The sequence below is a fragment of the Cyanistes caeruleus genome, chromosome 8 (genome assembly GCF_971803275.1).
Source record: "Cyanistes caeruleus chromosome 8, bCyaCae1.hap1.1, whole genome shotgun sequence".
Lineage (NCBI taxonomy): Eukaryota > Metazoa > Chordata > Aves > Passeriformes > Paridae > Cyanistes > Cyanistes caeruleus.
The window spans coordinates 3,799,735-3,943,913 of record NC_141708.1 but is presented as its reverse complement, the minus strand read 5'-3'; the positions used below and the strand labels follow the sequence as shown (position 1 = coordinate 3,943,913).

Here is a 144,179-nt window from a genome sequence, read left to right as displayed (position 1 = left end):
CACATCAGGCACGTGAAAACCACATTAAACAGGATGGATGGCACCATGAATCAACCTGCTGTGCTTTTCCCCACCCCACAGGAGCAGGGAATGTTTGGAGAAAGCTTTAAAACCCCCAAAGTGATGTGCTGAGAGGTTGAGCATCACCAGGCACTGCAGCTCATAGGTTTTATCTCTGGTGGCAAGATTTGTTCCCCCTGATATGTCCTCCTTAATTTCATGTTTGCTGAAAGAAAAGGGATCAGAGCAATCAGTCCTGGCATCTCTGTTATTCAGGGGAATGCAAATTAATTCAGATAGTCACATGCTGATTATTCTCCCTGTTACTTTTACTCAGTATCATTTCCAAATCTTCTTGGACATTTGCAGGCACTCTCTGCTGTTATGGGTTTTAATTAGGCAGTTCCAAGCCCTGGGAATCTGTGCCTGGGTTCAGATACCCATTATGGACTTTTATTGTGCTTTTTCTCAGCAAGTGGCAAGCCCAAATATCTGGGGATATTACAGAGGATTCCCCTCTCCCAGTCACAAAATCACAGAATTATAGAATTATAGAATTATTGGGTTGGAAAGGATCTCAAAGCTCATTTAGTTCCAACCCTCTTAGATACCTACCAAGGCAGGACTTCAGCAGTGAGGACCCTGTGGCAGCTTCATTTCCAAAGCTGGACAGACAAATGGAAAACAGAAAGCAGACATGACTTGTCCAGCTCTTCACAGAAAAACATCAGGAGAGATAGGAACAGAGTCTTGAGGCAGGAAATTTTATAGTGAGAATATCCCTAAGTGAGGAACCTCACAGCAGCGGAGATCTGAGCCAGAAAATAATTACAATATTAAATATTTGTGTCCAATAACCTGCAGAGGAGATCCCTGTTGGAGTTTCCCTCCAGTGTCACTGAACAGGGTGTTGTCATTGCTTTTCTTTCTGTTTGTCCCTTTTACCTACATGCCTGTAGGTAAAAGAACTCTTTAGTTAAAAGGTGTTATAAAGTGTGCACAACCTTTTGTCTGATCATATTGTACATGTAAGTTGAGCTTCTTACTAAGATTTTCAAGTTACCTAAATTTAAAGTGCACTGCAAAACACATTAAAAAAAATAAAAAATTCACAGTGATGATGCACCCTGTGAAAAATGTGGGTGGGAAGTGAAACCTGGGATTATCAAAGATGAAATAGATGAAATTCAAACTCTGTGCAGGCCAAGGCTCATTTGTGTCCCCAGGGATCCTGGCATGGTCCTTGGGAAGTGCCACCATGTGGAGCCCAGTGTTGAGAGAGATGGAAAATTGCATTTCCAGGAGCAACACAGCTGCCTTTGTGGGCAATAATCAGCAAACTGAAAAGCTGAAAATGAAGGGGAAATAACTGCTAATGATGTTGAGAATGATAATAATAGCAGCAATAATAATTAAAAGACACTTGGAGAGATTAAATGCAAGGAGGTTTTTTTGGATGTGACTGAGGACATCCAGCCCAACCTTCCAGCATGGCTGTGAGGGGAAATTTTTTGAGCTATTGGCATCTTTCTGGTATGTGCTGAGTTGTGCAAGGCCCAGAAGTTCTTTGGGAAGCCTGTATTAGACATTTTAAAAAATAATAAATATATAAAGCATAATTTCTTTTGGTCAAAACTGACTCTAAGCACATGTTAAAAAGTTCAGCTGAGAATCTGAATGAAATGAATTCATTTTCTGAAGGGCAGGCTGCAATAAGCAAGTTGCTGAAATGAAACACAATAATATGGTGATTTTAATGAGTTTTTCAATTACAGGTACACAAATACCCATAGCTGAATTAATATTAAAAAACAAAAAAGTGGCAGAACATCCTGATGAGGCACCAAGCCTAACCAGGGGATTAACTGTGTTAGAGAGCAGAACTGGGGGAAAAAATTGTAGTTTATAAGGAATGGAAAAACAAAAGAATAATCAGAATATGCTCTATGTCATTAAGGAAGGAAATAAAATGAGAAGTGACAAAAGTTAATTTTTTTAAAAGGCTTTGGGAAGGATTTTAATGCAAACAGCAAAAGCTTGTTATGGCATGTAACCATGAAAAGGAAAGAAGCTGGATTATCATGCAGGAAGGATATTTTAGAGCTTGGAGATAATCCACATAAGGCCCAAACTTAATGGAAGTTCTGCTTCCTTTCTTTTCAGAGATAAAGAAAACAAGCACAGCAGAAACCAAATAAATTAATAAAGTGAACAAGGGTATGAAAATGGAAATTACTTCATCAAACTGCTGCATAAATGCAAACTGTCTGCAACAATTGACAGCAAAGAAAATGAAAGGAGCTGGTCATGAGAAATGACATCTGACACCATTATTGGTGAGGAATGGATCAAATTTCAGGCTGACAACTTCAAATAAATAAAGCAAGATAAGGAAAGGCTGGATGTGGCTCTGAGGAACCTGGGCCAGTGGAAAGGTGTTCCTGCCCATGGTAGGGGGTGGTACAAGATGGTCTTTAAGGTCCCTTCCACCCCAAACCAGTCTGGGATTTTATGAAACTGGCAGAAGCAGCAAACTTAATTTTTCCATTAAAGCCTCTGAGATAAAAAAAAAATTCCTATTTTCATGTTAATATAGGACATAGTGGCATAAATGAAGGAGCAGCCTGCATTAGTAGGGGCTGTGATTTGCTGTGTCATTGGACATTGCAGTACACGAGGACAGGGAAAGACATTTGCAGACAGCACCACCCTTATAAATTTTCACACCATAAAAATCAGTGGATAGCTTCTTTACACAGCCAAAAAAATCTCATTTATTCGTGTATGAAGCAATTTTGGAGCCCAGCAGATCCCTCTTGCACTCAGCATCTGCCCTGCCTTGGAAATATTGGTGAGTTGTGATTGCAGCCGAGCGCACAAACACACGGAAAAGCTTTCATGGAGATCCTCTCGGGGAGGCTGCTCCAAGCGTGGCTGAGCAAAATGCAAATGCCACACCACTCTTAATAACAGGGATAAAACTGGCAGCAGTTCCTGCCAGTACAAGCACATGGAAATGAGCTGATCTTTCTCACCCTCCCTGTGACTGTAGGGAGGGGAAGAAGGAAGTCAACTGAGCCACGGAGTGAGATATTGCTCATCACGGACATTTAAATTATTTCCCCAGAGGCTGTAATTTCTTCGAGGAACATGTTCATTTGAACTCATTTCACACACTAATCATGCCTATAATTTGTTCTGAAGATTTCTGCCCTCCCCTGGCTTGTTTTTGGTCCTGTCAGTCCTCTGGGATGGCATCTCCCCACAAGGGTCCCACTGGCACCCTGGGCCTGCTGGACAGGAGCAGGACGGTGTTTGGGGCTGTCAGCTTCTCTCTGTAACCAGTGACACTGCCCAGGGGACAGCTGGAGCTGTGTCAGGGGGTTTAGGTTGGATTTCAGGGAAAGTTCTCCCCAGAGGGGGCTGGCACTGCCCAGGCTCCCCAGGGAATGGGCAGGGCCCCGAGGCTGCCGGAGCTCCGGGAGTTGGGATAACACTCCCAGGGATGCCCAGGTGGGATTGTTGGGGCCAGGAGCTGGATTCATGATCCCTGTGGGTCCCTTACAGCTCAGGGTATTTAGTGATTCTATGAATCTCCCTAAACTAGAATCCTGTGATGGATGGGAGGCACTGCAGTCTGGATTTTGAATTTGGCACCTCAGGATCAGCTGTCCCAAGGAAGTCTTTCCATGACTCAAGTGCCTCTTGCCCATTTTCCAGGAAGTTTGTCATCCCAAATGACTCACCTGGGAGCCAGTTCAGAGGAACAGGGAGTTTGGGAAACTCATTCTCTTTTTTGGGAGGAGACAACATTGAGCCATTTCAACCTAATTTAAAATGAGTGTAGAGGAGGGGCAGGTTTTGGGCCTCCCTCCCTGGTGCTTCAGCCTGCTGAGGCCTGCTGGGCTCCCTGCATTTAAAAAAACAAAACAAAAACTTTAAAAAAACCCTTTTCCTCAGACTCCCAGCGGGGTGTGACCCACAGAGCTCAGCTGTGCCCTGAGATGCTCCAGCAGAGCTTTAGCACAAACAGAGGTGCTGAGAAACCGGGGGCAGCTCCTGCATCCACCACCCCAGAGACCTCCCTTCACACACCTGGAGATGCCCAGGTCTGCTACAAGCTCCGGGAGTAGAGGATTTGCAGCTTGCAGCCTCAGATTTCAGGTGCCAAATTCCAGCCAAACCCTTGTTTAGGAAATTTAATCCTGCATAGAGTGCTGCCTTCAGCTCTCCCTGCCTTAGTTCACCCATAAAGCATTTCTGGCCTGAGGCTGGGAGGCTTTTGGAAGTGAGTGCCTGTTGCCTTTGGTTTGCAGCAAATTTGTCCAGCAGGGCCTGGAGAGGATTTTATGACTTCTTGCTACTTGTTCACCCAGGAAGAGCAGCTCACAAATTGATGCCTTTCATTTGTGCTGCTTGAGTATATAAAATGTCACCAAATCAGAAAATAACAAATGGTGTGAAGGATTTTTTTGCAGCATTTTTTTGCAGCAAACAGCTTGTTAACATTGGATAAATGCTCCTCAGTGGCTCTGCTAATTGTTGGGATATTTTACAGCAGGGGAATTTTGATTAAGAATCTCCCAGCTATGTAAGAACTACAAAAATAAAGGAAAACAGGTAAGAGTGAGCATTCAGGACAGACCTGTGTCAGGAGACAGGCTTGTTGGAGAGAATTAAAATCACAGTTTCTTCAATGTAACCAGACAGTGAGAATGCAGTCCTTGGCTATTTATAACTCACAAATAAGGCAAGCAGACAGCTAATATAGCCAGGGGCCAGCAGGAACAGAGCAGTGCAGCTTTATTAGCAAACCTAGGTGGACATGTCATTTGATATATCCATGTGGGAAAGTATTTTTACGGTCTGTGTGTTGAAAAAGGTCAGAGATGCTTTAAAAATGAAATTAAATGAAATTAAACCTTATTGAAGATAGCCATGTCCCTCAGGCACTTGGGGTCCCTCAGAGGCTCAAAGATTATCTTTAGAGAGAAGTGGGTTAATCACAGGGGACTTCAGCCTGTGTGGAAAAATCCAGCATAGCCAGATTTGCAATAGATGGGGAAAGAAACCCCTTTAGGAACATATGGCAATTATCAAGCAATAGAGAATAATAGCTGCTTAATTCTAAACTCCTGCATGCAGAGTTTCTGACAGGTGAGCTGAAAAAGCGATGCAGCTCTCTGAAGATGCTCCAACCAAAAGAATTCGATGGAGCTGTGATATCTGAGCTCCATGGGCTGGGTAATTAGCCAGCATGAGCCAGGCCAGCTGCAGCAGAGGTGTTGGTGGCTTTCACACACCCGGATTTGTGTCTCACAGGGACACCTTTGTGCTGGGAAAAATGAAATAAAACAATTTCCCCCAGCCAGTGACTGGTTTAATCCTCGCTGGGTTTTTTGCCTGGAAATATTTGCAGGGATGTGCCATGGTTTGTGCTGAGCCCCAGAGAGGATGTGGCAGTGCTGGGATGGCTCCTCTCAGCTCCTGCCAGCCCTGGAGGAACGTCACCCATCCCAGGAGAGCCACACCGGCTGTCCCAACAGCATCCACACACTCAGCTTCTGCTTCTGGAGAGAAAAGCTTCTCTTTTTAATAACTTTATCTTTTCTATTCTGAAAAAAAACCCTCAAACCATTTATGAAGGAAGCCCATAGTTTTTCTGTCATATTTTTCTTATAAGTTTTTCTATTATATTTTTCATATATTTCATTAAAAACTAAATCAGTGAAAAGAAGTTTGAAGCACTCCCAGTGACAGCTCCTTTTTTAAAAAAAAGAGAAAAAGAATATCAGTTTCTTCTCTTAAAAGTTTCAAGAGGTGCAATATAAAGGAAAAAAAAAAAGAAAGATAAATATGTAGGAGCTTTTTGGTGGTGCTTTATTTGGAGGCACAGCAGTAACCACGCCTCAGGTAACTCTACCCACGGAATGATTTCCTTGTGCTTGGGCACCTAAAGCAAGAAACTTTAAATATACTGATCCTTTCAGACATTTCTTATTGCTTACTCATCCCTGAACTCTATAGAAATGATGGTTTAATTGTTGTGCAAAAGTTAGATATTATTAGCAATGGTTTAGCCTCCCTCTGCATTATACTGAATTCAAGTATGCTGTTAGCTTCTATTTTTGTCCCAATAACTTCATTTTCTTTGGGAAAAACATCCATCCATCATTATTATAAATTCAAGACAAATTATTCCCCCCTCCAGAAAAAAAAGTAAATCTGTTCACTTTTTATTTTTATTTTTTTTTAGCTCTCAGACAAGTTTTATTGCCTTTTTTAAAAAATTTTGTTTGTGTCAGTGAAGATGTGTACTTTCCTCAAGAACCAAGTGACTGATATGTTATTTTGAAATATGATGGGAACACAGAATCATAGAATTATAGGATTATAGGGACACCTTCCCCTGTCCCAGGCTGCTCCAAGCCCCATCCAGCCCAGCTTTGGGCACTGCCAGGGATCCAGGGGCAGCCCCAGCTGCTCTGGGCACCTGTGCCAGGGCCTGCCCACCCTCACAGGGAACAATTCCTGCCTAAAATCTAATCTAAACCTATTATTTTTCAGTTTTCAGCCATTCCCTGTGTCCTGTCACCTCATGCCCTTGTGAATGGTCTCTCTCCAGCTCTCCTGTGGCAATGGAAGGCTGCACAGTTTGCTTAGAGATTTCTTTATCTTTTTCACTTCTAATCTTTTCCTCTAAGTCCATTTTTTAATTTCCATCTCGATGCTGGGAAAGGCAGTGGCAGGACAGAATTAAATGTGTAGAATGTTTTTGTGCATTTGAGCTCTCCTTACACTTCAGACCCGAAGGCTGCCAGAAATCAACCTTGCATTGCTACAGCCAGAGCAGGGAGAGAAAGAGCTGAGAACTCCAGGCTGGAAGGAAAATATACAGATTTTATATACTGTATATATGTATATATGTATATGTATATGTATATGTACATATACATATACATATACATATGTACATATGTACATATGTATATGTATATATGTATATATGTGAGAGAATATACAGATTTTATATTCTCTCATTTCTCTCTGTGCTGGAAAGGAAATGCCCTTGAACACAATGATAGTGGCACAGCTTGTGACACCAGCATTTCCTTAGGGACCTCTCTGCTCCTCACCCTCTTCTGCAGCAGCATCAAACTTCTCATGCTGCCAAAATTAGGGCAAGCTGTGGTCATTAAAAAATTGGGAGAAAATGAATTTCATCTATCAAAGCATCACCTTTCTCACAGAGCAACCTGGAAGAACGCAAAACTCAGTGAAAAAGATGTAATTTTTATTTCCACCTCTGCTTTTTATCTGAGTTTTGCTGGGGAGTGTCATGGGGTTTTATGTTTTTAATTGCCCTGGGAGCAAAATCTCAGAGTTCACTCGAATAGCAAGACAGCTTTGAATTTAGCAAGTGGAAATCAATAACTTGAGTGGGAAAAGTTTTCTTTTTGTTGGTGGAAAAAGCAGTTTTACCTTCTAGAAGCAAAGCAATTCAGCCTGCAAGGGTCCTGTAAGAGCTGCAAATGCAGGGATGTTAAAAACAATGCAGAGAGTGAGTGTGAACAGAGCCAGGTAAGAGTACACTGAACATCACTCAACAATTAACACTGTGCACTAAAATGTTTGTTATTCCCCATTTTAACTTTTCACTGACCATTTGAAAGTTTATATTTCCTGTTTTCTATAAGAGCAGACATCTCTTTGTCTAACCTGAATTAATCTTATTATTTGTCCTCTTATAAACAGGAATAAAACCAGGTTGCATGCTTAAAATCACAAGAATCCTTTGAAATGTTCAATTTCCAGTATCTTTAGAATAATTATATTAATTTAAATTTACTCAGTTTCTTTTTTATTTATTTTTATTTTTTAACTGTTACAATTCTAGAAAACATTTATTCCCTTGGGTAAGGATAGTGTTGGTACCACCTTTAATTCATGTTGCTATTTTGACAGTGGCAAACCCTAATATTTCCATGTGTAAGGAAAGTTTCCTGTACACCATACTGCATAAAAAGGCATGAAAATAAACCCATTCCTTCAGAGAGAAAAGAGCTGATGGGACTGGGAGAAGGTTTCCATCCCTATGAGCCAAATATTCTGCTGCTTAGGCCAAAAAGCAGCAACCCCCCAAAAAAAAGCAGTTTCCTTGTGCATCACCCAATACACTTGTCAAAATAAATTGTACATTATGTATTTAGGAGAAAACAATAACCAGGGAATTAGCTCAGGCTAATTTAAACCAAATTAATTAATCTACCTCAGGAAAATACAAATCACCAGCCCATTAATTTTTTTTTTCAAAGCCTTTTATAATTTTGCAAAAGGAAAAAATCCAGAAGAGCAATCCATAGCTGCATGTGCAGCTGCTGCAAACACGAAGAAAATAATTTATTTCTCTGTGCCTCTGACATTTTTCTTGGCTAAGAAAGATATTTAAGCTTCACAGCACAAATATCAAGACTGTAGGATCTTCCTATTCCTGGGAGAGACTCATTGTGTGTTTGACTCTGTGAGATGAAGCAGAAGAACCAGGACAATCATTTTGGCCCATCCTTTATGTGTCCCTTCTAATTTGTTTTTAAGGGTTTTTTTTGTAATTTTTTTAAGGGGTTTTAATGTAATTTTTTTTAAGGGTCTACTTTCAACTTCAGCTTCTGGGGACTCCTGTCAAGAATTCCTTACTGAGAAACAAAATTGCACATATTTTTACTTCCCTGCCACTTTAGCTCTCAATGAGCTCCTGGAAACACTTTCTGGGGAAATAGTTGTGAAAATTCATAGTGATATCTAGAGTTTATCAGCTTCTTTTTTTCCCTAAAAATATTCTCATAAAAAAAAATATCACCTGCAGAGATATCCATGAAGGCTGTATAGGAGGGATTGCAAAGGCTGCCCAGAGGAAAATGTTGGTTTTATTCAGGTAAGCAGATAAATGATGTTTTTAGAAGCTGCACACAGGTGGCATTGTGTGTGTGAATTTATATAAATATATATAAATTTCTATATAGAAAAATATTTTTTATAAATATAATATAATATAATATAATATAATATAATATAATATAATATAATATAATATAATATAATATAATATAATATAATATATAATAATGTATACTATAATAATATCTAATATAATATAATATAATATAATATAATATAATATAATATAATATAATATATAAGTATAATCAATTATATATATTATAAATACATATTAATATGATAACAATAGAAAACATTAATTTTTAATATAGAATATATAATATAATATTAATATAATACACAATATATATTATATTAATATGATATGTGTATATGTGCTCGTGCATTTATATATATACACATACTTGTGTATAACTATAGAGAAACAAAATAAAATGTGCCAATGCCTTCCCTCAAGCCCACTGAGGGTGTTTGTGCCCAAAATGTCCCCATGAAATGACAAGGAAGGGAAGAGCAACCCCACTTGGTGAAGCTGCTGAACACATGGCCACAGAACCAAGAGTTCCTGTGTGTGATCACTGACATGGCAAAGCACCTGGGATTTTTGTGTTGTTTTTTTTGACAGGGTTTCCTCAAAAATCATCATTTGTGCCCCTGAATAGATTGCAAACTCTTGTGAGCCAGGAATCTCTCGAAATTGGCAATACCTGCTGTGATGAGACATGGTTTCAGCCTTGCCTTTGCTGAAATCAGAAGCTGCTGAGATACTGCCCCCCAGTCCTGAGATTTCTGGGGATCCAGGGGAGATATTTGATCCTTTGCAAGGGCTGCTGTAAGGAACATCCAGCAGCCTTCTGCTGCCTGCCTGTGCTGGTGACAAAGGTCTGTGCTGATGAGGAAGGAAATGACCGGATTGCAGCCGCTGTCCACCAGCACATGCACCCCAGGGCTGTGAGATTTGTCACAGGAACGTGCAGGAAACCTGGGGAAGTGTTAACAACACCTTCTGGAAGAGTCTGTGGGAGCCCCCACTGGTAACACCCCACAAACTCTGCTGGCACTGAAGGTTTCCTGAACCCACACTTGTGTCAAAAACCGTGTGCAAATTCCTGGAACACTTCCAGCATCCTGGGCCCTCCGTGGGTACAACAATATCCACAGGGATATGAATAAAGAAGGCATCTTACCTCGGAAATGCACACAAAATAGATCCTTGATAAAAAATAATTTACAGCAGCGATGAAATCACACATAGGCTAAAACCCCATTCCAAAGGCAAATCATCCTCCCCAACTGAAGACCAACCACAGACAAAACTAATAACTAGAAGCAATTTATAAGGAGCTGAAAGCACCATGAGAATAGGGGAATAAAATACGTTTTGACTAGAACAATATAATGTTATTGGCAACACAATGGCATACAAGCCTCTGGAGGTGTCATGCTGTCTTCTTTGATTAAAAGCTTGAAGAGAAGCATGAGTATTAATTTAGAAAAACTGTTTATATCTTCTGTCTCTCTAGAATATTATTAATTGGAGTGTGCAGAATTAGGTCTTCAGAGCTCTTGCAAATTACTGTAAGCAGCGAGTCTTTATGCAGAAGGATAAAGCAAGGATTTCAGAGGCTTTGGGAGAAGTAATTAAGTTCTGTTACTTGCAAGTGTGTTTGTTTACAGGAAGAACTTTCCCCACAGAAGTGGACATAGTTATTTTTCTTTGTTTTCCTAACAAATACTGCCTGAGGGATGACTACCAAGATTAATTAATCTTATTAAATCTAAGGCAGAAAACATCTCACTGCTGTGAGAGGCTTGAAAATCTGAACTAGTCGTCCTGGATCCTCAGGCTCCGTGACTTGGAGCATCAATAGTATCACCCCATCCAAAGGCAGGGGACAGATGAAAAAATGTCATTTGCAACAATTTCTTTCCTTCAGCTGCCTAAAGAGATAAATCCCACTTTTAAATGTGTGCAGGTAAGACAGGAACACCTCTCTGATCTTTCCTTTAGTGACAGCAGGGGATCCATGAGGAGCTTTATTCCTGGGTATTTGGTGGTGTGGGAATGGAGGAAGTGTTTTACATTTATTCCTCCTTTTAGGATTTTAAATCAACATCCACCATTCCTTTTCTATCTTTTTCCTTATTTATCTGAAACCATCTTTCACATATCTGGATACTTTTAAGAGATACAAATCTGAGGCTCAAGGACAGAAAGAAAACCTAAAAAATCATTGAGTGGTTTGTACCATGGAGCAGTAATTTGAAAAAAAGAATAGGGGTCATATTGTGACCTGAGCACAATGAAATTATTCCCTAATTTTCACAGCAGTCTCTTCAAGGAGGCTTAAACTCTTAAAGCTCTGCAGGTCAATCAAAGGGATGGTATTTTCCCATGAATAAGGGTTAAAAGACCCCAGATCTGCAGCTGGTGCTGAGCAGAAAGCAGTGGCTGGGAGGATGATGATGAGTGCTCAGCTTCCAGCTACAGCCATTACACTGAGACTGCAGGAGCTCAGGGAGTGCCCATTGCCCAAATCCAATTTTCATAGCAATGTGTTGCTGAGAGTGCAAATTACTGAAAATTTGCCAATCCAGAGGTAATAATCAGAAAAGCCTTTCCAGTAAAAGTGGAAACAGCCTCTCAGTTAGCAGGGCTGCTCCTCCAATAAAGCACAGGTGGAATAAACCGCACATAATTTCAATAAATAAAACAAAACACAAAGCAAACAGCGTTGTAAAAATACTGCTGAGAGGAATTGCATTCTAAAACTGAGCACATGGAAATAAAGTCTTTTGGAATGCTTACACTCCATCTGAGTTAGAAGCAAAATAAACCTTCATGTGCAGTCAAAGACTGATGGATTTCTTGGTGTGAGGAAAGTCAAATCCTTGAGTATTACCAGTAGAAAGGTGGGAATGCAGCATCCTAGCAAAGCCTGAGGTTTGTTTGCTAAAGTGACTTTTCCCCACCTAATTATTCCACTGCCCCTCACATATGACATATTTACCTGCCTTCTTTTCCAGCAGATTTGCTCCCCTATTTCTCCCTGTTTAGCCCCACAGGAGCTGGTGTGGCTGCTCAGGTCCCAGGTCTCTGAGACATCCCACGTGGAAAGGCTTTGCTGCTGGTGTGTCCTGGGACCCCTCTGTGGGTGCATCTGTGGCACCAGCCTCAGGGGGAGATCTCCAGAGGTCAGAAACCTTGGCACTAATTCGTGATTTCCCTTCTAAACGTGGTAATCCAGTGTCTGAGCTCCCTGGGATGTGTGTCTGTGAATCCCTGCTCATGGCTTTACCCCACAAACTTCAATTATTTCCTTTGATTTAGACAGTTAAATATAGATGCAAAGTTTGATAATTACATTCCAACTGGGAGATGGGCTATGAACAAACCTGACAGCATCACCACACTGCTGGATATTCAGCTTCAACACTGTAATGGATTTAAAAATTTACCCCACAGCAGGGAGCATTTTCTGGCACCACCTGGAAGCCAAGCAAGTCTCCTGGCCCCAACCCAAGTCTTACTGATAAAAAATCAAATATTGTGAAAGATAAACTCGTTAAAATTATTATTAAACCCAGGGGATGCACAAGGAAAACCACAAATCTGATGTGATTCAAACCTATAGATGTGAGTGAATGCTTCCACTTTGGCACGTGCCAATTTCTTTGGCCAGTTTGGGTGGGGATTTCAGAAAAGAGGAGTTGTTTCCATGTGAATGTTCCAGCACTGAGCCAGCCTGGCTTTGCCTGGCATGGCACTAGACTGAGTTGTTGTTAGGCATCATATCTGCTCTAAAGGAGAGATTGTTTGGAAAACTATATTTGGGAATCAAGGGGCTCGATGGAAAATGAAGTCTTATTTCTGTCAGCGAAGTTTGATTGCTGAGAGTCGATTTGGTGCCTTATGAAACAGGAAAAATACTTTCTGCCTCAGGAAATATGCATGTTAACTGGATATTACTTTGAATATTTTAATATTCTGGCTGACACATCTGTTCCAAGGAGGCACAAACTTCTCTTTCATATGGCAGTTGATAATCTGGCAGCTGATGGGGGAGGACTGATGAAGATTGTTTCGAAACACGATTTAAACGGCACCCTGGGATTTATAAACTTTAATTAGTCCCAGTTCAAATGCTTTTGTTGCTGATGCCTGGCCAGGGCTTGTGCAGTGGTCCTGGGCTTGGGGGTGGGGGGCACTGGGTGCTTTTTTTGACCTGTGCTCAGGGGAAATCAAACCTCTGCCAGCCCCAGCAGCGCACACGTGCTGCCACCAGATCCACACAGATGGGATTGTCTGCCATCCCTTCAGCGTTTCTTTTGACCATGCCCCAGAAAGAGAATCTAGTTCACTTCCTCCAGGCTACTCAGAGCTAACTGGGATGGAAAAGAGTAAGCAAATAACGTGGAAAAGAGCCAGGGGAGGGAAGGAGGGCTGGCATCCCCAGGAAGCTGAGAGCCCTGCCAGGGAGGATTTCCTGGAGCTGCTGGAGCACAGGGCGGCCAGCTGAGCCTGGGAAATGCACTTTTGCTGATGAATAAATATTGTGCCTGTCATTTGGAGAGGTAATTCTTCCCAGGGAATGCTCCCTTCTCAGAGACAGGCACTGGAATGTTGTTAAAGCCCTGCTGACCAGGGAGGGAGTCCCAGGGCTGCTTCCTCCCATCCCCAGTCCATTGGGGAGATGAGATTCCAGTGTCTCTCCAGCTGGGAATCCTCTGCCCTGTGCATCATTCAACCTTCCTGCTGCACTTTGAATCACTCCATCAGACTTCTATTATTAGCAACATCTGATCAGAGCAAATGGAGCACATCCTTTTAGGGGGGATTCTTTCTGCCCTTAATCTGTTGGTTTATTTATTTGTGAATGCTCTGGCTGAAGGAGCTTATTAAATAATAATAATAATGATGCTGGGATACAATCCTGAAACAGCTGGCATAGTGTGTTCTTAAAAACCTGACAGCATCACCACACTGCTGGATATTCAGCTTCTGCACTGTAATGGATTTAAAAGAAAACAAAACAATAAACAAAACAAAAAGCAAAACAGAACAAATAACAAAAAGCCCCTCAACAAACAAACAAAAAACCCCCCAAAAAACCAACCAAAAAAAATAAAATAAAAAAAGAACCCCAAAAACCAACCAACCAAACAAACAAAAAAATCCCCATGTGTGCTTTTAGATGGGCTTTATTCCCAGTTTGGTGAGTTTCACTTTCTCCTTCAGAATTTTGCTTCTGATCTTGTTCAGCAGGGCAGACCTGACTTGATTGCTGCACAAGGGAATTAACACTGGATTTCTGTGGCCTCCTCAGACAGAGGGGAAGGTGAAGGGGGCTCTAAGGGATCGTGTGTGAGGACAAGAGAAGTTGCAGCATGAGAAGCATCCATGAGCACAGAGATCTGTCCCTCCCCTGGCTGGGGGACTTGTGCAGCTTCACTGCTGCTGCTGCTGCTTCCAGAGTTATCCAGGGGGCTGGCATTGCCTTGGTAACTCAGCAAGAGTCTTCTCCCTGCAAAAATTACCACTTTTTTTTTTTTTTTTTTAAACTATGGGAGCAATTTGTATGCCCAAACTAAGTGCTTGTGCTATTTCAGTCCTTCCAAGCTGTCTCTGCTGCCACCTGAGCTGCCCCTCCACATCCCAAAGGAGGTCTCAGTCCCCCTCAGGGGTGAGAATGGCACCAGGTGCCTAAATTTGAGCCATTAAATATCATCTGGCAGCCCTTTTTGCACACAGAATTTGATGGGATTGAGTGAAAGCACGAGAGAAAAATAAGCTAAGCAAGACTGAGCCTTTTTTAGGATAGGCATGGAAGTCAGCAGCTTTCAGCAGTCTGGGGTAAGGGCCAATTTCCTGGGGTGTCCCCTGCAATTAGGAGGCTTTTTCCTTGCTCTGGAGCTCTGGCAGGCAGCTGAGATGAGAGATCCTCAGGTTTGAGGGATTTCCTGCTGATTATGGCTTTTCCCCTGTGCTTTGTATGACAGCTCAGGCCTCCAAATACTTTCCTTTACAATCTCAGTGATAATAACAACTTTCCCCAGCTGAAACAGAGGTGGGGGAGAATCAGGGCAAGGAGATGCTGCCTTCACCATTAAAGCCCTTTGCTTTCCCTGAACCTCTTGCAGGCTCTTTCAGGGGCTGGCTTGTGAAACCTGTGCTCAGATAACACTCTGTCCCTGCCCATCCCAAAGTGGGCTCTGCAGGGAATGAAACTCTTGGTCGCCTCTGGCATTTTCCCAGCGGCTTCTCCGGATTCCTGCAGGATTCAGAGCTGTCACAGCTCCCACTGCAACGGCACCAACCCCAAATCACACACCTTGCAAGAGTAAAAGATCCATCACCTCTTTCTGTGCTGAGGCTGGGTTTTTTATTGGAGCTGCAGCAGAATCAGACATCCTAAATCCTCTGCATTTCAGTGGGATTTGTGCGTCTGATTCCCCTCTGACAGGCTTCCCCTCTGCTCCTGCTGCAGCCAGCTCTAAGCCTTTCATCTATTTTGGCTATTAGCACCATTTCCCATTAAATCTGGTCCTGCATCAAGCTCCTGACACATAGCAGTGTTGTAATGCTTCATAACTTCACATTTACCTTATTACATTTTCAAACAAGATAAAATGATTCACTCTTTTGGCAATCTCCCCCCTTTTGTGGCACATAAATTATTATAGAAGTCTTTAAAAATGGAGTGTGTCTGTTTAAAATATGTTTCTAAGTGAGGAGGATGTATGAACAAAATAAGCTTTGTGCAGAAATGTTTAACCTGGTAGATTTGAGGCAACACTGATCAGAGCTTACTAATACACCTCTCAAAATCTCCCCCACATCACCTCACCTGGCTGGCTGCAGGTGGTTTTGCCCTCACAGAGAATGAACAGAATTTTGGGGTTATTGCCTGATTATATCCTTCCTTTGGCTCTGGGCTGGTTTCCTGCCTGTGCACTTGGCCTGGGTTTGGGTTTGGGGCGCAGATCCCCCCGTGCTGCTGTGTGACCTGGGCACAGGGGCTGCACCCTCACGGAGTTATCGTGGGACAATGGAATCACAGCACAGTGAGAGCTGCTCTCATGGCCCTGCTGGGATATTATCTGGATTTCACAATCAAACAAGCCTGACAGAGTTGATCTTGCACACTGAAGTTTGGGACTCGCCACAAAGATGAGCAGCAAATCACGGCCTACTTCTCCTTTTATCCCCTGGAGGTATTCTTAAGGACCAAGGACAAGAAGTGAGGGCTTTGTGAGCCACCTCTCCCTTCTGAGGCCAAAAAGGAGCTTTTCCATCCTGTGTGTGAGTGGATGAGCCTGGCACACAGTTTCACAGGATTGGATCCTACCATGGAATCACAGAGTGATTTATGTTGGAAGGAACCTTAAAGATCATCAATTTCCAGCCCCCTTTCCTCTAGATTTCTCCATTTTTGTACCCTCTTTCCTTAACCAAGGTGTAGCACAAGAGCATGGAGCTAATAAACACCAGTGGGATGAGTCTGGGAGGGGAGAAATGCCTGTTCCATATCTCTGTAGGCATCTCATTCCAGCTGCTGGGACTGGCACGGCTCCCCTCAGTCCCCCACAGGGCTGGGGGCCAGGTTTGCCCCAGGGAGGGTCCTGGGGAAGGGGCTTGAGCTCGCCCAGGGTCAGACACGGAGACATCAGCACTTCTCACCCATCCTGATCTGAGGCTCCGTGCTTGCAGAGCTGGCTCTTCTAGCAAACCTTCAAAAGATGGCACAAGCAAAGTGGGCTGTGAGGTTTGCCCACAGCCCTGCTCTCATTAGCAATTAACACTCCTCTCTCCTGGAGAAGAGTTAACGATTCCTTCGAAGGGGTTGACATTTTCCCGTCTGCAGAAGTCGCTCCCTGTAGGCAGAATGCCACAAGCTGTTAGATTTCCTCCCTAAAGTGACTTGTTGCTGAGAGAGCAACCAGGGAAACAGGCAGCCAAGAGGTTCACCACTCACAATTACCACATCTCCATTTCTATATCCAAATCCATCTGGATCAATCCTGATCTCTCTGCATTGCTCTATCCCCAGTCGTCCCACGACAGCCACCCCTCCTGCACTGCACGTGTCTTCAGCCAAAAGTGGCAACTCATAAATAAAAAAGGGATTTCTACCCACTACATCCTATATTCATACTGCATACATGGGATTTATTTAGCTTGTAGGGAGTGATTTTATTTGATGGCACAAAATACCTGTGCTACAGGAGCTGAGTGGAGCAGAGTGCTTCCCTAACACCTTCCCACTTCTTGGAGATACCCTGCAGGCAGCTCCTGAGTTCCTGACCTCAAGACTATTTCAGACACATGCTTTAAAAGTGACATGGCCAGAGTTTTGCATGTTTCACACTGTGGTAAAAGGTCAAAATCAGATTTTGCTCTCCTGAGAGTGCAGTGATGCCAGAGGATCCAAGGGAATCAGAGAATTTTGGGATATCCAGGGTTGGGAGGGACCCACAAGGATCATCCAGCTCCTGGCCCTGCACAGGACACCCCGAGAACCCCACTGTGCTCCCTGCCATGGGAAAGGCAAGGAGCTGATGTGCAGCAGCAATCCTTCCTCTGGGCAGCATCCTCCAGGGAGCAGCCAATTTATCAATGCCTGCTGCTTGCTGCCCAAACTTTCACCAGCTGGAAAACCCAGCACATCCCCAGGAGATGGAAAGAGAGCCCAGCAGCAGTGATTTGTGGGGTTTGGGCAGTTTGATGCTTCCCTCCTGGGCACCACCACTGCTCAGGGTGGCAGCAGTACCCCCCGAGGCTGTGATGGGTCAGGGACATCCGTGCCTGGAGGCTGGTGCAATGTCTGAGCTCATCTCTTCATCTTTTCCAGGGAATCCTGCAATTATGAATTCTTCTGCATTGGTATTCTGAGAAAATTCTGGTTTTACTGGGAAATGCTGCATTCCTGGAGACTTTGAGAAATGGCACATTTGTGGCTCATTTAATCTGCATATTTGTATTTGGTGTAATATTACATTAGGTCAGCTGTTATTATCATTCCAGATATTCATTGATTTCCGTGTCTGTATCCAGCTGCTTTGCCCCATTTGATGTTACACCAGCAGCTTTTCCTTCTTTATTTTTAATCTTTCCTCCTTAGAACATTTTAAAGAACTGTAAAACCCCCATAATATGGAAGATAAGGTAGTTTTCAAGTATAGCAGACCACAATCCAATCTTTCAATTAATTTTATTTAAATTCATTTTATAACCAGGGAGCAAAAGCTTATTGCTCTTTAGAACATGATTCTGAATTTGTCTGGATTTCTTGGTACAGACATTCATCCAGTTACATTTATTTAATGTGCTAAATGACCTTTTAAAAGTGCTTTTTCATGTCATGTAGAATATCAGCAACACATTTTAGAACAGCAACAATTCAAGTTCTTTTTCTTTCTTACTTTTGCTGTAAATCAAAAAACGAAACAAGCTTACAGTATTTTTTCCTAACAGTTCTTTGGATCAACTACAATATAGTTCTTTAAAAAAAAAATAAGATATAACTACATTCAGTTCTTCCAGCCCATCTCAGGTGTTAGAAGAAATAAGAGACTGTGAATTAATCTTTAATTTCACTTATTTGCCTAAAATTTTCATGTTCAGAGCTGAAGGGACCTATTAGTCCTATTCTCCTGCAATTTGCTTCTAGAGCTGAAAAATACCTGGAGAGTATGGACAGAACCCCAGGGGTGTTTAAGATGAGATATACTGGATGGAAAAGCTTTAACAGAATAATCTTTCAGAATACTAATTGGTTGGTAACACTGACAATTAGTTGCTTCAACTGTTTTATTTCCTTCAATTTAGACAGTTAAATATAGATGCAAAATTTGATAATTACATTCCAATTGGGAGATGGGTTATAAACAAATAAGATACAGTGTCTAAATTGATTAGCAAATCTGCATAAAGCTTTCTTTAAATGCAAGATGTATTTTTCATTACTGTGTAATTATTCATTAAACACCAGCTGTTAAAATTCAAGTTAATGAAAAATGAAAAAGTGTAGGATAACAAGCAAAGTCAACTCATTTCAAAAGAATTTTCTTGAAAGGGTTCTGTGGAAATAAACACGTTTGATTTGAGCCACTGAAACTTGTCACACAAATCCAAGGAGGAGAGGATAATGTTTGCTGAGGATTTCATTGTGAAAACAAAAACATTCCCATTTCCAAATGCCATTTTTGTGTTGGTTTTTGAGAATCAAACATAACATTTTACCCCAAGTCTCCTAGAGCACAGTGATATTTAAGCTCTTAGGAAACTTATGGGAAAGCAAAACTCGCCACTTCTTTTCTGTCTGAAATATTTCCCAGATTTTCACTGTCAATTTCTTCTCATTCTAATTTAAACATGAACTTAATTGCGTTCAGCACATGGGACTGCTTCCATATGGAATGAGACCACGGCGAGGTTTGACAGAGCTCAGCACTGCTGCCATTTGGAATCCTCTCATGAACTGAACAGGCAGGAAAATGCAATGGCACAGAGGAATTCTTCTGTGTGGAGCTGAGCACTCCTTAAATAGCAGGAGCCTTTACGTAAGGACATGTGTGCTCTTCAGCTGCCGTGGGGGAGCTGCAGCTGGCCCATGGAAAGCTCCTGGCTCTGGTTGTTCAGCAGAATTGCAGGAGCACTGGGAAAGATTTGGGTCTCCTGCTCCTCAGACACCTCCCTGCAGCTGATCTGGCATCTGTGTCAACCTGTGCTACTTGATTCAGGAGAGGCAGGAGCTTGGGACACAGAGAAATAAAGTTATAGAAGGGTTTGGGTGGGAAGGGAGCTTAAAGCCACCAGTACCACCCCTGCCATGGCAGGGACACCTTCCCCTGTCCCAGCTGCTCCAGCCCCATCCAACCCAGCCTTGGGCACTGCCAGGGATCCAGGGGCAGCCACAGCTGCTCTGAGCACCTGTGCCAGGGCCTGCCCACCTTCACTGTAAAAAACATCTTCCTTAAATCTGATCTAACCTGATCTTCCTTCAGTTCCAAACCATCCTTGTCCCACCGCAGCAGGACCTGCTAAAATGTTTGTCCCTGGTTTGTCAAACTGAAAAGTCTGACACAGCTCATCCAGCTGCATTTTTCAGCCTCTGTCAGCTAAGCAGCAAGGGCTGTCATACATAAACATTTTTTTTCAGAAATCTGATATTATTCCCTGCTGTCAATTAGGTTTAACATAAGCAGGTTTTTTTTTCCCCCAGCTCTTTTTCCTTGGTGGAAAAGCCTGTTGTTTTTCTGCCTAAGTCCAGCTGAGAAGTCAGCAAACACAGTGATTTGCAGAATGGCAAGTTGAAGGCAGCATGGATACAGCAAAAAAAAAAAAAAAAAAATTTGATTTAACTTTTTAAATGGAAGCATTTAAAAAATCCCAGTCTGGATGGGCCCAAGTCAAAGCGTGTAATTTGGATTTGTTAAACGAAATCACAACTCTGGGTTGCGCTCTGGTCTGACATGGGATGCCCACAACATCTGAATGTTGTTTCCCTGGATTCATGATTCACGGACACCCAGCTGATATCACTGAGGCTCTTCAATTCTAGGACATAAACCACACTGAAAATGGGTTTTTGGATGTTCTGGCAGCTGTAAGGAAAGGGCAGAGCAGCAGGAGGGAGGTGAATGTCTTTGGGCTGCTGATAAGAGCAGAGAGAGGTTTCTAAACCCGTCTGCAGGCTAAGCCTGCATTACACTGGAGATGATGTTTGGGACTTCTACCCTATTTTGAATCATTTGTCATGGCTTTCTAATCCTGTTTTATTCCTCAGAGCTGGAAAATTTTCCTTGCATGTCTGCATTGCACAAACCACTTGGGTGTGTATCAGCCCTTATCCGAAATGCTCTTTGAAATTCCACTGTCATTGAATTCTAATGGCAGGAGATGCCTACGCAGTTTATTAAATATTGAGTGATTACCTTGGCTACAGAGGATTTATTTCCAGGCTGATAATATTCTGATAAGTATGCTGAATATGTATGATTAACTAGCTAAATTGGCTCTAAAGATTGTAACATATCTTACACTACAAGCTTTTTATTTCACTTAAAGTCATGACTAGAACAAGGGCCACATAAATGTAAAAATCTATCTGTTAAAGAAATCATGCTGTTGAGGAAGTTTGTTCGTGTTTATGAGCAGAAATTAATTTCTTAAGAATTACAGTGCCAAGAAATCTGACTGCATATAATTCTGCCTGTTGGGGCAATAAATAAAATGAAAGCAGGAGAACACAACTACTCCTTTTCTGAAATGTGACATAGTTCACAGAAAGGATTAATGTGCTTTTCTTTGGACATTTCTTAGGAATAAGAGGTCAAAATTATTAAAAGGGGTCTCAGCCTGGCCTTTAAATTTAGATTGGTGTTACTTTCCTATCCCTGAATGCATTTACTCAGCTAAGCCAGAGAGCATCTAGCTGAATTCCATTTTTCCAGGGTGAATTCCATGGTGATCAGGGTGTTTTATGACACCTTGCACAGGGCTGACCACGGTCACAGGACACTCCTTGGAGCAGCGGACAAGGACCCAGTCTGAGACAAGAACTCATCATTTTCCCCTGAAGAATGAAAAGAGGGAGGGATTGTCACAGGCACACACTGAAGATTTTCAATTATCAACAGCTAATGTAAAAAATTGATTGGAGAAAACCCTTTAGGCTGGCAGCTGACCAAGATGTGTTGGGAGAGGGTGAAGCCTTTAAATCAGGCACTTACAGGGCTGGGTTCTCACTCATCCTTCAATCCCATCAAGAGAAAATGTGTTGGTTTATCTGCTTTAAGGTGACAGATCATACAAACCTCAATGTCCTGAGTGATTGACTGCAAACTGACAGATGGGTTTATTTTTTCATTTTATATGGTAAAAATATATTAAATATTTGAGTTTCTTTACTTGATTTGTGGTCTACCACTTCGAGAAATACTCACTCTTTCCCAATTAATGCAGGAAGGCAATTAAAGCCAATTATTTTTGCCTGTTTGGGAAGTTTTCCCCCATTTGCTGAAAAGCTTAACAAGGGTTGATTAAAAGCCCTCAAATTCTTCTCACTGATCTTTATCTAAGTCTTTGCTCCAGCAAGCTCGGGGCCAGGCCTTAAACACTGTGTGTTATAGGGATGGATGTCTGTGGTAGTTTAGTGTTGGTTAAAATTATAAGTGTACTTATTTATTTTTTTGGTTTTAGATATAGATTAGGAAAATGGTAAAATAGGCTTAAAATTTAAAAGGTATAAAGAAAACTTTACTAATAGGACTAAAAGAATAAGAAGTATTAGAATCAAAATTTTAGAACACATGAATTTTGAGACAGCACAATGTCTAAATCAAATAATGAGCAGAGGATAGAAGTGACATGAATGAGAAATAATCCTGATTCCAGCATAAAGAATGACCTAAAATATTGAAATGCAGGAGATTTGTGTCTTGACAACTCCTGCCCATGCTACAAATAAAAGCAAGACACATAAGTAATAGCCTTTTCTATTTAATCTTGCCAGAATTGCTCAAGAAATATCTTTTGGGGGATTAACTGTTCCTGGACACTTTCTTCAGTGTTTCAGCTCATAAAGCCTTTTTCTTTGTCATGTCTTTCTTACCTATGAGATTTTTTTTCTTTAGACAAAAAGCAACCTTAACCCAGAAAGAGCAGCTTTTCAGATCCTATTAGAAAAGACCACATTTTGCTTGTGCCTTTTATGCTGCTGTATTGAGGAAAGAAACAAATGCTGCCACACTCATCTGGGAATGAAATGCTGAGGGCTAACAGAGGCAGCCAACTCAGGAGGAGCAGTTTTAGAGGAAACAGAACAAGGATATTGTTATTTAAAAAAAAAAAAAAAAATTCCAATGAAGCTCTCTCCATATAAAATCAGTAAATCACCAAAGGAGAAATTAGTGATGTTTTAAAGCAGTTTCCTCTGGCAGAAAGAGCAGCAGATAAACAGGGTGGCTGCAATCAGGAGAGTGCCCAAATAATCCAAGGATAGAGTTGGGTCATATTTTGGTGGGATGGCTGGAAGTCTGAGCAGGACATTGTTTTTTTAAGGATTATCACAATTCCCAGTTCCCACTTTTCCACACCCACCTGTACCTACAGGTGCTCACACCAACCCAGTCCTGTTTAGAACCCATGCTCCTTTGATACCCATACAGGCAAAATCCTTCTCTTAATTTGTCTTGGAGCTGATATGATACCCCTGAACCAGGCAATGAAAATATATATTCTGTGTTATTCTCCAAATCAAATTATCAGAAAATCCCTCCTTGGCTCTCTACATGTCAAGTATAGCATCCTACAGTGGGACAATTAAAAACTTAAGGAAATGAGACGAAGCATTTTGCTACCAGAATCCCTTAAAACAGATAAAGTTCAGTTTGGATAAAGCATTGCCTCTTGGAATTTTTATTGCAGGTCCTGTGCTGTTTCTCATCCCCACTATAATGCAGCTTTTCTGGTGAAAGTCATCCAACACAGTGCTTAATAAAGTTAAATATTAAATAAAAATTAAATAAAATTTAAATAAATGTAAATATTTTAAAAATAAATACATAAATAAGAATTAAAAAAATATTAAATAAAAATTAATAAATCCTGTCCTTTGGTGGATAAAGGTAATATCCTGGAACATTCATGGATTTATCTGTATTTCTGTCTATCTGTAGTAATTTTCCAAGAACAATTACAGCAGCCAAGGTTATTCTCTTGCTCAGGAAAAGGAGAGGTGTGAGAAGGAGCAAGATTATAAATCCAGTTTTCCTGTTATCAGCTCAGGGATGGAGAACAGAGGAGTTTTTTACCTCCTTCCTCATTGTGGGATCTCTGTGGATGACAGGGAGCAAGTTAAGGCTGTAAAGAGCCTCCAGTCTAGGATGGGAAAAGGATTTCAGCAGTTACAGCCCCTACACCTCCCAGCATCTGAGCAAAACATAGTTAAATACTCAGGATCACCATCCACACCAGGGAATTTACACACTGCTCCCCCCCTGTGCCACCACAGCTCAGACTATTTTATGAAATGCTGAAAAACCCCACAATTTGGCTCAAATTTGTTGTGGGTTAAACCCTCCCGGGGTGGCAGCGAGGCAAAATGGCTTTTGAGGAACATACATGTGGAACACAGAGCATTTCTCTGAGCCTCTGTCAGTGCAGGTTTGTGTTCACAGCACCATAAACCTGTGCCATCACTTCCATTACAGGCAAATATTCTCAGTGATGCATGTCTTGTCAGAAAAAATCATCCTAAAGCTGGGCTTTGGCAGTGCAGGCCTCATCCTGTGAGGCTTCCAAAGGAAAAAAAAAGCAAAATCACAAAGCATACTTTGAAATAGAAATATTGTTTTTAGCTAATTCCTGACTCAGTGGATAAATATGAGCTTTTATCTTGCTTTGGAAAGTCTGGGAATACTTGGGTATTCCCAAAAAACCAGCCTGGGAGCCCTGGGTGTCCCTGCTGCAAAGGGAGATTGGTGTCTCTGGAATTGCACTTTATTAGACCAAGCAAGCTCTTTGTTGATAAAGCCCCCAGATTTGTTTCAGTATTGCTTTCTCATCTCCTCCAGCTGCAACAAACCAACAAATCTTTTTAAGGCAGGTTTAACTTGTCCCTAAAATGGGCAAATTCTTACAAGAATTCTTTCTGGAAATCATTCCGAAGACTACACAAAAATCATGGGCAGAAATCATCCGGGTTTTGAAATCCGAATATTTGGATTTTCTGCCCTTTCAATCCTGTTGCCACCTCCATGTAACACAGAGGGAAGGAGATGACCTTTAAAGGTCCCTTCCAACCCAAACCATTCTGTGATCCCATGATCTGAAAGGGCTCATTACCCTGCCAGGGTGTGTTAGAGGATTTCCTGAGGGGCAGACATGCAGTTCCTACTAATTGGATTGAACTTTTTGTTCTGTCTGTGTGCTCTCCAATATCACTCATCGAAATGCTCTTCCCCTCCCTTGAAGTCAGCACCAAAGGCAGATTGGCAGATGTTAAACAGCTCTGATGGGGGGGAAATGAAGGAAAGTAGCAGAGGTTTGAGTTTTGGTTGCTTCCCTCCATTACCAGGGAAGAAATCTCAGAAGGTTTGCAAGAAAGATTAGAAGAAAATAAATTCAAAATCCAGTGTGACCTTACACAGCTGGAATCAAAAAAAGGGGAGAAGCCAATATCCAGAATGGAGGAATGGTGATAGCTGGAAATCCAAGGCAACAGCACCATTTGCAAATGAGGAAATATTGCAGAGTTTTGCATTAAGATAACCTCAATTTCTCTGCACTTAAAGCCATTTTTGAAGTCATGGTTTCTATTTCAGTGTGCCTGGAAGTAAAAAGAAGCTCCAACATCATCTGGCATCATCTGGCTTAGGGACATTTCCTGTGTCTCCAGATGTAGGGGATGCTCCTCCTGCATTGCTTCCTCACCTCCCAGGCCCAGAGGATGAGGAGGAATATCTCCTTGAAGCTGATTGAATTACACTGATTTCAGACAGAAATTTTAAAAAAAACCTTTTTTTTAGTGATAATTAACATTTTTTTCTTTAACATGAGAGAAAAAGATCAGTGTTTTGTAAGGAAAGCAAATCCACATTTGTAGCTTTCTGTCCAAATCTTTAAGGGGTTTGGCTTTCACACAAATAAAAAAGTGGGGACTTCAGAGTTAATTTAATAAAACCAAAACTTGTGATGAAGAGCAGGAGATCCTCAGCACTGGGAAAAGAAATCAGTCAGCACCTCCTTTAATTTTTCCCTCTTTACAGCTACCAGATCAATGAGGCACTCAGGACTGCAGAGGAAATTCTTAACATGAGCACTGTTAAAGCATTTTCATCTCCAGAGCTTGCCAAGAAAACACAGGTGCTCCTGGAGCCCCAAGTAATAAAAATCTGGGCTCCTGGGTCTGGCTGACAGGTATTCCTGACAAAAGGAAGTCATCTTTCAGCGTGGGAGATAATTGCAGGTGATGTTTATTATGCCTTGGCTTGATAAAAATCAAAGAGTGATTAAGGACATAGAAACTTCACCACTTTCTTCTTTTCTGCCTTGTAATTAGGTTTTGTGGCTAGAATCTCAGCTATCGGGTGAAATTTAATATAAGAAAAGTAAAAAAAAAAAAAAAGTTCTAGAATATTATGATATAAAGGATATAACAGCTCATTCAAAGTCTCTGTCCTCACTTGCTCCTTCCACAAAATCTTATATCTTCCTGTGTGTTTGCTTTTTTCTCATGATTTCTATGAACCTTTATCAGAAGTGGATTTTTAAAAGACAAATGGATTAACCAGTAGACATGGAAACAGTCTACATGTGTGTGGATTCAATCAACTTTTTCCATGGGAAAAACTCACTTGAGGCAGGTCAGGAGTCCTTGGTAAAAATAAATTGGAGGTATCCCTGTTCATTTACAGCTAATAAATGCACAGGACTGCTGTGAACTGGGTACTTTTCCAAATTTTTCCATCAGGAGCTCGATGAGCTTGGGCACCAGGCTGGTTCTGTCTCTGAGTTTTCTCTCACTCCAGGGTTATTTTAAACATTTACTGCATTAAAAAAAAAAAATATTAAAGGAGATGGCAAGGCAGAGTTAGAGCTGACTGAAAGGCAGTGACTCTTTTAGAGGTGTTTTATCCCTGTGTTCTACACTAGCAGGGAGATGAGGGATGTTCCTTGAACACAAACACTGCAGCAGTGCATTTGGCAATGGATGAAACTCCTGAAACCAGACCTCAGAACTCTTTGGGTTGAGCTAAGTGAAAAAAAAAAAATATCAACCCTTGTGGAATTTAACATAACTGTCCAATTTTGCATTTGTATTTTTTTATGTGCTCTGCTCCAGGCCCAAGGAGAGCCATCACACATTACCTGGCATAAAATAAATGTCATGTTTGCTGTAGAAAGCAACTGGCGGGGCTACAAATGGGATATCTCAGAGCTAAAGTCTTGTTTGGTGTCCATAAAGGATCTCAGGATTTTCTCTTCCAGTTATTGTTCTCAGCGAAGTGACACAAGAAGAAAAGGTGTTTCCAAAGAGCAGCCACTTATCCACCTGCCTGGATTCCAAGGAAATGCCAGTACAGCTGCATTTCTGGTGGTTCCCAGAGTCAACCTCAGAACCTGCTGGTTATGGCTGATGGATTGCTCTGCATTAACACAGAAACCAAGAGTGGTGAGCATTCCCCTCCTTCTCCCTTCCATTTATTCACAGGAGCTGGGGCTGCCCCTGGATCCCTGGAAGTGCCCAGGGCCAGGTTGGATGGGGCTTGGAGCAGCCTGGGATGGTGGAAGTTGTCCCTGCCATGGCAGGAATGAGAAGATCTTTAAGGTGCCTTCCAGCCCAAATCATTCTATGATTCTATTTTGCTTGTGAAATATTGACTGAGATTTACAGGTCCTAACTAAAACCCTTTTACACTAATAACATTTTAAAATGAAAAAGCCAAACTGATGGCAAGGGCAGGCCACACCTCATTAATAGTGCTTCACATACTATGGCCTGGAAATAATTTATGTATTTTTAAAAGGCTGCTGAGTTTATTGAAGGGATTGCATAATTCCTTCATTACCATGGTAAGCCAGTTAAATCAATAATAAAAATTAGAATTTCAAAGTTCTTAAACCTACTGGACTTGTAGAAAAGCTGCCAGTGAAAAAAGCCTTATAAAATCTTGTCAATATATCAGAGGTCCAAGGGAATTACAACCCCAAAAGAGCTGTTACAGGGACATAACTTAAGCCTTTAATAGACTGCTTTGCCATGAGGTTTTTAGCCTCTGAGAGAATGAACTGGATGTCTCCTTCCCTGAGCTAGAATAACATTAATGAGCTTTCCAGTATATTTAAGTTAGTTGTACAGAATTTGCAGGTGACACACAAGGAGTTAAGCCCTCAAGTGCAAAATCCCAGCAGAGTAAGGGAGGTGAAGCAAAACCAAGCTCTGCAAAAAATATGTATACTCATGGAAATTCAATGTATTTTTGAACCCAAACTCTTCTGCCCAGCCTGCGGCGAAGATCCAAATATCCTTCGTTAATAAAACAGACACATTTGGTTAGATCATCCCCATATGTATCATAACCTCCTCCCCTGCAGAACTTATTAGAAAGAGCAGAAATGCTACTCTGCTCAGTTTAAAAAAAACCAAAAACCTGAACAAACCAAACCCCAAACCAAGCAAGATGCAAAAATCAAATATTGCAATCACAAGATAACAGGATTAATAATGGACATGAATACAACAAGACAAGAATATCCACATAAAATTGCTATAGTAGAGGAAATTATGAAAGATAAAATACTTAGCTAATTGCTAAATGGAAGTTTACAGGGGTGAATGCTCATGTATGACTTTTTATATAGAAGCAGGCACTGACATCTACGTATCATTTTGAAAGCCTTCTGTTCAAGCCTCTATTTTCATCTTTGCTGAGTGAGAAGGAGCCAGCCCAGTTTAAAACAAGAGGAAATTGAAATACCACACATCTAAAAAGAGCAAGTGTGACAAAAGTGATTTCTGCTCTGACATTTTGAAGGAGTACAGGGTAAAGCGAACAAGTTCTATCTAGAGCAGTGTAGATGTGACAGGTGCCACTTATATCACTTATATAGGACCAATATAAAATGTAACATCTAGCAAATTCATCTGCCTTTCCTCCTAAAAATTTGGGAATTAATTTGTTTTACCTGTCTTCAGACAGCCAAGAATATTTGGGGTCTTTAAATTAGTAACTGTCTTCCTTCTTCCTCTGCATTTCAAATATCCAGCGCATTGCGCAGGACAGTTTAAATTCCAGAGTGACAGCACATCATAGATGACATCATAAGAGGTCACCCCGAGGTTAATTCCTTTCCCTGAATAAAAACTTTCCAGTTCCATGCCCTTCCCACTTGGATGCAGGTCCCTAAATCTCCTCAAGACCTTTCCAAGTCCCCTGAAGAAGAACAAACTCCCCAAGGCAAAGCAAAACCCAGGCTTCTATCTCAATTCGCAAGGCAGCTCTGATTGCAAACACAATTCTCTTTCAGCTGCTCCAAAAAAGCATCCTGGAGAGAAAAGGAAATGGGAAACTGGCACAGGGTGCCCAGAGCAGCTGGGGCTGCCCCTGGATCCCTGCGAGTGTCCAAGGCTGGGTTGGATGGGGCTTGGAGCAGCCTGGAATGGTGGAAGGTGTTCCTGCCCATGGCAGGGTGGATCTGGAAGATTTTAAGCTCCCTTCCAATCCAAACCACTCTAATATTCTGTAATATTTCAACAGTTCCTGGCTGAACATCATTCTTCCTAGAAAAGTTTGAAACCGAAAGGTTGGTTGCAACATTATGGACATACTAATTTAATTCCATTTAAATAAGATGGAATTTTGTTTGTTTAATTGGAGTTTTTCAACATCCCTCAAAGATGTTAATTTTCCCATTAGCTACTCATTTATTCATTAGCATTAAGCAAGAGGTGAGGAGTAAAAATAGGTCGAGAAAAAAAAAAAATCAGGAAACCAAACCAGAAGTCTCTTATATCTTTAAAAGCATTAAAATGTAGCTAATTAATTTTTGTTAATAAACATTTCCTGGGGTGAGAAATGGCAGTGCAATTAAAATCTAATGCCCAAGCTCTATTTTGAGGCCTCCTTTTTGTCTTTGAGGTAAACCAAATAAAGCAGGTACATCCACGCACTCCCTCCTTTAAAAGAACGCTGTTCTAACAGAGCTCCATATGAAGATGAAGTGTGACTCAATATCTGCATCACTGATGGTGCTGATAGGGAGTGATTCTAAAATATGAATTGTGAACCAGAGCCCGTGCTGGAATATGTCATTTAACATCCTGCATTTGCCAGAATAACACACAGGGACCAAGTCACTGAGCTTGCTCATCCCCTAATTGGTCCCCAGGAAGGAAGTTCTCACCTGGCTCCAAAGGAGCTCGGGGAAGGAGAGAGCTCTGCCATCCACCTACACACACATCCGCCCACAAACCTCCCTGACTCAAAGCTTCCCATGGCTTTCTGCTCTTCCCAGCTTGATTTGATTTCCTCAGCTGCCCTAAGAGTCCTTAAAAACCCACCCAGCAGGCAGAAGTGCCAGGAGCACCAGCCATGTGCCTGTGGACCTGATGTTTCTTTAATTCCATGAAGCAAAGCAGCAGTGACAGCCCGGGCGTGAATAATTCACCAGGAGGGCTCTGGGGAGCTGTCCTGGCACTCTCAGCTCGAGGTGGAGCAGTGGAGGGTTTCTCTCCCCACATCCCCAGAGTGGTGGCCCATGAGGAACCACCTGGCTGGCCAGGAGCTCCCAGTTAGCCCCAGTGTGCCACACACGGAACCTGCTGGAGAGGAAGGGGCCAGGCAGGAACCCACTGGCTGATGCTGGTTATCCGGGGCTAGGGGGAGCAGGGGCTGAAGTGAATTAATTTTTGGTCAGTGAAGGTGACAGGGGAGGTGTAAAGGTCATCTCTGACACCCCAAAGAGAGACAGACCTGTGGCTTCTGTCTCCATCAAGCAATGCTGCCAAGGGTTTGTGTAGCACTGGATGAAGAGAGGCCAAAGTAAACCCCCTAAAGAGTGCCTAAAGAGATTCCTTGTCTTCCTTGGGCTCCATGGTCTCAGTCTGTCTCTGTGATTCCATCCCAGAATTCCATCCCAGGGTTCCATCCCAGGGTTCCATCCCAGGGTTCCATCCTGGGGAATGGGGAGAGACTGAGCAGTGCTCAGTCACCAGCTGGGGTTAACCCTCGACAGATGCCCAGCAGATTCTTCCCTCCTGATTTGTAGAAAATGAAGCCATTTCATGGGTCCATCGTGCTCCCTTAGGTACACATGGTAAATAAACCCAGAAGTGTTCAGCCAACCCCCTCTGCTGCAGGGATTAGCAACAGGGGAATTAGTTATGTAAATCACTTGGGCCTTCAGAATACAAAATACACACCGAGACTCAGACTACTCACTGAGAGAAACTTCTGCTTCCTCCTGATGCCTACCAAGGTTTTCCCCTTGACTGTAGATTTTCCCCCAGATCTGACCTCCCATATTCCATCACAGCTTCACTGAACTCTCTCCTTCTGCCTCCCATTATTTCTCATCTATCACTTAGGGAGAATCCTCTTTTCCCAACTGTCATCCCTAATCCTTTCTCTCCGGGCATGAATTTCCTCCCCCACTGTTCACCCAGGCTTGACACTGATGCCAGACCCCTGTCACAGCAGGGAATTACTCAGGAGCAGAGCTTTTCAATCCTGGAGGCACCACAGCTCACTGGAGGGATAACAGCATGCTGTGTCAGGAAACCACCCTGATAAATCCATGGCCTCGTGCATTGAAGGCAGGGGAAAAACCTGAATTCCCCAGTCCCTGGGCAGCTGGGGGTCTTACAGGGTTCATTTGAGCCCAGGAGGAGGCTGAGAGTGTGGGAAGAGTCAGGAATCCCCTTGATGCCAAGTGGGAGTGAGATTCCCCTTTACCACCGTCAGAGTTCCTGCCTCTCATACATGTATCACCAGGATTTCCCAGTTTTTCCCCCCTGTTCCTCCTAGCATTATTATTTCCCACATTTTTCTTCAGAGTGGCTCCCAGCACCTCCCTGTGGTCCTGCAGCTGCCTTTGCCTGCTGAGCTTTAGGGGTTAAGCTGTCCCTGAGTGTCCCTTGGACACCCTGCTCAAGCTGCTGATGCCCCCTCAGCAGGGCTGTTGCCTCCAGCCCAAGGAAAAATCTTGCTGAGGTTCTGGTGCTGTGAAGCAGCAGCAAAACCTTCATTTTCTCCCTCATGTACTTAGTCCACCTCTTCCAAGAGGGTAACAACCCCTTGCATTTAAAGAAGGGGTCACCTTTAGGCTTCTCCCATGGGATCACTGAGGTTGGAAAACCCCTCTGAGATCCAGCCATCAACCCAACACCACCACCACGTTCAGCACTGAGCCACCTCCTCAAATGCCACATCCACACCATGTTTGGACACTTCCAGGGATGGTCACTCCACCACTTCACTGACTTTGGCAAAGAGACAGACTGGATTTCTCTCCTCATCCTCCCAGTGTGAGGAGTTGTGTTCTGGGAACCGAGAGCTCTCAGGGCTGAGGGACAGACCTGGGCTCTGCACCCCGAGCTGCTCCTCTCACCACTCTGTAAGCCCTTTAAAGCCTGGCTTTTGAAAACAAAACAAACCAAAACTGAAGTGAAAGAGGCTTTTTCTCCAAGATGCCAGGCTCTGGCAGCGTTCAGGGTGCCAGCTCTGCTCCTGAGCTGCAGTGAGCAGCTGCTGTTCGTGGAGATGCACAGCTCTGCAGGGAAAACTGCCCGGGCATCCAGCTCTCCTACACGTGCAGAAGCACTTACTAAGCCCCAGTAACTGTGCTGCAGGGTATCTTTTGCCTTCTTATTGTGCAGGGATTAAAGCTTGGCTGCCTTGATCAGAAAGCTGTCCTGATTGCTCACAAACTCTCAGCCTCCCGGGTTAAAACTGATTGAAAGAGACAGGAAAAGCAATGAGAAAACAGCTCCCGCTCCGTCCTTTAAAACAAACTTAATTTTGACACCTAATTATGTGCAAGTCAGACTCATTCCTGTTTCCTTTGCCAAGATGCTTTTTAATTTTGATCTCACAGGGTGCTCACCCCCAGAGGGAGGGAGGCTTTGATTGGGAGGAAGGAGAAACTCTTGGAGAGGAGAAAGGCTGAGTGAATAAAGGTACCTGCAGCACGATGCTGCCTCTGCCCCTCACCTGCTCTGTCACCTTGTGGCTCTGGCATCTGGGCTTTGATTTTCCTGCTTTTAGAGGAGGGGAAGCAATCTGTTTCCTCCTCCTCCTCCTGGTATTTGGAGACAGCGAACTGCTAAGTGCTGAACCCGAGCAGTAAAACCATTCCCGTAGCCTAATGAGGGCTCCAGAGAAGTAGCAGAATATTTCCATTTTCCCCATCTCTTTAGGCACAGCTAATGAAGAGCAGAGAAAGCTCCTGCCCTGGCTGAGTGCAAGCAGCATCCCTGCAAGTGATGCACCGAAATGTAGGGAACACGCTGGAGCGCAGGAATTCTGTTCCAGGGCTTGTCTGCAAATTAATGGCTAAATCAATTAAATGAAAGCATGGGATTTCTCTTGAGGAAAGTCTAGTCACGGTCGCAAGGAGAAGGGGAGGGGTTGTGGAGCAGGGATGACATAATCACGTTTGCGAATCACCAGCAGTGTGCCTGCTTTAATCCATTAATGGGGTTTTTATCTGTGATCATAAAAAGCAGGTTACATTCAGCCTGGAAGGGAGCGAGGGTTGGAGGAGAGGGGAGGGGAGAGAAAGACAGAGAGGGAGAGAGAGGCAGAAAGCAAGGGAGAAAGAGAGCACAATTCACTCGGTGGATTGCTTGCAAGCTTGGGGCTGCTAATTAGGGATCTCAGGAGAGCAGCTTCTCAGAATAGCGTGCTCTCCTCAAAATGGACCGACGGCAGACAGTGGTTCAGTCCTGCTGATATTTTTTAAGCCCTCCTTGCAGTTTGATGGGCATTCCCAGTGCTTTTGTGCACGTCTCGGGAAGCGTTGACGTGGAAAGGAGCAGCGAGGAGGGGGAGGTTGGAGAAGAAAACTGCAGCTCCTCTAAAAATACGGAGGGCATGCACGGGAGCGAGCAGGCTGGGGAGGAGGGCGAGGTGGGGGCACCTCGCACCATGGTCCCCTGGTGCCGGCGCGGCGCAGTTTCGGAGATGTCCCTCCTGTGACTGGACGCACCATGAGCATCTGGGAGCTGCTCCTGGCTTTCGTGGTGGTGGTGCTGATGCTTGTGGCCCTGCTGGCCAACGTGCTGGTGCTGATGTGCTTCCTGTACAGCGCCGACATCCGCAAGCAGGTCCCGGGATTGTTCATCCTCAACCTCACCTTCTGCAACCTGTTGATGGCCGTCTCAAGCATGCCCCTGACCTTGGCTGGGATCATTTACAAAAGTCAGCCCGGAGGAGATCAGGTCTGCCAAGTTGTGGGCTTCCTGGAGACTTTCCTCACCACCAACTCCATGCTGAGCATGGCGGCTCTGAGCATTGACAGGTGGATTGCTGTGGTCTTCCCGCTAAGTTATCACTCCAAAATGAGGTACCGAGACGCTGCTCTCATCCTGAGCTACACGTGGTTGCACTCGGCGTCCTTCCCCATAGTGGCAGCTTCTCTCTCCTGGCTGGGTTTCCATCACCTCTACGCCTCCTGCACTCTCTACAGCAAGAGACCAGAGGATAGGACACAGTTTGTGATTTTCACTGGGGTCTTTCACGCCCTCAGCTTCCTCCTCTCCCTCGTGGTCCTGTGTTTCACGTATCTCAAAGTGCTGAAGGTGGCACGGTTCCACTGTAAGCGCATCGACGTGATCACTATGCAGACCCTGGTGCTGCTGGTGGACATCCACCCCAGGTAAGCTCCCTGTGAGTTCAGCTCAGGTGAGGAGGGGGCTCAGTGCTGTGGTAAACAGAGACCAAGCTGTCTGACAGCAGGGGATGGGGAGGGGGAGAAAATAAACATCCCTCAGCCAGTTTCTATTCTTCGTGTTTCTTTTCACTTGTGTTTAGTTCTCTGATCGCAGAACTCATTTTTTTTTGGTAGGTTTAAGGACTTGTTTTGGGAGGGAGAGCAAATGAACTGGGCAGTTCTGGCTAAGCATGCACTTCCCTTTGAGACAGTGATCAGATCACTGCCCTTTGTCTCTGAGGGTGGATTCAGTGGTCGATAGCTTTGTGTATTTTGGGCACTGTCAGCCCAAAACCCGTTGCTGGATCCCTGAGAGGAGAAGAAAGCTGCACATGTCCCTGGGAGTTTGGAAGGGAGGCTGAGCACCGCCTGCCGCTCCTTTTCCCAGCAGCTTCCCCATTGCTGTGCTCTCTGTAACTTTATCATTCCTGAAGGCAGAATCCTTAAGGGAATTACATCTGCAAAATTCATGCGCTCGAATGCCTGTACTTAAACCTTAAAGTGAGAGAAAATTCAGTGGCAATGTTAATGTGACAAGCAAGGGATGTATAAAGCTCATTGCAAACGGGAGATTTTTATGCAAGTCCCTTGTGCCTCGAGACAAGAGGAGAAAAGTCCCCAGGGACTGGCAGGATTGTGAGCTGGAAGGCAAGAAGCAAACAGGGAGAGGAATGTATGCAAAAGTCACGGCAGGGATTATGCACAAGCCCTAAATCTTGCATGAATAATCGATGTACGGATCTAGAAGGGATGCAGGCTTGGTGTGTGATACAGGGACGAGAGGAGAGCAGAGAGCAGTCCCACACATCCCATCTGACCATCCCTGCTCCCCTTTGCTCCAGCAGCCGCTCCCTTTGCGGGCAGCCAGGAGCAGAGCTGCAGGGCTCAGAGCACATGTGGCTGTCCTCAAACACGGGTCATACTTTGGGGATGCCTGAGGCTAAGACAAACAAGTCTGGGCAGCACATTTTAGAAGAACAGAAACATTTGCTCAGAATTCTCCTGCTAAGCTGTTTGTGCTGTCTCTCAACCAAGAATGCAGAGCAGAACTTTGGGCAAGTCTTGTTGCCGTTCTTGAGAAATACAGGTATAAATCATCCCTTATTCACCAAGTCACACTGAGGATCAAACACTCTCTGCCCTACGTGCTGTCTGGTTGATGAACTGTGCCTCGAGTGCCTCAGTTCCTGCAGCATGAGGAGATGTGGTGGTTACTCCCAGGGAAGTGCCATAAACCCACCAGCGCTGTTTGAAACCCCATTTGTTTTGCCTAATGCTAAAAGTATGCCTGGACTGCACAGCAAAGTTTAGTAAAAGGGCAAAAATCTCAGTGCTGTTTCTCCTCCTCTGCATTTTTTCTGGCTGAGGTTGATTTGAGGGTGTTTGTGCACTTTGTGATCCTCTCCCTGCAGGATGGATTCAGTGGGGCTGTGGGAATGATGCTTCCTTTCTTCGGGGCAGAGTTGTGCAGGAGCTTTGCTGTGAGCAACCTGCACCGCTGCCTCTGCCTCTGGCATCGGGTTATCCTGGTGCTTCTCTCTAAGAAAGGAGAGTTTTCATTTCTTTTCTACCCTACAGAACTGATTTGACCCCTGGAGGGGCTGATTTAGCCTTAAGTGACAGCTCCTGCTGCTGAAAGGGTCTCAGGCCACCTTCCCTGCTGGGAGAGCGGCATGGGGGCTGCAGCTCTGCTGGAAGAGTCAGCGATGCTCAGAAATGTCTGACATAAGGAAGGCACGGTTTGCATTATGTAACAGGCCATTTCTGGGGTTCCTGGAGCGCCTGGCAGCACAGCCGTGGGTGCTGGCACAGTCCAAAGGAGAGAACAAAGTTTGCAATCCCGCTTGAGACTCCTCTGGCTCTTTGCAGGGTCCAGTGTGAGCGCTGGGAAATGCGAACGGACAATTTTCAGTTCCTGTGGCTCAGAATCCCCCCGCAGGGGGGTCCAGTGACAGGCACTGTGACAGATGGCTTTATTACCTGTGACTTAGAAAGACACCAGTGATCTCTCCTGAAGATCAGTCAAGCACAAAGGAAACCTCCAAATACCCTACAAATTCCTGTGAATGTTTAGGGCACGCGGCATTTCAAGTTAGCTGAGGCTTTTTTAGTGGATCCTGCTTTTTCCTTGCTCTTGAGACCAAAATATCTTGGGTATTGTGGGAGATTTGGGCAAAACTTCACTTAAGGGCTTAACCCATGTATTTCCTAATTCAAATTATCTATACTGTCTTTTTGGTGTATCCAGCTCTACATATCTTAAGGTCCAATATCCCATAAACTTTGTTTAAAATACCAAACCTTCAAGGGGATATAGCTCAGATTTCCCAGGATATTAAAATCTTTAAATGAAAGCTTAGTCAATAATCCTGTTCTATTACTGATGTCACTGCTAGAACTCACATGTGTCTTATCTTTGTGCATGCAAGTGTGTGCAAAACCAAAATATTAATCTATGTACATTGTCTGTGTGAAGGAGTGAGATAAAATACCTTCTTCTCTGATGTGGTATTTATTGGATATATCTGGAAAGTCTGAACAAAAGAAATGGGTTAAAGTCTACCAGGACAGTCATGGGTGAGCTCAAGGAGTGAGAGACAGCTTTGCATGTGCCAGAAAGGAAAAGATGTAACTGGGGAAACAGAGACCAAAATTACACCACCAACTCCTCCCTAACAGCACCTTAATTGAACCTGCTTTGGACATTCACTTTCCTGTATTGCCATGGGCTTGGGATATCATGAATTTAAGACCACAGGTCTTAAACAAAGCTCATGAAGCTCTCAGATCATTTTTCTGCACATAAAAACACTCCAAGTTCCCCAGCTCCTGCAGAATTGAAAACACATAGGTTGCCTTGAAAAGGTGGAATTTTTTTTTCCCCCCTTCTTTGCTGTCATTTCGAGCTGCAAATAACTCACATCTAGAACATGTAACACCTTTAAATGTGTCATATTCTTTAAGAGAAAGACAATTTGTTAGAAGAACAAACTTTTCCTCTGGTATTTATTTTATCACATCCCGATAGCTACTCTGGGGCCTGGTGATGCAAAACCGAATTTAGAACGGAACACAAGAAACTCTTTTTCTTTAACACAGCCCAAGGAACTCATTGCCACAGAGAGCACAGAAACACACTGAGATCCTCAGCACACAGTATGTGTTTGGATGTTGATAAAACATTTACAGATGAAGTAAATAATGTAAGGGTATGGCCATGAGCCTCAGAGCTGTGAGAGTGTGGAGCCTGAGAGTGAGTCATCAATTAAAAATTTACAACAAAAATGGAAAGGCCGATGCCAAACAGTCGAGTATTTAAAAAATAATAAAAAAATAATATTTTTAAAAAAAAAAATATATGTAAGTACAGGACTTGGGCCAGCTCCATTCAGTTTGCCTGAGAAGTGACTGTCACTGGGAGGTCTGTGCAAGGAGTCAGCTTTGCCATGTGCACAGAGAGGGGTTCAGGATGGCAGTCTGCCTTTGCTGTGCCCTTTTCCAAAGGGATTTACCGAGGTACAGGCAGTCCTGGCATCGTGGGAAATACCAGTGCTGCCCAATCCACCGCCTGGAGCAGACAGGAACTCATCCACTTCCCTCAGAAATCATAAAAAGCACAGGAGTCACTCAACCAGACAGAGGAAGAGGATGAACTTTCACATTAATCACTGTTTTCACAACAAATGTGCTGATTTCAGGGATTTTTTTGCACTGAAAGCAAGGTCTCAGCCCTGTGCTCCTTGCTGGCACACCGAGGGGATTCAGAGCTCTCTGGGGGCCTGCTGAGACCACCAGCAGAAAACTCAAAGGAAAAGCTCTTGTCCTAAAAATACCATAGGTAGGAAAAAACCCCAAGGTGTGGCTAATTTGCACGTGTTTAGTTAGAAAGAGGGTTGGTTTGAGGTGAGGAATGAGGATACCCCAGGACTGAGGATTTATGAAACAATTCCAGCTTTGTGGAGCATTCAGCACAGCAGCCCTGCAGATGTGATGGGATGTTTATGGCCACACAGCTCACAGCTGTGGGACACAGTGACAGCTCCTGCGTTGGGCTGAAGGTTCAGAGTGTTCCTTCTCCCGTTATGATGTTGTTTTGTTGGTTATCTTGCTGGGAAGTTTCTCCTCTCCAAGGCAGTGGTGTTGGAATTGCTGTTTCTAGGGAAGCAGCGTGCTGCCTATCCCACTCTGGATATTTTCCAAATCTCCGAGTGTCATCTTGCCTGCAAACACAGCTTACAGCGGTTCAAAAAGGAGCTGCAAACTGATTTCAAGGGTGAATTCCACCCATTTTTCTACAGATCAATTGATATAATGGGGGTTTGTGCCCATAAATACACAACCAGGTGCCTGTCAGTAACTTTGTGGAGGGCGAGATGAGCAGACAATTCATTCAGAGCTGGTATTGTCCCATTTAAGTGCAGCTCACCTGTTACTGGTTTGCACAATTCAAACAGCTCCTTCTCCATCATTCTGTGGTGAAGCCATTGCAGATTGTTACCTGATGCTATGATTGATGTTGTTCTCTGTGTTGGGTGTCACACAGCGTGCGGGAGCGGTGTCTGGAGGAGCAGAGGAGGCGGAGGCAGCGGGCAACGAAGAAAATCAGCACCTTTATTGGTACCTTCATACTTTGCTTTGCACCTTATGTAATCACAAGGTAAGTGTGAACCTACATGCTGGAAAAGGCTGCTGAGATGCACTCCTGGCTCAGGGAAGTGGGGAACTCTGAGCCAGAACAGCATTCCGGTCTCCTGTGAAAATTTGTAACAGAGGTTGTGTGTTTCCTGAGCTAATAAATGATGTAAAATGTCACAGGGCTCCTCCACTCAGCCCTGATGCAGTCTGAGGTCAAACTCTGCTCACTCAGCCCAGTCCAAGTGCTGCTTGCATGGGAGGGATTTAGGAAGTCAGCCCATGAGGTTTTGCAGGCTTTTTTTTTTGTTGTCACCTACTGCTCTGATTGACTTCCCTGTCCAGGGGTTGATCTCCAGGGAAACTCTTGCCAGAATAGCTCAGACTGTAAAAATTTGGTCAACAAGATTCAGCCGAGGTGAGAACATGGTCCACAGACTTAAACAACAGTTTTGTCTGGTTGGGTAGGGTTTATTAGTCATAAATATCAAATATCAAAGCTGTGCTGGCTCAAAACTGAAAAATCTTCTCATGATTTATGGTAGATGTCTATCCACCAGCTTATCTTTGGAAATGGCTCCTGTGGGAAACACTAAATTACTCCTATGAGATAAAAAGTGTTAGAAAGTGAGTACATCCAGAAAAAAATAAAAGAAAAAGTTATCTAGCTGCTGAAGGAAATTTACAGCTTGCATTCCTTATTATAAGATTTTGGGGAAACTGAGATGCTGCTATGAACAACAGAGAAAGAAAGAAAACTAAAAAATAAGGTATCTCCTATTCAACACTATCAAGTAGAAATTAGTGGGGCTGATCTCAGTCAAACTCAGATCTACCTTGAAAAAAATCATTGAAAAGTCTGGATTAAGAGTCAATATAATTGAACATTTGGCCAACCTTGAGCTTTTCCTATCCAGTGTAATACTCTGAATTTTCAGAATTAGAAAACCAAAGTAATTTCCTAGAATTACCTTCACTTCCACTTAGTGGCCACAAGACACCACTGCAAGCCACACACACAGTATGAAAGGACTTGTAATTAGGGACATCCAGCCTTAATTCTCAAGTCATTAGATATTAAGGCATTTGTATTTTTGCAAATGGTTAATTTTCATTTCCTGTTGGGTCTCTGAACTTAAAGAAAATCCTCCCAGTCACAGGATAGTTGGTGTTTCATCCTGAGTAACACTGAGTGCTCTAACCAGAGCTGTCAGGAGTATTTTTGTGCTCTTCCAAAGACGTCTCAGCACTCAGGCACCACCTCCCCACCTCCTCTTCACTCCGTTTTTGTCCCAGTAGCTTTAACATACAGAGGAAGGAGTAGAAAAATCCTGAGCCTCCTCCTTTTATTCTGTACAAGGATCACTTTAATGTGCTCCTGCTGAGGAACAGATTCTCCAGAGGGTGATGGTGAGGAGAGGGAAGATGCAGGGTCCTGGATGCAGGAGGATGTTTTGGGGCAGACATGTCAGGAGGGGTGAATTTTCCCACATTCCTGGCCTTTTAAATTCTGACAAATTTAAAATCCCTGCACAACAAGCTAAGGGGAATTCCCTCTTGAGCTCCCTGAGAGACCTTGCTGGATATTTTCAGGGCCCAACGTTCCAGGACACTCATCCTGACCTTCCCTGGGCCTCACACACAGAGCTGGGTGTCTGGGCACCCAGGGGATTGGGAGAATTTGATTTTAATTGTGTGAGCAAGGAGTATTTCTGGAGCACATCCAGTGCTTTGCATTCTCGAGAGAGACACAATCAATCACAGCTCAAGCAGTGGACAGCAGTCAGGAGAGGGAGTGCCTTGCTCAGCCTCTCCTAATCAGCAGTATATTTCAATTAAACATGCTTTTAAGTACTCCCTGGACTGGGGGCTGACAGCAGCAAATCACAAGGTTTTACTACAACATCTTCCTGTTCCCACACTAAAAATATTCCATGGACGAGTCAAGGAGCTGTGCTCATCACCCCAGACACATGAATGCTTCTCTGGGTAAAGCAGAGTTTTTTAGATCACATAGAGGTAAAAATCAGATCAGACACTTCATTTATCAAGGGAACACCCTTCTAATTAGTTCAGTGGATGTCCTTAAGTGGTGTATCAGAATCTGATTGTCTTTGATCCAGTGTTTCCACTTTACCAGCATGACAGGTGTAATCCCCCACATTAAAGTTTTCTTGTTTTGTAAAATAATCTACTGGTACACATCTCTTCCTTTGCTATATTAATCATTATGCAATTAAATAATACTTGTTCCAAACCTCTTTTCTCCAATGAACTTTTTCATAAGAAAAATGAAGATAAGTCATACAAGTTTCTAATACTCATTTCCAACTCCAGGCATTTCATACTGAAATACAGAACTTTGCTCATGTAAGTCAATAAGTGCTGTCAATGTGTGAGGAAATTGGCCTTAAATTAAAAATCCTGAAGTAATAGCAGGCAGAAGTTCACAGTCCCAAGCCCTCAGGTTACAGAGGAGGATGGTGGATCAGGCAGAAGATGATTAAAATTCTGTTGTATCACCTCTGGGGGATAGGGGGGTAAACAAACCCTGGTTTTAAACTGTTGTTTGCCCTCTGCATAGGCAGATCCTGATTGGGAACACAGGAAGCTCAGAATTCTTCTGCAATTTGTGCTCTTCAGCATCCCAGCTGGGTGGGCACAGGTGCAGTAAAATATTTTAGTGTGGTGATGAACTGCACACGTAAATAAAGGATTTCCAGTGTGCATTTTGTGTGAGAAGACCAAGGTCACACTCTTCTACATGGCATTCTTGTTTGTTTACTGAAGGGGAAATAAAATAATTGGATAGCCATGTCAAATGACACACTCTACAGAGTTAAAAGTTTCTAAAATATGAAGAAAATATCACAGAAAAAGAGCTTACAGCTTTGAAATAAAAAGGGTTTGAAGATCAGACAGTAGAAGAGAGGCTTATGAAAGCAAGCCAGGGAATTATGTAGTTGATACTGTAAAATTTAATTTACAGGTAGCGCTGAAATATTAATGTTCCTTCACTGAAAATGTCTTCTTTCAGGCTGAAATGTTTCATGAAAATGGAAGCTGTGCATATAATTTCCCTCAAAAATGAGAAACAAAACCTTTCAAAGGCAATAAATTCTGTGATATGCCTTGAAAGGCTGACATTTAATTGTTTGTACATGAAATGAAAATGCATAGCTCAGGGTTTGGCTACATTTCTGTGTTTGCTGCTTGATAACAGCAAATGTAATTTACTCTAAAAAATAATACATGAGAATTGAAAAATGTGTAAATGTCAAGGAAGCTTACAGAAAGCAAGGAAAATATTTAAGATTTTGTTAATAAAAGTGTAGGCTTTTCATTTGATCAGTCAATGAAGGTAAAATTAGCAAGTCTAGGCTTGCAACCCTGAAGTGTCTGTTTGATGTGCTTTAAATTGAGATTGTTAATGGCTCATAGAACTGACTGACAGAGCCTCAGACACAAATTTGTCATATTTTGGTTATTCAAGGCATCCGCTGAATTTAATTAAACATAATCAAATTCACATCTGTAAAGCACTCAGTAAAAATAAATCATCCAAGTGAAATTCAACGTGATGAAATTCAAAACGTGAAGAAGGCATCAAATAAAGGAAGTGGAAAACAACAAGGATGGCTCATGGTAGATTACAAAGCAAATATGTCCCAGTAGATGATTAATTTCCAGATTGTCAATTCTCATTTTAGAACACCTTAACTGGATGCCATGAGTTGTATTTTATTAAAGAAGTGAGAATGCACCAGATGAGACCACCTGGAAACTCAAGCAGATGAAAATTATGTCTCAGTTCTGATCTTTGCAGGAAAGATAATGAGCATGAGTTACAAGGGGAGGTTGAAAGAACATTTGTGTGGTTGAGATGAGAGAGAAATGGGACAGATGAGGGATCTTTGGGACCTCAGAGCTGCTGAGCCAAGCAGCACCAGTGGAGTGGCACAAACAATTCCCAAGTATTTTCATGTGACATTCCCTGGTCACCTGAAATGCCCCTCACATTGAATGGACTGTGACATCTGCCAGCATTGTTTTAAATAATATCTTGTAGTGAAAGGTTATGGAATGGGAATAAAATAACAAAAAAAATCCTCCTCTTTAAACTGCTTGAAGTACCAAAATTCTTGTCATCGCTGCTGCTGGAACCACCCTTCAGAATGCTCCTTGGAAGTGGTGCTTTGTGTGGAGAAACATGAGCAACTGAAATATTTCCCAGGCAGATTTAAGAACATCTGCTGCTGCAGGCAGGTCCAGCAGAGATCTGATCTGCCGTGTGGGGCTCTGTGGCAGCACACGTGGCTGTTTGACCTCTATAAAAATCAATAGCTCCTGACAGCTATGGAGGCATATTGAACAGAGCTGCCCTTTGATGTTGCTCAAAGACATGGGGAGTTATCAATATTTCCCTGTCAAAAATGCTCTCTCTCAGTACATAGTGAACCATCTGGGCTAGTGTAGGTATGAGGAGTCTATGAAGCTCTTCCCTGTCCCCCTCCCCTAGTGATAAAAGTTTTGTCTTGCCAAATTTGTTGCAAATGTGAATCCTTGCCCTTTGAACTGGCCAGTTTTTTAATTCAAGGTATGATACATCATCTCTGAATGATGGATTCTCCTTGTGAGCCTCTACCACTCAAACTGTTTAAAGACATCGAACTGCCCCTGGGAGCTGGGCTGGCCAAGCGAGCTGGGTAACCTTGGTGGGGTGACTCAGATGCTCTAGAGGGGACTGAGCCACGAGTTCAGATGGATGCTGGGTTTTTAGGTTGCTCATGGTAGAGAAATTTGACTCCCATGAGACCAAGCAATGGCATTTTGGCAAACAGGCCTCAAGCTTACATCTGCAGTCCTTAAAATTTATAACAGGAGGACAACATACACATTTTCATGAGCAGGGCTTTCTTTAGTTTTGTTGCAATTGCCCAGCAATAATTTGAGGGTTTGGGGTGGGTTAATGTAATTTTTAATGTTCACTCTTTCACCCTTCCTCTTTCCCCAGACTTGTTGAATTGTCCTCTGTGGTCCACATCAACTCCCACTGGGGGATCATTTCCAAGTGCTTAGCTTACAGCAAAGCTGTTTCAGACCCTTTTGTGTACTCTTTGCTGCGGCACCAGTACAAGAAGACGTGGAAGGACATCATCAACAAGATCCTCAAGAGAAGCTCCATCAACTCCTCGGCGCTGGCGGGCGAGTCGCACAACCGGAACCTTCCGCAGCTGAACGAATGAGGAGCCTGGTATGGGACGTCTAAAGTGATATTTGTGAAACAGCAGGAACTGGCCTGTCCCCAGTAGCTCTCCTCAGCTGTCCAGGTTTTGGGAGGCAGCTGTGGGCAGGGTGAAGCCCAGACCATGTCCCTCCAGTAGCCCATGAAACATCCAGGCTGCTCTGAACCGCCTCCCTCTGACTGGAAGAGCGCTATTGATCCGTGGTCCTGCAGGCTCCACAAATACAAATCTCCCATTGATTTCCATCAGCAGCTGCATCTATAGATAATAAACTAATCCTCAGCAGAGGGATTCATGAGAGTAATGGGAGCAAACCGCTGCTGGCGTAAGATTATTCTAAAAAGCTGCACAGGGATATTTGTGCTGTGTTTGTCATTGGCTGCAGGTGAAGCTCCCTCTGATGGAGCTGCCAACGTGGCTTTACAAAAACCACCCCACCCCAGTGGCCTGGGAAGGTTGTGTGTAGAAAATATCCTAATGGGAAAAGCTTAAAAAATCTAAATATTCATCCAGGGCCCAACGCAGCTCAGCCTTTTCTGGTATATATTGTAGGAAGAACCCCATGGAATTGAAGGAAGGGAAAAACCGCTTTTGGAGTGTGCTGGATTCAGCCATGTCTTCTCTAAATGTTTTAAGTTATTTACATAGAATCCCACTGACATCCTCCCCATTACATTTCAGGAAAACACAAATGGTAGACAGGGTGGAAAGGTCAGGGTGCCTCCTGCCTACCTTCCATATATCTGAGCTCCGAAGAGCTGGATTTTGCCCAAAGCTGCAGATCTGGGCCCTGTGCCCAGGAGGGAAAACAGCAAATCTCTTTTTCTGAGGAGTTATTAATCATGGTGTTTTTTCCTCCTTGAAGGAAAGATGAGCCTAAATCTGAGTTTCCAGTATAATTTCCAAAGCAAGTGGAGCACAAATCACAGGCTCCCCTCTCCACCATGAATATGGAGCCAATAATCTGAATCCACACCTGAATGTGCAGATTTCTGGAGGTTTCAGTACAAATCTTTATAGCTCTGGGTTGCAGTTCTGCATAAGAACACTATTAACATTTACCATGCACTCACATGCCTGCCCAGATTTTAAAATAGGCTTGGGTTAATTTGGCTTCATGAACGCAATGGCAGCTTCAATAACAGCTGACACAACTGGCTGTACTGCCATCCATCCCTGATCATATTCCAGCTGTCCAGGCCATTCTGAGGAAATAAGGCCTCAAGTTGTAAAAAATGTGGAATTACCTTTTGGTTGCCACCTTCTCTCATGCAAGAAAAGGGCTTGGTATGTTGCAAAAAATGTCCACTGTTGGATTTTCTGGCCTCTGATTCAAAGCCCAGACTGGGGGCTCAGCAAGGGGCTTCACCCCAAAGTCAGTGAATGTGGGGTAACACCTCAGTTATTATCTGAAGATTACCAGCTACCATCTGAAGCTTTAATTCTTCATTTCAGTTATAAAAAAACACCATAATTACAATAAAATCCACGAATAATCATAGCCACAAAATTTAAGAAACCCATTTTGAAACCCTGCATTCAAATGAGCTCTTTGCCAGATTAAATAGTCTACCTCATCTTAACCATTTTGCTTCTTAGGCTTAACATAATTTTCTCAGGTGCAATAGTTAAAAAGACCCAGTTCAATATTTGTTTCCTAAGAAATTCAAGACACATTGATGATTGGATTGTATTAGAATACAGAATGTTAGGAAGCTGAATATTTACTGAGTTTATAAAGATAAAAATCTCCACATTGAGCATGTTTGACTTAAATTGCACCAGGAAAGTCCACAGCTGTTGTAAGCTTACACATGGAGCTGATACCAAAGTCAATGGGAGGTTTGTATGTCAATAAGGGCAGCTCCAGAAACATTTAAACCTTCAGATTCAAAGAGAATAAACTAATTTCCCAGGAGAGAAAAAAAAAAAAAACATAATCCATTTAGGATGTCTAGTAAAAGATGGAGAATACAGCACTGGACTTGTCTCATTATGCTTGTGTATCACAGTCAGTCACTGGTTGATTTATATCCCACCATGAGCAATAAATCTCTCCCCTTGTATGTGTTTAAAAATTTGTCTCTCTTTCATGGTGCCTTTCTTCTATAATTAATCTTCTAACAGAGAATAGATATAATTTCCCCTTCCTTGCATCAGCTCCCTGTCATATTTTGACCATCTGAAGCAAGCAGGAGTTGTAAATGCTGGTGCTTGACAAAATGCCTCAGTACACGAAATAAAAATACCGGCCCAACATTTCCTGATGACATTTTATGGGATACTCGAAATACGATACTGTGGCTTGTTAAGTGCTAGATTTTCAGCTGAATCCTTATAGGCAACTGGCAAAATTTTCTAAAATGTGTGTCTCAGTGATGAATGTAGATATGAGTAACTATCTGTCTGCTGAGTATTATATGTACTATACAACACTCTGACTCGAGTGAGTTAAAATAATGCTGGTAAATGTAATGCACAGTATTTATTATCTCTGCTCACAAAGCAGAGCTGTTCTCTTGTCTAACACATGTGTGTGCAAGGGGGGGGGGGGGGGGGGAATTTCCATTTGTTACTTAAATATTTTTGAAGAAGTTTGTGAAGTTTGGCTGCAACCTGTGCCCAAAAATCTGGAGCTGCATGTGCAAAATCTGGGCAGCTGCTTAGGCAATATGCAGTTTTCTGTTTGTTGTATCTGTGACCCATATGCAATATCTACTCCTCACTCGCATGTTCAATTAACATTTCCTTCATGTCTTGTGAATTTGGCAGGCAGAGCACTGGCAGATGATTAAGAGAATGTAGACCACAACGTGGTTTTGTGGATTCTGAGCTTTTTCCTTTGTTCATTTTAACGGTTTTTACATCATTTCAGAGCCCTAACTGTGATTCTGGTTTCTGTTGTGCTCTCGAGCCAGTTTGAATGTCAAGATCTGGGTAATTGCAATTGGCAAAAACCATGAGAGAGTGATAAGGGTGTGTTGAACAATTATTAAGCACCAGGCCCTCTCTTGACGTAAATCAAAATATTGGTGGTTTCTCCTGAGGATTGGGTCCACTAGATGGCTTTAAACTGGGTTTATAGATTTCTTCTCTATGTATAGGGCCCTGTTTTTATGGTATTTACAAATGGAAGGATTTGAACAGGATTTAGTGAGTCCCTCTGATGTGCAAGTGCTCACATCCAAGGTCAGGCAACCACATAACTAAATAAGTTCTATGCCTGTTCTTACACTTTGGGTATGTGACCCTAAAAACCTCTTTTCAGTAACCCTAAATCAGACTTTTTAGAACTTCTCTTATGTCTGAAAAAAACCCAAAAACCCCAGAGATTAAACATGCTCCAGACAAATCCTTATGGAGCTTGATGACTGCTGCAGCTGTAGCCACATATCACAGCATCCCAGACCAGCTGAGATTGGAATGAACCTCAAAAAGCCCCCAAAAGCCCCCAAAAGCCCCCAAAAGCCACATTCCTGCCTCTGGCAGTGCTTTCCCCTCTGTTTTGCCAGCACCTCTGGGAAATGATCTTGGTCTGCTTCAGGTCAACAGTAAAATCTTCTGGCAAGGATATTTCTTTTAAAAATAACTTTGAGAAGATATTTTAAACTAAACTTCAAAAAAACCCCAGCTGTATCAGAACATCTTTAAGAGGTTCCAGAAGTGAGGCAAGAGTGGATGTGAATGGGAGGCTGGGAGGCACAAACTGGCTTTGCTGCAATGATTTGGGGTTCTTTGGCTGCAGTGAGCTTTTCCCAGTAGCCTGTTTCCACCCTGAGAGCTCTCCAAGTCTCTCAGACAGTCACTCCTTCCAAAGAAAAAGGTGAAAATCCTGCCAAAGCTGTGCCACAGGTTGGGCTGGGGCTGCAAGAGCAGCTCAGCTGCCATAGAAGGATCCTTTAGGGCTTGGGAAGACTCCAGTGGTTTTCAGATGGTTTATATGAAAACTGCTCACTTTGAATCACCAGAGAGTCTAATTCTTAAAGTCCAAGAGGTTTAAGTCATTTGCAGAATGTGGATTTTTCTGGGCCTACATGCCTAAGGTTTCATAGCTCCCTCACCTCTCTTAATCCTAAATGAAGTAGGCTCTGAATATCTTGTCCTCTACATTTTTAACGTGAGTATCTCTGGAACAACCCCTTGGAAATGGCTTTTCACTGCTGTTAGATCTGTCTCCTCCCCACACTCAGTGTTCTTCTGATTAAACAAAGCTTAAAAGCAAAGCCAGAGACTTCACACCTCTGTCAGCTCGTGTTGACTCTAAAAATCCCTGATCAGCAAGGAAGGCTCAGTTAGACCCTGGTCCCAGAGTCACTGAGTGTTTGCTTTGCTGGATTGTGAGGGCAAAAAAATCCTGAGCACAGGATTTTATGTCTGCAGAATCAGGGATTATGTCTTTGTAACCTCCCCAGACTGGAATAAGTGAGACCAATGACATCACAGCCTTAAATCTATTCCTTTTTAATTTGCTTTTTATGCTTTCAGCATTCAATATAGTGAAAATTTTCAATGGGTGAAGTTTTGGGGTTTTTTTAGGAAAACCATCCTGCTCCAAAAGGCAGCTGTCCCTGTTGGGAGGGTGTAAAAGTTTACACGGAGAAAAAGAGCTGTTGCAACCTTTGTAAAATGTCAGCTTCTCACTTGTACTGGTGTGTTTGGTGTAAATATGTATTTAGGATTGTCAGATTTAAAGCAAATACTGCTGATCTAAAGAACTGGAGAAGTTGCTGTAGTTTATCATGCATGTCTGTCTTTCTAAGGAGGAGGATTAGCCCTACAGGCTGTAAGTGCCCTTCACAAATGTGTGTGCCAAGAAGCAGAAGCATCAGGGGTGTGACAGCAGGCAATTGTGGAGTAAAATAACTTTTTTTTGTTGAAGAAATGGTATTTCACATGATTTCTATATACCCAAAGGCATGAATCCATATGGCTGATTATTTACACACAAAGTCATGTGAGGAAAAGGATTTCCATTTGTAATTATTATTGAGTCATGGAATCATAGAGGGGTGTTGGGTTGGGAGGGACATTAAATCCCATCCAGTGCCACCCCTGCCAGGGCAGGGACACCTTCCCCTGTCCCAGGAGCTCCAAGCCCTGTCCAACCCAGCCTTGGGCACTGCCAGGGATCCAGGGGCAGCCCCAGCTGCTCTGGGCACCTGTGCCAGGGCCTGCCCACCCTGCCAGGAACAATTCCTTCCCCAGATCCCATCTAAATCTCTGCCAGTTTGAATCCATTTCCCCTTGTCCTGCCACCCCCTGCTCTCATCCAAAGTTCCTCTCCATCTTTCTGGCATTAGAAAAATGTTTTCTAATCACTGTAGTCCTATAATTAGAGCTTTAAAACAAATCTTTTTTTAAAAAGTCGTGCCAAGAGAAAAAAAAAATCAGAAGTCCCCATTCCCTTGGGATTTGTATCCAGTGCTTTTTAATGAAATGCCAGAGCATCCCAGTGAGATATCAGTGGGAATACAACCTGGACTGGCTGCAGCCTTCCCCTCTCTGCCCATCCCACTGTCCTGCTCTGTGTTGCACTCCTGTTACTCTGAGCTCTTGAACAAAAACCTTAAAAAGCCCTGTCAGAAACCAAAGTGTTTTAATTTACCTCCTGACCACCAAACCCTTGTGCACAGACAGGTAAATTCTCCTCCTGCTTTGCTAATGGGATCAATGACCAACAGAGGGGAAAGAAGAATGCAAAGGAAGAAATTTCATTAATTGAGTGACTTTTGTGAGGAAAAAGTCAGTGAAAAGCTCGGTGCCCTCAGGGTCACACAGCACACATGTGACAAGGATGGGGACAAGTTCTCTGTGCTTTGTGCCCAGCCTCATTTGAGTAAAATAAAGCTGCCTGCATCAGCCAGACTAAAGAATGGGTCTTTTTATAGCAGAAACCACAGGGCTTCCCAGATAAGACATTTGAAAACTATTATCACATATTGCCTTGGAAAATAGAAATAGGTAACTAAGAGGTGCCTTGATTAACTTTATTTATACACATTTAGGGCATTTTTCTAATCCTTAGAATTTATTTTTTTTTCCACAGTGTTTTTCTTTTTGAAGATTATTTTAGGATCACAATTTCCATATATTTGGCAATCACTAATCATTCCCTTCTGAATTCTTGCAGGAATGTAACCTATTACCAATCCTTCCAGATACAGTTGGATATAAACATTTGTCCCAGTGTTAGACTATTAGGAGATTATTTGATTTTTTAAAAAAGTTTTTAGGAGCTGGTTTTACAACTCCTTGCTGCAAGGACAGTAGGGTTGCTTGGATAAGGATTGTTCATATCATGAGAGATATAAAAAGTTTGGTCTGTGTGTTTAAAGTATTTGTTTTGTTTTGCAAATATTGAAAATAGCTGGTTTCCTATTTCTAAAAGCACCTAGAGCCAGTCTGAAGGAAGATAGTTATGAAATAACATTAATAGCTGCTGTAGATAGGGCATGTTTGATTATAAAATTATAAATATTCCACTATAATTTATTGCATTTAACTTTTTTGTATGACAATGGGGTGTAATTGCAGGCACTATTTATTTAGGGGGGAAATGGGAATATAAATGAAAACCTTTCTAAATTGCATGGATAAAGGGATGCACAGACCTCTTTGTAATGACAACACATTTAAAGAGTGCCATGAGTTAATGTGGATTTTAGGGTCCCAGGTAAGCTAAACTCTGAGAGTCTCCTAAGAGATATCCCAGAGAAATTAATCCATTAATGCAGAGGCAGACACATAAAATCCTCTGTGTCTAGAGCATAAAGGAATACAACAAAATAAATATTATTCCCGAGTTCAGATTTTGAATAATGGGGCCTGTGCTGTCTGTTCTGTTTACAATGGCTTGTGCTTTGTGGATACATATCAAATGTTGTAATATATTTTTATTACATAGAGTTAATGGTTAATACAAAGTGACATATATAAATAAATACATACTAAATCTGTATATTGTGATTTTGTTAACTTTACTGTTAATGAAATGTGATTATGACAAATGACTTGGCATGAGCTATTTTTTCATATAAAATGAATGTTTTAAAAAGTCTGTTTCGTTTCATTGTTGCAAAAGTCAAGCCTGTGGTGACATTGCAATGATCTGACCTGCTCAGTCCCTCCCATTTTTTGGAGAACAGCCACAAAGCCCATTGCAATGGGAATATTGCTTCATTCCAATATGAGCAGCACAAGTGTGTCTAGTCATGAATATAAGCTTAGCCTTAGCACACGTGATTCTACTAAAGTTTAGTTATTCCCTGACATCTTGGGCAGCCTCAGGGTTGGTGTGAAACCAAGGTTGAGGGGATTCCTTTTCCTGCTCCCTGAACATCCTCCCCCATTCAGAATTCCCACAGAAAGGTCTTGGGTTGGAGGCTCTTCCTCAACAGCATGAAAGTGTCAAACCCTGCACAGGGCAAAACTTCTGCTCCTCCCAGAGCAGAGTCTTTCATTTTCCACAGAAAGTCCAAATTCTTGGTCCCCAAATGTTTTTTTTCTGATTTACAGGGATTGATCATTAACACTTAAATAATTAAAAATGAATTTTGTCAACAACAGGGAATCACAGAATACTTTGGATTGGAGTGGACCTTAAAGGTTATCTCATTCCACACCCTTGGACAGAGACAGCTTCCACTCACTGGAACCAGCAACATTTGCTTCTCCCTGTGATCTCCAGACAGAGATTTGAGCTGAAGATTAAATTCCACTCCAGTGCACAGATTAGGCCTCTTAAGGGCCCTTTTGCTTCCCATACAGGTGTTAAATCTCCACTGTAGAAAAGCAGAAGAGATCCCAGAAGAGCTGAAAACTCTCAGACATCAAATCATTTCTGATTTAACCAACACGATTCCTTTGTGCTGTGCCTTTTATTCCCACTCCCCTCCATTATTTTAAATAACTATTTTCTCCACCATTCCCTGTGCCAGGCACACATAAACAGGGGTCTCCACAGGTTAACACCCTGCTCTCACACAGACAGCAGGGCTGGGTGAGGTAAATCATTTATTCACCTTCAGCCTGTAGCCACTTTTAATTTGCACTGAGAGAAAGGCACAAATCAGGCTCTGAACGCAAAGATTTCACTGTTATCTTTGAAAGGAGAGGCTGGCTTTACAAACCTCAGCACAACAATCGTGTTCTCAACAGGGGGAAAGGCATTTCCCAGAATCACAGCTCCATCCTGGGCTCCAGGCTCAAACAAACAGGCAGAGGAAAGCTGCTAACACCATGTGAGTGATTCTGGGACGCTGTTCCCTCTCTGAATCTGTGGGAGGTTTTATTTTGCTCTGGTCTCCATTACAACTTTTTTTTTCCATCCCTCAGGAAGGACCTAAATATTGTCTTTCACAGTACAAAGGCAAATGCAAAGGAATATTAATTCCTGGAAAGTTTCGCCTGGAGATTTAGCAGAGACAGAATAATTACCCTGGAAAACGCAAGGCAGCGTAGTTTCAAAGGACTTGCCATCCATACCATTACAGATCTTTTTTCTTTTGCCAGCATCATGCTAGAACCAAGTTAAAAGCCTCGTGCCAACTTCTGCTGGCCTGGCTCTGGGAGGAAAGCAGCTGCAATCCAACAAGACAGCGGGCACCTTCCCAGCCTGGCAAGGCACCTCAAGCAATGCAAATATTTCTCTGAGTCCCTTGTAGCACATGTAGGGTGGAAGAGGAGCCCAGCCAGAGCTGCTGGAGTCCCAACACGAAAGGAAGAGCTCAGCTGTGTCCCTGAGCCCCTCTGCTCCCTGGCCCTGGGGCAGCAGCAGGGAACACAGAGGCTCTGGAGGGAAAAGTTTGGGAGACATTTAGTGGCTTCTGGGACATTTGATGATGAGCTGCTGGCTGAAATCGGTATTAGGTCTCTTTGTGTGGTTGCACAGAGTGCTTTCCTGTTGGTGTGCTGGAATATCCTGTGCAAGCATCATGGAAATATCCATTTGGATCAGAGGGATGGAGCCCCTCTGCTCTGGGACAGGCTGGGAGAGCTGGGGGGGCTCAGCTGGAGAAGCTCCAGGGAGAGATCAGAGCCTCTAAAGGGGCTCCAGGAGAGCTGGAGAGGGACTGGGGACAAGGGATGGAGGGACAGGACACAGGGAATGGTTCCCAGTGCCAGAGGGCAGGGCTGGATGGGATATTGGGAAGGAATTGTTCCCTGTGAGTGTGGTGTCAGTAAAAAAACATTGTCCCTTGTCCTGTCCAGAGTGTGTATACAATGTCCCCCTCCCTCACTTTTAGAACCCCCCCTTAAGCTACAGAATAACCCAGACACAAACAGCAAACCTGGCAGGACCCTGAGGGTCAGAACTGATCCATGCTGAGTTTTTTCTTAACTTGGACAGAAGAGTAGAGCCAGGGTTGCACTTTCCTCCATTAATATTCGCTAAGGCCTACACTTCCTCAGGGTTGCAAATTCTTGTTTTACCACTATGAGAAAAAAACCCTGAGATTCAGAGGTTTTAATACACACAAAGTCAACATTTGTTAATTTTTACAAGGCTACTTTTTCCTTCCATTTTTTTCTGGTCTAAAGATTGCTTTCAGCGCTTTGTCATCTGTCCTCATTTAATCCATTTCAAAATTTATCCTTGCAGCATGAAACATTGCTGTTGATCCCATTAACTGTCTTCTAATAATTGCAGGGTTTAAGAAAGCTAAGGACAAAAACTGACTGAAATTAAGCTTGAAATGAATAAGAACATGAAAAAAAATGAGTAGGAGTATGGTAATTACATGCTTATGACTGTGACATTAGGCAAAAGAAAACAGAGCAGCAGATGGTATCTGAATCTAAAGAAAAATGTAAATTATGATGAACTCACACCATTCCCTAAATAATGGTGTGTTTAGCAGCAGGTAGATGTTCCATGTAAAGAAGTGCTGCCTGATAAATCAAGGACATACACCCAACCCATATCAACATCCTTTATTAGATGAGAAATTGATGAAAAATGATTATTTTATCCATTTCTGTGTTCTGCAGGGCCTGTACCTCGCTTTCCTGGCCATCTCTATCATTGTGCTTGTCAATAAACTCACATTTGTGTTGGTATTTCTCACTGGTAGTCACATAAAACCTCATCTTCTCCTGTGACCTTGGTAGTCTTAACACAGCTATTGCAGCCTGGGTCGGTTTGTTAAAGGTATTTTTTCTCCTTCTTTGGCCCTTCTTTGCAATGTGAAAGAAAGAAGAGGAAGGGAATATATTTCTGTGCAATTTTTTCATATTTATATACTTCTATATTTGTAGCACCTATAAATATGCATGGGCTTTACAACCATATTCCTGCAAAGGAATTCTACAAAGGCAATAAAATCTATTATCTGTTAAAAAAACGGGTCAATTAATTTTATAGAAGATATTAGTATTTTGTAATTATAATTTCCGCTTCTTCCACATCAGGAGGACTGAAAGAATATTTCTGCCTAGCAGCAAACAATGAATATACATGGGCACTGAAATCATCTCAGAAGAACTTGGAGTTATTTTGTTTTCCCCTCTATTTTTTGGCCAGTGTTCACAGACTCCTTCCAGGGACTGAGGCATGTTCTTGCTATGGTAAAAATGAGCAGAGTAGATTGAGTTAAGTGACACAGATATTACCTGTGCCTTCCCAATTTTACTTTTTCTTCCTCCATAACCCAAATTCCATGTGTGTTCCAATAGCTCCATGGATTTTAGGAGGGAAGCAGTGTGGCCCCATGTGAGCTCCGTTACACCATCCCAGCTTGTCTTACACTGATTTTTCTCTTTCCCCTGTCCACCCCAGTTCCCACCAGCCCTTCCCATGCCCCAAAGATGAGCTGGCAAATTCCAGCTTGTTATTCCCTATATTTTGCTCTTTTTAATGCATGCAGGTGCACACTCTGCTGCTTTCCCACAGCTCTTAATCATCCCATTAAAGTGATTCCATACTCACCATCATTTTCACATTAAGATGATCTGCTTTAACTGCACACACAGAGATGTTCAAATTGTTTGTTGTGAGCAGCTGATGGAGTTTGGGTCTGTTTGCTTACAAATTACCCCCTGCCTGCTTGAAGGGTTAGAGGGCTGCTGAGTCACTGGAGTCATCCAAGATATTTCAGGTGTTTGGGGCTATTTGCTGCTTGCAGAGAGCTGATGTGACAAATGGTGGCTGGAATGCCAAGGGCTCTTTGCAGGGAGCTCCTCAGCTGGTGGCAGTGCCTGATCTTCAGGAGGTCACCTGAGTTTTCATCCTCAGTAATTCTTGTGTGCACAGAGCCTTCTGCAGCAGCAGTGCAAGGGGAGCAGCCTCAGCACTACCCAGGGGCTCTGTGGACAGAGCACTGAGGTATTAAGCCATTAAAAAAATAATATTATTGTCCCTGCTGTGGTCACAGAACCAGGGCAGTGCCTGTCCCCTGTGTCACCCTAGATCAAATCCTGTGTCCAGTTCTGGGTCCTTCATGACAAGACATGGAGAGGCTGAAGTGTGTCCAGGGCAGGGAATGGAGCTGGGAAGGGGCTGGAGAATTCCTGAGGGAGCTGGGAAGGGGCTGGAGAATTCCTGAGGGAGCTGGGAAGGGGCTCAGGCTGGAGCAAAGGAGGCTCAGGGGGAATTTCTGGCTCTGCACAAGTCCCTGGCAGGAGGGGACAGCCGGGGGGATTTGGGATCTGCTGCCAGGGAACAGGGACAGGAGGAGAGGGAACGGCCTCAGGCTGGGCCAGGGGAGGTTTGGGTTGGATATTGGGACAATTTCTTCATGGAAAGGGTTTGTCCAGCCCTGGCACAGCTGCCCAGGGCAGTGCTGGAGTCCCCATCCCTGGGGGGATTTAAAAGCTGTGTGGATGTGGTCCCTGGGGACATGGCAGGAGGAATGATCAGACTCAGAGACCTTACAGGGCATTTCCAGCCTGAACAATTCCATTACATGAAAGGCTCCATAAATTTAAGAATACATCTCAAATTACATTTTCACTAGTAGTTTGCTCCCAGCAGCACCCACAATGTGCTGGACCTTTTATAAACATCCAGGTGTGGATGGGTCATGAACTTTGATGTAGGAAATCCTTCTACTTTCCCAGTGGGCATCAGATAAAGGGCAACTCTTGGCAAGCTTTGGGATATTGATAGAAAGTCTATCAAATGCAGTGACAGAGGGGCTGGGCAGTTTTATCCTGACATCAGCAGGCTTTGTATGCTTTCAGCAGATGAAAATCTGTTACTTCTCTCTAAAGTCTCTTTATAACCTGGCATGAACTGTGGCCAAATTCCCAAATATTTCAAGGTAACATTTTAAGTCACAGGAGAATCTGGGGTTTCATCAGCAGGGTGGGGCTTTTGTTCTGTTTGTTTTATTTTTCCTTCTTTCTTTTTTTGGCTGGTGGGAGGGATGTTAGAGCCCCGTTTTCCATCCTGAGTCCTTAGGCTCACTGAAATCGGAGGAGATGCAATCAGGGAAGCAGATAAACACTGGGGACTCCTACACTCTGCTCTGATTGTTACTATATTAAGGCTGCATTTGTACAATTTGGGGTTTCTAATGTGGAGCAATTGGGAGCTCTGCAGTGCTGATGCCCCCTGAGGGCTGCCTGCCCTCCTCATTTCTTGTGTGCTCACACAAACACACACCCCACTGCTGCTGTGGGTCACAGAGATCCATTTCCACTTCGCTTTTAACACCCTGGTTTGCTCCTTCCTCCCCATCCATCCTTTATATTTCCCTTTCTAATAACAGGCATTTATTTTATTTTATTTTTATTTGGAAATGGGTGATTTCAACATCCTCAGCATCTCAATCAACAGTTGATTGTCAACGAACTCGTTGAAGGAATGCTGCTCTGACCATCCCATATCCTGCCCTGGGTGTTTAGCAGCTTTGAGGTCCTTTGGTGTGAAAAATACTCACTCAGCTTTCTGCCAGATCCCAAATTTCAGCGTAATTTTCTGTTCTGATGAACTCCTAATCAGTGTTTGCTGAAATATAATTTGCCACCATCTGATCTGAACTCTCTGGCTTGGCCTGGCTCTCTTGAAATGCCACCACTTATGATGTCCTTTGTTCACCTCAGTGGCTGCTTCAGGAACAAGGACTATTTGAAAATTCAGGAAAAGCAAATTTATTCAGGAAAAATAGGGGACTAGAAGATTCCAACAGGAATTTTCTTCTCCATCCTTCAGTTTCCCCTCTGTAATTGAAGTTCTGTTTCTCCCACCCCAATCTCACACTTTTTCTGGTCTCATTTCCCAAAAAATCTACCAAATTCCCTGCAGAAGACAGGGATGAGTTCTAGGGAGGCTCTATTGATTTATATTTCTATTAAATCTATCATGCAGCAGTCAAGGCCTTAATAATACATCTAAAGACTGTGATAATCTGAAAAGTAGCCTCTGGAGACTGGTGCTGCTTTAAAAATGATGCATTCATTCTGAAGCTGAGATGGAAATCAGCAATTAATTTCTATGGACACTTTTATTAGTGAGAAACCTATTTTAAAATGCTGGATTTTCCCCAAATCAGGTATGTTCTGCACACAATGCTGAGGGTGCATTGACTGAGGGTGCTGCTGGTATCAGGACCATCAGTACCCAAATTTACAGTGACTCAGAGTCATCAAACTGGTCCTTGATGATCTTTTTAGGGCAAAAGTCACAAAAAGTGTGCAAGTAAAAGCAGATAAATGTCTCTGAAGAACAACTCTCAAAGTCCTAACACTCCAGGAATTTGTTTTAGTATTTAGAAATGATCACATATCAAGCCAGAGTAGCAAAGTCCTCTAGAATTAAACTGAAAAAGGAGATTTAACAGATTATGTCTCTTTGGTGGAGCTGTTGATTGATTGTCTTGGTCCTTCAGAGCAATCATTGGGGTTTGAATGTTCCCAGAAATCATTATGCTCATTACAGTGGCTCCAGCTGCCCTTCATTAGCCTAATATTGAAAAATAAGGCAGATACAGGGTAGATCATAGAAACAGAATGTTTATCCCTTCATTTCTCACTCCTCTCCCACTTATTCTGTAAATTCACCTCTTCTGCTTGTGAGGGCAACCTTGGAGAGATGATCCCTGAGCTGAGCCAGAGCTTGGCCAACCCAAATTAATGATTCCATTCTCATGTGAGCTCCAGGGCTCACAAAACTGTAATAAATATCAATGTGATTTTTACACTTTTTACACTGAGGCCACGGAACCAGACCCAGATCCTTGTGGTAAGAAACAGACCTCAGATTTAAATCCCCCTGGTGTGGTTAAGTGAGATTCTGCTGCCATGGATCCTTATTAACCCAGGTATTGAATTTCTGTCACATCTAAACCACAAAAAGTAATTCCATTTTTCATATTTTTACTTGCTGGCAATAGGGCTGGATGAATATTTAATTTTTAAATGACAGTTTACTCTGAATGCTCTTTTTTTGTTGCTTTTGGGACAGCAGAGTTAATAAGAATGATTGGGCTGTTGACATAAGTGATGTATTGAATTTTAGGAAGCAGCTGCTGCAAATTAAGGGAGAGAGTTAATGACTAGAATAATTAAAATATCAGGTGGTTGAGATTATTTAGTGCAATAATAGGTGGGAATTGTTACTGCTTTCTCTAAACACCACCAGTATTTCTGAATACACAGGGCAGTGCTCTTTTGTAGTGTTTTGGTGGAAACAAAACCAGTTTCAAAAGTGCTGCTGCTGAAATGTGAAAATCCAAGTGCTCTCTCCAGATGGGATGCTGGCACTCCAGCCATGCTCCAGGGACCCTCCCTGATGAAGCTGCACCTTCCCCTGGGAGGCAGGAGTGCTTGAAAGGGGGCTGGTCTGAAGATCAGTTTAGTAAAGGGCAGGAAATTGTGGGATATTGGTTAATCCAGCCTGTGGGAATCACCAAACACCAGCGAGGGGAAGGTGGATTTAACATCTCTGAGTGTGACACCCAGCAGGTGAACAATGCCACTCAAACACCTGGAAAGGCAGATTAAATATTAAAAACATGCACCTGTAAAGTACTTTTGTGTTCACTGCCTGGAGTTTTTTTTTACAAGCTGTCAAAAATCCAATTATTGTAATTTTTTACTGATGAAAACATTAATTTACATGTTAAGTTGAAATGTTGTGCCAAAAATCATTGAGTCAATTTGGCTCCTCTGAAATTTGTGAAATGTATAAAAATATCCTTTATCTGCCCAAAGAGCAGATCATGAGCATGTGAGCAATGCTTAAAATCTTAATGGAAACTGTAATCTCCATCAAAATCAAATTGAGTCTCTTGTCAGAGGACAGAGAAGCCACAAAAGTGATCAACAAATTGTCCTGCAAATCTCAGTGTGGACTTGGTGGATCTGTAAACCCCACCTAGCTATCAAGTGACCATGGATGCTGCAAAATGTTGATTTTATCAATGGGAGATGGCATAGAATGGTTATTTAGTGACAAGACTGCATTCACTGTGATGGCATCATTGAATGGAAATCTTTCTGTTAAAAAATATTACAACATTGCAGTGAAACACAAAAATGTCATCTGAAGTTTAATGACCTTCAAGAAGAAATTAAAGACCAGTAAAGACTTCAGATTAAGTGTATAGATATGATTTAAACCTGGAATATTACAGAGATATCAGAAGAAAACACTAAAACTTCTGGATGTTAATCACCTGAAGCCAAAAGGATTCACAACTTTTTTTTTAAGGACTGGAAAGAGCCCAAAACCCTTGTTTGTCTCTATGATAACACAAAGCAGCATAAGCAAAAGTGGTCCTAAAAGTATCCATGAAATCAAGTGTAAAAATCACTGATTCTTTCTCCACATGTGCTGCAGTAGGAGAGGAAAAAACTTTGAAATTTGTGTTCTTGGTGAGTGTGGAGCAGCAGCAGAGCTTCCCTGAGCTCAGGTGTGCACAGAGCTCTTTGTGCTGCAGCAGGAGGTGATGCCACCACAATTTATATAATTTGTCCCTGCTTTTACACTTCCCCCTCAGGCTTAGGGCTGCTGCCCAAATTCACCCAGAGCCTGGTTACAAAATAAAAGGTTAAAAAGCTCCAAACTTGGGCTTTTTCAGACCCACAGCAAACGTATCTCCTGGCAGTTTTTAAAGGTTAACTGGTGGAAGGCATTGGTGTGAAACCACTTGTATTCTGTTTCAAGTTTGTCTCTGTTTTGGTGTTTCTCATAAAGGTCAACCACCTGCCACAGCCTGATAAAAGAGACAAGGGAATCTGGCTGGATCACTGTCACTCACTGCTGAAATCCACACTTTGGGGAGATGTCCCAAATTCTGTGAAAATAATGAGCTGAAGTCAGAGGAAAAAACCCACAGCTATACACGGATAAGAGAAGGGAAAGTAGATGGTGACAGAAGCTGAAAATATGTGACAGGCTTAAAATAGCCAGTGAAAAGATGTATTTCCTAACCAGCATAGACAATTATTTCACTCACATTCATTTTCATCAGTGTTTTACCCAGAAAAGCTCAACCTCCTGGTAAAAGCTGTACTCAGATATTCCAAAAACTCTTCTGCTGCCAGTAAATTAAACTTGGATTAGAGATTACCTAATGACACTACATTTATACCAATGTGTGTAAGCAGATATTGTTTCTGTACATTCCCAACCTGATTCACCCATCCCTGGCAGTGCCCAAGGCGAGTTTGGATGGAGCTTGGAGGAGCCTGGGATAATGGAAGGTGTCCCTGCCCATGGCAGGGGATAGAATAAGATGGATTTTAAAATCCTTCCAACCCAAAGCAGTGTGGGATTTGCAGCTACTGAAAGCTGTCTTTAAGAGGTTACTCCACTTGTAATCATCAAATTGGATGAGATAAACTCAGATGATAATTAAACCAATAAAAATGAGCAGCTGGATAACCTGACAGGGATAGTTAAGGAGAGGCCAGGCAGCTCCCACTGCGTTTTCTGATTGTCAGGGCTCTGCATGGGAGCAGATGACTGATGGTTGATATTATCAAGCAGAGTGGAGCATCTCCTGCTTTAACCTTTCATTTGTTTCACCTTTCCTGTGTGGGTGAGGTTGTGCAGCTGAATTTCTTATTACTTGGAAGGGATTGTACTTTTCTCTTTTATATCAGGGATGATGGAGATTTAGCAAAGTTCCCACATAAGAGAACTGCTATAAGCTGTTCAAATGGATCTGTAATTACAAAAGGGCTGAATCCACCCTCCAGTTTTATTTCTTGGCATCTCTGCAGGGTTGTCTGTTTTCCTACAACACTAAAAGGAAAAGAGATTTAAAGCATAAACTTTTTTAAAAAAAATTACCTGTTCTAAAGAGGTGGGAAAGGCAGATAAATAGAAAACATTGGTATCCAGATTTACTGGTTTGTGGTTTGGATGTGTCTGAAGGTTAAATAATGGTGCTGTGTATTTGAAAGGAAGGGAACATTTTAACTCCCAGGTGCATAACTACAGCAGCAAATAGGGCACACATCAGTGTGATACCATTACATCCAGGGCAGGCATAAACATCTCAGAGCGAGATATTCACATATCTGATATTTCTGGTAAAGTTCCTTGGAGCCTGAGTGCTTTTCAGTGCTGGACAATCAGAAAATAATTGCACAGACAAATCCACTTGACAGCTATTAGGACATTTATTTAGGAATGCCTGGACTAAAATGGAGTAAGGTCACCTGCATTAGTCCCAGTTCTGCTGTAAGCACTAGTGACAGCCAGGAAAGAACACCAAAGCCACTGTCCCCAGCACCTGAGGCCTTCAGCAATCCAGTCTCAGCTAACAGATGTCCAAGAATTCCCCATCAAATCCATTTCTTGTCATCAAATTAAAAATAATTTCTCATAGGAAGAACCTCAGTTCTGAGAACAAAGCACAGGAACCTCGAGGTTTGTAAAGTTAAACTCTCACAGCATTATCTCAGGGTAGAGAGACCTCACCTGCCAGGACCAAAGCACTGGTTTCCACCTTTAATCCCATTTAAATGTGACTATTTTGTTCCTCTGTTGCCAGTGCATTCCAACCACCTTGTAAGATACCTTTGTGGGACTCCAGAGAGAATCCACCCAAAAAACTCCATTCATAACCCAAAAAATCTTGTGTGCTCTCGATCTATCATGATGGCAATAAAATCTACATACATCAGTGAACAATTCAAATTTAACTGCAAACAAACTGTCTGCTGTCATTACTCCATATTCCAAAATTATTTCACTTTGTTACCTGCACAAAGACATCATTAATCTCTTCTCACCTCTCAAGAAAATTATCCCTTCTTGACAAACTGCAGTCAGATTTGCTACACAAAAATATGTGCTGTACAGGATGCTGTAAGGGTGGTAAAGAGGCTTTATTAGTAAAATATAATTCCACATGATAGAATATTTGGATGAGTTGTTTACTTCTATTACTTAATTGAAATGATACTGACTTGGAGTTGTTCCATAATTCAGTCACAAAGATTTAAAAGTGCACTCTTCTCTTTTATTGGAGCCTTTGCTGTTATTTAATGGTATCTGCAGAACAAGCAGGGGCTGAAATTGCCTAAGAAATTTAAGAATATGATTATTGATTATGCAAGGGCTCATGATTATATTTTTCATTCTGCAGTCTTTTACCTTTTATGCATTTCCTACATTCCTTGACAATAAAAAAATAATTAATACAGATGGCACCTGGTATTTTTATAGTAACTTTTCTACTCATTCTTTATTTTTACTCAGTTTCAATGATATTTTGCTGAATGTCTTTTCCAAGAATCCTATCAAACTGGCAAAAACTGTAAAAAGCAATCAAAATGTTTAAAACAGAATTGTATTTGGAAGAGTATGCTGCAGTCTGCTACCAAGCATGTTAAGAAATGTTTATTTAGCCACAGACTGGCTAAAATCATGAAGCTGACCCTGTTTTTTTAGGTGTAATTTAGGTCAGAATATCAAAGCTAATGGAGAAAAGTTGTATTTTTAGCACTTTTCCCAGTGTTGATTCTCTCCTAGATGTGCTCTGTGTATTTCCTGAACCTCAATCCTGTCCTGCTGTACAATTTCATTACTCAAAAGCCACCACTAAAGCACAAATCCTGCTCCCAAAGAGGCACAAGGCCAGAAAAGCAGCAGCAAGATGAGCAGCCTGCAGAGGAACCCAGAACTGTGCATGTCACGGGAGACAGCGGCATGAGATGTGCAGGAGCACAAAAGGCACTTCAAGTCACGCCAAAAATGAAGAAAATAGATGGTATCAGTGGATTTGTGAATTAAGCACCTCCCAGTGAGTGACTAAGCCTCTTCTCTCATACTGGCTGTATCCTCAGGAAAAGCTTTGTTCTGGTCCTTCTCCCACATCAGGGGGGAGCTGCCACGCCACAGTGCTCCTCATCCCAAAACCTTCTTGCCAGGTTTAGTTCATGGAGTAAAATTGCAGCCTTAAAAATCCAGAGGAGAAAACACTCCTGGCATTAAACTCTGGCAGCACAAATCATCCTTAAATCTAAACAACCCAAGCAGGAAAGCAAAAGTGGGTTATTCACTGCAGGCTTTTTTCCTGGAATAGAGTGCTTATCAAAAGGGGAATTTTCAGGGAAAGAGAGAAATTTTGACAAAAGTTTCAATCACAATCAATTAAACAGAAGTTTTCACCTCTCAGCTTTTCCTCCCATACGAGAATAAAGCATAAAGAGTGTCAAAACTTTTTTTGAGTTGCAAAAATATACCGATTTTATACTTTAGATACATTTTTCAACTTTTCATTCAGAACACTTCTCATTTATAAGTATCTCGTTTTTTGTTGTTTTTGGTTTTAATCCTTTCTCTTCAATTTTTAAAGATTGACAAAGGATTAAATAACCCAACAAGCAAAACATTTCATTCCAGCTCAACTCAAAACACCTTCCTCCATTCCCCGTCTCTCCCCTTAACCGAGGGCTCCTTTTGGTCAGACTTGAACTTCATTTCCGATTTTTCTTTTTCCCACCAAAAATGAGGAACCCCCCCACCCCACCCCACCCCACCCCAGCATCCATCCAGCTCCACTAACAGAAAGGCCTCTTGCAGAGAAAAATGCATGAAGAGATGGGCTATGGAACTCTCACTACGACTACAGCCAGGCTGAGAGAAGCGGAGCTGGGGCCGAGCTCTACCGCCGCTGCCACCGCCGCGCCCGCTGCCGCAGCCGGCGCGCCGCCAGGCTGAGGGGCTGCTTCCCAAACTTCCTCATGATCTCCTTGATCCTGGCCAGGTTGGTCTTGGAGATGGTGAAGTCGCACTGGGTGGCCCCCATGTCGTAGCCCACCTCGCAGGTCTTGGTGGCGCCGGTGTAGCCCTCGGCCTTGACGCCCACCACGTACTCGCCCGGGTTGAGGAGGCGCCAGTAATCCCCGTCGGCTCCTGGTGGGGAGAAAGATGGTTTTCAGGATTTTGGTGCTTTCTCCTTGAGGAAAGTGGTGTTTGTAAAGCCACGGGATCGCTGAGGTTGGGAAACATCTCTAAGATCCTCAAGTCCAACCATCAGCCATCTCCATCGTGTTCACCACCAAACCGTGTCCTCACGCGCCACATCCACAGATTTTTTTTGGACTCTTCCAAAGACAGGGACTCCACCACATCCCTGGGCAGCCTGCTCCAGTTCTTGAAAACCCTTCACCATGAAGAAATTTATCCTCACATCACATCAGAACCTTTCCTGGGTTCATTAAATGAGGACACAGAATCACACGGGGTAAGCTGATTGGGAAGGGGCCCTCAAGGAGCATCGAGTCCAGCTCCCAGCCCTGCATCGTCCCCAGGAGAATCCTTGGCCATGGTAAGATGACACCACAGGTAGGACCCTCCATCCTCACACCAGGAGGGTGTCCAAGCCACCACAAGTACCCCTCCTCATCCTGCCAACCCTAGAGAAAAACACACCTCAATCATATTTTCCAAATGATGAAAAAAGGCTCCAATCCAGCTGTAGATTTTTGGCAGATGGAAAGGCCTGAGGCAAAATCTGGTGATTTCTGTGGGGTAGAAAAGACTTTTCCCAAACTAATCCTAACTGAGGGATCCAGAGGAGCCCCAGTGAAATATCCACATCACACAAACCTGACCAGACTGTCAGGACACAGATTTTAGTGGTATTTATTAGGAAGAGTGTGTGAATACATAATATCAACTCACTTTGGGGTGTAAGTAAATATTCCCTTCTGTAAAGCCTTACATTGGTGTTTATTACACCGATTTTCCTACAAAGTAAATTCACCAGGATGTTTAACCACCTGGTTAAATGTAAATGCACAAACCAAACTCCTGTAATCAACTAAACTACTCATGAAAGTGTATTTTAACACCTCATTGAATCAGAAGTTTTTGGTTTCTTCTTTTTCCCCATGAATGGTCTCAGATATACCCATTCTTTGTACCCATATGTGCATCAGGATCGTTTTAGGCTTCTTTTAAATACGATTTTAACCACCAAGTATTCTTAGCTGTGAGTTGAAAAAGGGGAAAAACTATTACCTAAAATTAGTTTTGCACTCTGTCCTGGAGAAACTGCCTGTGAATGAAAATACATATTCAAATATGCAATTCCATGTAAAAATAGAAATGGAACATCTCCTGCATGAGGAGGGGTTGGGGTTTTTCAGCACTGATGAGACCTGACAGCCTTACTAACACCAGCCTTGGCTCACTGGCAGTGCAGAGCGTAGCAAAAACTGAAGATGATTTGCATAAAAATATTATATCTGGGGAAGGATCAAGCTGGTCAGCCTCTGTTTAAATGAAAGAGCGTTTAAATTTAGGGTTTGGTAAAATAATAAATGTGCTTGCAAGCAGCGTTAACAAATGGCAATGTTGACTGTGCCCTGATAGTGCAGCCTCTGTGTGCCAGAACTGTACCTGATCAGGTCCATTCTTACAGCCCAATACAATCAGGGGTTTTTAAAATCAATTTGACAACATTTGGGGTGATAATAAAGTCCAAATTTTCTGTTTCTCATGAGTTGGGTGTTTTTTGGAAAGGCTCCAAGAGAGGCTCTTTATTCAGTTCTCCCTCACCACTGGGTCTGTTGGAAGCTGAACAAAAGGCCAAACCATAAATCTGCCCAAATTCCTCCTATTTATCCCCAAGGGCTCGTTTTTAGCTGTAAATGCTCTGGCAACACCACAGGGCAGGCAAAGAGCTCTGCATCCCCCTGTGTGATCACATCCCTGCTCTTAGCCCCAGGACTGCAAACCTGACCCACATTTTCCTGACACATTTAACAGTCAGTTCATCACAACCCCACACAGGGCCAGGAATAAACCTACACATTCACACCCCACTGGGAATTTATTGCAAAGCTGGGTATTAAGCCTTCAGCAGGATGCACTTTCCCTCCTTTCCATTTACCAGCAAGCAGACAGGAGTATTTCTGTCAGCTGTCAGTGCCCAGAATTTAATACCAGGCTAAAGGGTTGGGGTTTTTTTTCACAATCAGATTAAATCCAGTAGGTAAAAAAATAAATAAAAATATAAGTTTCAGAACAGATGGCAAAAAGAAACACAATTAAAAACACAGATAAATTTAGTAAATAATAGGTTTGCTGAAATAATAGGTTCCAGTGGGAGCAGGCTGGAGGCAGACTGCATCCACATCCACCTACTGGGGCTGGGAAAAATTGCCATGTCTGCTTAGATAAAATAACAATGCATTAAAGGACAAAGATAGCAGTGCTATAAATTTAATATGTCAGATTGCTCCATAAATTCTACAATTAAGAGAAATGTCCTTTGAGCCTGATGGGACAGACCTTAGTTGCAATTAAGTAATTGTAAAAAGCAATTTTTCCATTTAAATATACAAAGCTGCACTGATTTAAATACATTATAAAAATCTTTCTAATGCTTTTTTACCAACAAAAGACTCTCCAGGAAACCTGGCCATAGTGCTGCACACCCAACTTAATTTTCCTGTGTGGACCAGGCAGCCAGGAGTGAGGCAGGACAGTTGCAATACCAGAGTTATGCTTAGCTTAGATTAATTAAATAAATATTTGATATATAAAAATATTTAATATAATAAATATTACTAAATGCTACTTCAAAATCCTTGGGGTTTGGTATGTAAGGTATGCTGAAATCACAGCACACTTACCAAAATATTTTTTAAAATTTCTCTGGGCATGTGGTGAAATTAAATTAATTATGCTTTGGTTCAAAAACCCCACAGAAACATCAGCACTGGAAGTCTGGCTGTGACACAGGAGTGTTTCACCAGGAAGAAACTGCACATTTGTCCATCAATATTTACTTTGTCATTTCCCAAATCACGAGAAGCAACCCCCAAAACTGCCTTGGCACCACGGGAGTGGGGGAAAGGTGCGTTTGTTCACCCAGCAGAACTCTCTTTCCAGAGGTTTTCTCAGAGAGTCCAGCCCATATCTGACTGTAACGACACAGAATCACTCAGACTTAATCAATAGTTACATCTGCATGGAGGGAAAATGGAATAATTTCCCACAAAGCTCTTGCTCTTGGAATCAATGCCTTCAATCAGCCCATTAACGGTGCGAGCCGAACGCCAGCATCCCGCTCGCTCCATCAGGGACACGGCATCCAGCAGAAACCCAAACCAATGTGCTTTTATTTCAGTCCACAGGAGGAAGCAAAGGAATTTTCTCAAACCTTTAAATGTTATTAGAGGGCTTTTACAGGCAACTTTTGTCTGGCTCTACAGGGCAGCTGACCACGTTAATGTAGGAGTGGAACAGCAGAGCTCAGCTCACTTGAAACAAAACTTATGTGAATAGAGATGGTGGCTGTAATTCTTCCCCTGCTTGGCCTATTTTTACATCAAGGCAACTCAGAGGTTTAAATAGACACATTTTTCATTTTAAAAGGTATAAATGAAAGAAGACTGCTGACAATTTGCCTTCTCTCTCTAGAGTTATACATGTCATTTTAGCTTTTTGGCTCCAGCATAAATCCTCTCATTTCAGGGACTAATGAGACGTGTATTGTTATCTGGATAATATGAAACAAGATAGAACTTTTATGTTCCCATATCCACAGTGATTCCAGAGTGTGAGCTTAAATGTCTCATTAAAAAGAAAAATTAAAGGGAATAAAATAAGTACTTTTATTTTTACTAACAAGTGCAGATGGCCTTGAGCCATAGAGGCTCAGCAATAATTCAAGATGCAAATAGCTGCAAGGTTCCCTGAGTGTTACAAGGTGGATTTTGGGATCTTGCACATTTATTCAAGCTTATTTTTTTTCACATGACAATCCAGAGTACAGAGAGCTGGAGATTAATCACATATTGCATTAACTCAGAGCGATACATTAATTTTGTTAACAGAGTAATGCAACCCACACTTTATGGCAGACTTTCAGAACTGCCAAGGCTTCCAAGAGGAGAAAAACCAGCTGATTACTTTAATTCCCACTGTCATTTCCCAGTGGTCCCATTTTGAAATATTTAAGGCAGAATCATTATTGCCTAATTAAGTATCTGTCATTCAATGCTTTCTTTTACAGTGGAGACACAGCAGCAGTGAAATTAATCATAAACTAAGTTAGACATTCCAAAATTCATTACTGGCTCAGATCACCTCTTGTGGCAAACATTAAAGATTTGGAAATCACAAAGCTCTATGATATTCCATGGCCTGAAATCAGTTTATGTGTCCAAATCTGCCACTCTGTACCCCAATGGCAAAGCACATGGAAGCGGCAGCAAATGAAGAACACAGAACACCAGTAAAGAGATAAAAATATATAAAATTAACATTCAAAAAACCTGTGGGTGTGGTACTTAGGAACACGGTTCAGTGGGTTTGTTTTTAAACCACAATTCTGTTCTTTTGCACTGATGTTTTGCATTTTTATTGGTTTTGGTTTTTTTTACCTGTGCGAATGTCATGGTTAACACCTTCCACTGAAATAACAGCATTTGGGATTCCCTTTCCATGCACATCCTTCACAATCCCTTTGATGCCACGATGGACCTGTGAAGAGAAGCAAAAAAGCAAGTAAATATTGCACAGAAATGAACAGTAGTATTCCTAGGAACTTACAATGAATCATTATTTCCATAAGTGAATTACAGTGTTATTCTATATATAGTTTTATATATATATATATATGTATATTATATTTATATATTATTTATATACATAGATATTTAAATATATATGGTTTATATTTTTATACTATATATATTCTATACTTATACTATATATATTCTATATATATACACACTATTTTCTATATGTATATATATACTATATATATTCTATCGTTTTATACTATATATATTCTACTTTATGGCTCACAACATTGTGGAATATATATTAACCCTGTAACAGCCCTTCAGGCATTAACTTGTGCATCAGTTTGTGAGTTTTGTTAGGATTCCTGAGGCATCAAATTCAAGATATAGATAAAAAGAAGAGATGAAACAACAGACACAATATTGGGGTCTTTTTTTTTTTTTTTTCCTAGCAAGCTCAGCACCCACATCAGATTTTCAGAAGCTTCATTATTTTATTCCCTGAAGTCAAACCAGCCTGGCTGAAGTGTTATGTCTATCAAAAATCCCAATAATCAGTTATTCAAGGAAGACAGTAGGAACTTTAATCTCTCAGTCTGGAAGGAGCTGCACTGCTGGTGAATACCTGTTCCATAAAAACAATCAGGGACTCGCGGTTGTTTTCCCACTCCTCTGGCAGCTCGCTCTCATGGGGATATTTGTCACAGCCAACGTAGATGGAGAGCTCAAAGCAGTTGGTGTGCAGGTAGCTGAAGTCATTGATGCCTGTCAGTAGTGGGGAAAAAGGTTACAACTTTATATCCTTTTGAATCTATTGGTCAGCACTGAGTTTTTATGGAAATTAATGTAACTTCTATAAACACAAGTTGGGTTTGCATCCTGCTGGCTTAGCTGGCAGAATTGGAAGGGTAAAGTGTTTTTAGAAATGCCAAATGTTCTGTAACAAAGCACCAGAGTGCTCGAGGCCAGGTTGGACAGCGCTTGGAGCAACCTGGGATAGTGAAAAGTTGTTCCAAGCAGGGGCTGGAACTCAAAGGGCTTTAAGGTCCCTTCCAACCCAAACCCTTCTGGGATTCTGTTGAAGGAGAAGATGAGGACACAACCAGGAGGAGAAAGGTCTCTCCCCACAACAAGAATTTGTGTTTTGCTCTTAAGAAAGCACTAAGCATCCCTAATCCTGGACACTGTCCGTGGAGCAGCTCTCCCTGATGAGTGCCCTGGGTGGAAATGGAACTGTGTTGTGTGGCAGGGAGGTGCAGCTGTTCACCCAAGCGATGGAGCCCTGAATGCCAGGACACAGAGCTGTGTGCTCACAGGGGTTGTTATGTAAAAGTGATTTATCAGAGCAGTTGGTGAAATAGTTCCTCAGTCTGTTTTCCTCCCTGAGTAATCTGATAGAAGAGCCAGGAAAATCAAGCTATTAACAATTATTTTATGTTACATGTGGTGTCTGTGGTTTTGAAGACATGGTGGGATCTCTTTTCTCCCTATCAGGGTGTTGCAGAGGACTGGGATACTCTGCAATAGGGATTCCCATCAGAAGAATGTCCTAATCAAGCCCCAGGAAACTCAGTGCCTCCAGTCTCTGAGGAGCTGCAGTTTAATTCTGCTTTACAGAGACCACTGTAACCTTTGCAAAGGTCTGGAGCACTAAGCAGGACTGTCTTTACATGCAGAGCTCCAACATTTCCATTCTCCAGGTTTCTCTCCTAATTCTCACCGTCGTTTTCCCTGCTTTTTAGTTCTCCACTCTCACAGATAATGAGATACAGAACATGAGCACTAGAGGAAGAAATGCTGTGAGCTTCATTTCTTGTTCTACCTGCTCTTCTAATAAGAAAGTATTTTAAAATATGTTTGTTAATGATTAATTGTTATGTTTTAAATGGCAAAGATTAGCAGGAGTTGCATTCACCGAGTGCTTCTGACCAAGAAGAGTTAAACCAAAATCTCTGTTCCCATCCAATCACCACAGAGCAGTAGTCAAGTATTTAATGAGCCCTCAGTGCCTTCTGGAAGCAGAGCAGGAGGATTATATAATACAGATGTTAAACTTTTCACTTTTGTTGAAGGGGAAAACCTAAACATCAGCCAGTGGCATATGCTACTCTGCATAAATGTGCTTCCCCTCCACTTGAGAAACAGCCACAATTATTTTCCCCTCACATACTGTATAACATCCTGATTAATCTGCTGTGAAATGTTTTGCCATACACAGTAATTGCTCAGTTTTAATACATGTATTTAAGAAAATGGCTTTGCGTTGCCAAGAGCAACTCTTTCCCAGTGCCTGAACATGCAAACCCAGCCTCAAAAACACAGGAAATAAAATTAAATCAATCTCTGTTTTGCCTCTGTGCAGTTCACCCAGTGCAGAAACTTTATATGTAAAATTGCTGAAGAACTTGCATTCACTGCAGTAAAATAACGTGCAGGAAATGTCACGGCTGGGTTTTAAAGGCACGAGAGGTGTTGGATATCTGTGGTGCCCATGCTTCTCTAGGGACTGAAATTCAATTGGAAAAATCCCACCTAAATTTTCCCAGTGAGAAGTTTCTGGGCAGGACCACTGCAAGGAAGCAGGTGGATGAGGAGAGGGGGGACAGGCAGTTTCAAAACGTGGCATAATGAGGAGATGGCACCACACAAAAGGATGGGTGGGAGAGCTCCTGCAAGCACTTTGTTGGAGGTCTTACCATAATGTGACAGTGCAAGACATAAATCATAATTAAAACATCATCAAGAAATGAAACAAATCAGATTAAACAAACCAAGATGTTATTGATCCTAAGAAGTCAGGGTGATATTCAGCATTTATATTATCCATCTTTACTTAACAGAACTCAGTGTGACAGGTGTTAGTGACAAGGCCAATGCCATCTTTTCTGGATCAGTTCATAATGATGTTTCTTGTAGCACTTAGGAAAATTAAACTCATAAATTAAATAATTAAGTGGTCAAGTTAGCTTTCAGAGAATGCTTTAGAAATGCACGGGAATGTACTGTCAGACCTAAGAGTTCAAAGTTTCCCCCCAAATTCACCCAACACTTTTTAACCTCCTGAGAAAATACCTGAAAAGCTAATTCTCGACTGCAGCCTTTAAAGGCTGGCCAGCACCAACTCCACACAGACCAACATAAAAGCCACGTCCAAAATCCCAAAATATTTATGCAGTGGAAGTACCTGTGAGTTCCAAACAGGAGCCAGACTCAGCTAAACCTGGTTTTCAGAGACACTGGCCTGCAGCTGTTTGCCATTCGTGCTGTTCCTGTTGTCAGCCCACTGGTGGCAGACGCCTGTCTCATTTCCTAATTTCAGGGAATACGTTGTTTGACTGATGCACTTAGGAAAAACACAAAGGCTTTGAGCAGAACTGTGATGAATCAGCAGTGTCTGATTCCCAGCCTGCTCTGAGTGCACACCCAGAGAGGCAAACGTGCCTAATGCTGTTAAAAATGAGTTTCTAATTGGGCTTTCCTGGAAATCGAGGTTTTGGCCACGCCACAGGCCATGGCTTCCCCTCTGTGCTCCTTAACAGGGTGACAGGCTTGGGTGTGTGGAGATTGATCCAGGCTGGGATTTATCCTGGCAGCAGGAATGCCTGTGGAGCCCATGCAAAACTCAAGTGTAAGGACATCCAGGTGTTTTAGAAATAGCATGGTAGCAGGCAAACAGTAGCTTTTTATGGCATTTCATTACAATTCTGAGTGAATGTGAGTGGCGGCTGATCTGAGGCTGAGTTCAATCAGCAGGAGGCTGAAACCAGGATTTCCTTATCTCAGAGCCACCGGGGTCTCTCTGTGAACCTGGTATTTCAGCTCTGACGCTGGCTGTGGCACTTGGCAGCACTTTCCTTCTTGTCACCTTGTGTGTGGGTTTGGGCTGGCTCGGTTCCTTCCTGACAAACTCTGCTGAGTGCACAGACTTCTCAAAGCTAATGTTGTGCATGTGCATTTTTGGAGAACTTGGTTGTAAAAGAAGCAGTCAGCAGGTATTAACAGCAGTAATGACATCTGGAAATATTCCCCTTAGAGCACACGTTTTACCACCTCCTGCTGCTGCAGCGCACACCAGGCAGTGACGGCTTTACCCTAATTAGCAAGACAACACTAATTGGAGTTTCTACCACTTACTTCCAGCCACGGTGTGCCACGAGGCTCCGTTCACAGTGCCATCCTCCTTCTGGAAGTCCTCAGTGTGGCAGGCTCTCCTCCTGGCATCCGTCATCAGCCGGTGCGTGGAGGCGTAGGAATAGGCCAGCCAGCGGAACACGTGGTCGTCGGGGGTGGGTGTGTAATCCTGGGTTTTCCACATGGATCTCACCATGTCGTAGGGATAGGCCACCACCAGCTCTCCCCCCTGCAAGTTGCCACCCAGCACAAAAGGGATTTTTTCCATCCAGGCGATGATGGCCCGCGTCTCCACCGCCACCTGGGAGAAAGAGTAACAGCAGCTCGGATTCAGGCTGGAGATCTGGAAATGCTGTTCCCTGAGGGGTTCCTGAGCATCAGGAGCCAGCAGAAGGCATGCTGGCAAGGAGAAGACCTTCTTTAAATTATGGTGCTTGTCAGCCACCCTTGGGAGGTCACAGACGTCCCTTAAGACCTAACAAAACCTTCACGTTCCTTCAGTAATTTATGGAATAGGAATATCTACGTCAAGTGAGGCCAAGAGCAGGAACTGACAGAGGTGTCAGGTGGTGACATTGCTGCCCCTCTTTTTGTGTCCAAAATGAGGGATGTTAAACACAGAAATAATGGCCAGAAATTAAAACACAGGAAGTTTCACCTCAACATTAGGATGAATTTTTCCATCAGGGTGGCAGAGGAGGGAGGGAAGCCATGGAGCCCCCCTCTCTGGAAAGATTCCAAACCCACCTGGATGTGTTCCAGTGTCACCTGCTCCAGGTGACCCTGCCTTGGCAGGGGCTTGGACTGTAGGAGGCCTCTTTAAACTGTGACTATTCCATGACTGTGTGATTCTAAAGTACTAAAAACTGCCACTTGTGAAGCCTGTGAAGCTGCTATTAATAGCTGCCATTATATTTAAAATGTCAGGCCAAAATAAGTTAAATTTCTGGCACTACAATCCAATAAACGACTTTAACATAAGCCCCACACTGGGTTTGCACGTGCCTGATCTGTTGCTGTGTTGTTTGAGATGAGAATATATTTCAAGTAAGAGCAAGCAGAAAAATCCCAGGACAAATCTGTGAGTGAGTTTTTTTAAAGATCTGTGCCACAAAACTTGGGAAAAGCCTGATCCACATGGCTGAGCTTATGCTGTGCTTCTCCTTGTCTACCTTGCTGTGTAAAAGTTGGGTACTGAGTCCTCCAGGTCCTTGCAAATGCTGAGGGAAAAGAAAATCCTCCAGGAAATAGTTCCTTCCTCAAGACCTGCCTCTAAAACCTGTGGTGGGGATGGTCCTTTTGCAGTGAATTTTTATTTCCACTGATATAAAAAGGGAATTATTGACTTAGATCAAAGGTGTGGGACTTCACTCCCAGGTTATTCAGTTCTTGAGAAACGTAAATCTCCCTCTCTCAGCACATCCCAGCCTTTGTGTCCCCTCTCCTGGCCTTACTCACAGTGGCATTTTCGGACAGGTACCAGTCAGGGATTGGGATGTGATGGTTTGGAACTTTTCTTTTACTCTTCTTCTGATCTTCTGACTCCCAGAGCAGCGAGTTTAAGTCAGGGAAGTTATTGTTGATGTCAATGCCGTCCTGAGTCCATCGTCCTAAAGACCAGCCCCCCAATTCTGAACCCTTAGATTGGAATAAAATGAAAGAAAAAGAAAGAAAACAAAAATTAATGTTCATTCAGAATACAACAACATGTGAGCCCCCTGCAGAATGTTTGGGAATGTGCCAGAGGTAATTCTATACAGAGAAAGTAAAGATTAATTATTTATTAACTGAATTAAATAATTGGTGCTTTTTAAAAAAAAATTTTGTATTAAATCTTGAATGAGGTGAAGGAAAATCCATGAAAATTTACTTGAGGTTATCCAAAATATACCTCTTGATGGAGACAGCACACATTCCCTTCCCTTGACTATGATTCTGACTTTCCTGTTCTGTTCTGCCTTCTGCAGACTGCTCTAGAAGATTTTCCAGTGCATTTGACCAGCCCCTACAATTTTTCCTGGTTGTCTGTCTTCACCCAGACTGAATTATTACAACACCCAACAGACTGTGCTCTCCTTAAAGGCACACTATTAAATTTCAGCTGCGGTGGAATGCAAATTTTCACGTGCTGGGCTTGGTTTCTCGTGAGAAACAGACTGCATGGATTTTCTGTTTTCCATAATGGTGTTCCCGTGGCTCTGAGCACCTGAGGATGGTTTGTTCTGGCAGTCTCTGTGACCCTCCTTTCCATGTACATTCCCCTGTTAGCCAACATCACATCCAATACTGATCCTTTCAGCTTTTTCCCAAGATGGTTTGTGTTTACTCTGACTCACCCATCTTTTTAGGAAAATTAAATTTAAATTTCCATTGTAAAACGTGACCCATGAAGAAAATAATGACAAGAGGAGCATTTTTGGTTCATCTACCGGAAAGGGAAAGAATTCCTTGATGTGTTCATGACCCTAATTACCGCTTTATAGGCCTTGTCATATCCGTCAGGGTTCACTGAGGGCAGCAGGTGGATCCTCGTGCCCTGGATGAGGTGCACGATGCGTGGGTTCCCAGCCAGGTATTCCTGGCACATGAACTGCATCAGCAGAAGGATCAGCTCTCGTCCAAGCACCTCATTCCCGTGAGCTCCTGCAATGTAGTGGAATTCTGGCTCCCCTGTGGGAAAAAGCACGGAGCAGAGTTGTAGTCAGAGCAGCAAATCGAATCAAATCAAACAGCATCGATGTCCATCAGCAGCGTTTCACTTAAGGAGTGTTGGGGAAATGTCTCAGCTGCACAGATGAGAGGTGAAAAGTGTCACTTTGGAGAAATAAATTGCTTTCTGTTACTATTTTATAACAGGCTTATGTATTAGTGATACCTAAAGCCACTGTGTAAAACCTCTAAAACCCATTTTTGATTAAACGTATCTTTAATTATACTCACAACTTCAGCATGTTAGAGGTAGATTTTGGCAATTTTGAAGGTCTAAAAGTCACACGAAAAATACTCTGCTAGAAGAGAACTTTCCTAACAACCAATCTAAACACAACATCTGGGTATTCATGGATATAGCAAAGCACAAAATTCCTCTATTCCAACAGTCCCAGGCACTACTACAGTGAGAAGGACCAAAGACTGAATGACTTTCTGTGCTGAAGAGTTATATCATGGTAGGAAATTGAACACCAGACCTCAAAATTATTTGGAGATTTGACCTGTCCCTGCTTGCAATGCATTCACCCCACATAAAAAAAGTAAATTTCTATCCATAGCTACACCAATCCAACGGCTAAAATCCACCCCCCAGTATTAAAATTCACTTTTATTTTATTACTGTGAAGAATGCTCATTAAAGAATTCGATCCCACATTCAAAATGTCCTCTATCTGTGCTCACCCTCCTCTTCCCAATTTAGAAATACAGCTCTGAGGTTCCTCCCACATACATTTGAAACCTTTGCTGCCATGAAGATAATTCCATCAGTGATAATTAGTGCAGATACAGAGAAAGAGGAGAGGGGGGGGAAAGCCAAATCCCAACACCCCTTCAACAGATTTAGGTAAGATTAAAATCCTAACCAACTTCGTGTTCTCCTGGGTTGTCAGAAATCTCAACAGCGTACAGCTTCAGCCCTTGGTTGCTTTTTCCAATATTGTAAATTCTTGTGATATTTGGGCACATTTTATTCACAGTTTTCATCAACTGCCAACAAAAAGAAAAAAAGAGGAAAAAAAAAAAAAGAACATATTTAGACAATGCAGCATCGAAATAGATCCACTATAAATTGGTTCATTTTAAATTGGTTGTAGCACAAACTCTTCATTTGCTTCTCTGATTACTTCTTAGCTGTAAAAGCTTTATGTTTAGCTCATGAATTTATATCTCTGCTATCTCATTTTTAAAGCATCATGCCATGGAGAGTAATTAAAATAATGGAGAGTAATTAAAACAACCACACTCTCTGAGGTACTATAGGTAAGGGACTTGAGGTGACCCAGGGTGCCAGTGCACAGAAATGCATTTATTTTTCAGGTTGCCACATTTTCCCCAATAAAAATATTAATGTTTTCACTCTGCCAGAGAGAGATATTGCATTAAAAGCAGTTCTATTTTAGCTAAAGGCTAAAACCTTACTGCATAAATGATGTTACTGACTCAGACCTGTGTTTACTAATTTCTTTCCTCACACCTTCTTCAAGTTGAAGGAAACTGAGCTGGCTGATGTTTCCCTGCATCCATGCAGCTCCACGAGCTGAGAAATAGGAGATGTGAGCCTCTGAAACCCAGCAGAGAAATTTCTGACTCTGAAACTTCTGACTCTGAAACTTCCACGTGCAGAAGCTTTCCCGACGTGCCTGGCTTGTATCTCACAGGATAGCAGGAACATCAATTTGGAAAAGTGGTTGAAAGTATGGAAATGCTCATTAATAGTGAGAAAAATGCCCAGAACCAAGTTCAAAGTATATCCCATTCAGTGGAAATATTTGTATTGGCCTCAGTAAACTCCCCATCATCTCTTTAATTGCAAACGTGATTATTTTCAGAGTCAAAGAACTTTTCCTGCATTAGAGCCTTTGTAGTAACATTTACTGTGACTCTTTTGGTGACATGTAATGCAATGGAGTTAATGGAAATACCATGCTGAAAATGAACTTATTTCATTTTTGATCTTCTCATGTCCCACAAATGGGAAAATATTTCACCTATGATCTGGGTTTGTTGTCTCAAAGACAAGGTTGTACTCAAATATCCACATCAAACATGTAACAGGTTCCTGTACCACATGAATATATACAAAAATATACACAGAAATGAACACCTAATAAATATTTTGGGCTGTAAAACAATCCTGCACACAAGATACATCGAGTGTTCCCACTGATTGGAAGAAGAATATTGAATGCTCTTTTACAAGGAGAAATCTGGAGCTGTAAATTTCTTCTTCCTAAACAGAGAATTCTATTAAAATATCCCTCCCTCTCACAAATACTTGACTTTTTGCAATGTAATGTAAAGCTTCCAAAACATGGCCCAGAGAACCATCTCCTCCTCCTTCAGTGGTGATAATAAATCACTTCAAAAAAACCATTTTTTAAGATGTTTGGTGGTGAGGTAGCTATGAAAAGTGACAATAATGTATATTTTGGGGGTTGGGGATGTTTTTGGTTGTTGTTTTTGCTGCTTGTTTGTTTGTTTTTAATAAAATATTGACTCTGGCAGTTATTATTCCATTTTGCACTGAAATTTTGAGAATAGTTTTGGGACTATAACACTTGTTGCAATGCAACCCACAATATTCTGCCCACCAGCAATTAAAATCCAATCAGCTCTAAAAAAGTTAACTATTTTGACACAGAAGAAAACAGAAATTGGGAGAGCACACAGTTCACTATTCTCAACCATAGTCACAGATTTTCTATTTGGTATGAAGAGTGCAAGAACATTCTGGTTTAAAGCTGTGGGGTTTTTTTTTTTTCCCCAAGATATTTCTAACCTGACCAACCTGTCTTTCTGCAATGACAACACAGATACATTTTATTTTATTGTTCTTGACAGTAATTATGCCAATTGAGTTCCTACTCATCTAATCTTTGAGCTAAGAAATATAGGCCATGAAATCTCTACCAAAATAAACGTGTGACTCAGTACACAATTGCTCAATAAAACCCAGTGGTGATTCATGCAGTATAAATACACTGAAAATCCAGCACACAGCAAAGTGATTCACACACATCAAGTCCAAACATATTATCTTTATATTTGAAGAGAAAGTGGGCAGAAATATTTCTTCAGGACAGCCCACACTTGTGTCTGTGGTGATAAGAAGTAAGATAAAAAACAATAACAAAGCCAAGAACAAGGCTGCCTGTTTGGAGCTAAAGGAACGAGATTAACAAGGCTGGTAGATTTAAAATTATACTAAATGAGGGTTTTTTTCTGCTGTTTCTGGTGAATTTTTGATGATTTTCACAACTGTGAATATGGAATTGGACTCTAGATTTTATTCTGATTATCCAAACCTACTGAAATATATGAGAAAACTGATGGTTAAATCAGAGTCAATTCTAGAAGGAGAAACCACAGTGTCATTCACCCCTTAAATACACATGGAGAAAAAAGTGCAGCACATTATATGAAAATACTTCCTCTGTCACGAATTGTCACCTTTTTCAGGTTAGTTTATGTAAAAATCAAGATTTTGGGACTTTTATTGGACTGCTTCTTTTAATAGATTGAATGGGGGAAAACATTTTAAAAACATATTGAAGACAGAGTTGAATAATATTTTGAAGAGGTGAAATTTGGGCTGAAAAAGCCTTCACCCATCCACTCCCCATCACACAGCAGCCTCTTTGCCTACCTGCCTCATCTCCTTGTAGTTGTGATGCTTAAAGTCCAGATTATCAGTGGTTGTCATTTCATTTCTTCTGTGGTAATAATTGTTTGGGTCTGAGAAAAGAAATAAAAGAGTTTTCAGGTGCTTGAGAATTTCAAATATAGAGGTGCTTTGGTACAATGCACGTAAGGAACATGGAGATCTGAATTCCACTGTCATGTGTGTACTTAAACCAGGTTTTCAAAAGCAAAACTCAGAGAAACAACTGATTTTAAACATTTCTAATCACTGCACAAATCAATTCATGCAGATCCAAAGAAAAGCAAGGAGGCATCAGCTTTCCAGAGAGCTCCTCTGCACAAAACCCCAAAACTTTAACAGAAAAGCAGAAGGGCAGCCTTAGGCTGCAGAGGAGAGAAAAAGTCACTGGGAAATGATGAGTCAGATGCAAGATAAAAGAGTGGAAGAAAAATCAAATTAGAGGAAAAAGCCACAGTAAATGTTTTGTGTCCACTTGATTAATTTACTATTGCAAGGACTTTTAGTTTTCCTGATGAGTATTTTCCAAGTCTATGCACTGCTTGCAAAATATGGAAAGGAATAACTGTGCACATTAACCATTCCTAATGATCTTCCAGAAGAGTTCCTGTGGAATTCAGAGTGTTTGTTACTTAAAAATGTACATATTCACTTATTTATGGATACTGTTTATAGTTAATTTTGAAGTAGCAAAGGAGGATATGTGGTTAGGAAAGAATCTTTTGTCTCCTTGACTTTCCAGGCTCCTCACCTGGAAAAAAAACCCAACAAAAACAAACAGGCCAAAATTGTTCAAAAGGCTCAGCTTTGAACTTCCTGATAAATGTGCTCCAAGCCTAATCTATTATGATTTATTTTCAGAGACAAACAAGTCAATTTGGAAAACATCAGACACATTCCTTAACTTGCCACATCTGGGATGTCTGGAATTTTGAGTAATCATTTGTCAAGCCAGGGGTTGTCAGGTTTCTATGAAAAATTGTTTCCCTTCACACAAAATCATTTTCACCGGTTTGAAATTGTTGGGGGAAAAGAGAAATATGAAAAACTCTAAATATCATCCTGTCTTATTGCAACACAAAAAAAGACATTGTCTCTAGAGAAAAAAGAAATGGTTTCAAACAGTATCACCTGTCAGCTGTGACTTTTCTTGGGGGGGGAAAAAGAACAATTCTGAGTAGGATAAATATGTAATTACCATCCCACGGCAACAAATCCTTAATGAAGTTATCAAAAACTCAAAACACTGCAAAATACTTTATAACATTTTTAAGTTTCATATTTCTGGCATTAAAACCACTAAACATTCCCATAAAATTTTAAAATGTTGGGGGTCTTTTTCACTGTTTAAGTTATTTATGAAATGAAACATGCATGTTCCATTAAGCTTCACAGTAACACGACCCATCCTTGTCTCCACTTCCATTTCCTAATCTACAGCAGAGATGCTGGAAGGTCAGTTGAAGGCTGCTCTACAAATATGACTGAAAAATGTCCAAAAAAAGCCTTGTTTCATCAAAACCCATGTTTTGTAGACATTACTCATTAATATACTGATGGATAAGAAATGGAAATCAGAAAAAAAAACACTTCTTAAAAGAGACAATGTGTTTAATGTCCCACAGAATATCCTTATAATTGAAAAAAATATCCCCACGTTGTAAAAATGTAAAAATAAACATCATAAAAGTGCCAGGATGTTGGAGGTTTTCTGTATCACCACGAGCCAAAATATACAGCAACCGATTTTTTCCCCTGATACTTTAATCCCCTTCCTTTCAAAGCCTGGCTCCTTTTCCATACATCAAACACTAATATCATGGGAATGGCTGTGAATGCTGTAGAGTTGGTGGAAACTTAAAAAAAAAAATAAATAAAAATTGTGCAGTGAGAATGATTGTATCTCTGGCCCTCCCTCAACAACAGAGCTCAATTTGACAGTTCCCTAGGGAATTAACACTCATACTCTGCCAGGCTCTGCTGTAGCCTGCTTGGATCACTGGATTTCTGTTGCAGCAGGAATACAGATTAGAACATTAAAAGCTAAAATGTAGAAAGGAAAACAAGACTTGTGCACAGCTGGATGGGTCCACTTGGGCAAAAATTAATTTTTTTTTTAATAAAATGGAAAATAAGAGACTGAGAAACTCAAACGACATAATAGTTATAATGGAAATACACTGATTTAGTCTCCAGAGAAATTCTGGAGAAAGTCTCTCTTTCTTCCAAGGAGAAAAGATCCTGAAAAACTGTGGCACTCACATTCATACAGAGGGATTTATTAGCTTTTTCTGCCACTAATCTGTCTTTACATCACCAGTAGAGGTAATGAAGTTTGCTGGTAGAGGCACCTTGATCCCTTCATGCTTCAATCCTTTGTAAAGATGGACAAGTGATTAAAGCTGTTAAATCAGATTCCCAGAGCCACAGAATGGTTTGAAAGGGACCTTAAAGATCATTCCATTCCATTCCATCCCATCCCACCCCAGCCATGGCAGGGACACCTTCCCCTGTCCCAGCTGCTCCAGCCCCAATGTCCAGCCTGGCCTTGGGCACTGCCAGGGATCCAGGGGCAGCCCCAGCTGCTCTGGGCACCTGTGCCAGGGCCTGCCCACCCTGCCAGGAACAATTCCTGCCCAATATCAAATCTAAATCGATCCTTGTTCAGCTTAAACCCATTCCCCCTTCTCCTCCCAGCTCCTTGTAAATTGTCTCTTTCCATTTTTCCTGTAGGTTCCCTTCAGGTCCTGGAAGACCACAGTGACATCACCCCAAAACTCCTCCTCTCCAGGCTGGACAATCCCAGTTCTCCCAGCCTTTCCTCACAGCAGAGCTGCTCCATCCCTCTGACCATCTCTGAGGCCTCCTCTGGATTTTCTCCAACAGCTCCATGTCCTTCCTGTGCTGGGGACACCCAAACTTCAAGTGGGTCAATGCCCAACGACTCCACAGCATGAGGGCTCTGAAAAGTGCCCCTAGAAAGTACCAGACAGGACCAATTGCTTGGTTGATTAAAAAAAGGGGCATTTTCACCAATTAAAGCCCTACAGCCAGTGGAGCCCCAATGCTTCCAGCAGGTTTCAGCCTCTCAGAAATGGTGGTCCAAATGTAGGGCATAATGAAGCCAATTCAAGGGATTCAGAGAAATTTTTGATAAAAAGAATATTCTGGTCTAAATCTTTCAGGCTGCCTTAAAATCCCCAAAGTGCTGTTTCTCAAATGACTGATTTATTTTTTTTTTTTTTAATTTCTGTGTAAATTAAGTGAATTTGACTTGTCTTCACTAAACTGAACATCTTACAGACAGCACATGTGTAATCTTGAAATAAATCCACTGGCAGCCACATCAGGTGATCCTAAGGTTTTTTCCACATGATCTATTTCATGGCAGCCTCTTGAGCATTGCTCATGAGCATTAATATCACACATGAAACCAGCAATGAAATAATATTTTTCAACTAGAAACTGATCCTTTTCTCCACTTATTCTCAGAAGTAGATGCTGGTTTTAGAACTGCTGCTTACATGGCCATTTATAATGAAAGCTACTTGTAGAAAGTCACATTTTTATCAAGAAATGAACACAACTCTAGACTTGACCAGGTAACCTGGCACTAAGAGAGAAGTAATAAAAATAAGACTGAAGCCACTGCAAAACACAGTGCTCCATTACAGAGCTGTTAAAGTTCATTTTTTATCTTGGGTTCAAAGTAATGGCATAATCATGGTACCAGTGGTAGTTTTCTAGATAAGAACTATTAAAAATTAAATTTCATCACAAATTATTCCATTCAAATAATTGCCTCTTGCCTTGAATATTCTACAATATAAATAAATGCATGAAGAACTCAACTAATTTTCTCTCTCCAATCTCTGGGTGCTTTGATCACATGTAATTCCATTTTGACCTTCCTTAGGTTTGAGAAAGAGAAAGCAAGGAAAGCACATCCATCCCTCTGAGGCAATTGTAAAGGATTGTGTGTGTCACTCTCCCTGTGTGTAAATACCAGCATTTTTGGAAAGTGGAGAGGGAATTAAATGCTTGTGCTTTTTGTCCTCTTTTTGCCCTCTTTTTTCAGACATGGCAGCACTGATTGTTGCTATAGGTAGGATTTTCTGGCATCTTTCTTCCACGGATAAATGTCTTTCTCTTGGTGAAACAGCAAATCCCTTCTGTTGCCCAAAGATAGAATTGACATAGTTGGACAACACAGCTTTTTTTATTTTTTAATTTTTTTTTCTTTTTCTTTTTTAGAGCTACTCTTAACAGTCTAGAAAAGATTATTTGTCCAAACTAGCCTAAGATAGAAAAAAAAATGTATGTTATGGATAAGATATAAGGATTTCACTGATAAAAATTACAATTATCTTATACAGTAGTGCTTAGATAAGCAGTAACTTCTCTGTTCCAGTTGTCCAAATATTGTTTTATCACAATTTATCCAATTTTTAGTGCATCTACCACATGCAGTGGGTTTTATGGACAGAGCCCTACCCACAGGAATGGGTTCTAGCTGCCTTAAACCATTTCCATCTCATTCTGACAGTGCTACAACCTCCCCTAGAATACCAACCTTATTCAGGTTTTTTTCTTTTTCTTTTATCCTTTCTCCTTATTCCTTTACTACCCTCCCTTGTGAGCCTGATTGATGGGAAGCTGATACAGAGCACAGACTGAATGCAAATGGTTTAATATATTCAGGGATTAATAAAGGCATAAACCCTAAAATTACAAGTCTAGAAGACATGAAAAGAAATTTACAGTTATTAAAAATGGGATTCTTTCCTTCCACCCTCCTTCAGCTGTTGGGGTATTTCCCTATGCCCCAGGCGTTGGAAAGGCTAAAGCTGTGTGATCTAACAGAGCTCCACCTCCTGATGCTGGTGGATTTAGGAAAATTGGTTGTTTTCATGGACAAAATAAAAACCTGTCAGAAAAGAAGAAAAAAAGAAGAAAAAAAGAAGAAAAAAAGAAGAAAAAAAGAAGAGAAAAAGAAAAGAAGAAAAGAAGAAAAAAAGAAGAAAAGAAGAAAAGAAGAAAAGAAGAAAAGAAGAAAAGAAGAAAAGAAGAAAAGAAGAAAAGAAGAAAAGAAGAAAAGAAGAAAAGAAAAGAAGAAAAGAAGAAAAGAAGAAAAGAAGAAAAGAAGAAAAGAAGAAAAGAAGAAAAGAAGAAAAGAAGAAAAGAAGAAAAAAAAAGAAGAAAAGAAGAAAAGAAGAAAAGAAGAAAAGAAGAAAAGAAGAAAAGAAGAAAAGAAGAAAAGAAGAAAAGAAGAAAAGAAGAAAAGAAGAAAAGAAGAAAAGAAGAAGAGCCCTTGATCTCCACTCCCACACTCAACACAGAGCGTTAGAGCAGCACTGTCCAAGTCGCAGCTCCCACGGCCAAACCACCCGGATAGTTAACTTGGAATGAGCAAAATGACACCAAAAAAAGGGTGAGGAATCCACTCAGAGGGAGCTGCAAAAGAATGTCCCACCCTACAGGAAGAAAACGTGCGTGGAGAGGCCTCTGGAACCTGAGGAACAGCTTTGTTCCGGGTGCCTCGCGTGCGATGAGCGAAATGAGCAAGGAGAAAGAAATGCCAGCTCTTTCTGAGCTAAAAAGATGGGTCAGCACTTATCAAAACCTATTAGTTCTTCAGTCCAATTACATTTTGAATGAACACACCCCATTCCCATTGTGTTTCTCAATGAATGATTCTGGTATTTTCTTTCAGGAATATACTGAATCAGCCACTGCGGGCAATTAACTCAATAAATGACTACCAGAGGGATGCACTGATGCTGTTTCCATGTGAATCAGAGATCTGTGAAAAGCTGGAAGAGCACTCAGCAGGACAGTGCTGAAAGTGGAGATGTGTTCCCAGCTTCACCCACTGACACAGACCCGTGAAGTGAAGGGTAACAAACGCCAGCGCTGCCAAGCAGAATTTGGCCCTGAATGGGTGTAAAGCCAGTAAAAATCCAGGGTAAAAAACTGCTGCACTTAACAAAAATCACCTTTCCAAATACTGACATTTTTGCCTTTTCCTGTTAAGTTTTAGGGGAGAGAAAGGGATCATGAGAATTTCCCTACAATTTGCCCTACCAAACAGTTCGTGTGTCATCTCTGTTATTCCCTGTCTGTGTGTCAGTAAAAAGTCATGGTGCTTGATAAAGGCTCCTTTTCCTTCAGCCTCACAGCCTGGTTTATAGAGAGCAGTTCCACACAGGAATTTGGGATAAATCACTGCTCTCTGAGAGTCCTTTCAAAAGCTGAGGGGGAATACTGTCTGTGGAACTGCCCATCACAATGGGAAACAAGCAACCCACAGAGGGGCAGTGTTCTAAACCCACAGCTAAAAGAAACCAGAATTCTCCTGAAAATGGGGAAAATTCACATGCACAGGACACCTTTGGTCACTGCCATCAAGTCCAGGATGTATTTTTTACCCACTGGCAGCAGTTGTCTGTGTGCTGCTAAATTTCAGTGTTTCATGATAGCACATCTAAATTTTATGACAATGCTTGCCCCACACTTCTCTTTGGCAGAGAATTATCCCTTCCATGCCCCAAACAGTTTTAGTTCTGCTTTTTTCTTTTTTTTTTTCTTCCCCTGAGTGTTTAAACATCTAAAGGACAAAAATCAAGCTGTGTCTGCTTGGCATGTGAAGACTCTACATCACCAGAGAAACTGGAGGCAGCAAGTTCTGAACAGAGGCAGGAGCAGTAAAAGCAGTGATGAAAGGCTCTGGAAAGGCAGTTTTTTCTGGCTCTAATATTAAAACACTACTCACAGACCTCTGCAAAAAAGAAAAAAAAAAAATCCCATGGTGCCAGAATTTGAGATCAAAGAAAACAAAACAAAAAAAACCCAAAAAACAAAACAAACAAACAAACAAAAAAGCAGATGAGAGGTGTGGAATGAGTAGCAATTAATAAAATATTTGAGAAAACAGATTTTCAAAAATATTTATATACATGTACACACAGAAATGAAAATATAAATCCACCACAAGACTATTCACAATGTGCCTGGCAGAATCATGGCTTTGGCAGAATTAACAGGATTGAATGGTTTTGGGTTTCTTTTTTTAAGTGGCCTTGCATATCATAGGACAACTTCCCTGATTTACCAGGGATGATGCTGAATTTAATAACACTTGAAAAAACCTAGAAATTCTTTACAGCCCAAACTCCCCTCCTTCCTCCTGACAAGCCAAGAACTAGTTCAGCAACAGGATTTGCCTTCAAAATATTTCAGGGAAGTTCTATGGCCTATATAATGAAAAAAAACCCCAAAACCAAAAACAAAAAACATTAAAAATCAGGCTATATAATTGTTATTTCTTGCCTTAGAAGCTTGAGACATCTGCAAGTGCCTGTCCCATTACACAATCCTGTTGTCTCCATTGTACATGTGCATTTAGGAAGATTTATTGCACTGCATTTAAGCCCAAACAACAAAAATCTTGTAAGATCATCCATGCAATCTTGTTTTATTAATAAAGGCACTTCCAGATTCTGTGGGTTGCATATCAAAAGTTATCCTGGTGCTGGCGGTGGGCTTGGGCAGATATTTCTGCTTCTTTTTTGCACAGCCCTAACTAAAGATAAATACTACACCAAAAACAAAGATACGCAAAAGAAATGAAATTTTTGAGTATTTCCACAGGCAGCCACGCCAACATTAACTAATAAAGGCTCTTACCTGGCAAGGGGCAGCCCAGGATTTCCAGCCTCATGCAGATGCTGCCCTCCTGGAACCAGGAGCGGGGGTTGATGCGGATGTAACGCGCCACCAGCGGCACCGGCAGCAGGTTCAGCACTGGGATCTCCTTCTCGCTGTTCCCCTCAAAAATCTGGGCAGCCAAACAGGGGGAAATGGCAACAGCAGTGCTTCAGACTGTCTCTTGGTGGTTTGGGGAATAGAAGTGTGAAATCACCTGCCAGGCCCAGGCTGATGGTGGCACAGGCCAGAACTGCCCCTCGAGGATGGTGATCCCCCCATTCCCCCTGGACAATTCGGGGTCTCTACCTTGGGATTTGCTCTTGAAATCTATGGGATCGCTGAGAGGTGCTGCCACTGACTGAACTGTGGCCAGACCCTGCTTTCCCACCTCTGCTCCTCCTCACAAAACGTGTTTCACTCCACTCACCACATCTCCAGACTCGTTTCTGACAGCAGTCCACGCGTGGCTGTCATTGCTCACCAGCACTCTGTACGAGGTCACCCAGTTACTCCTTGAAAAAGAGAATAAGTTACTTTTCATAACTTAGAATGACTGCACATTATTTAATATAATCAAGCTTATAAGGCTGCTAGCAGTGGAAATCCCATTTGGCAAAGTCATGCCAATCTGGATTCAACAGACTATTCAAAAAGCCTAGCACACAGAAGCAAAATCCTGGTGAGACAGTGTTCTGGGATTCCAGGAGGTGAGAGACTTTCTGCTCTCCTCTCCTTTGATATGCAGAGTTAGGGATAAATGGCTTATCTAGAACAGATTTATGCAGTGTTCAAAGATCATCTTTTCAGCTGCAGAACATTTATTAGTTCTGCTCTTATTATCAGAGAGGATGGGAAAAAAGTAATAAATCCTTAAGGATGAAACATCTGTGAATTTCAACCAGCAAAATTTCCATTTCTTTCAGTAGAAGAATAACTGGTGCCTGCAGTTATTCTTGTATTAGCAAGAGCTAGGGACAGAGAGACAATTGATCACAGGACTACTGCACTCCTACAATATCCTGATCCATCCCCAATAGGCTGATTTTTCTAACGTGATCTGATTTACAGCAAAACCCTCTTCCATCTAAAGAAGTCAAATACTTCAGTTACGCCTTGTCTGAAGGAAGAAGATGAGGAAATGTAAAATGCTGCTCCCCATATTCTGGATTAGAGCTGTGGAGTTTGACACTGTTCAGATATTACCTGTGGAAATGTGTGCACAGGGGTGGAGAAGGCTGGAGGAGGCAATGCCCAACTCTCCTCTCACATTTGTTACTCAGAAAGAGCAGCAGTGACTTATTTTTCCCCTAACACCTGGTTTCAGTAGGCAGGGACCTGGAGGAGAGCTGTGGCTTGGAGGAACATTTGTACCTTTGAACATCTGAAGTCAGTCCAGGATGATTAAATTCTGTATTTATGTGTTTTTCCTCAGCACAGGTTCTTAGTTAAGCTACAGTCCCATGGGAGTGAAACCAGAATTAGGAAAGCTCTTGGCACAGGGGAGAAGAAAAGGGGCCTTTGGGGCAGGTATTGGAGAAGCAGCAGAGCACAAAAATTGGAGATCAGGAATACCTGGAAGGACAGACACACCTAAGAACTTCCCCTTGTACTGCTCCTGTACAAACACAACTTTGATTTGTTTTGTTTTTTCTTGTAAAATCAACTAATAATAGCAAAGTACCTATGAACACACCCAGCCACGCTGAAGCCACTGTGCCTGTGTTTAAAGGGAGAAATCTGCCTTTATGTGCTCACTAAAGAGAGTCAGGCTTCTAATGAAGACCAAAGAGGGATAAGGATGGAACAGGAGTAAAACCACCAGCCTCAGTTCTCCAAGAACTGTACAAAACAGACAACTGAGTTTTTTTACACATCCGAAAACAAAAAATGAGGTAAATATTTAGTAGGATTTGGAAAATCACTTCTGGACATTCTATACTAATGTTCCCAAAAGTAAAAAAAAAATGAGATTTTGAAAAAAAAAACCCACAAAAAAACCCAAAAAACAAAAAAGCAACTGAACAAACCCAGCTCTGTTTTAGACACTAAACCAGTCCTTTGCAACTCTTTCACCAGCCTCCTTCAGTGAATAGATTTGGCCATTCATGTTAGATTAAACGGAAAAATCTTGACTATTGCCAAGCAGACAACTTTTTGTTATCGCAATGAAAAGAAGGGTACATCTATCACTTGTAATGCACACAACTTTAGTATTTGGTAAACAACTGTAACAAGTTAGCAGCACTCTGAAAATCCTAATTGTCTGCCTTTCAGAGGAGGGGCTCCTGGGGTAGGAGATTTGCTGGAGAGCTGAGAAGTGCCGTGCTGGCGTCTCTTAAATTTGGCTGTAAAATGATAAATGACACACAACAAAATAAACAGTGACTTCAGCATGTTGGATAAGTTTCTCCTGACTCTTGCAAAGAACTTTCTTCCCTCAGCTTCTCTGTATTCTTAAGTTGAAGAAAGGCTGATTTACTTCTGTCAAATAAAGGAGCTGACAAAAAGGAAGGAGAGGGACTTGTTACAAGGACATAGAGTGCAAGGACATGGGTGATGAAAGAAACTAGGTTTGGATCAGATATTGGGAAGAAATTCTTGGTTGTGAAGGTGGGGAGGGCGTTTCACAGGGTGCCCAGAGCAGCTGTGGCTGCCCCTGGATCCCTGGAAGTGCCCAAGGCCAGGCTGGAGGGGCTTGGAGCAGCTGGGACAGGGGAAGGTGGCCCTGCCATGGCAGGGGTGGAATGGGATGAGCTTTAAGGTCCCTTCCAGCCCAAACCATTCTATAAAATGGCCAACAGGAAAACTCTAAAAAGAGGAAAACAGCTTTTTCTGAATTACTAGCAAATGATAAGCTTGAGAGCAAAACTCCTGGGTTTGAAGGAGGGTGCTGGTGGCAGAGTACATACTCAGTGCACACAAAACTATATTGCTTTATTGTTGGGTTTTTCTTTATTTCCTTGCTCATTTTGCTGGGGGTTTTGGATGGGCTTTGCATAAATGTTTTTTTTACTGTTCTTGGCCATTTCTCAAAATCAGGTTAAGTGACCAAAAGAGGCAAATGCCACAAACCAAATAACATTATTGCTTCTGAAGTATTGCAGAACTTTTTTCACTTCAACTGCATAGATCAGATTAGGAGGGCAAACATCCATTTTCATTGCTCAGCATCTGCAGAAGAAATTCAAACAGAGTCCTAAAGTCACATAAAACCACAACAGTTGTGGACAGACTCTGTAACAGACTTTTGTAAGAAAATATAGGAAGTTTTAAAAGAACAATCTCGCTTTACTGGCATGAGAAAATGGTGCTGTCACAGTAACATTTCTAAGCTGGGACTTTAATTTAAAATATTTTGATTTTCTCACTCCCTGCCATTACAGGAGTTCCAGCTTCATCCAAAGGAAAACATATCCAAGTAGTCCTGCACATTTTCTATCTTGAGTGGCAACAAGTAACGTGCTATGGAGAGGCAGAATGCACTTAAAATCCTAATGCACTGAATCCAGTCTTGGACACTGGCAGGACAGAAGGACCTCAGAGGGTCATGGATGAGGTAAATCAGTGCAATGTATGAAGGTACACACCATACACCATTAATTGTGTTTGCCTGTAAGGAAGAAGCAGAATAAAAACATCACAGGGGATCAGATCCTTCTGTTGCTGGCACTACATGCAAAGCTGCCTCCAGGGGCTTAAATCCTTGCCCCTTTTTCCCCCAATGCCATAATAAAAACAGCTTCTGGTCGTACTAAGAAGGCTCCTGTAAATTCAGACTCCCCTGAGAAATGGCACCTTCTCCCTAAAAGCCACATCCCCCATGCTGGGGAAGGGGAACTCTGCGTGTTCTTGTGGTCAGAGCACCTGGAAAAAAACTGGCACAGCCTAATGCTCAGGGATTTGACTGAGTATCTGAATCCCAGACACTTCTACAGCTCCAGACCAGCACAAGAACACCCAATTGACTAAATCTCTCTGAGAGCTGCAGCTTTCCCAGCCCTGTGTGGTACGGGAGGGCTGCTAACCCCAGGAAGCAGCTGGATGTGTTGCACATGCTCCAGCCTGTCTGCAGCACTTCCCAGGATCTGGGTGTTCCATAAACACCTGGTTATTCATGCAGGCACAGAAATCTAAAGGTTTTTTGTGGCAATCCATCAGAGGAACACGGCAAGTGGAGCAAAGGCTCGTGCTAGGAGAAGTACTGGGGGGATTTGTCTGTGTGATTACCTGGTGACACCAAGATCCATCTCCTCGGGTTTGGGATTTGCAGACAGGGATTTCTGTCACATCCAGTGCCCATCACCACTGAACAATAAAGCTGTCTAAGGAAGGCTGAAAGAAAGCTGTAATGTTTTCCAAGACTCAGAATGTCCCTGCTGCTGTTTCAGAGAAGCTCTTTGGGTTTCACCCTATAAAACCTCCTAGTGCAATCTTACCATTGCACCCCTAAGAGAAAAATACAGATATTTGTTGGGTTTAAAGAGCTGAGGAGACAGAATTCTGGAGAAGTCCTAGGCCAGCACTGAAAAAAGAGTGCATTAATTATCAAGCTCTTTCTTGGCAGAAGGCAAGGCAATACAGAAGCCATGGAGTGACAACCCACCAGGGTTTGGGGTTACCCCCAGTTCATCACCCTCTGCCACCAAGTGCCACTTCTGCCTCACAAATTTCCTCCATGCTGGAAAAAGATCACGAGGTACAGATTGGAAAGGGATCCTTTGGATTCAGGTGCATCCCTTTTAAATAATCCCTCTCAAAATTTATGGCAGCCTTATCTCCTCAGAAGCAGCCTATCTGAAAAATCTCAGTTCCCACTGACAATATTAGGCAATTCCTTCCAGAGATAGTAAATGCAAAAATCAAAATATGACTCAAATTCACTTAATGTGGTACATTTTTGAATCATTACTAGTTATTTGATTTTTATCTGTAATGCACTGGCCTTAGACAAAGCTGATTTGAACACCTTCAATTCCAAATTCAGTCTCTTGTGATGCATGGAAATGTCCTGCTTTTCCATTTTCATCTAAAAAGAAAACCTGAGGGATTAAATAACTTGCCCAGGGACAGAGAGAGTAAACCTGAATCAAAGCAGAGAATTAGAAGCAGATCTCCTACAGCTTTGGCAGGTTCCTGTCCCAATAATCAGCTTTTCCTTATCTAACCACAGCATCAGGCTACTGAGCACAGGCAAAAAGAGCATGGGCAGCACCAGAGGGACTAAATACCTTCCAGCTGTGCCTTCCCTGGTACAATCTCCTGATTTCTGTGTGTTGGCCCTGAGGCTGAACCCCAGCTCAGGAGAGCACACAATGAGTGTTGAATGGGAAGCAGTGGAGGGGTGCCAGGCTTTTCTCCTGCCCAGGCTCCAGCAGGCAGAGGATCAGCTGAGAATTGGGACTGTTTGGGTTTATTCTGTTTGAGCAGCATCTGCTCCATGGAATTTTTTGAGGCCAAGTTTCTCAACCATGGAAAGCTGAAGTGGCAACAAGTGAAATAAATCTAATGCTTTGATCCTCATCTCTGAGGACGATTTTCCACGGTGTGGCATTTTCCACCCACACTTTCCACAGGGGATTTGAGGTAAACAGGTGATTTGAGGTGCTGGTGAGCAGAAGCTCAAGCCCAGAGATGGTCCACAAGGAAGATTGAAGGGATGGAGCACCTTCCTATCTGGAAAGGAGAGAACTGGGGCTTCTCAGCCTGGAGAAGGCTCTGGACTGAACCTTAGAGCAACTTCCAGGGCCTGAAGGGGCTCCAGGAGAGCTGGAGAGGGACTGAGGACAAGGGATGGAGGGACAGGACACAGGGAATGGCTCCCAGTGCCAGAGGGCAGGGCTGGATGGGATATTGGGAAGGAATTGTTCCCTGGGAGGGTGGCAGAGAGTTCCCAGAGCAGCTGGGGCTGCCCCTGGATCCCTGGCAGTGCCCAAGGCCAGGCTGGACACTGGGGCTGGAGCAGCTGGGACAGGGGAAGGTGTCTATGGCAGGGGGATTGGAACAGGATGACTTTTAATGTCCCTTCTAACCCAAACTATTCCATGATTCTCTGACATTCTTGGAATGAGACCAGCAAACACCAGCAGAGCTCCCATGAACATCATCTGCAATGGACCTGGCTCCAACTGAGCATTTTATTCTTCTGCTGTCAGACTAACCTGATTTATCTGCAATACAAACCCCTAAAATTAATATAAAAAAGAACCAGTCAGGCAAATAAATGTGTACCCAGCAATAACAAATAAATTGACATGCCAAAATACTTGATATAGCAAAATCTCTATACCAGAAAAATGCTGGACAAGCCTTATACTAAATTTTACTCATGCAACAGAATCAGCATGCTGTCAGTTAAATGGCTTTCTACTTGAAAAATTAATTTGTACTCTCATGCAATTAAATGTAAAACCATTAATATTAATATTATATAATAATATTTATGCTGATAAAATTTTAAATCACCCACTGCCAAACAGCTTCCAAATAAGCCAAGGCAAAAAAATGCCCAGACTAACCACAGGTAGCCCAGCAAGTTTTGTAAACTAATTAAAATAAATATGATTTAAGAGATGAAGATTGACTAGCCAGCAAGGGTACTTTTTTTAATAATTGAAATATTCGAATGCTTAATTTTTAAAATTGCTCCTAGCTGACTGAAATGAATGTAGTGCTGTGAAATCCATCTCTTTGGAGGCCCTAAGAAGAAAAGCTGAGAGCCAGAATTTCACTTGCTTGAGCTGAATTCAGCACAGATTTTTCAAAACTTTACTCAATAAACAGGAGTTGGGGTTAAAAATACCTTTCCAACACAACACCTACAACTTACAGCCAAGGTTTTACAAGAGTTTTATGACTTTCTAGAAAATCTGGTGCCAGCTGCAGATTTTTCTTTTTGCTGTTGTATATTCAGCCAGCAATGCCAGGGTCAGAGACATCCTCTGCCCCAAACATTTTGGCCTTCACACCCCTCATTTTGGGCCACTCTTTGCAACAAGATCTGCATTAGTTTAAAATTCTTTCTGCACCAGATCCTCTGTATCTGCTGAATGCAACCAAGCTGTGATGCCTTTTCTTCTGAACCTCTTCTCGTGGCATTCTTAATTTTCCATTCCTTTTTTGTACTTACCTCACCTTTGTAAATCAGTCGTGTGTTTGAAGATAAAAATCCAGACTTTACAGGTAACACCTCTCTTTGTGAATGTTAAAATACAGGAAAATGAAAAGCCCTGAGAGTAAGCAGCAAACAAACACTGGCACTCGTGTCCACAGCTGAGAGAATGTTTATAGTCTAAAGGGTCTCACTGCTCCCAAACCCAGGAGAGGTGGCCAAGGGAAGGGACACTGGTTTGGGAGGGGCACAAGTGGAGCCCGATGACCCCAACATGACCCCCACCCAACCATTCTCATTGCAAGAAGTCATCATGCACAGGCCAAACACACACAAACCCAAGCTGCGATGAGTAAGTGTGAGTAATCTGCTGCAGCAGCTGCTGAAATTCATTGGAAGTCGCCTTTTCCAGAAGGATTTGGCTCATTTGATTTCAAGTTCCTTTTGCGGAGGTTAAAAAGTTTTTCTTCCTCTTCTGAGCATCCCCAGTGAGCCCCACTGTGCAGGACAGGTTGTGTCCTCCCCTCAGCACCCTCTGAGAGTGCAGAGTGAGCAGAGGAGCTGTCCCTGGGGGTGGCAGTGACCTGCTCCTCCCAGTGAGTCACAGAGGCTTGGGCAGAGGAGCCCGAGACAAACCAGACCCACAGCAGAACGGCACCAGCGCTGACACTGCTGTCAAACAAACTTGTGACAGCATCAATCTGCCCCTGGGAGAGCTGTCAGCACCCCACCCACACAGGAACACCAGAGCTGGTCACCAAGGCACGTCCCCAGAGCCAAGGGGAGCTGGGGAGCGCTCATGGGGTCACCAAGGCTGTGACAAAATCCTGGGCAGGGGACAAGAACCGAGCTGGAAAATCAGCAGGGCACAGGGACTGAAATGAAACATACAGATGGAGAGCCCTGGAGGTGCAGCTGCCAAAAGCTGGCTCAGGAAAGCCCATCAGAAGGATTCACCAAGCCACAGTCAAGAGAAAATAGAACTTATTAGGTAAACTCATCATAAACATGAGTATTACATGTAACTGCTGACATAATTATCTCAAGGGAGCTTTTCCTGCTATGACTTCAGGTTGTTTTATATCTCCATACACTTGATGTGATTTCTATGGATTTGGAATAATTCACTCCATGAAGCTGACTTTGGGAAAGCAGTCCTGTCACCCAATCAGGGCAAATAAGAGTTTAAAGAGTCTGCACACAGCAGCTGCTTGTTTCGTTACATGATCTGGATAAAACATAGAGACATATCCACTGAACTTGTTGAAGTTTCACCAGGGTGTGTTTTCACAGCCTCTGTGAGAAGACAGGAGAAACTGCTCTGAAAGTCAGTGCCAACTTTGCTGTACTTGTGAGCTGGACAGGGTTTACTCTTCTCTGCTCTCACAAGCAGCATTGCACTGTTGAATTTTGACCCTTCATCTGCACAGTGCAAAATTCTGTTTTCTCAGATTGTAGTAACAGCTCAAAATACCTGTGAATCTCCTCTCCACTTTCTGGAATGCTAGCACAGTGTCACTGGAAGGATTATCAGGGCTCTCTCTTCTGTTATTGTTGGAATACTGAAGATGCTGATGTGATTATCTCTTCAGGAAGGCAGTGTTACTGCTGACACCATGACCTCAGTACCAGGAACAGCTGAAAAGACCCTGGCAGTGTTGGACTTGATGATAGAGGCATTTTCCAACCTTAATGATCCTGTGACTCTGATTTTTACTGCCTTGCAAACAAGGAAATTACCCCCTTGCCTAAAAAACAAAGCTGAGCTTCTGAGAAAGTGCCAGGGAGTGCAGCACTAAATGTGGGGCAACGCATTCATTTTGTGACTAAAGAGCAGAATGCTGTACCACTGAAATTAGAAGCAAGCAAGCAAATTGCACTGACCTAAATTTATCCTCAGCTGTATCTCTGGAAGGCACCCAGCTTGTTCCAGACCCACAGTTCCCTCAGGACAGTTTGTCAGAAGGGATGCTGGGGCATCATCAAGAGCTACACCACACACAGGGAGCGCTGAGGCAGAGGGTGTACTACCAAAAAAAATCACAACATCATTTCCCTATTCAATCACAAGAATCTTGTCTGTAGCAAAAGCATGATCAGACACAAAATCCAATCTGCTGGATGTTTATTATTTGCTATCCCTACAGAGCAGCACAGGGAAATGAAACAAGTGACACAGCAGGGAGGGTGCAATGGTGTCTACACCAGGTTCCAGTTAAAATGTTCCTCCAGCAGTAATGAAAATAAGTGACCAGCTCAAAAGGGTGTCAGTTTAGAACCAGGCACTACATGAAAGTCATTCCTTCCAGCCATCAACACCATTGATTTGGTGTCTCCTCAAACCTTTTAAGAGCTATTGCAATTTTGGAATACATGGAAAAAAATCTATAGTCAAATAAGACTTGAAAAATTAAGATGCTTCCCCTACATTTCTTTTTTTTTTCCTAAAGACAAATATCTTGCATAAAAGTAAAAATACTTCAATATTTTCATGAAGCTGAAAGGTCTTAAAGAGAACATGCTTGAAAGTAAGTCTATTTTGATTTTTCTCTAAAAATTTCATAATTTTCCTGGGGAATTCCAACTTTCTGCACAGATCATTCCATCCCTGTTTCTTCTTATTGCTGTCATTTTGTTGTTCCACAGTGTGCAGTGACAGTTCACAATTCACTGTGACTGAAAGGTTAATTTTTAGAAAATACATCTCACTCACTGCAACATTACATCCTGTCCTGAAAACCAAAACATCCTCTGCATTCACACAGCCTGAAGCTTTATTTTACTGTCAGCACAAACTGACTCTGTTTTGATGTGAGGGTTTTCTCTTGATACAAAAGCTGATGCTGAATTATCAGAAGAGAGTTTGGTTTGTGGGAAACAAGTTTACTCTCTTTTTCAAATTCCTGCCAAACTGCTAAGAGTGATTAATAGTTTCTTTCCCTCTGTCAAGAGGGTGCATATTTTAAACTATCACATCATTGCTTTAAATCCGTGGCACAATTCCACAGTGATGCTTCCAGTGTCCCCCTCCACAGCCCTGAACAGTTGTTTGTAGATTCCTACAGTTGATTAAAGTTCCTAAAACTGGAAGATTCATTGGCAGCAATATGAAGAATTACATATATGATTTCTCCCCCAAATCAGCAGATATTCTGCTCATTTTCAAGGAACGGGATTTTATTCCTATTAACCAGCACTTGTGGCACTCCTGATTTTTGGTTATCTTCAGTGTAAAAATCAAAAAAGAAGTCCTGGTTCTCACAGCTGGGCTCCACTTTTTCTGTGAAATTCATCATCTGCAGAACTTCTGGATGATCTAATCAGATCTGCCCATTTATGGTGGCAAAAGAACACTTTTCCATGATTTCAGGTTTCCCAGGAATGACTGAGGTGCCTGAGCAGCAACAGCCCTCAGCCCACGTGCTTGCTTTGACTGATAACAGGAAGGACTCCTCAAATCCAGGATTTTTTGTTCAATGCTTGTTTTTGCTTGTTGCAGGCTTAAAAAAGGAGAGGAGAAAGGTTTGATTCCCTGTGGCCATCACAGAATTCACAGCTGAGCAAAAGAAATGACTCAGAAGTGCTTTTCCTTAAAAAGGAAATGACTGAACAATCTGAGTATTCCTTACAAACCAGGCTCAGTTTCCTTCTCTCCCATCAGGTCATTTGTGTTTTCAAGAACTCAGCCTTTTCCTCCTCAGGGCTCTCCCGTCTCAAGCCTGGCATGGACAGGAGGAGCCAGAATCCACCAGGGACAGACAGGAACAGCAGGAGAGGAAGGACTGAGGAGGAGCAGCTCCTGCCTGTGCTCAGGACATGGGAACCTCAAGCCTTTCTGTGCTCTTGGCACTGTGTGAAGTGAAACCTTCAGTTCATCATTGCAGAGGAAGCACAAAGAAAGCCCCATGAGCAAAGCTGCACGTGAGCAGGTCATGTCTGACTGGAGTGGTTGTGAACAAATCCAGGCTCCAGGTGCCTGAGCTGCTCCAAAGGAGGAAAGGGATGAGTGCAGCACCAGGGAAGGAGCTCTGGCTGCATCATCACACACAGGAGAGCAAAGGCTGCTGTGAACTCAAGTGTGGCAGCCTTGCAGTGAAGGGCAAAGATGTTTGATAGAGGATTCAGCAGGGTGTCCTTGCCTGCCCTCCCTTGGCATTTTAAATGTCCTCATTAAGTCAGCAGCAGGAAACTGCAGGGACCAGGACAGGTACAAACCTGATCTGGGCAGATCTTCCATTGGAGTACAATTTTTTTTCATTTTGTTAAAGATTCTTGTTCAAGACAAAGAGTTGGTTTACTGGTTCTTTATCCCAGAATCATGGGATCACAGAATGCCTTGGGTTGAAAGGGACCTTAAAGATCATCTCATTCCACCCCAGCCACGGCAGGGACACCTTCCCCTGTCCCAGCTGCTCCAGCCCCAATGTCCAGCCTGGCCTTGGGCACTGCCAGGGATCCAGGGGCTGCCCCAGCTGCTCTGGGCACCTGTGCCAGGGCCTGCCCACCCTGCCAGGGAACAATTATCTAATATCTAATATAATCCTGCCCTCCTCCACTGCCTTGATTTTTGATTTTTAAAATATAGAGCTGGGAAAGTCTCCAAAGCTTTGGACTAAATAAAAATCTTACCTCGGCTCCCCTGCTTGGCAGGCTTTCATTTCTAATACAGCACAGATCACAGAGGTGGTTTTTTTGGCTCTCATACCTACAATAAGATTATTCTCCAACATATGTTTCCATCAGTCATGAAAGCACTCTCTTCTTGTCACACAGCCTCATAAAGCTGGGAAGGCACCTCAGGTGACAGAAGGGCATCTTTTGGTGCAAACTTTCACAGCACAAACAATCCTCTGCTACCCTCACAGCCAAAGCTGGGGCTGAGGGGAGGGAGCTGTGAGCCTCCTTTGCTTCCTGAGCAAAACAGGCACAAAGGAACCTGCCCACCCCACCACCAGTCCTGCCCCACTCTTCCCTGTCCCTTACTGGGACTGTTCCTCCCCTGCCCCTTCCATGGGCTCGGTGCTACAGGACGTGTTTAACCTGCCCCAGAGCCCAGCTGCTCCTCTTGAAACCATCTTGGCAGAAATGTGCCTGTTTTCCCTCAAATCTGAGCAGCAATCCAGAAAAGGCTGGAGCTGCTCTGCCAGCACCAATCCTGCTCTTCCTGCGGACCCTCAGGGTTCTGGACACCCATTTTTATGGGAAAAACCAAAACCCTTCACCCAGGGTAGGGGAGCTGGAACTCAATGATCTTTAAGGTCCACTCCAACCCAAACCTTTCTGTGATTCTGTGTTTCTATGGCTCAAAAAAAACCCCCAAAAACCCCCAAGATGACTGTGAACACCAGCTATAAATAGAGTGTCAAGATCTGCTGTAAACTCCTAACAGAGCTGAACTAAAAATAGAAGCATGACAGGATGAAGCAGTGCAGCTCTGGCCTTGAGAGGAACAGCAGTGTCAAGAGGATGAATAAAGAAAAGAGTTAGGTTTTGCTACAGTAATTACCTCCCTACCACAGAACAATGTGGGATAAATATAGAAACCTTATTTCCAAATAAGCACCTGCTCCCACAACCACGCTAAAAGAAATTAAACCAAAAAAAAAAAAAAAAATCCACCACAGAAAATTGAACTGTTGAAAGAAAAATATTCTTTTTCTAAGATACAGTGGCATTTTTTCTGGTTTACCTTCAATTACACATCACATTCATTTTCTAAGGGGGAGTTCTGACCAGAATGGATCTGTCAGAGGGGTTGTACATCTCCTGCATACTTGTGCAGAGGGTCCAGCTGCACAGGTGGAATTATCTGTTCACATAAAAGCTCTGAGACTCAATGACAAATTAAAAGGCCAAACAAACACGTAAAGAGCAGGAAAAAACCCCAAATCCTCACCTCCAATTCCTGTTCCTGCCATCTGATTGCTGCATCCCTCATATACACTGCCAACAGTCACAGAGGAGTAAATGCAGACAAATCTGGGCAAAACACTTATTTTTCAGTGCCATGAGCACATTCTCTAGCACAAGCAGTGGCCAGAAAGCTCAAAAATAGTAAAAGAGTATATTTATTTATTTATTTATTTATATAAAATATATATTTGCATAATTATATGAAGATGTGTAATTAAATAGTTTTTAAAAAAATATTAATTACTAATATACATAAATGTATAAATAATATATATGTATATAATATCTATGTCAATAAATAAATAAATAAAGCTTGTGCTATCTGCTCACATAAAAATCAGGTTATTTTGGAATTCCAGCAGTTCCTTGGTGATTACCTAGGGATTAAGACGTTTCAGTGAGGCATGGTTATTCTAAACTAAATTAAAAAGGTCCCTGAAACTATAACCTAAGCTAATCAAGTTAAATATTGGGAAAAGAATGAGAGAGTTTAACACAAATATGACAAGGTGAGGGTAAAGGCCCAGATGTAGATCACAACTACAGAAGTTTGTTACCCTTAAACTTCTATTTTATGCCATATAGAATAACTTTGCCTTTTACTGTTGCTCCATTCAAATACTTGACCTCTCACAGCATTTCCAATATTGCTGGTTGTTTGGGTTTTTTTTTGCAGAATCAAAGCACATCAGGACATGAATTCCTTGGTCTGAAAGCTCAGAATCCCATGGAGAAAATTCAGTGTCTACTTACGACCAGAGGGAGTTTCTTCCCTGTGTGATGACTCCAGTGAATTTTGTCAGCCTTCGAGCATCTACTTCAATCCACTGGTAGGGGTCATTTCTTCCTGCACACCAAGCACCATCATAAAAATCATTTTCGTTAACACCTGCCTGAAAAGAAGGCAAAGCTGACCATAAATCAGAGCTAAGAAAACTGAAGGTCTTTCATGGGAAAAAGAAAGGAACACATCATTCATCCCCCTCACTCCTCTGGCACTAAAGACCCTTGAGGCCTTCACCAAAATATTTCCTTACTCAAGGCAGGGGCAGGAGATTATGGGAAGTCCTTTTGAAAACAAAGAATGTTTACATTTAAATTTAAATCAGAAAAGGTAAACAGAGCTTCAGTCTGTTCTTGTGGCCTGACAGAGCCAGATCAAGAGCTACAGCCTTTATCCAGAACAAATTATCCACAGGGTCTACAGGGTTTGGAAAGTCCTAAAAAAACAGCTCCAGCCCATGTAAACTATGGTCAGTGATTAGAAAATCTCATTTTCCCTGGAAGCAGCAAAGCAGAGTGCAGGGCATAAGGAAACATTAACACTACTTCTCACCAGAACCAGAACTACTGATTTTCATAGCAAGGGGGGCAAAGGTTAAAAATTCAGGAATGTCTGGCTGTTCCCCATCTTGAGCACCAACCTGTATCCCAGATTCTGCTGGGAAACCCACCACAAACAGCCTTCCCAGCATTTTCAAAGAAATAGCTGAAAGTATTTTGGGTAAGCTGTTTTCCAAATAAATCTGAACTAGGATTTAATGAAACATGGCATCTGAAGCCTTCAGAGATGTATTTTCCTTCTAAAGCCCAGGAAATGTTTGGCACAAAGCTGGATAATGCCACAGAGAGCACAGAAGCTTTGCCATGCACTCCTCTGAGGCTACATGTAATTTTTGTGGTATTTCATCTGTGGTTTCTGTTGATTTATCATTGCCATCCATGCAATTCCAAGAATGGATATCATTCAATATTTCCCAAATGAAAGTGGAGAGGTTTACAGGCTTTTTCTGCCCAAATGGGAGGCTCTAAATCCCTTTTCCCAGTGTGGCTCTGATGGCATCTGAAGGAAGTGCTGCAAAACACAAGACACTGATTCAACTCCTAAAACTTCTCATTTTCTCAGGTATTCATCAGGTCTGAGATAAGGTATCTTAAAAATGATTTGTTTCCCTACATCTACCAAAATTAAATTAAGCCCCTACTTCTCTCCATTAGCTCTGATATTTTAAGAAGTTTGTATGAAGAAAAAAAAAAAAAACCCAGAGGAAAAAGCTTGTTAACAATGGGAAATAAATTCTTCAAGGAGAGCAGAACAATGGGAAAACACGAGAATACCAACACAGCCACTGGCCTGAGTTATAACCCTTCACAAGGAAAGGTTTCAATGCATTTTAAAATAAGATGGAATTTGAAGTAGCCTCAGGCTTTAAACCCTTGCCAGGAAGTGTTAAGATCTACAGAACACCTTGAACCAGCATCCTGCTAATCCCCTTCATGCTGGGGAAATTCCACCAGTTCCAGAGTCCCCCATCTCCCAATCCCTGGTCCTTAATGAGCTGAGGATATTTCCTGTTAGTGATGCTCACTGGGGAACAGACCTCTCCTCCATGCTGCCATGAGAAGTGGAAGACAGAAGAAAAAAGTGGGGGAAAAAAAAGTGCTTATTAAAATAAAAAAAAAAAACCCTCCCAGCTAAATTACGTTTCCTGAGCATCCATGGTTTCAGCTGGGTTTAAATAATGTTAAGCTTAAATTGTATATCAAATATGGGGAGTCTTAGTTATCCACAGCTTAAAATACTTTGGGCATTAAATAGGTACAAAGATATCATTAAAATAAACCAAAGAAACACCCCAAAAACCTCCATGCTGCTACTTCTCCCTGCTCTCTTATTTTCTGATATCAGCTTCTCTGAAGCTGAAAAAAAAGGGTTTTACTGGATAAAAAGAAGCAGGTGTCTATGTCTAATCAGCACAAAATACTATGTGAAAAAAGAGGAATTTAAGAAATCAAAAGCTCTTTTTAGAAATGTTTCTGAAGGAAAAAAAATCTCAAGACATTTATGCTACAATTTCCCTTCTCAAGCTTCAAGTCTGTATTTTTTACTCTGAATGTGCATTATTTCCCTATGGCCACTTCAAAAAATTGTTTCTATAAAATAAAAATTTATAGACTCAATCAAGTATTAAGAAATTTAAATTCCTATTAAATTTCTTTGGAGAAATTTAACTCCTGAGAGATGGGTACAGTTATCACAAAGTATGCTGTCAAATAACACAGATCAAGATACTTTTCCTCAGTAAGGTGTTTACTTGAATTTTAAAATTCCATTTTGAATTTCTGGAAAAAGCAGATTCAAGTTATGTCATGGGTACTCAAATTATTTTCATAAGCAGGAGACTGAAGGAGCTAATGAAAATTGGAAGCCAGGGCAAAGTCTTGAGCAAATCCTTTTTCCCTTCACAGAATACTCAAGAATAACTCCAGGTCTAACCCAGTTTGTGTTTCACTTGCAGCCAAATGCAAAAATATTTCTCAATAAGCAATGCCTTATGGAAAAAAAAAACCCCAAAACCTTTTGGATAGAGGAAAAGAGTCTTTCTTCTGTCACTCACAAATAAGTTATTCCCAAGTGTGAGAGCTGATAATTGTAATTCAGCTAAACCAAATTAGCTGCCTATGAGGTATTCAGAAAATAAGATGAAGGTAACAATTTCCTTTACAAATAATATGACTTTGCATTTTAATTCATCTTTCTCTTCCAAATTGGATGTGTGCAAGGCAGAATAAAATCTTGCTCACAATATCAGTGTTCTAAAAGCTTTATTCTATAATGAGGAGAAAGATGATACTACCAAAATGTATTCAAATAAAGAAAGAAATTCCAGTCTTCTGCCACAGATCAGCTGGGGCAGCAGTAAAAATACACCAAATATCAAATCACCTTTGCTTAAATTCTTTTCCCTTCCCAGCAGGATGATCAAAAGAATTATTTTACCATAGGAAGTTTGAGAGGGGAAAAAAAAAAAAAAGAAGCATTATTTATCACAGGTATTTATAGCAATCACTGCCAGGAGGGAAGAACCAAAACACACAGGCTGAGAGCAAATCTTCAATCATTTTGTCTTTTCCTTGTGATTTGATAATGCAGCTTTTCAAAGGGAACAAAGACCTGGAAAGACAATCATGATACCAGTATCATAAAGTCACCCCAGGACATTACCATGGAATGGTTTGGGTTAGAAGGGACCTTAAAGATCATCTCATTCCACCCCTGCCATGGCAGGGACACCTTCCCCTGTCCCAGCTGCTCCAGCCCCAGTGTCCAGCCTGGTCTGGACACCTCCAGGGATAACCACAGCTTTTCTGAGCACCATGTGCTGGGGTCTCCCCACCCTCCCAGGGAACAATTCCTTCCCAATATCCCATCCAGCCCTGCCCTCTGGCACTGGGAGCCATTCCCTGGGTCCTGTCCCTCCATCCCTCCTCCCAAATCCCTCTCCAATCTCTCCTGGAGCTCCTTTAGACTCCTTATACACAAACGTCTGTGTTTGCAGACATGGGATTGCTTTACTTGGTTCATCTTCAGTGTTTGCATTTCTCCAACCAGGAAAATGAGGAAGGGAGAGAAACATAATTTGACAAATTATTCACGTTTCAACCACTCTTAATTATCATATAAGTGACAAATACTAATGAATTTTATCCCTGAAGGCAGAGAGCCTCAGTTAATATTATTTTATGCCATGATTTCTCTTGATGATGTTAAATTACTCCTGGTTGTACCACTATTGCAGTTAGATCTCAAAAATATGGGGCCCCACTAACGTGGCTCGTGCCCTTGAGAAATCCCACCTTAACCCCCACATTCAGGCAGGACTGGGAGGAAAATCAGGCCCAACACAATCCAAGGGTACAAGAGAAGCAAATCCTGCAAAGTCTCATCCAGTTCTAAGCCTGTCCTTCTCTGGAATAAAGCACACACCAACTGATTCATTTCTTGTGCTTCAGATAATTTAAGCAGAAAAAAGGGAAAAAAAACAAACCAAAACCCTGAAAAGCTTTTGAAAAACTTAATTATTCTGCAAATTCTCTGTGAATTGAAGCAGTGCCAGTTACCTGGGGAGAGCCCTGAGCTTCTCAGCTGACTTTGCATCAGATGATGAGGTTGGGTAGAAAGAGGACTTTGTATTCTTTTGGGGGCAGCACCACAGTCCCACGAACATTGTGACAGCTCTGTGGTGACACCCAGACCTCTGGACAAGGGCAGCAGCCCATAAAATTGCCTGTCACCATACCTACAGCATAACATCTTCACAGAATTCCAGTGGCACATCGGTGTCCCTGAGCTGGGCCAAGTGTTTCCCTTCATGCAGGGTTCTGAACAGCAGGAGAACACAGCAGCTGAAATCCCAGTGCCTTTTGCCTTTCCCCAGCACGCTGCAGCCTCCTGTGCTGAGCAGCAAAGAGAAATCACCAGGGACCTCATTACCCACCAGGCACATCAGCCACCTGCAGGACCTGTCCCTGGTTAAAAATTCCCTCTAAATATGACAGAGGTTCAGAAATCTCCGTGCAGAGTGAATTGAAGCACTGAAAACCCAGTGACAGGGACCTGCAGCTTCTAGGTTTAGGAAAGTTTTGGTGCTATTCATTTTTAACTAAGCCCAAAGAAAACGGTTTTTAAAGAAAAACAAAGGCAAGCTCAATTTTTTTAACAGTAGTAGTAGCCCTGTGTGGTGAGGGGGTTTAGGGATTGACTGTATCTACAGTTTCAGTAGGGGTAAAAAATAATTGGTCTAATCCAAGCTTTGGGAAATTTTGGGAAGAGCAGAGTGGCATTTTTCTTCTGCTTTGCTCCCAGTAAAAGGCTGTGCCCTTGGCTTCCCTGGAGATAATATTTACAGGAAACATCAGCCATTGATAACACTCTGTTTATTATATATATATATATATAATTTATTTTTTTATCATCTCTCTAATTCTTTTAACACACTACTGGTGATGACAGGACTGGATAGACTTCCTGGTCTGAACCAGAGTGGTCCTGTGTTTAAAGAAACTGAACTTTAACAGCAACATGAAAAATAAGTAGCCAGAACCAACAGAGAACTGAGAGGTTTGCATCACAGTCCTTGGTCTTATGCCATTATATAAACAAGACTGCAATAAAATAACTAAACATTCCTCTAGAGCCCCCCTGAATATCACCTGCATTCCATTTTTGTGATCATGAGGGGTTTTTTCCTAGCAGAAAATATCAAGTAAAGAAGCAAACTCCTTCAGTGGGCCCTCAAAAGACAAGAACTGTGAAGGCTGCAGGTGAGACCTCGCCCTGCACACAACCCCTGCCCTGTGGATTGGGAAGGAAGAGCCCATTCCCACCTCTGTGCTGCTGCAGCCACCCAGCTGCCTTTCCAAAATCATTTCCTGAGCTTTCTGAACAACTGTAGGACATTAAAACAAACGCTGGGAAAAAAAAAAAAATAAAATGAGGAGGGGTATGCAGGTATTTTCCCCAGAGAGAAGCTCAGGGAGATGTTTGTGCAGGATTTTAACCAGGGGTGATCCCTCTTCCAGAGGGAAGCACTGCTGATTAGAGCTCATCCCTCCTCACCCCAGCCCCCTAAGCATCAAACCCCTTCAGCCAGGGAGAAACACAAATACAATGAAAGATAACAAATTTAACTTCAGAGATCTTTCACTGCTGGCTTGGCACTGATATCCTGTTTATGGCTTTAAGTGTTGTGTTCTATCATGCAGAGCAACAATTTTAGTCTGGACAGACTGAAAGTCAGAGAACAGCCCCAATAATGAAGTGGGAAACAGAAACATGAGAAATGGGAAAATGGCATTTGGTCCTGCAAAGCACCTAAACACATTTTTAATCTTAAATAAAGAAGCTAAACAGGATTGTATTTTAGAGAGATCTGAACCGAAGGATTTTTTTGGATGATATAATCACTGCTGCTGAAAAAAATCTGCCTTAGGGGAAGGGTTTCACTTGAAACCACATTTTCAATTAACCATTGTCATTAACTACAGGCAAACAACAAAGAAAAAAGCAACTTGCTGTGAGAGCTTCCTTGCAGGCTGGTTGTGGAGGGAGCTGGGATGATCTCCTGGAGCTGGGCAGGGAGCTCTGCGTGCTCACAGAGCTCTGGCTGCCTCTGCACAGCAAATCTGGAGATTTCCCTAACTAGCCCACGATCCCAAAGGTTATCCATCAACCTTACTCACTTCCACAAGCCCAGTGTTTCCCCTTCATTTGAATTACATGAGCTGACAAAGCAGTCAGAACCAATAACTATCCACTGGTTCTCTTTATTCAGCAGCACAACCTGGAGCCATTCTCCCACTTAGGAGAAAAATTGATGTTACCTGAATATTGAGCCTTCCTCGGTGGGCCCCGAGGCCGTAGCGCTTTGCTGTGGAGGCATGGAGCTGGAAGTCAGTAATTTTTAATGTCTCTAGACCAAGTGGAGGGCAATCTACAAAACAAAAGATTGATTAAATTTTAATTGAACAGGGAAAAAAAAAAAAACAACCAACCCACACCAAACCAACAACACAACAACACAAAACAAACAAGTATTCAAAGTTTCTGGATTTCGGCAGTGCCAAGCTGGCTGGGGTCCTCCCTGGGATAAATGAGCACAGCAGTGCTGAGGTCAGTGAGAAATGGCAGCTCTCAGAAAATCAATGAGGCAATGCAGATTTACACCGTTTCCAGGGGCTCAGATAGTTATTACAGCTTGCTCTGTGCCTCAGATGCAATCCTGTGCATCTCTTTTTCACAGAGATGCACAGGATTTCCTGTCAAGTGCTTCTCAGTTCAAAACACCAGTAAAACACCCTTTTTATTTCTCTTTTTGGTGTTTTCTTTTTCATTTCTTGCTTGGATTTTCCCCCCCCCCCCCCCCGTACTCACTCCAAGCTACTGTATGAAGTTTTGTTTCTAATTAAAATCTGTTCTGGAAACTCCACTCAGAGTCCCTCCTGTTTCACAATAGCATCTGTTCCAGAGGTCTGGGAGCCCAGAGAGCGCTGCAAAGATGGTTATTTAGCACAAAAAGACCAATTTTGAACCAAGGACCATCTCTCTAAGCCCCAAATTCTGCACATCCCTGAGGAGAGAAAACCAAATGCCATTCCTTTAGCAAAGCAGCGCTTGGAGCTCTGGCTTTGGAAGGTGAAAGGTTGGGGAAAATCTGTTTCATGATTATCAGACAAATGTTTGGCTTTTTATTCACTCACCAAAATGTCATGAGGTTATCAAAGCATGAAAGAATCATTTATGTTGGGAAAGCCCTCAAAAATCAACAACCACTCCCCCATGTTCAGCACGATTGTCCCCAAGTGCCACATCCACACTCTGTTAAACCCTCCAGGGATGGGGATTCTGCCCTGGAATGTACCTGAGAAACTCATCCTGGTTGTGTTCAACTTTCAGGTGAAGTTTTGCATTAATAGGCACAAACTGGCAAGGTTTGAGATTTCCCAGACTCTTCCTTAGTTCACAACAAACTAAAATCCCTCAGGAAAAATGTTACAGGCTGTCAGTTGACACTGCTGTTTCTTTGTTCATCCTTAGGAAGTTCTCACACAAATCCAAATGACTCCTTCAGAAGTAGTAAAGAAAAAAGCTAAAAATTAATCTATTTTCTATAGTAGCAACAGTGATCTTAGTCTTACATAAGAGCTGAAAAATAGAAAAGTCCTCATTTCAAAGGGCTTTCAATTCAATTATCCAAAACAGAGAAGAAACAGGATGTGTAATGAAAGTCAGAGGAAGGAATAGCTGGGAGGATTTTGGTTTGATTGTCTGATTGTTTTAATTTCATTTCCTTATAGAGTGCTGCATCTTTCATCATCCTCCAAATGGAAGAAGTCTCAGGCTCTGACAGACTCCTCTGGGAGTAAATTACATCTTTGGGAAGTGCCTGCCTTTTTTAACAAGTTTGGTCCTCAAGACAGGTTTGGAAATCAATCTCATGGTGCAATCCTGAGAATGCTTTGGCACTTTGGTGCAGACTCCTCTGTGAACAACCTCAACATTCTCCACACTCAAAAGTTACCCAGATCTACCTGTGCCAGGTCTGAGCTGAAAACTACGGTGAGCTGAAAAATAAAAGCAAACAGGTTTTGTGTGCTCAGTTCATAAAATATCATTTAATTCAGTGTTTATGCTGCTCCTACCAAAGCCAATGGGAGATCCACAGATACTGCTGGGAGTTATAAAATAAAAGGTGAAAAGTCTCTGTGTTTCACATCCTGTTTTCTGCTGCCAGACTGCAGCAAAAGTTTATGGAGTTACCCAGGTGTCACACCCATTCCCCATGGGATGCACAGTCCCTATCCAGCACTGCTCTCAGCTGTGCAAAACCCTATTTGGATGAAAGCTGTAGGAAATGAATCATTTTTGAGCCTGGCAGCTGCCTGTCAGAGCAGGCTGAGGTTCCCTGCAGTGACATTCACCTGCCCATGCAGGTACGAGAAGCAGGTCTGGTTTTATTCAGAATGAAATGTTATTAATTCACTTTAAAGCTGAAGAATTCCTGGGTTGCCTGTGGATTTAGGCTGCAAGATGGCTATTTCCAGGCTGAAAAAAATTCCCTGAGTATTTTGGTGTTTATTTCTAGAGAAACTGAAACTTCATAATAAATGTTCATATGGATCTCAGAAAAAGACTGCTCTTTATTTTTCAAGGATGAATTACTTGTGCTGTCTGTGGATGCTTCAGGTTACCAGGCCAATGTTGGGAAATGCTCAATTTAGCAGGAGCTGTCAATGAAACCAAGCCTGGGCTGTGTGAGCAGGCAGGGACCACAACAGCTGATGGGAACCCTGCAATGAATTGTTCACAACATTCTCCCAATCTGCTCAAGCCTTACAACATTCCAAGTGACATCATGAGGATCTTTACCATCAATTCAGTAGCACCCTGGAATTTATTTTTTACAGTTATCCATATAAATTAACAGAACACCTGCTTCCTTCTAGACTTTAACCTAGAAGTGACTAACCAAATCAATTTTTATCTTGCTAAAAAAAAACCTGAATATTTTGCTCCAATACTTGACTGAAAATTCATGAAAATACTTTCTTCCACTGTTGGCTCCTCTTTCTCCAGGGGACATCCCAAACTGGGAGCAGAGCAGCAGGATTTGTATTTGAAGACCTTTGGATGTTTCCATCTGTGTAACCCTGCATAAGGATGATATTCTTGGGATCATCAAGACTATTGATTGCAGCAGCTTGGATGTATGGAATTCATGCAGTTTTCCACAAGAGAAGACTTTTGATTTTGCTTTAAAATAAAATTATGTTAAATTATTATAAATAGAAGTATTTATAGCCATAATATTTGAATATTAACACTTGAGGAATTTCCACATGCATATGAATTCCAATATCAATAAAGGGATGAAAGGGGATTATGTAGATCAAAACAACGATTGGTAATGTACAGAGATGGTGGGGACAAATTTTTCAACAGAGTCTCTTCTGATCACCTCAAATTTACTCATTATAATACAACAAAATCCACCTGAAGTTGTCATATCACTACTGAAAAAAAAACCAAACTGAGTGACACTGTGAGTTTAATTTTGGATAAATTATTTTGTTGGGGTATGTGTCCCCTGCTTCTTAAAACTACTTGAGATAACCAGGACAGCCTAGCTTTGAAAAACTTACAGGAAAAGAAACTGATTTATGGCATTCATAAAAACTTTACTTTTTAAAGTATTGTTTAATTTATTTTATTTAACTTGGAGAAATATTTCATGGGACAATGAAAATTGCCACCCAATCAGTAGGGCTAGCTTAATGATTTTGTATTCTCTGTGCCAGTTTGAATAAAACTTTGGCCAAGCTACAGGAACTGGACAGCAGGAATGACCAGAGATGGTGTGAATCTATTGCATCATGGATTCAGCTGGAAATGTCCCAGTTATTTGGTTGTTTCTTCAACCAGCTGAAAATTGAATCATTATAAAACACAGGGAATTCAGCTGTGGCTTTGAGACATTGAAATCCACGTCCTGTGTACATAAGGACTAAAATAATGCACCTACAGCATTTCTGGTTTAGAGAGACAAAAAGCAAAGCTTGATCTTGAAGGGGCTGTTGTGGCCATTTCTTCCTTCCTGGCCCATACTGAACCAGGATTTTGTGTGTGATCTGCAGCCATGGATAGGGATTCACCTTAGAAATGAGCCATTAATGAGATGTCTGGATAAAATGAATTAATTCCAGGCTGTAAAAAGAGATAGAGCTTGGATTCAGAGTTAATGACATTTGTCTGTGGAAGAGTGCTCTTGTGAGGTTTTCATTCCAGAACAGCCTCCCTACAGCAGTGCTAAATGGCCACATCTCAGTGTCCATTACTGTCAATTATTCTTCTCCCAGGAGTCCCAGCCAGGGCACCAAGGCAGTTCTGGTACCTGGGCACTGTGGGAAACCCCCTGTCCCTTCAAATCAGCAGGAAAAACACTCAGGAATTAGCTCAGTCTCCACCTCATCTCTGGAAATCTGAATTTACCTCTTAGTCTAGGTTTGCCCATAGCAAGAACAACACCTGAATGTGCAGCTGAGCTCTCTCCTCAAGCCAGCAGGGGCTCAGTTTGTGATCTCAGTTTGTGATCTCAGCATGTGGGGTGGGTATTTGAAAGCAGTTTCATCCTCCTGGTGGCTTTGTCCTGTTGCTGCACCATCTTCAATTGAAGCTCTGGTCAAAACCCCACCTATTGCAGAGCCAGCAAAGTGATTTCCTTCACTCCTGCAGTAAAACTTCAGCTGCTGTGCTGCAGTTTTAGCTGTTCTGTATCACACAACTGCATTAGCAAGGAAAACACTTGTGTTCATCTCTATTGCCTAAATTATTAATTTCTTTTATTTCCTTCTGGTCTAAATAAAGAATGCCAGATAACTCCAGATTGCCTTTATGGCTCTTATATCTAATAAAGATTGCATTTAGGAAATCATTCTGTCCTTCTCTTTCACAGGCAAAGCAGACAAACAATCCTTTTACTTATTTTTTCCATCAATTTTGGAATATGTTCAAAAATGAAAAAAACTTTTCTAATGGAAGGGCAGAGAGAAGCATCACATTTCCTCTTCAGTCCACATCATAAGAGCCATCCCTGTAATCCTCATCAATTCCTACAAGTCTGTGCTGCTCTGACTCCTCATGAACAGAGATACTGGGATCTGGAAATGGAGAAATATCAACTTTATTCAGCCTGACAATCTCCTGTCCCAGGGGAGAGATGGGATTTAAGTCTTTTTTAGACAAAACACTTCAGCATGCAGTTAAGAGGCAAAACTGTGGATTTACCTACAGATACAGGTAAATTAAGCACACAAATAAGTGTAGATTTTGTGGGAGTCAAGACTTTAATGTTCATTATACCATCCACACTATTCTTAGGTCTTTATGGTTCTTGCACAAAAAAATTTTAATGAGGCCAATACCATAAATTCTAGCAGCTAAATTTAGACTTTTTCCTATGAAAAGTGTGGTTGTTAATTCATCTTCCAGCAGCAGAAACTTTTAATGGGAACTCTGGCATTCTAATTTCTGTGGCTAAAGCTATGCTTAGGTCACAGGTATGCAAAGTACTTTAATATTGCAATGCACCTGCAAGGTGAAATCAGAGTAAAAGCACATTTCTGACAACCTTCACCTTGCTGAAAATATCTTTTGATTACTTTTCTGTGATGGACAGCCTCTGTACGGGCTGAGTCAAACAAAATAAAGTTTTCCATTTTCTAAACAATTTGTTACATGTATATACATTACATAAATAATTTATATTTATTTATGAGGGCATTGGAAGGGGAGGAGGGGGGAGGTGCAAATTTGATCTGGAAATGTTGCTGTTTTGATGATGTGATCATGGAAGTGTGAAATTCCCACAGATGTTCATGACTCACACTCCACAGTTGCTATGGCCCAGCTTTTCCCTGGAAAAATGTCCATGGATTTCAGTCTGGGTGCTTTTCTGACTCTGCTCATATCTGAAGTGCTGCTAGCAACAATTACAAGTTCCTTCTCTGGCCTGAATTCAGGCCACCAGCCACCCCACACCCCAGATCATTTGAGGCAGCTGAAAGTTCCTCAAACACATTTTGCTTTAATTTACTTTTTCTGAAAAACTCATTCCCAGAGCAAAGCAAGAAAAATGAACTTACAGCAAATCTCTTATTTTAACAGAAGTTAAAATACTGAATTATAGTCCCAGATCAAAGATCAAATAAATTAAGGAGATGCCAACATTTCCTATCCTAAGACCACATTAATTATTATTAATTATTGGCTAATGTTGCATTGAAGCTGTATATTTTTTCCAGGACAAGCAACAAATGCTGCATTGAGGTCCTCAACATCAGGGACTTCTCTCAGGAGGAAATATTTATCCCAGCACTGCAACATACATTTGTGATTGCTCTTGAAGTTTTAAAAACAGATAAAGAATAAGTGAAGAATTATCTGGGTTCTTTAGCTCAGGTCTGACATGAAAATAAATGAGATTCCAAAAATAGACTTTTTCATTTTTGCTCATTAACTTTTCCCATTTCTGCTCTCTCACAAGCCCAGGTTGTGGCTGGCTCGAGATGCAACAAAACATTTAGCAGGAAGAGCTTCTGTTATTGCTGGCACAGCCAGAGGCAGGAGTTTCCAGAGTGCCTGGGAGATTTCTGGCCAAGCCTCCAGACTCAAGAGGTTCATCTAAACTCCAGACATCACATTCATTCCCTGAGCCACCTTCTGCTGCCACCAGCCTGGCAGAGGATGGGATTTGTGATGTGGCACGAGGGACCCTCCAATTTGTACCCACATCTGCAAAGATCTCCCCTCTCTCTCTACAGAGAAAGTATTTAATTTAATCACTCTGAAGAAAAAAATATTTTCTTTAGTGGCCAAAAGAACCCAGCCTGAAAAATATCGTATCAGTTCATAACTTTTTATTATGAGCTTTGACAAAGGCTGAATTCTGTGCTGTTGGTTTTTAAATGTCTCCTCTGATGGTTTTTTTTCTGAAGCATGGGGTGAAGACTTTCTGTAATTCCAGCTAAAGCCACAAAACTGAGTACAGCCATCAAAAATGAGAACCATCCTCTTTTTTCCAGAGCCAAACAAACAGACTTAGCCAAAAAAATGGAGAACAAAACTGAGACAGACCACTTGCACAATGGCTGGGTATAGGACAAAAATTACCATTAAAAACACATCTTTGTGCCAGAAATAGCTAAAAATACCAGGTCACTGAGGTGTACTGCAAGAGCAAAGATTCTTCACTAAGAGCATTAATTGCTGCCATCAAAAATAAACAGTAAAACTTGGAATACTATTAACAAGCATAAACTAAGACAGAAATAACTCTGATCTTAAGATAGAACCCTGGTTTAATAAATGAGACATCTTAGAAGTGCTCAAATTTAACCACATTAGCAATCCAATTTGAGTTCATTTTACCAAAAATAGGATAAATATATAAGAAGTTTTATGAGTATAAAACTGGCTTGTGGTGCAATTATTCCCCCTCCTCCATAAGAGCTGTGGTTTTTATACAGCAATAAATAGATCCAATATATCTGTGGTGGTATAGAACATTCACTGGGCAAAGTGACAGCATAGTCATGAAATTCCTTCAACATAAATAAACTGGAAAGTATCCATAACTCCTGGTCCTAGAAATACACATTTACTGAGAATTCTGGCTGATTTTTGAGGATTTTGCAACACAACCATGCTTTTGGAAAAAAAAAACAAACCATGGATTTGAGGTGGTCCAAAGGAAATATTCAAGTGGGAGGACACAGGAAAGGGGCTGTAAATGCTCCACCCTGAGAACTGGAATTGCTCACCTGGGGCTGAGATACACAAGGACAGCTCCAGAAATCCTCTGGAAACACCTTAATTCCACTGGAATCAATGGCACCACTCTGATATCACCCAGCTTTCACCCTCTCACTCTCCCTGGCACACAGGTGAAGCCCACACACACAGAGCAGGAAAAACCTGAGGAACAGTAAAGTTCTCATTAGTAGTGACGAGCCATTAAATTTTATCCCCACTGCTACAGCCACCTCCACTCCCAAGTGCTAAATTTACACTTGTGAAAGGACTGAAATCAGCAGCTTCCCAGTCAGTTCCACTTAATGTTATTCAAATTTCAATCCAGTTAAGCTGCAGCACAGACAAAACTGTATTTTTTTTTTCCCTCCTCATCAAGGTGGAAAATGAGTTGAAAATGATACTGAAACAGATGCATTAACTTCCTTCAGTGACGTAGCTCAAAGCCTAACACGAGTCAAGCAAGGATGTGGGTAGAATCACTTGGCTCCTCAGTTTTGGGTTTCACAGACTGTTTTCTATCCCTTTAGCTTTTGTGATGTGAGTCAAAAAACTCCAGAGCCACGCTGATGGAGCAGCACGAGCTGTGCCTTTAGGCAGCCGAGAGTCATTAGTCATCTTAGCTGGGAGCTGAGATGTCATCTCTCATATCTTTATTATTAAAGTTAAAAATACTCCAATTGCCAACAGAGTGCAGACTAGCAGCAGTCTGTATCTGCAGTGAGACCTGGCTGAGGATCATCCTTCTGACCTGATCATCACTCCTCCTCTGCTGCCTTGGGAAAAACTCATCCTCACCAATGTGAGATCCATCAATGTGCTGCTCCTCGGTGCCAACACTAAAGTTTGAGCACACGGCTGCAAACGCAGCTCCACGCACAAGCAACACCCTCCAAGGTGGATGGGAACACCAATCCAACCCTCACCCCTTGGAATTCCCTCCCCTTCTCCTCCAGCAGCGCTGAGGGAGCATCACTGAGGCTCGGCTCCAGCCCCAGGGTCTCTTGGAGCTCTCCCTCCCTGCCCAGCCCTCTGCCAGGCTGCACATCTGGGATAAATACTCCACCTATTTAAGGAGCCTGTGACAGGAAATACCTCAAACCAATCCAGCTTGGCTTTAGAACCTTTTATAAAGTGTAAAGGTCGGAGTTTTATGAAGATCTGGGGGGGCCTGCTCTAGCAAGTTTAGACATTTATACACTTTTTTAGCTTTTCCTAGCATCACATGTTGTTATTATTTCATAGGAAATAATAAGAGAAATTAATAAACCCAAACACTTCTCACAAGGCACAGAAGTTTTCACAGTGCCTGGAGCTGTTCTGCAGATAGTGATTCCAGAGGAAAGTTGTGTGGTTACAATAAACCTGAACTCCAGCTTTTTACTCCTTCCCAACCCTTCAAAAAGAATCAGGAGTAAGTTCTAGAGCAGAGTAGAAGAAATTAATAAGTTTGGTTGGGCTGTCTGCTTCTCACTCAATTAATCTTTTTTATTTAACTGATTATTCATTGGATAGACTCTGTATTCTTTGAACACACAGAATTCCTTGAATACACAGAATTCTTTAATACACAGCTCTAAGACAGCACCAAAATGTCAGAAGTAACTTACACATTCAAATCCTAAACAGTGGAAAACTGCTTCAGTGGAGGGATAAAAAATTGGCCAGGTGCACATAGAAAATAACCAGAGGTTCTTTGGATATATCCAGAAATGCAGAAAAGCAAAAGATTTAGGAACTCATAACAGTGGCTTTCTGCTCTCATAAAGTGGGCTTTCTTCTTTCCTTTAAAGCCTCCTATGTCCAAGCTGCTGCACCCTTGAGAAGCAGCCTGAGAGCAGAGGATTCAAGAGTCAAAGCATCAAGAAGGAACATTTCAAAAAATAACTAAATCTCTGAGATCTGAGAAAATCAAATCCAGGCCTGGATTGAAGTGTCAGTACCTTCTTTTATTAAAAAAAAAACCAAACCAACAACCAAAAAAAAAAAAACCACACCTCAAACCAAACCCCAGGAATGAAAAAGAAAAGAGGAGTGGAATTGGGAATTGTAGGGGTGCATGAGAGAGGCTTCCCTTGGGAAGAGGTCTCAAGTTGGTGTTTGGGCTCACTCAGGAGACACAAACCCCAGGGCAGCACAGGAATCCCACTGAAAAACGTGGAAAACCTAAGGACAGAGCCCAGCTTGCAAAGGGAATCAGTTCCTCCACAAAGTAATTTTAGAGAAAAGCATGATTTTTAAGGAAAAAGCCACGTCTGCACCCAGGCTCTCCCACATTCCATCAGGTGTGATTCCCTGAGTTTTTGCTCATCTTCCCAAAGATTTCAGCTCTCAAGTGACTTTTTAGCTTTCATGTGTCCATTGTGAAGATGGCATTTGGACATACCAGAGTCTCTCTGTTCAGCTTCCCCCTCTCTACCTGCCTTCAAACCAACCATGGAAAAGTCACCTTATGGAAATAACTCAGTAAATAAATTTTAAATGCCTCAAGTCCAAGCAAGCACCAGCAATCTGTGGATTTAAAAGGTTATTACTTTTTAAATGCTGAACACTCAGCATTTTCTCAAGGCTCTGAGCTTCCCATCTGCAGAAAGAGAAATGCTAAAATTGAGGAAGACATTGCTTTTGGGGATCTCTGAGAGGGTTGTAGGGAAGGTTTGGAGCTGGAGCTGGGAAGTTGGTGTGAAGCTCCAGCTCCAAGCCATGGAGCAAAGGAGATAAAGAAGCTCAAGCAAGGTTCAGACAAATATCTCCAAGGGTGGGCACCTCTCCAGCCCAAATGACTGAGTGTGCAGAGCTCCTTCCTCCCTATTCCAGCTTCCTACGGTCACACAGCCTTATGCAGTCTGCAAAAGATTCCCAAACTTCATTCTGTCCAAACATCTTTTCTGCTTTGTTTAACAATTCAGCTGTGGTCCAGCTCATAACCAGGCTCCACATTTAGCACACTAAATGGAGGCCTCACTGGCTCAAAGCAAAACGTGTCAGGAGCTCCAAATGAATTGGAATATGAGTTATTAGTGAGTGTAAAAGTGACTGCATTCATGTCTGCCTCCGTGCTGAACATGTCTGCTCCAGGCTGAAAGCCCAAAAATCCAAGCTGAAGGCACCAAATTTCCCAGCCTGTGGACCCAAGGAGGAATGCTGAGCAGTGCATTCAGAAAAACTCTGATTTTTACCAGCAAGGTTTACCATCCTTTCCCTGGAGCAAAGTGCCCACATTGTCACCTCTCCACTGCAAAACATCGATGTGTTAATATGAAAAGTTCAGGTCATGATTTGGTCATTATCAACTCCAGTGCTGCCTTGGAGAGTCCATCCTCCTTCCCATCCACAGGAACCAAAAGTATTTGTTAAATACAAGTATTCTGCACCTGAAAAGCCATGGAATAGAGAAAGCTTCAAGGCAAGCTTCCCTGAGCATAACACTCCTTATTTTCCCACTTTCTAATTGGAAAGGAAAAAAAATCTGATTCAGGATTAATGAGCAGAAATATGGAAAGAGTCGCAGAGGGAAAGTTTTGTGCTATTTTCTGTCCACTTTTTCAAAGAGTTCTGCAGCATTTTATCTACACTAACTCCATACTAGCACTTTTTTATCATATTTTTTTAAGTTTCCCCTTTTATTCCTCTTGTAAGACAGAAGGGGGTCTACATGTCTGATTGCCATTTGGCCTGCATTCAAGCACCAAAAAAGCCAAGTACATACTTGGAATATGGAACAAATCAGATGTGTCTGCAGGATTTTGTATTCCACATGCTACCAGCCTCAGATCCCTCAGCCCCCATTCCTGAAAATTTGGCAGCTGAGGAATTTATCCATTTTCTTCTCTGAAGCTCAAGCCTTTCATCCATCTCTTGGCTGCTGCAGTACCTGGACTCACTTTGTTAGCATTTTCAAAGGTCTTTGGAAGAACACCCAGAGTTCACTCATATTTCTGATTCTGTACATGATTCCCCAATCCTTTGTTTCACTACCAGATGGAGTGGAGACTCCATTATTTATAGAATATGAGATTTTTGGAGTCTCTTTTTGTCACTTCCACATATCTGATGAAAGGCAAAGGAAGTGAGCCACTCATCTGGGGAGCCTGCAGGGGTTCTGGACTGCAGCCCTCTGCTGGGATCCAAAATTATCCAGAGGAGGTTGAAGAACAAAATATCCTCCAGGAGAGATGTCAGACACTTTTCCCTTTGTCTTTTGCCTGGCTACTCCTCATCCCTCGATTCCCCAGCAGGGTAAGAGTTCTGGGGAAGCCTCCTGCTCCAGGGACATGCACTGAAGGCTGGGACACATCCCCATGTTCTGGGGTCAGCCCCATCCTGTCACAAATCCAAATCCACTCCAGATTTACCATGGGAAATTCCAGCCTCCCTACCAGCCATCTATGGAGACCATTTATAGCCCAGATTTACTTTTAGCAGAGTTCTCACTGGAATTTTTGGTTGGAATTTAAAGACAGTGCAGTCTACACACTCTGGGGTAAAAGTGAGTCTGTCCTTTGGGATAGGGTACTTCCCACCCAGCCTGTGATGACAAACACAATTCTGTTTCTGAAATGGCTTCTGTGACTTTGAATCACAGAACCATTACGGTTGGAAAAGATCTCCAGGGTCATCCAGTCCAACCTTTGACAGTATTTTTCAGTCCATGAGCAATTAAGGGAAAAAAGGAGAAAAATCATGTTGTCAAGGGCTAAAGTTCTACTCTTAGACAATCACATAGGAAAGGCTGTTTGGCTGAAATTGCAGTTTCCATTATCAGTCAGTGAAGCATTTTTGGGAAGGTTGAGATTTGGTTTCAGATCTTGTTTTCAGACATCCTCTGTCTTGTGCATGAGGAAAATTCATTACACTATTGAAAATTATTTTGGTGGGGGGAAAAAAGAGTGTATTCAAGGGGTGGTTGTACCAGTGGTGTAGGGAGTGCTGACATCCAGGTCTGAGATCAGCCTTTCCAAAACACTTTGAACTGTTCCCTTCCCTTGACAGATGTTTTAGGAGCACCCTGAAAGTCGTGAGGAGCCATAAACCTGTCACCATAAACCACTGTATCTCTGAAGGGGAGAACATAAAACCACTCTGTTTCGTTGGAAAGAGGGACAAAGATGGGTTTAGTTTGCCCTCACTGCAAACAACGCCTTGTCCCAGCACTCCAGGATGGTTGATGGGCTTGGCATTTCCCATAAATCCTGGATGTGGAAAAGGAAGGGGTGCTCGGCCTCGCTCTGTGCTCCCCCTTTCAAACACAACTCCCTTGGAACAGGAGGATGCTTTGCTTTCTAAAGCTCAAATGACAAAACAGCTCCAAAGCAAATCTGGAGACAGAGGGGACTGCAGATCTCCTGGAATACAAGAATTTGGGCTTCACCCTTGGGGTCTCTTCTAGGTCCCAGCCAGAATGATTAATCCACTAGAGCCAAAATGAGGGGGAGCAACAAGAAAACCACTAAATTTATGATCCATGGGAGAGTAAGGAAGAAATCATCTTCAGGAAGCACTCAAGCCCCATAACCTAAGCAAGAAAATCAGATTTAGGAAGATCTATCAGCCACTGTCTGGATGAGCTGCTGAGGCCCAAAAGAATCAACATGAACGAGGACTCTGGTGCTTTATCAAACTGAGTCCTGCTGTAGAACTGTGAAAATTCCCATATTTTTAAGTTTATAACTATAGATATACACAGAATTCTTTACCATCAGCTTCATGGAAGATCTCAGTTGGACTCAGTCTTTGGGAATCACGGTGATTACAGGAGAACAGTTTGGCCAGGTACACACCTTAAACCCAGCAGCCCCAGGCTGATGTACAGTCACACAAGAAGCCTGTCTGGCAATTCATTAAAAAAAAACAACTAAGCCACAAAATAAATCTGTAAGTAATTAACCCCCCTTATAAAAAACTCAATTAATCACTTCCACTATCCACTTTGAAAGTAATATTTTCTGTGTCACTAGCTAGAAGCTAGAGAGCAGATACACCAGGTAGCAGAAAGCAAAAAGACACGTAACCATGATCTATGTTTAACTTATGTACACAATTTTTACTCTGTTCCTTGCTTGGCATGTTGGATGCAGCAGCACTTTTGCAATTACAGCATCCTGCTAATGCTTGTGTGAAAGCAGGAGCAAAACTCTATTCCTGACTGTTATTTACAGACCTGTACAGCTATAGGTAAATAACCACAAAGAAACAGAAGATTAATCCCATATCTGGGTACCTTCACTCCTAAATCAGCTGCTGGAAGTCACTGTGGTCCTCTGAAGCTTGCCAGCTTTTTTTTCCACTTTTCTGCAATGTCAAATCCCAGCAATGCAGCCCCACAGAGCCCAGGCAGTGCAGGTTTGGGGGGTTTTCATGTGTCAGAATAGGAAATGATTCACTCTTCCTAAACCAAGAGTAAAATGAGTTTCTCCACTTCTGACAAAGCAGTATTATCTCATGTAATTCTTTGAATTGTATTGTTATAAAATATGCTTCACAGCGTATTGGGGCTGATTCCCATTTATATGATAGCTCCTTTAAACACCCCTCCAGAATCAGAAAGTCACTTTAAAGCCTTTTTTTATGTAAAATAAATGATGTAAATCAGTGAGTAAATAAGGAATGAAGCCCCTATCTTTCCTTGTCTCCATTTAACCCATAAGAAGGTGATGCAAAGCCATGCTGGATACCACCAGGATGGGATGTTTCCTCACCAGAAGGGAAGCATTTTCTGTCCAAAAGAGGACTTTAGATATCTATCAGCAGACTCACCAGAATATCCTCTGTAATTCAATTTGAGCAGGGCTGTAGGGATTAACAGCTAAACCCAAGTGCTCTGGACGTGCCTTAAGTGATCCCCACACGCTCCCTCCGATGCCTCCACAGGCACTCTGACTCCCTGAGCCACCATCTGGCATCTCTTCATTATTCTTGTTTTTCTCACCTTTTTCCCATTGCCATTTTTAGCTATGGGTAGAAGAGAGGAACAGTTTTCCTTTTACACCTGTCAAGTTGATTTAGCACTGCCTGGCGAGTGCATGAAGAGTAAAACGCCTTGGTGCTCTCTGATAGAGCTGCATCCCTCCCAGCACAGAGCAGACATCCAGAATCCCCTGCTCCTGCCCACACTGGGATATTCAAACCGCTGGGGAATGGAATCCTAAATGTTCCTTTTGCTGTGCCACCAGGAAATTGTAAATGTGGTGGTCCCAGAAGTAGTGAATTAACACTGCAGTGTGTTTTACTAATGGCTTCATGTAGGTGTTTCTCCTTGCTTGATTAGATAAGCAAACACCCCACCAAAGACCTTTTGAAGCTGAAAATAGCCAGAAGAAGGCTCCGGAGGAGCAAGGCTTGATCCTGAAAGATGCAGCAATTTGTGGCTCAGGAATCCTCATCAGGACAATAATCAGACAGCAGCAGGGGTGGTGACCAGTCTTTGGGCTGGCCAGTTTCCTCTGAACATCCTCATTTCATTTTCCAGGCACTGAATTTAAAAGTGCATTTTAAAAGACAAGTAATTTTTACTATATCAGAGCTTTGTTTGTTCACATTTTCTTTGAGTACTCAGTGTTAAAGGCACATATTTATATTTATATTAATATTTATATTTATATTTATATTTATATTTATATTTATATTTATATTTATATTTATATTTATATTTATATTTATATTTATATTTATATTTATATTGTTATATTTTTTATATTTATAGTTATAGTTATAGTTATAGTTATAGTTATAGTTATAGTTGTTGCAGTTATAGTTATAGTTATAGTTATTTATTATTTCTATTTACCAAATAATCTCACAAGACACCACCTCACCAGAGGCCTGACAAGAAGAACAAACCCAGAGCATCTTTTGCATAATAAAAATAAAACCACAAGCAACCACTCTGTGAATATGACACTTAAATCCCACCTCTGTACTCAGTCTTTTGGTAGTTTCCTCTTTACACAGAGAATGAATTGGGCAAGACTTAAAAATCCTAGCTCAGATATTGAAAATTCAGGAAATTACTTCTCCTACACCACAGCTTCTACTTCCACTACTTCATCTTTCTGACAGATTTGAAGCTCATGTAGCTGACAGAAATCTTCATTCCAAACCCAAAAGAAATAAGTGAAATTTGGTTGTGAACCATGGGATTGACCTGTCTAGCCAGTTCACTGAACAGATAATAACATTAAACCCCAAGACTAATTCAGAATTCAGCTAATGAGTATCTCATATGCTGGCATTTCAGGAACAACTCTAGGCTCAGGTTGAGACTATTAAAATCTATTCAGTGAAATCATCCCCTTTTTAAAGAGGTGTTTTAAAGAGACATTTTTCTCACCTTAAACATGAGGTTGAATTCAGAGAAGGCTACTGGAAGAATTATTTTTGAAAGTGGTTTTCTCTGGCATAATCAAATGTGTTTATTCCCATTTTTTTCTTTCTCATGTTACATTATTCATTGAAGCCATGGGTAAGGAAAGATGCTAATCAAAAAGGTTTGGCCAATTTTGAGGCTATTGCTCATTATTCATTCTTAGTCATCCAGTGTCCTCTTTTGTTGTGACATTCTTTAAAGGACGGGCTCTTAAATGGAACAGTGAACATTTCATTATTCTGCATATTTTAGAAGTGCTGAGGAGAAAATAGAGGCTGGTAGATGAAAGAAAGCTCATTAAAAGCCACATTGCTTGTCACATATGGCAATTAGGATGCAATACAGGTCATATTAAAATTCATGAGATATCCACCTATGGCCAGCAAGTTCATTCTTAAAAGTTCCTATTATGAGAAGTTAAAGGAAAAGCTTTAAAATTAAAATCTGTCTTCTAGGTCAGAGGAATGCTCCACTTTGGGCTGCTCAGAGAAGAAGGGTTTAAGAGATGGGACACCAAAGGACTGGAAACGAGCAGCGCTGGTGGATTCCCAGCACATGAGAAATTCTGAGCTGGTGTATCTTGGAGAGCAGGTCTGGAGTGCTTTCAGCTGTCAGTTCAATGCCTTATGTGTCACTCTGTCATTTCTTCTTTCTAGTGAACAAAATCCCCACGCAAATGCCAGGAACACCCCAAACCTGTCATGTTTTTAACTTCACACGCTCTTCAGATCTTCGCCCCCATTTCGCACCAAAATATCTCCAGTTTTTCCTGAATCACATCCCTGTGATTCAGCTTTCCCTCCTCATTCACTCACTGATCTCTCTCCAAGCTTTCATTATCTTGATAAACATCTCAATTAAAGTACTATCAGTCTGTTTTTATAAGTTCAAATTCTCTCTGCTGGATTTTTTCCATGTTTGCCTGCACTGTCCATTTTATCCTCTCCCTGCCTTCCCTTACTGACTCCTCCTCACACACATGTCCCAGAAAAGACCTGGCCCATCCTATGCACTACATAAATTAAAAAGAAATAACAAACCAAACCCCTCAAGAACTGCATTATTGAACAGGTGGCAAGACTGCAGAAAAATAAACAAATATGGGGCAAGTAAACACTTCTGCATCTGAGGAGTTTCATCAAGCCTGGGGAAAGCACCAAATGAGATGAGACAAAGGAAATCCTGATTTTGGCTAAACACAGACAAATGTTGGGCTGTGCAGAGATCCAACACTGGGAGATCTGTGAAATACCAAACAAACGTGCTCTAAGCCCCACTCTGAGTATTGCCATACAAATAAACATCACTCCTTTATTTTCTAAATACATTCAGAATTGAGGTATGGCTCTACAAGAGCTACAAGTTTAAGTTTTGTAGATCAAATCAAAATAATTACAGATTTCATTGTGGAGGATTTGGGCTACATTGAGGAGGTTATTGGGCATCTCAGCCCCATAAATCTCTTGATGATGGATTTTTGCCTGTAGTCAGACCCCCAGACTCTGAAGGGATCTGCCCCACAGATGGTGGCTGAGGCACCACATATCAAGCTCTATTAAAAGTCTCATAAAAAAATACATTGATGTTAACAAGACTATTTCCACTAATAATTTGAAGGGGCTTTGGACAGAGGCCTATAAAAACAAGGATGGAATTAGAAAATGGAAATCTGTTTATATACACAAAACCTGTCAATCCAGCTGTTTGCCTTCCAAGGATGACCTAGTACCACTTAATTTCTGAGGCATTTAAAGGGCAAAGAGGCAGATTGATACTTTTAACTTTCACCTTAACTATTTGCAAATATTGATTCTAATATTTTAAACAAAGAATTACAAACCCACTGGCATCAACTGGATTTCTTTCTACATTAATATTTCACAGACTGCAAATACCTATATTCTGGCTAATTCAGTAATTAGCTGAAATAAATGGAGTGTGTGTCATCTGTTTAGTGCCATGTCCTTGAGACTGAACTGTTTGATTTCCACTTTGATTCAAAGCTGGGGTTGATCAGGACCAGCTGCTCAGCCAAAGGGCACATCACACATTCCCATTCCTGCTCCTTCTCCATCCCAGCTCCCAGCCAGCCTATTGTTTGTTACAACTAATTAATCCCACATGTTCTGGCTGACAGCGAGCCTCACAAACCCCAAATTCTGGTATTTACTGCATGTCCAATAAATTAATTCCACTTCTGGAGAGGTGCATAAACACAGTTGTGTACATATAAGCACAACACACATTCTTACCCAGCCTGATTTATGGTTATTATTATTGATATCTGTTTGACAGCTGTTATTATTATTTCTAGCTGGCCTCTTCACAATCAAATGTGAGTAAATATAGGTATGTATTAGTATTTAAACATCTCTGTGAGGGTCAGATTTTCTGATCAAACTGATCCCTGGTGACATGGGAACAAGGCACCAAGCATCAGAGTTACTGCCCAGGCAGGACCTTGCCCTTGCCTGCCCCTGGGTGAGGAGGAAAAAAGAAATTTTAAATTTTATAGCCAGAACTTTTAACACCAGTACTTTTAAGTAAAAGAAAACTTTTTTGCCAGAATTTTTAACACCACAGCTGAAACTGCCTGATACTTTCTGCTGAAACCTTCCTGTTTTCACTCACACCTGTAACAAGTGGTGACCATCCTCCTCACTGGGCCCTCACCTCAGGGATTATTGGGCCTCTTGCAGTTAAAATTGTTCAGCTGCTCCCCAGGAAATCCACTGGATTTTCCCATGTAAGTAAATCCAGCAGCCAGTTTGCTGAGCTGATGTCTGTCACCCATGTCCTGGATCAAGGAGGAGTTTGGTGGAGGAGATCAGTTGCTTTTTGTACCTCTGGTGATATCTTTAAAAGCTCAGAGGCTTTGAAACCTCTTATTGCACATGGCAGGTGGAGGCTTGGAAGCTCAGCTGTGTCCAAAGAGCCCAAACTTGCTGTGGAAGGAGGGATTGAGCCATTTCCAGCTGGTTTTGGTGGTGCATCATGAGCATCTCCCCCTGTGCTCAGTGGATGGGGAACGAGGAAGACTCCTGTCTATAAAGATAAATTAATTCTGCCCTCATGCATTGGAGCCTCTTCTCATCACTGTCATGTCTGGTGCAAGTGTGAATCCCCAAGTTCTAGGAAAATTGGGAAAAAGCCAACAGGGAAGGTGAAAGCCGAGATGAACCACAGGACATCCCACCACAGGCTGGAAATCTTGATTGTCTCCAGCACAATGAAGAATCCAAAACCTAATTACAGAGCTTTAATATCCAAGTGTTTCCCACAGTCATTAATTTATAGAATGGTTTGGGCTGGAAAGGATCTTAAAACCCATCCAGTGCCACCCCTGCCATGGCAGGGACATCTTCCCCTATCCCAGGCTGCTCCAAGCCCCATCCAACCCAGCCTTGGGCACTGCCAGGGATCCAGGGGCAGCCACAGCTGCTCTGGGCACCTGTGCCAGGGCCTGCCCACCCTCCCAGGGTATTTATTCTTCCCCAATATCCCATCTAATCCTGCCCTCTGGCAGTGGGAAGTGGTTCCCCCTTGTCCTGTCATAACCCACCTGATTCCATCAGTCCGCTGGAAAGTGGAGCCTTTTTTTCCTTAATTTAACAAACCAAACAAATGACACATTGAAACAAGAACGTTCTCAGATTGTTCTCACATAGATTGTGATGACCTTAATGAGCTAATAAACCTGATAAGGCAGTCCTTGAGATGGTCCAGAGGCAATGTCATCCCCTTGGGCAGCTGCTGGCCCCTGAGGAGACAGGGACAGGGATGTCTCCTGTCTCTGCTCCCCAGACCAGCTGCATTTGCCACCACCCTTACCTGGAGTTATCCAGCTCCTCATATCCTGCCTGCCCCACAAATTGTTTTCCAGATGTTAGAAATTACATTTTCTTATCCCCTATTTATTAGTATAAAAGCCCATATTTTTGCTGCACAAATGCTAAATTAATTTCTATTAGTGTTAACATTAAATTTAAAATATTTTGTTTGTGCTGGATGTCTCTTGGACAAAGTTAAAGCCACTCTACAACCCCTGATCCCCTGTTCTGCTGCACTGATGGTTCTAAATCACAGATTTTGTGCCATATGCCCCAGTCATTAACATGATGTTTCCTCCTGAAGTAAAGGGAAGTTCAGCTGGAGGGGAGTGAGATTTGGCCCCAAATTTTACAGCTCTAAACTTCATGGACCAAACTCACTCCAAAGTATCCCAAACCAGTGAAATACCTACCAGACAGGCAGGGAACACAGACAGGGATTACTCTTTTGGGGTGGTGCAATTAGGTGTTAATGGGAACAAGTGAGTGATAAAAGCTGATCTTGTTTCTGCAAACTTTCAAAAATGGAATTAGGGCGGCCCTTTTATTATAAGGCATTTTTGTTGCTGTTTAATTTCTTTACTTAACTAGTCAATAATTAAATTGAGCTTGTTAGGGCTCAGTCCTTTCCAGGAAGATCTCTGTTTACATATCTTCCTCTGGAGGGCTTCAAAGTGAAATCTCAGAGAAATTCACGGGTTTAGAAGTGAAATTAATTCAGAAACCTCTCTTAGATTAAAGTGACAAGGGATAAGGTGAGGTGTCACTACACATAATCACCTTTTACCGTGAAATCTGTCTCTGTTCTTTTGCTTATAGAACAGCAGCTTTCACACCAAGCCAGTTGCCAAGTGTAATTAAGAATAATTAAGAAGGAAAAGTCCACAGACTAGCCAGAGTACAGCAGAATTAATACATTCCAAATCTTTAACTCCTTCCCTTTCAAGCAAAGAGGTTGTTTCAAAGTACGTAAAACATCTGCAGATCTGTTCTGTGGGATATTAAAAATTTAATGTGTTGTCATCATCATCACCACCACGACCGCATTTATTGTTATTATTACCAAGACTGCCATTAACTGGATATTCATTAATGCTAATAGTCACAGTCAGCGTGAGATTCAGCAGGCTCCAAACTCTGGAGGAGAAGCTGGAAAGTTACCTGGTGGCGTTTCAAGAATGGCTTTTCCTTTTTTGTTGTTTTTCTTCTGTTTTAACTCCTTCCTGCTCGGTTTGAACCCTGGCTGCTCCTCTGTCTCCGCAGCACGGATAGGTCCTTCCTCTCCGGGCTGCTCCGTGAAAGGAAAGAACTCTTCCCCGGGATACGGAAAGGAGTAATAATGATCCCTGTTGGTAATTTCCTGCAGGTAATAATCCTGGTCGTCCATGGGGACAGCCCGGGACACATCCCCCAGCAGCGCCAGCCCGAAGGTGCAGAGAGCGAGGCAGAGCGGGGAATGGCCACGGGCGCTCATCGCCGGGGCTTTACTGGGAGAGAGGACAGAGTTTGGGCAGCTGGAAAAGCGCTCCGGGAGCGGCGGGGGAGGGAGCCCGAGGGGAGAGCTGTTCGGGGAGGGGGCAGAGCAGCACAGCCGGACAGCCGGACAGACAGCCGGACACTCGGACAGCCGGGACAGGTGCGATCCCCGCTTGCCACTGCCCTGCCCGGCCGCTCCCCAAGCCCGAAGCGCTCGAGTTTCCTCTCCCTGCCGGACTCCTCGCTCCTCCTGCGCGCAGCTCATCCAAGGGAGCGCTTATTCCAAGAAAAGTCAACTTGGCAGGAAGCCTTCTCCTCCCAGCCCGTGGCCAAAGTGTTTCCCTCCCCCGGGAGATGGGGCTGGGCACAGCCCGTGCCTGGCACCGCCACCCTGGGCACGCCGGGGACACGGGGCACGGTGACAAATAATCCTCATTCCATGGAAGTTCGTCCCTTTGGTGGTGCCTTTCCCCCCTTTTCAAACACTTTTAACTTTTATAAAGTCTCAGTCTCCCTTCTTTATATTAGTTTGCATACATATAACAAAAAAAAAAATTCTATATAACTTAGTTTATAGATAAAAAGTATAGTTTATAGATACAAAACTATAGTTTATAGATATAAAACTGTTATATATAGTTAGTTTATAGTAACTTGCATATAACAAAAAAAATTCTATATAACACAGATACAAAAGTATTGTTTATAGATATAAAACTATGTTTTATATATATAGTTTATAGTAACTTACATATAACAAAAAAAATTCTATATAACTATAGTTTATAGATAAAATACTATAGTTTATAGATAAAATACTATAGTTTATAGATACAAAACTATGGTTTATAGATATAAAACTATGTTATACATATAGTAACTTGCATATAACAAAAAAATTCTATATAACTTATAGATATAAAACTATACTTTATAGATATAAAACTATGTTATAGATATAGTTTATAATAACATATATAACAAAAAATTCTATATAAGTTATTTTATATATATAAAACTATATTTTATAGATATAAAACTATGTTATATATATATTTAGTTTATAGTAACTTACCTATAACAAAAAAATTCTATATAATTTAGTTCATGGATATAAAACTATACTTTATAGATATAAAATTATAATATATAGTTAGTGTGTATATATATAATTAGTTACATAATATTAGTTATATTAGTTATATAATATTAGTTTATAATAGCTTACATATAACAAAAAACTATATAACTTAGTTTATAGATATAAAACTATAGTTTATAGATATAAAATTATATTTTATATAGATGTATATAGTTAATTTATATTAACTTACATATAATGAAAAAAATCTATATTAATTAGTTTCTAGATATAAAACTATGTTTTATATATATATATAGTTAGTTTATAGTAACTTACAATTTATTGTTTAAATAATATAGTTTAACTCATATAGCTTTAGATAAGCTTATGCTTTGAAGTAGCTTATTATTTTATAGCAACTTATAGTAAATTATCTATAACTAATACAACTCAACACATTTGGTGTGCCAGGTTATAAGAGGCTTCTCCTGGGGTACATGGCAGCTCCCTGGATTCAGGTTCATCTGAGGCCCTTTTTCTCACTCTTTTTGGGATAATCCTGATATTTATTCTCCCTGAAACGTCTTCCCAGCAGATCAGGATGTTTTGTGCTACACACACGCAAGCCAGTGTCGTTAATGAAATCAATTTGTCTGAGAGCAAAATCTTATCTTTCATCTATTTCATGCCTCTAAAATAACCTTCAGTGCTGAAGGAAATGTGCAACAGTTGGCTGACATGAAATATGAATTCTTACTCCTGTGTTGAAAATACCAGCTTATATTTTCATCATGTATATTGTATTTCTTGCCACGGTCCAGTCAGCTGGGAGAAAGCATTACATCTGTTACCCCAGGCTTTATTCTGGCTTTGTGCTCACATTTTTACTGTGTTTCTCATCATTTTAATATCATAGTAAGCATCATTTCATGTCTTGGTACTTGTATCTTTTGATATATCTGGTTTCCAAGCTGTGGGTGATCCCATCCCATGTATGCAATGACCATCCTTGCTTTCTTACTTGCTATCCCAAAAGGAATGTAGTGATTTTATTGTGTCTGCTTTTCTTCCTTTTATAAAAATGCAGCTGTACTTTTTATCCTGAACTTTTAATTTATTTTTTTTTCTTTAAATCTGAAAACTACTCATCTTTCTTTTTTAAATATAGAAATTATTGGTTCTTAAAACTAGAATAAAATGTACTTTTCTTTTTCTCTGCCTCGCTGAGTTATACATATATACATAAATAAACTTTGATGAAAAGCTGCTTCCCATCAAACTTTCAGACCTTTTTATCTGTAATAAATGGCTTTGTCACCTCTGCCTCTGGGAGCAGTGTGGGAGCAGGCTGAATATCCTGGAAATCCCCTCTTAGTGATCTCACAAATATTCTTACTTTGTTTTCCTTTTCCAGAGTAGCCAGTCCTCTCCTGCCTTGGTCCTAGAGGACAGAGCACAAGCTGCAGAAAATGTGTTTAATTTGCTGCCATTTGCAGCACACCCAGTCTTCTGAAAACATTATGAACACTCATATACCTAGAGAAGTAGTAGAAAAATAAACTTTTCCGTGATGTCATTAAGGACTTGGCTTTTTGGGAACTAAAGGAGCTTTAGCTGCAAATCATTATTTAACTCACTATAGTGTTTAAAGATGGATAGAGAGAAGAGTATTAACATTTTCAAGCATAATAAGAAACACTTTCATAAAAACAAAAAGTTGAGTGTACTTTAATTAAAGACCTGAGGAATGTGATTTGGGGAAATTTTGCATTCCACTGGGAAGAACTTTGCAGGACATCAGGCAGCACTAAACCCATTGCTCCTCCTCCTGCAGTCACCACAAATAACCCCCTCTCTTCTCTCTCTCTGTAATTACCCTTCAGAAAGATTAATTAATCCAAACACTCATCAATACCTATTGCTGGCTATCAACCTGTGCAAATAACCAGCTCCCCTGTACTTCTTTTTAAGGGTTTTAACACTTTCTGTGGGTGTGGGTATGGACCCACTGCTTCCCTTCCACACCCACCTCTCTTTTCAGGATGTGCATGAATTCAGCCAGATGAGACCACACAAAAGTCTGTCTCTAGGCACAGTTTTGATCTACTTCACCATAAAATGCTTTTACTACATTTTTATCTGTCAGCATCCTGGAAACAACTTACAAGAAAGGAGGTTTTTCTTCTAAGAGTGGCACAGAAGTATTGAGATCACAGAGGGCTCAGATGTTTTGGGCCTGAGGGCTGTTTCTTTCCTTTTGCCTGGGAAGTATCACAATAGCTTGTAAAAACCTGCATTGATGTAGAAGGAGATAAAGCAAACCCAGATTTTTGTAGAAAACAGCTGTAACAAGCATCACCCTCCCCCCTGAAATGATGCCAGTGAGAGTGTAGAAGTCATTGTACACCTTGCTTTAAATGCTTGCCCTGCTGCAGTGAGACACAACATGCTGTGGTCTGCAAATGAGCAGCTTTTCCTCCTCTGCTCCCAAGAAGGATTTATTTGGAAGGTGAGGTTATGCTCTATGCTGGGTTAACACTTCTCAGGCCACGTATTTTGAGCTGATTTCAATAACACCTCTGGGAAAAGAGGCACTCCCAGCTCTTCCTTGCCCCTTGCACAGTCCCTGCTAGGGGAGGTTTAGAGTGGATATTAGAGGAAGTTTCATCATGGAAAAGGTGACCAAGCATTGGAGCTGCTCAGAGCAGTGGTGGAGTCCCCATCCCTGCTATGATTTAAAAGCTGTTGTCCACGTGGCATTTGGGGATGTGTGTGGGTTAATGGATGGACTTAATGATCTCAGAGATATTTTCCAACCTAAAAGACTCTGGAAAGAGCACATTCAGGAATGCATTTCACTGAGGAGAAGGTAAAGTTGGACCTGCAAGCACTGTCCTTGCTGAGAATCTTAATTTGTATTTATACCACACAACCAGTGACCACACGTTTAGGTTTAATTCAACTTCGAGCAGCAGATTCCTGCAACTTCTCATTTGGAAAATCATTTTTTAATTGGAGCAAAGCTTCGTAGTTGGGGAAAAAAGACAAAAAAACCAGGCATGTCTGTTTCCCTTGCCATTCCAGGGTAACCTTCTGAGGTAGCACATAAGGTTTCTATATGCTTTGGCAACAAAATGACTCTAAAAATAACTTTCCTCCTGAACACCACTGAAGTTTCTGTTCCTTTGTACTTCAGCTCTGTAGTAAATCATGAAGCACAGAATGGAGCAAGAAAAGAGAATTACGCTTTCTAAAGTCATTTTCTCTGCCACATAAAGCATTTACCCCTGTTGTCAACAAGGTCAAACCATCTCAGAGGAAATGGAAACCTAAACCTGCCACTGGGAAGTACAAAGGAAACTGCATGGAATATTTATGTGGCTCTTGGATGCCTGTTCCTTACTCGAGTACCAGAGACAGGTACTAAGGTTCTGCTCACCTGCACACCCTGAGTATCCTGGCATTTAAAGCCCTGTTTGCACTTGTTGATAGGGCAGATCCTTAAAAGAGTGCTTCTTACCACAGAAAAACTGATTGGAAACATAAACAAGCTCTTATATGGAGACATTTTACTCAGTTTTAAGATACACTTAACTTTAAAAGGAATATATATTTTTTTTTTACCAGGTGGGGGATGCCAAATATACTCAGAATCTCAACATTTGTCTCTGAACATATCAAATAATGGTATAAAATATCCTCCTGAGCAGGCTGCTGTTCCCTTTGGGCAAACAGATTTAAAATAAACTGATGCCACTAATGAAGGCAATTATTTCCTTAGGAAGTTGTTTATTTGAACTGGTTAGAAATGCAGTGTGCATCCTGTCTGGGGAATTTATCCCAGTGCATTCTCCCTAACTTTTTCTCCTAAGAACAACATGACCTTCAGATAATCATTCAGCATATTGCCTTTGTGCTTGTGTCTGGAGAAGGAGCTCGGATTGCCATGGAAACAAAAGTTCCTTGTTCTCTTATACTTCCCTGTGCTGTGATATCATTTTCACTATATGAACCCCTTTCCGAGCCAGAAATGGAACTGTGGGATTTTCCTGTTTTGAGCACCTCAAAGTGATGGATCAGTTCATGGGAGAAATGCTGTGAATGCCAAGCAGAGACTGCACCCACCACCATCATTATTTGGGGATATTTACATCAGATCCATCTGCATCAGCCCCATTCTGCTGGAGAAATGAAAATTCTCTACCTACACTTTCCCAGAGTTTTCTTTACTTTTTCCTTCTCTGCTGAACTCATGAGAAGAAACAGATTTTAAGAAAGGCGAAGTTAACCAGTGACATAAACAAAGCCAAAAAAGGAATTTCTGACATTTTTGCGAAGCATGTAATAGTTTTTTGGTTTTTGGTTTTTTTTTATTATTATGGGAACTACATTTCTACAGAATGTCTGTAGATTTTGTGTTGACAACACATTGCCCTGGCATTTGGCAGCCACTGCTGGACCAAAGCCAGCAGGATTATCACTAGGAAAGGGACATGAGAGGCTGCTTTGGGATTAAAAATTCTCTAATGCTAGCACTACAAACAGGAGAACTGATTTTATTTTTTTTCTAATACTGTTTGCATTTTGTTGATCCATCTGCATTGGAAAGACTGTAGTTCTGCACTAGTCAATGCTTTAGACTTGTCTGCATTGTCCAAAAATGGACAAATTTAATGTGCAAATTTTATTTTAACTGTAAAACCGAGACAGCATCGAGACAGCAGAGATGAGTGGATGACAGTGGTTATATGGAACAGTTGGAGAAAATGGGATGAAATTCCCCTGCTGTGCTCACAGCCCGTCTGGAACGTCCCTTTTTGGTTCACTTGGATGAAAACAGCCACTTCCAGCAAGTCCCCGTGGACATCATCTACCTGCCAACATTTGAATCCCAAAAAGTAACGACTCTCACATTTCAGTCTGGTATTTCCTGGACTGAAATTGCTGCACATGTGCCATGTGGAGTGTGAGCAGCATGTTTAACACATCCCAGGCTGCAGCAGGCAAATGCAGTGTGGAGTTTGTCTGAAAGGTCATTTTTTCCTGGGTTTATTTCAATATCTGCAGTGTAGCCTAGGAAGACTTTCATGGATGAAAGTCCAGTGGGAACTGAAGATGGCACATAAATGTAGAAATATTTATTATGCTTAATGGGATAAAGTTGGCAAACACATCTTTGGAGAGTAGTCCTTAAAATTCTGTACTTAAAGATGGTGTTTTAAAACCAGAAGAGCCAGGAATTATTCCTTTCAGATACAAGCAGTATTCATGGCTGGGATTACTCTGGGTGCAGAAATATTTAATGTAATGCAACATTTTCATATGATAACAATGTCTCTGCATAGCTTCATTCCAACCCCAAACTGATTAATTTAGTGATGTTTAAAGCCAATATTTGAAGATCTGTTTTTATCTTCATAATCAAGTATTTTTGGCAATATACTGAAGGTACCTTCCACAGTGTATTCACTATGAAAATAGTGAAAATGCTAGAATTAATGTGAAAGGCAAGCAATGAAATGAGTTTTCACTTGTCACACAGAGATTCTTGTCAGACTTGCATTACTGGATATGCCAATATAATTTCACAGCTGCGTAATGAACTTGTTTGAACTTAACTTGTAGCCATTAAAAAAGGGCTTGTGCCAGCATGCTGGACAAGGCTATTTGAGAGGTGAAATGATAGGACTTAAAGGCACAGTGAAGTTTTAATGCTATGCAGATCAGGTGGCATAACATAAATTACAAAGTTTCACTGTTGGAAAGACACTAATATATTTTTCCACGCAAGACTTGGCACTAATTCCGCCAAAAAAAGCAGGATAGAAAAATGACTTTGCATTTTAAAATTTACCTGAAGTAATTTTGTTTCCAAAAATCATAGAATAGCTTAGGTTAGGAGAGATTTTTGGGACATCAGCATCTCCTTTTTTTAACTTTCTTTAAGTTTTTAAACTATAGAATCTCTAAGACAGAGTAAATTTCTCACAGTGTGGTTGTATATCCCACTCATTGATGGGATCAACAGTGTTAGGGATACTATTGGGTCCAACAGTTTTATCCTGAAGAGTGTCATTATCATTTAAGTTACTGAATTCAGTTTTGGAAACACTGAAATTTAGCAAAATGTGCCCCATAGTGCAGTTCAGATATGGTTTTGTTTGCTTCCTACTGGTTATGGCAAACTCAGTCCAAGCAAAACACCTCAGCCTCACTTGAGGCCAGATAAGCTTGTCAGCGGAGTGGGGAGTAATTTCCAGAACCATCCATCAGGACTTAAATGGTTTTATCTTGGAAATAATGATAATATTTTTGAAAGGAAACCACTTGTGACTAACAGGAGGAAGAGCTGCTGGCTCCTTTGATCACCACCTAGACAAGGGAGTTTCTTATTCCCTTTTTATTGCTGTAACTGGATTGATAACAAAACTGGTAGGAAGCAATGTCAGTGTTTTTCTGGCATTTTAGGAATGCTGTTATGTGCTTTCATTGCTTATGATCTTCCCTTTCTCTTCTTCCTGTGGTGCCTGCACATTTGCCTTGTGAAGAGCCTCGTCTTCTTGATATTTTATGATATTTAGTGTGTAAGGGGAGAGGCTGAGCAAGGACTAAGGTTCTCCTCCGCATGGTGAGGTGTTGTAGAGTCAAGGAGGCTCCCAGTGCCACTTTCCCAGATTTCCATACAAATATTGCTACAGAGACCTCCCCCACACTTGGGATCTTGTTGTGCTTTGTGGCTCCTCTCTGTTTCCCAGTGACCACAGGCTCAGGGCTCCACATCATGGGAGCTTTCAGATTTGCAGTGGTTTGGGGATGAGGTGAGCAGAACTCCTACAAGGCTGGCAGCCAGGGGAACGGGACATCTGCAGAGCTGAGCCTGAGCTTGGCCTGGTGGTTGTGTAGCCCAACACCATCCCATAATTATTTTCCAATCTCATTTCACAGGTGGTTTGGAGCTGTAATAAATAGAATGTGTTTTTTAAATATAACCAAGCATTTTCAAATGCATTCATCATCTGTATTTTATTCACTTCAGACAAAATCCCGGCAGAAACTCACCAGATCTGGAACCTCACAACATCATTTGCAGGGGACATTACCAAAGATCTCTTTGCTGGCAAATGAGGAAAAGTGAAAACGTGGCTCCTCTTTCTCCAGAGAACTCCATCACACTCTCAAATTTTGGTTATTTAATGCTCAGTGACAGCTTTAGGTTTTAAGGGTACTTTTCATGTATTTTAGATGAGATTACTGTCATATGAGGTCAAAATGTTTTATAAATTTTAGAAGTCACTTGTGAACTGTCCTTTGAAAGCTGGTCTTAACAGAAATGCCACACCCTTCCTATACATCTGGATCATCTCCAACAAATCCAAACTGTTGCAGCAGCATCATTTTTTCATTTTTACTCCCTCAAGCCCCACGGAAGATAATTTATTTAGTAGTTTCTTTGGAAACGCCTGTCCCATTGTGTTGCCCTGTCACCAAGCTGTCTGTCCGCTCATTTTCCCAGAAGTCTGTCCATCCGCAGTGCCCTCATCTCTAGTGATGCTGGAATTCCTGACGGATTTCATTTGAACTGAATGGAAAAATCAAGATGGCAAATAAATTCCCTTCACATGTTATGAAAATTGTCTGAATAGTAAAAACACAGCCAAGTTAATAACCCCAGGGATGGAAAATTGTGTTGGTGAATTTAACAATTTTCTGCTTTCTTTAGCTAGCTGATTTCTCAACATACAGATAGACCAACCCAAGCACAGGAATTCTCTTGCAAAAATGACAATTTGAAGGTGTGGAAGAGAGCCAAAGGTACTCAGTTACAACAAGGAAACTGGAGATATGAAGAAAAACTGAACTCAGTGTAATGAACAGCCCTAGGCATTGAGTCCCTGGAGAAGAATCATAGAATTAAAGAATGGTTTGGGTTAGAAATCATCTCATTCCATCCTCTGCCATGGGCAGGGATAACTTCCCCCTGTCCCAGGTTGCTCCAAGTGCTATCCATCGTGGCCTTGGGCACTGCCAGGGATCCAGGGGCAGCCACAGCTTCTCTGGGCACCTGTGCCAGGGCCTGCCCACCCTCACAGGGAACAATTCCTTCCTAACCTCTCATCTAAATCTTCCCTCTATCAGTTTGAAACTGTTCCCCCTTGTCCTATCATTACCTTTCCCTGTAAAAAGTCACTTTTTGTCTTTTTTATAAGCCTCCTTTAAGTGCTGCACCAACATCTCTGGCTGTGATTTGCACAGCCCTCCCAAGGCTGACAGGCTGGACAAGGAGGGCAGAAAACCAAAAGCTCTTCCTGAGTGAGCTTCCAGCCATGTAGGCAGCACATCACCACCTGGAATGGAGCTTTACAGGCACGTTTGATTTAAATCACATATATTCACCCCAAGTGCAAAGGGAGAAAGAAACTTCCCTCCCAATAACACGGCGGGGAGGAGGGATGTTATGTGCCTAGAAAGTTTTCTTCTTCTCTTCCAGAAGCATCCACACCTTGGTAGTGGAAAATGAGCTCCAAAAGTTCAGCTGGAGGATCACTTACAGCTATTTTCTACATGGTTTGCTTCTGACTGTGATCCATCACACATACCAGACTAATGGATTACAGTGCAGCAATCTTAGCTTCATCTTCCTTTATCTTGGAAAATCTGGGTAATGGCATTAAGTGTATTTTTCCATAAATAATTTACAGGAGGAGACCAACCTTGTAATTGCAATGGAAAATATTTATTTCTTGTTATTTCGCCCAATCATGTGCAAATTCCTCCTGCTTACTTGTCTAAGACTGCCACAAAAGAAAAAAATACTTAAAAGGCAATGTTTAAAATACCCTGGAAAACACCACAAGCTTAAAACAAGCCAGTAGGGTAGCAAAAGGCAAAGCAAGACACAGTAAATTCCAGACAGAGAGCCAAATTCCACAGATAAACATTAAACCGGAAAAAAAAAAATAAAAAAAAAAAATCCTTGCAATTTCTAAGATTATTGGAAGCGGGTGTCTGTTGTCATTGATTTAAACTTCTTATAGAAGAATTAAAAATTCGGTTTTTAGCATTTCTGCCCTTCCTGCTGCAGGAATGGCCCGGCCTTCGCTCCCCCGCCACAGCCACGGCAGAGACAGCCCCAGGAGCCAGGCTTCAAACTCAGCCCCAGCCTCATCCCTCCCTCGACCTGCCGGGAATGTGAAATCTGCTGGCTGCAAACATCGCTCCCAGCTCGAATTCCCAGCGATTTTCCTTTCAGAAAGCTCTAATGAGACAATGTTTACAGAGCTCCTGCGTGGCAGCAGCGTGAGCGGCCCTGCCCTGCGGTGCCGGGGCCTGCGGCCAGCTCCGGGCTCCAGCAGCTCCACCAAACTTCCTTCAGGCCACCTCACTGGGTGATTCCCTGGATTTCTGTCTCCATCCCCTTCCAGATAACCCTGGATTTCTGTCTCCATCCCCTTCCAGATAACCCTGGGTTTCTGTCTCCATCCCCTTCCAGATAACCCAGTTATTTTGTAGCTTGGGCCTCCAGGCCTGTGCCATCGTTTCATGTGGCTCCTGGTTCTGTTGGCTACGGTGTCGGTGCTCTCAGTCCAGTTTTTCCAATTTTCTAAAAAATAGAATAAACCCAGGAGGATTTATTATCAGCCCAAAGAGCCACTGGCTTTACAGACAGACATTTCTGCTTGCTCTGTCACTCTCTTTCAGTTCCTTGTCAGAAAATAAATATCTGTGCTACAAAGAAAGGTTTAAAATGGCACAGTTGTGACCATGGTCTCTCCAGAGTGGACAGTATTGTGTTTCTATAAAGTGTTAGAAACCATTCTGGAGAGCCAAAAACATGAGTTCATCTGTCAACAGATAAGCAGCAATATTGCACTCCTTAAACATCAGATTCAGGACTCAAGAGAGAGGAAAACTTTCCTTTTTCCATAAATTACTCCATAAATTTTCCTTTCTTTGCACTACAACAACACAAGGCCCAACCACGAGCACAGAAAGATGAGGAATAGCAAAGCAGAGTGTTGCTCTGAACTCTGCCCATGTTGCTTAAACTCTCTTTTAAACTCGCTTCCTCCATTTATTCTTCTTGGAAAGTGTGCATTTTAATGCAGCTGAGGAGACCTCTCAGCATTATTCACTTGTTCTTTCATGTGTATTTTTATATTGAACACAGATAATTGTGGTTTTGTTGGGTTTTTTAAAATTTATATTAAGAGTAACAATATGAATCATTGATTGTGATTGTGATTGTGTTCATCCCAAGAAGGAGAAGACAGGAAAATTCTTGGCATCTTCCCAAAAGTGTCATCTGCACTCACTCTGTTTTGTAATTTCTTGAAGATCCTACAACCTGTAAACTCTCAATAAGTTTTACAGGCATGTTTACAAAAGGGATTATAAGAAGCTCCTTCCTGCTAAGGCAGCTTTTGAGGTCTCATGTCTGCTAATCTGGTTAAACTGGTGATAAAGCATAATTATGGTTTTCCTTTGCCACAAAAGGGGAAAAAAAAACCCACAAAAACAAAAAGAACACCTAAAATGACAGTTATGTTTATAATTGATTCAAATAGAAAGGTACCTTCCGAAGAAAATGAGGTAAAAAAAGAATATTTATAGTTCTCACTGAAATGACAACATTTCAGTGAAACATTTCCCTAATGGGGAAATCCATTGCACACCATTGAAATAATGGTCTGCAAAAATTTGAGTTATAATCTAGGTATCAATTTCTTCATATAGCAAGCATGATACGTGGCCATGTTTTTAAACAAAGATAGAGGATTTGTTACTTTTCAAAAAAAGCTCCACAGTTCCTGAATTTAGGGCTGGTACCCCAAGAGCATCGCGTGTTGTGGATACATTTGTGGCTGTGTCAGCGTTGGTTTTTTGGTGGTGCTGGCCATGAATCCCCATGTCCTTTGGGATGTCAGAGGGGTTGCCCAGGAAGCACCAGGAAGAGATGACACAGGAGCTGTGCTGGTGGGTGTGGAGCAGCCTGAACCCCTCTGCTAATGAAGCTTTAAAACTGAGGTTGGGGACTTGGGTTTGTCCATAAAAATCATGCGGCTGGTAATGATGTGTAACTTTTTACTCCACACTTTTCATTAATTCAGGCTAATTCTGAAGAATAGGCTCATGATCTGGATGGTAAAAATTGTTATAATTGGATATTTAACTCCCTTTCCAGAAGCTCTGGGGAGCTGAATGCTCTTGGACAAAAGCAGCAGAAACTCTTTAAAATGTCTGTTGACATTCTCGAGGGCTGATGTCATCATGCAGCTTTTTTAAATAAAAGGTTGATACCTCTGTGTGTGTGTGTGTGTGTGTATGTGTGTGTGCCTACAATTAATTAACTCTTCTTTCTGTGTGGCTCTGGATAGTTAATGATTATCACTTCTATTTGCATGATAGTGGTCAGAACAGATTAGCTCAAATTGCTCCTGTTTCATCTCTAGATAAATAAAGAGCAGCAGCAGCCAAGCTGACCTTTAAGCATAACATGCAAATGAGCTCAGTACAAATAATGACCCTGAATTAGGAGGAGGGTGTGTGTGTCCTCTCTGTACAGGTAGATTCTCTCTCTCAGGGAGTTTCTTGCTTCTGGCTTGTATTGACATTAATTTTAAAAGCCATCCCTCCTACCCAGACCTGTTTGAGTCCCCAGATCCCCCCAGCACGTATCCTGTGACAAGCCAGGGAGGATGGGTTAATTTAAGCTGCAAATGGAATTTTTTGATGCCCAGACAAATGTTACTGCATCCCCCAGACAGGCAGTGAGAGAGCCCAGGGAGCATCTTCTTGGGAGAGTAACTGCAGAAGGGTGATTTCCCCCTGTGCTTTGAGGGCCTCTGGTTTTCCATCATTTCCTTCATTTTGTGATCTATTTTTTCCTTTTTTTCACTCTTCTTTCTTCTCTTTGTATGTTATTGTAGGTTTATCATGTGGGCAGGGGTGACTGGGACCTTCCCAGGGACATTTGCCTCCTGATTTTCCCTAAAATCCATGGGTATTATTGTGTAGCCACCAAGAAGTAACTGTGTTAAAATATGGAGCCAAAATCTATATCAAAATCAGAACAGAAACTATAATATATACTACATAGTAACCCATAGCAATAAAATTTAAAATTAATAATGTTTTATGGTGACTGCACTACTTATGATGTATCTGCCCAGATAAATTCTGTATTGTCTGTTAACAAATCAATTCAATCTATGGACTGTCCCTCACCCAGAGCATCAGTAATCTGTATTTCATAAAATTAAGAATATGGGAAAAGAAATCTGTAGCAGTAATTTTAAATCTCTGTATCCTCCATATTCTCTGTCAAAATCCAATGAGCCAGGCCAGTTGAAACACAAGTTTATTAGAGAAAACACCCTCACAATATGGATGTAAAAACCTAATTACCTAACAAAACAGGCTAATCAGAGAATCAAACTGGGATTTGGTAACCATATCCAGAGCACTAATAAAATTAATTACATGGCTGCAATCAAAATGCTGTGGCAATTTGGGCCAAAAGACTCTGGAATCTCCTTTGAACATCAGGAAAAGGTGAGAGAGGTCTGGTGACCAGGTTCAGATCAACTGGGCATCAGTTAGTGCAGGAAACCCTCTAAAACAGAGTCCACTTTTAGAATTTTTGTAGAGATTTAGAAATCTCTAAAAAAATTTAGAGAGTTTCAGAAATCTCTGACATTTCTGCAGTGCCACCAGTGATGGTGGCAGAGCCAAGGTCAGCCTATGTCTCAGGGGAGCCTATTTACTTTCAGCTTCTTGAACATGTCTTTGAAATTATCTCCATTTCCAGGGATCCATTCACAAGGGCTTGCACAGAAATGTTCATTATAATTAATAAAAAAAGCAGCTGCCAGGACCATCCCTGTTCATTTATCCAGCCCCCAAGGTGGCTCATGCTGAGCCCCATCACTGCTGCCACAGCTGAGTGCTCTGGCCCTGCTGGTTTGAGCTGATCCTGCCAGCCTGGAGCACATGCAGCTGTAAATTGCTGTAAATTTGGTGCAGACAAAATTAGCATTTCATTCTGGCTGGAATAAATGACCGAGTCCTGGCTTCCACAAAGTGAATTTATTCTCCAAGGACTGGCTTTAATGATGTGTCTGCAGCCAGCTTGCTCTGTCCACTCCTCCTTCCTTTTCTTTCTTGAGGTGCCCCTAAATGCTGGTGCTGGTCAGAGGGACACTCCAGCAGGAAGGATCCTTGTTTCTTCACCATGGATTGCTCTGCAGGATTCAGCAGCCTCAGGAAAAACCCATGGGGATCCAGGTCCATCAGGATGAGAAGAGCAGCAGCCAGAATAGAGAAAACCCTCACAGCTAATATTCACAGAACATTAACCTGGAGTTTCAACCAGCTCATTGCTCTCACTTTGCAGTAGCAGAGCTTTTGTTAAAGGTCTGTTCCCACATTTTTAATGAGAGTTGTGACAATCAATTGGAAAGTTTCAGCCTTTGGACTGTTTCTAGCTTTGGTGGCATTTGCAGGCACTGTAATTTTACATTTTTAAAACTTCATGTCTTTCTCCTGTTCTGAATGGTGATGCTGTGACACACAGTCCAAAAGAGAGCCAGCACACCACAGAATTTACCTTCTCTCTGACAAAATCCACACCTTGTGGCTGCCTGGTTCTCACTAAATACAACATTACAACCTGAGCCATTTCTCTCAATATTATTTTGAAAAATAACAAGTTCAAGGTGAAACCTGAGACTTCAAAAGATTGAGGAAGGGAGACGGGGGAGAAGGTATTTTTGAATCCCACCACAGCTGAAATGCCAGTGTTTGCAATGCCAACCCACACACTTCTTGGCAGCTTTTAGAAATGTTTCAGAACACAGCCACGAGAAGGTTGCCAGCATAAGAAATTCTGCCTTCCAAAGTCTTAAAAACTTGTTTTTCTGCACTATGCAACTGGACTCTTGGCTGTGGGTTAGAAGTCCCCTGGGTGGAAATAGGTCTCCAACAGCAGAGGGCTCTTTTGGCTCAGCAAATGATGGAATTGTCAGCCCTAGTAGCTGAAACTAACTGATAAAACAAATTAAAAGCAGAACAGAAATGAGCTGTGAATTTAAACAGCAAGGCTAAACTTTATTGGAACAGCTCAGCTGCTGACAGATGTGATAGAGAAGTGAGAATGTCTTGAAAAGTGAATTTTGCTGTAGAAATAACCTAATAAAACACTCCTTCTAGACGGTGTTATGTAGTAGATCAAAATGGATTATCATAACAATCCATTCCAAATTTACAGCTTCTTATTCCCCCATGAGAAATGGTAAGAGTTGAGGATTGAAGTGATTAATATGATTTTAAA

At 41.9% G+C, this 144,179-nt stretch overlaps 2 protein-coding genes and 1 long non-coding RNA gene across 3 annotated transcripts; 1 reads left to right on the top strand and 2 right to left on the bottom strand.

The window, feature by feature from the left end:
* Nucleotides 1–26,936: 26,936 nt before the first annotated feature.
* LOC147651827 (uncharacterized) lies at nt 26,937–30,562 on the bottom strand. The gene is made up of 2 exons (XR_015290061.1): nt 30,439–30,562; nt 26,937–27,111 (listed from the first exon to the last, which is right to left on the bottom strand). It is a non-coding gene; the product is annotated as an uncharacterized LOC147651827 (long non-coding RNA).
* Nucleotides 30,563–33,149: 2,587 nt separating this feature from the next.
* GPR26 (G protein-coupled receptor 26) lies at nt 33,150–46,352 on the top strand. The gene is made up of 3 exons (XM_023929995.2): nt 33,150–34,342; nt 38,940–39,053; nt 44,043–46,352. Exons 1-3 carry the CDS (start codon nt 33,675–33,677, stop codon nt 44,272–44,274), a joined length of 1,014 nt encoding a protein of 337 aa, XP_023785763.1. The 5' UTR covers nt 33,150–33,674; the 3' UTR covers nt 44,275–46,352.
* Nucleotides 46,353–61,826: 15,474 nt separating this feature from the next.
* On the bottom strand, nt 61,827–129,076 carry CPXM2 (carboxypeptidase X, M14 family member 2). Its single transcript, XM_023929996.2, has 13 exons — nt 128,452–129,076; nt 107,613–107,722; nt 101,202–101,341; nt 87,855–87,939; nt 87,407–87,557; nt 79,706–79,794; nt 76,923–77,046; nt 75,821–76,017; nt 74,806–74,985; nt 73,351–73,648; nt 69,842–69,981; nt 69,073–69,172; nt 61,827–64,588 (listed from the first exon to the last, which is right to left on the bottom strand). Exons 1-13 carry the CDS (start codon nt 129,029–129,031, stop codon nt 64,338–64,340), a joined length of 2,445 nt encoding a protein of 814 aa, XP_023785764.2. The 5' UTR covers nt 129,032–129,076; the 3' UTR covers nt 61,827–64,337.
* Nucleotides 129,077–144,179: the final 15,103 nt, after the last annotated feature.

Bases quoted from the DNA above. Each gene is read 5' to 3' on its own strand.
- GPR26 (XM_023929995.2), top strand. From the start codon at position 33,675: ATGAGCATCTGGGAGCTGCTCCTGGCTTTCGTGGTGGTGGTGCTGATG. The intron at 34,343-38,939 runs GTAAGCTCCCTG...GGTGTCACACAG, and splicing joins CTGGTGGACATCCACCCCAG to CGTGCGGGAGCGGTGTCTGG. The intron at 39,054-44,042 runs GTAAGTGTGAAC...CTCTTTCCCCAG, and splicing joins GCACCTTATGTAATCACAAG to ACTTGTTGAATTGTCCTCTG.
- CPXM2 (XM_023929996.2), bottom strand. From the start codon at position 129,031: ATGAGCTGCGCGCAGGAGGAGCGAGGAGTCCGGCAGGGAGAGGAAACT. The intron at 87,940-101,201 runs GTAAGTAGACAC...CTCTTTTTCAAG, and splicing joins GGAAGAAACTCCCTCTGGTC to GAGTAACTGGGTGACCTCGT. The intron at 64,589-69,072 runs GTAAAAAAAACC...TCTCCCCACCAG, and splicing joins TAACCATGACATTCGCACAG to GAGCCGACGGGGATTACTGG.